At 39.4% G+C, this 121,919-nt stretch overlaps 1 protein-coding gene across 1 annotated transcript; it reads right to left on the bottom strand.

Moving 5' to 3' along the window:
• Nucleotides 1-36,198: 36,198 nt before the first annotated feature.
• On the bottom strand, nt 36,199-121,054 carry Glrb (glycine receptor, beta). The gene is made up of 9 exons (XM_005400944.2): nt 120,904-121,054; nt 82,260-82,366; nt 80,702-80,769; nt 62,354-62,583; nt 62,169-62,251; nt 60,479-60,619; nt 55,325-55,477; nt 46,180-46,472; nt 36,199-38,593 (listed from the first exon to the last, which is right to left on the bottom strand). Exons 1-9 carry the CDS (start codon nt 121,023-121,025, stop codon nt 38,297-38,299), a joined length of 1,494 nt encoding a protein of 497 aa, XP_005401001.1. The 5' UTR covers nt 121,026-121,054; the 3' UTR covers nt 36,199-38,296.
• Between the last annotated feature and the right edge of the window lie 865 nt (nt 121,055-121,919).

Genomic DNA, 121,919 nt, shown 5'->3' on the forward strand with positions numbered 1-121,919 from the left:
TACCCACTTTAAAACAAGTAAGCAAATCTGAGACTTTCTTGAAGCATAGATCATACCCACGGCACAACAGCAGAAACCCACCCCAGCTCCAGCTGTGTCCTGGGGAGAGAAAGAGAGAAGCGATCACATCTCCAGTGCTCTAGTGGTTCCAAGTGTTGTGCAGGAGCCTGGCTTCTGCCTGGGAGTGGAAAGGAGCCAGTATAGAGCCAGAACCCATGGAGCTGCACAAAGAGATGCTGGTGTGAAGCTGGCAGTGGGCAATGTATGCAGCTTGTCCTCCCAGTGCACTGCAGAGTGAGGGGGACATAGACAAAGCAGCTTCAACTTTCTAGTGTCTTCCACTGCTACCAAAGGAAGTCACGTCTATCTCTTTAGTCTTATGAGAGGCTGAGGACAAAGATAGCAATTTGAACTAACATAAAGGACTGAAACATTTGCAGAATCTCTTATCACAGATTGGAGGAAGTCCTCTCCCATAAAGACTATCAAGGAAAAGTCAGGAAGATGATATACTATATAATATGTTTTTTCCTAAAGAGGCATGATGCACAAAAAGATCCAGATAGACTCCAGAAACTGACCCAACTTACCTGGCAGGTGATTCGAGATAACTGCCATAAAGATACTGAATGAGCTCAGAGCAGCACCAAGTAGGACTTGGAGACAAAGAGCTTAAAAGGAGACAATCAGAGATCTTGAAGTTCAAAAGCATAATAACTGAACAGGAAACACTCAATAGAGGGATTCAGGAGTAGACTAAATCAAGGAGAAGAAAGAATCAACTAAATCAATGGTCACTTAGAATTATCCAGTCAAGAAATAAAAATTAAAAAATGAATGAAAAAGGAAAGATGGATTAAGGTCTTATAGAATATCAAGAGACCAATATATGCAATATGGTATTCACATAAGAAAAGAGAGAGAGAAAGGAATGAGAAGCTTATTGCTAGAAATAATGGCTAACACCTTTCCCCACCCCAGGAAGGGAATGGAGATCTGCATCCAGAGAGACCACAGGACCGCAAGTAAAATAACCTGAAGAAAGGACCACCAAAGCACACTGTCAAAAATCAAAGAGAAAGAAATTATTGAAAGTAGCAAGTAAAAATGTTTTATACAAGAAACTTTCATAAGACTACCAGTGATTACATTGTTCCCTTTAAAGTACAGAAAGAAAAAAATTGCCAAACAATATTACATCCCACAAAAGTACACCTCAAACATGAAAGCGTATGGAGACTTTCTCAGAGAAGGTCTGATAAAATTCTCACAACTCTGAGAGAGTTCATGATAGATTTGCCTTATTAAAATGCCAAAGGAATTGTTCAATTTGAAAAGAAATGACCCCTAAACACAATGGGAATAAAGCTCATTGTTCAACGTAAGTATACTGATTATATGGACTACTCTCATAATGGTGGTAGGTAAGTCCCTTTTAATTCAAATATAAAAGTTAAATGCTAAAATATGAAAAATGCGTTAATAAATTCGGGAATTCAATGAGGTAAGAGTGACATCAGTAATAACAAGCATGAAGGAGGGAGAAGTTAAAGTGTGGTTTTTACAGTTATTCGAAGCTATGATTCGCTTCTACAAATTCATATAAATAAGATATTTTATGTACATATCATGGGAATCACAAAGAAAATACAGAGCTTAGAGAAAAAGAAAAAGAATAATCAGAGCATATCAATAAAAAACATTTAAAAAACACATTGAATTAAATGAAAGACAAAGGAAGACAGGGAGAGAAGAATTAGGAACAAAAGAACAACAAGCCAGACTCAAAAAGTCCAATACCATGATTTCCTTCATTGGGCAACCTAAAAAATATAAGAAAATAGAAATGAGATTTTTGGAGAAGAGGAAGGGGCTGGAGAAGGAAGAGGTAGAGTGGTATATGCATCTATGGAGAGGCCAAAACAAAACCTTTCATTCTACATAACTAATACATAGTAATAAAAATTTAAAAATAGTAGAAAGGGTAAAAACAAAGGGAATAATGACCTTCCCAATTTTATTGATGGCAATAACTTTATTTAGACAAATAAAATTGCCAAAATTAAGGAGAAAATGAAGAGAAATATAAGACCAAAAAATTTATCATTAAGAATAATTAGTCTAAATAGGAATAGATTACACTTCCCAATCAAAAGATATAGAATGGTAGAATGGCTTAAAAATAACAAGATACAACTCCATGCTTTCTACAAAATGTTCACATTAGATTTAAGAATACACATAGGTGGAAAGTAAAGGAGTGGAAGAAGGAGTCAGTGAAAATGACAGCCCAGACAAGGAGAGAAGAATATATTTATACCTGATGAGAGACTTGAAATTTAATCTGTCAAGAAATAGAGAAGAATATTGTGTAATGATAAAGAGTTATGTACCAGAAATGCATAACAGATATATACGAATACATATGAATAGAGCAAAAATACCCCACCCAGATATATGTAGCAAATGTCAGCAAACTTAAGGAATTATAGTACAATAATAGTAGGCGATGTCAATATCCACTTCAGTAATGGATATAACAACCAAACAGAAAAATTAATAAAGCAATGCTGGATTTGAACAAGAGTATAGGCAAGTCAACCGAGAAGTCATACACAGAACATTCATGCCAACAAAAGCAGACTGCACATCTTTCTCAAGCACACACAGAACCTTCTCCACATAGCTCACATGCTAGGTCATGAAATAAGTCTTCACAAATTTAAGTTTGACTTCATATCAAATGTCTTTCCAATCACAATGGGTTACAAAATCAACCGAAGAAAGTGTGAAATTACCAAATATATTGAAATTGAACAACTTTGAATTTCCAATAAGTTTAAAAACAAAATCAAATCAGAAATGACAAAATATTGAGAGAAATAAAGATACAACATACCAAAAAATACAGCTTGCAGCAAAAGCAATACCAAGGAAAAAATATTGTGATGAATTTCTACATTGCAAAAGAAAGACCTCAAATAAGCAACCCGGAAGAGGAAAAGGAGGAGGAGGAAGAGGAAGGGAAGGGAGGGGAGGGAAAGAGATTGGAAAGGGGAGGGGAGGAGAGAAAAAGAGGAGAAAGAAGGAAGGCGAGGGAGAAGAAGGGAAGACTGGAAGGGCAGATGAGTTAGCACAATAAAAGGTATAATAAAGGGCTGGGGATTTAGCTCAGCAGCACAGCGCCTGCCTGGCAAGTGCAAAGTCGTGAGTTCAATTCCCAGTACTGGAAAAATACAAAAACAAACAAACAAACAAAAAATGACACATTAGAAACTTAAAAAGCAATAAATACAGAATTACTAGACCCTTGCGTAGACTAACAATAGAGAAGACAGAAATAAATAAAATAAGAAATAAAAGACATTCTAATTGATGGTACAGAAATAAATCTGTTCTGATACTACTATGAATAGATTGGATGAACTACACGAAATTGATGTATTTTTGGCAAAGTAAACTTACCAAAACTTAATCAACTAGTGAATATCAATTAATATGATACGGCACGTTAATATAACGAAGGATAAAATTATATTATCACCTCACTAGATGCCAAAAGAATTTGACAATATTTGTTTTATAATAAAACTGTAGGAATAGCAGGAAATTGCCTCAACATAATACCGGGCATGTATGGTGAGCACACAGCTTACAGCTAATAACATACTTAGTGGTCCAGATAGAAGGTTTTCCATGAAGAGAACAAGTCATGTGTGCTCACTCTCATCTCTTGTGTTCAGCCCGGTACTGGAAGCCTTCACCAAAGAATTAACCAATAAAAGAGATAAAGGTCATCCAATTAGGAAAGAAAGAATTTACACATCTGTTTGCAAAATCATGAACCTCTATGAATAAAACCCTAGAAATTCCACACACAAAAAAGGTCTGTTAGAACTAATAAATCAATTTATTAAAATTGTCAGACACAAAATAACCATGCAAAACTCAGTTCTGTGTCTATGCAGTAACATCATATTACCTTAAAAAATAAATGAAAAGGCCAATACCATTTACAATGAAATGAATAACATATGCAGGAAGAAAATGAGAGGGTAATACATTTTACACTGAAAATTACAAAACATTGATGAAATAAACTAAAGAAATCACAATTATTAAGAGATCATGCTGATAAAATGGAAGACTTAATATTATTAAAATGTCCATATTACTCAGAAGGATATACAGATTTGATACCACTCCAATCAAAATCTCAATGACATTTATTTTTTTGATACCGGGACTCAAACTCAGGAACTTGCACTTCAAAAGCAGGCACTTGTACCACTGAACTATATTCCCAGCCATTTGATGACATTTATTACAGTGATACAAAACAAAATTTCTGAGATGCACATGGAAACACAAAGACCCTGTACATCTCAAGGCATTTTGAGAAAGAAAAAAAAAACTAGAGACAATATATTTCCTGATATTTTAAAACATAGTACAAGACCACAGTCACTATAACAGCATGGTACTCACATCAAGACAGACATGAGCATAAAATAATGGAACAAAATAAAGAACACAGAAGTAAATCTTAACAAAGGCATATGTTCAACAAAGGTAGAAAGAGCACACAATCAAAAAATGGTATTTTTTTCAATGAATGGTGTTGGGAAAACTGAATATAAACATGTAAAAGAATGAAATTGCATGATTATTGTAAAGCTCCACAGAAAAAATCAGCTCAAAACTGGAGTAAAATTTCAATATAAGACCTGGAGCTTTAGAACTTTTAGAAGACATGATGGAAAAAGACTTTCATGATGATAGTATGGACAATGATTTCACGGATCTGACACAAAAAGCACAGCCCACAAAAGCAAAAATAGAGAAGCAGGAATATATCAAGCTAAAAAGCTTCTTCACGGCAAAGACAAAACACCAAACTAAGCAAAAACACAAACTAGAAAATAAGGAAAAAATATTTGCAAACCATATATCTGATAAGGAGATTACTTTTTAAAACATAAAAGAAAATTGTGCGGTTCAATATTTAAAAGTAAAGTTGGTAAAGATTTATATAATTCACTAAAGAAGACACACAAGTTGCTAACAGGTTTACTAAAAGATGCTCATTACCATTAGTCTTTAGGAAAATGCATATCCAAAGCACAGTGTCTGCAAATGTGCAGAGGGAGGAAAGCGAGGGGACCAAGGGATGTGTGGAGGGGCAGGAAGGGAAAGAGGACGGCAGAGGGATGAAGAGGTGTGTGTACACGGGATCCCCACAAGAAACGTGGACATTATGTCCTTCACACGTGTACTGGTAAACTAATTTTAAAAATCACATTGTCACCAAATACCTGTTAGGCTGGGTTTTTTTTAAAGGTAAGTGCGGAGGATGTGGAGAAACTAGAATTCCTGTACCTGATCGGCGGGGATGAGAGCTGGTGCTGCCAGCGTGGAGACAATACAACTACAAAGAAACCCAAAGAGTAATGTCCAATGTCCCAAGAAATTGAAAGTGGCATTATTTACCAATTCTACATTGAAAGCTACATACTCAAAATAATGCATATCAGGATCTCAAAGATAGAACAGCACTCCAGTGTCCACTACAACATGTTTTACAGTAACAGAGATGGGGAAACCACACAAATGCCCCCTGACAGTCGAACGGGTAAAGAAAATGAGATACATGCATAAAGGAACAGTACTCAGCTTTTAGAAAAAACAGAAAATCCTGCCATATACAACAAAGCACATAGAAAACAAACATCAAATGATATAATCTAGCCACAGAATGAGAAACAATTGTGTGATTCCAATGACATGACTCAAAAAGTCAAACATGTAAATCAGAGAACAGAATGGTGAATATCAGCAGCTGCATCTGGGCGATGTGGAGAACTGCTGTTGGAGGAGTTTGAAGTTTCAGTTGTACAACATGAACAAGCTCTAGAGAACTGCTGCGCCTCCTGTCAGCAAAGCTGTGTCATGAAGTAGAAGAGGAACGATTGGGGAACCAGAAGCCGACAGGGTGAGGGTGGAGGCTTGGACCAGACAGTGTAGCAGGGAGTGTGGGAGTGACATAAAGCGCGATGTATGTGTGCCTGTGAATTCCACAGTAAAACGCATTAATTTGTATAATTAATATGAGGTAATATTTACAACAAAGATGAAATAATTTTCCATCAGAGCTCAAAAAAACCCCACTGCATTGTATAACTTAAAAAAAACAAACTTGAGGCTTTTATAGGTAAATGGATGCAACTAGAGTCCGTACTCATACTTGAAATAAATCAGAACTGCATGTGTAAATACTGTCTTGACTCAATAGTATAAGAACCTGAAAGAGTAAATAAAATCTAAATGGTACACGAGATATTGTGAAAGGGAAAGAAACTGCTCAAAAGGAAACAACTGTGATGAGGGAAAAGATAAATGAAAGAAGGGGGAAATATGTATATATGTATATACAAGATAGCTGAGATAATTGTACTGCTAATTTCTATTGCTTTATTGAAAGGAACAGTCAATGTTTAATTGTTTGATCAGTCTTCCATGCCTATATTTCTTTATCTGAGTAACCAAATTGAAGATTACAACATGTAATACAACAACCATTGTTAATTTCCTGCCACCTTGTCTGAAATTCTGTATTGCTCTTATTGTATTTGTATTGTTTTGCTTATGTGTGTGTGCCTGTTAATATGTTTTCTTTCTTTCATCTTTAAAATAAAAAAAAATAATAAAAGTGAATCTTGGGTTAAGTTTTCCTATCCCAATAACATTTTAAAAATTTTATATATCAGCCCTTTGCTCAAAACACTTCTTGCATATCCATGTCACATGTTTAGTATCTAAACTACACAGGGTTGTTTGGTGTGTGAGAGACCAAAACCATCTTTCCTTCTGCAGGACCAGATTCCTTGATAGTCCTCCCTTTATTTTGTTCCTGTAGCGCTGTCTTCTTTTGTTTCTTGTTTGCTTTTCATTATATTTGTTTTTGCTCAGTACTAAGTTAGGTAATGCTAAGAGGCTCCCTAGTGAGTGGTGCTTCTCCTAAATGACAAGTCTACTCTTCATTTCATCCATTGTATGGTGCATCTCCACACCCTCTAGTCAGGACCAATCACCCAAGCAACGGAAAGATAATTACTTCATTTGTTGGTTCAGTGTGGTTGATTAACTAGCAGTCAACTTGGGACATCCAGGTGAATGAGCATGGTGGTTTTTGGTGTGGATGGCCCATTTGAGGACTGTTGCCAGCAACATAAAGAGAAAACTGGAGAGGAAGATGGTGTGCTGTTGATTCTCCTGGACAAGCTTGCCATGCTGGCTCTCCACATAGGAACTCAGCTGTTATCATCAGAGGAACCCAAGTCCTTGCTGTTGCTGAGGATGGCTGCAGCTCTCTTCAGGGGAGCTCTGGTCCTTACCTTGAGCATCACTTCCTGGCTCCAGTCAGATCCCTCAGCCTGCTGGCACAGATCCTTCATCCCACTGGCACAGACTTCCTCACTTCCACCACTGACCTCTGGGCCCTCCCAGTGCAGATCTTTGATACAGACTTGCATAGGACATTGTCATGGGCTCCAGGCCTCCTGCTGGACTGGTGCAAGACATTACCATAGGATCCAGGCCCCCAGATGGATTCTTTGGAACTCGAGTATTTCGAAAGATCTCTTACACTCCTTTGCGTTTGACTTTTTCAGTGAATATTATAAAATAATCCTATAAATTACATGTCCAATATTAAATCTATTCCCCTATAAACCCTGAAGACAGCAATCAGCATCAAAAGGAGATCAACATGAACAAGGAACAGCCAGCTTCTAGCTCATCTAGTAAACAACCATATATCCAGGCACAAACATGCCTTCCTTCGTCCCCAAGGTAAACATAACCAAGATCTCAGCATCAAAGCAAAATCTATTGAAGTTAATTCCAAAACTGCTGCATCCTGCTTATGGAAGGCAGATCACATCCTGGCAAGAGACCCCCCCTTTCAGAATGTCATCTCTAATCTACCATCCACACTGAGCCCACCGCTGGCTGTTCCAGTGCAGCATACAGCCACTTGCTTTAGTGTGACAGCACACGGAGAAATGGGTGAACACCAGGGCCGTGAGTTGCTTGTTTTTCTACAGAAAATAACTGCTCTGTGCTATTTGTAGATAAGCCCTGGCGAAGGCGCTAGCCAATGAGGTCTCGAAGAGCACGACCTGTCAATCCTTAAAGCCACTTTTGCACGTGGATATAGCAAGAATATGAGATGTGTGATGCACAGATGCCAGCCCCCCATGATACCTGTAGTCATTATGCACTGTAAACATATGCCAATAAAAAATGAAAAACAAATTTACATCAAACCAATGTCATAGAAAACAAACTCACAAGGTCAGACACTTTTCCAGTTTAAAAACTGGCCTTGACAGTGACCTTTTCCCCCAGGTCTTGTCAGCCTCTGGATTCTAAGTGAGTAATTTTTAATGGTGATATTTGACACTTTTTGATTCTTAATGCTGCCTGATATACATAGCACATTAGTCCCCTCCCATGATTTACTTTCCTTCTTGTGAGTTTCTGGATTTGTCTTGTGTGGACTGACCAATATTCTTCCGGGATTTCCCAGTTCAGGTCCTTTCGTCTAGTGTGGACTGACCAATATTCCTCCGGGGTTTCCCAGTTCTGGGCCTTTCATCTCTGTCTGATACTTCTGAAGCAATTGTGTGGCAGTACCTTCTTCAGCATGTGACGCTGATACCATGTGTGTGAACATTTATGTATTTTGCGAGGTTTTCCAATAGTGGCGACACCTCGAGGTACCAGTCACAAAGAATTCTTCTTCTTCATTCTTACATTATATTATCACGATCCAAGCAGATGTAGGAGTCTCACAAATAGCAGCAGTTGTAGCACTCGGTCTCACAGAGCCTCCTGTGAGGTCCTGTCATGCACTGTCTTCCTTTCTTTCCAAAGCTGAGCTCCATGGGTTGGAATTCAAGTGACAGAGATACCATGCGCGCCTTCTTTCCCTGCCTTCCTCCAGGCAGAACCACTCAGCCAAGCAGTGCACTTTCCAACTGCTGGCAATGAGACGTGCTCCCCACTTCACACTGGCTGTGCAAATCAAATCTTGGTATCCGCCTAGCAGTTCATCTTATTTTAAACCTTTCATTTAATCATGATTAAGTTTACGAAAGGATGGCTCATGTCTACAGGGCACATTTCCATTTTCTCCTCAGATCCATTCCTTGCCTTCTGCGCTCTGCTCCCTGCCGTAGCTGGCAGGTGTGAGCCTTCTTCCACCCTTTCACTTCACCTTGGCCAATGGCAATCCTTTAAGGTGCTTGGAAGAACTTAGATGAGGCCAGAGTGACTCTTTCTCTACCTTCTTTCTCCATAGGTCACCTCAGGTAATCGGGTCATTGCATACTTCAGGGTGGCCCTTTCTACAAGACTTTCTTCTGTGTTTGGGCACCCAGTTTTTTCCTTGGTCTTAGCCCTGCGGCTGTTAGCCCTGGATTATTGTAATAATTCTTGCGATTTTCCTCACGCATGCATACTTTGCAAGTGAAACATGCTTGGGTCATGCTTGCTGAGTGTGCTCTCTATTTTCTCCTGTGACTCAGACACAGAACAACTGCTACTGCAATGGGCCGAGGAAACAGAATCTCACCATGGGACTCGAGGGCTCCGTTGCTCATGTATTTGAAATCATTTTAGTCTAAGGTTGAGATTAATTCTCCCCGTGCGTGTAGCAAATGGTGATTTCTCTCCGGCTGAAGGGAAAGCGTTTTGCCTGTGCCCTTCCGATCAAAAGTTCTGTCTTACCCTAACTGGCCTGCTTCTCTCAGATGTCTCCACTTGACCCAAAGCGTAGTTCCAGGGAAAAGGAATTTCAGCTGTTGTATTCAGGAGTGTCTTACTCCCTTCTTCAGAGCTGAAACACAAGACCTGACACGTAAGATTTAAAGGATGAGACAGTTATTTTGACTTAGTTTCAGAAGTTCCAGAGCATGGTTGTCAGACCCCAAGGCAGAAACAACATGGAAGTGCCAGTGTTGGAGGAAAACTGCCCGCCTTGTGCAGACAGGAAGCAGAGAAGGCGGGGCCAAAGAGGAATACAGACATTTCCAGGCCACGCCCCTGGTAACTCATCTCTCACCAGGCTCCACCCCCAACAGCACGACAGCTATGAACTCATCAGTGAACTAACCCACTGATTGGTACAGTGATAGTGTCTGCGTGATCCAATCACTTTCCAAACACATGTGACTTTTGGAGAGCAACCCTAATCTAAATCTTCACAGTGAGTCCCTCTACAACTAGTACATGAAGGGATTTGTAGCCATTGTGTGAGAATGGGCAGGAGTCAAAAGGGGACAGGCATGTATAACTGAGTAGAAACACACAGGGAGAAAGAGTAACATTCGATAAAGGAGAAACTCTATGACTTTGCACACTTTTCCCACTTTCTGTAATCTTGGAATGCTTTGAACTGATTTAATCACTTACATGGGATTGGTTACGAGCATAGCATTGGGCTCAGCCTCCACGTCAAAGGTGATTCCTTGAACATTGTATAAACTATGGTAACTATGGTAACATGGTAAACCCTCTTGGAATACATCATTTGCTGCTATGTATAGAACTGGAGAAAATTTCAAAGTCATAAAAGTAATTTGAGGCCCAAATAGACCCTGAAACGTACTGAATGCCTCCTTTTCTCCCAGAGGTTTTATGGTATCATAAATATTTCCGTGTTTGATGCCACTAATGAGTTCCATAGAAGAATTTTTGGGCCACAGACATCACTGTGCAGCTTTCACCTTTTGGCAAAGGGAATTAGGATGTTTTAGTGGGCTGTGCCAAAATGCATCACATGTGGATAGCTATTTTAAAAAATTAAAGTAGTGTATCATATCATAACAAGACAACATGATTTCATGTTCTTTGATCTCTGACTCTTTGCCCACTTTCTATGTTTTTCAGTATCAAAATAGGAGTATATTATTAATAACTAATAGTTATTACTAATAGTACTAATAGTAATAGTTATTACTAATAATGAATAGTAGTATACTGATTACTAATTTTTTGCTACCTTATGTCGTGTACAAGGAATGTGTTGAAGTTGCCACTCAAAGCTGTTTTTCAGACGGTGACATTAAACAAAAATACTAGTTAAATACACTGTATTGCACGCATAGATCAAAGCTACTTATTGAAATAAGAAAAAAAAAATACCTGAAATAAATCTCACCAGCCACCTAAGGTTTTGAAAAGTTAATTATAACCGTACACAATCCCACAATGCATTATTAATTTTAGAAAAATGCTGCTGTCAGACAGTGCCCAGAAGTCTAATGCAGATGTGCCATTCACATTCCTTCCCACTGGAATGTATTACAAAGCGTGTCTCCGGGACAAGGAGTGCTGGTACCATAAGTGGCAAGATAATTTATAGATATAAATAATTTATGTTCTGATCTCTGTCTAATGAAAAAGGAATGAGAACTATTTCCCTTCTGGTACTCATCTTCTCTGAAATGTTTTGCTGGTCTTTGAGCCCTAGAGGCAGAGGGATTCCCTGTCTTTGGATTAATGAGAGAATGTGGGTTTGAAGTGAGTAGAACATTAAGGCTGAGCATATCTACACCTCTAGAAACTTTCTCTCAGAGATAGGATAGGGATGAGTGCTTTGTTTGCTTTGATTTTGATTTTCGCCTTTCTGTCTTCCATGAGACTGGTGGGACAGGAGCTTCTTCACAAGACACTCAGACATCTGGAGGAACTTGCCAGCTCCGGGGACCCGTGATGAAACGGGCTCTGGAGACTGAGAGGAGAGAAGAACGAAAGAATCATGGCTTTGGGACCTGGAGTGTGGATTCTGGGCTCACCGTGGCAGACAGGAGAAAGCTTTTCAAGTCCGAAGGATCATACTGCCCAGAAAATGAGCAGGTTGGCCACGAACTAATGCACTGCAGAATATCATTCTCTCTCATTTGGGGGACTTGCCTCAGTCCTCTGGTTTGTTTTGTGCTCCTGGAAGAAGAAAAGCTCCCTTAGAATTTGGCAAAATTGAATTTATTAACACCTTGAGGAAGTGAAGGCATTGAGTCACGTTTCATTTCATTCGGTCACATGAGGGTTCTGTGACCTTCCGTCTGACTCTGGGTGGAAACCACGTCCTCTGCGCATTACCACGCCTTTGATCACTTTTACAACCCAACTGACACTAATCATTGAAATTCCCTCCTATTTGGCATCCTTCTGAATATTAAAGTGCTTTCTTTCCTTCAATCTGAAATAGCAGAGAGAAAAAGAAACAATTACTTAGCTAAAAACGCTTCCATAAAGACTTTAAAATCCTTTTTCATGCAGAATGAAATGAGATAAAAATACAAGATATGGCCTTAGGAAGGAAGGAATCGAAGTCTCAGCTACAGGTCACCTTTGAAACAGTTGGTTTCGAAGCAACTTTTAAAGTTAATGAGAGAAAGTAGCCATCATCACCAAAATGTACAGTCCTTTCAACTAGTAATTTTGGCAAATGCAGATATATAGAAGCAAGTGACCTGACTACTCTTCAGTTATGAACATGGAATAAGGCTAAGTTTAGCCAGAATAAGGTTTATGCAACTTAGGTTCCTCCATGTGACAAGTAAAAAAATTGGGGGCTATGGAAGCTTGTCATCTCACATCACAAGATGGTAACCATGGCATTCTCTCCATGGTGTTTTCCCATTTACTCTTTGGCCATAAAATGTTACAGCAGCTATTCAAATCCAATAATGTTTCAAATTATGTTATAAAAAATTTTTAAAAATAGTCAGGCATGGTGGCTATGTCCAGAATCCCAGCACTCAGAAGGCAGAGGCAGGAGGATTGCTGTGAGTTCAAGCCCAGTCTGGGCTACATAGTGAGTTTAAGGTCAATCTGAACCACATAGTAAGACCCTTTCTCCCAAAAAAAAAAAAAAAAATCAGAGAAATACACACAGCAAATTTTGATTGTTAAACCATATGTAACCCACTGTTCATTACACTTGACTAGGCTGAGGATTTAGCTCAGCGGCACAGCACCTGCCTGGCAAGCGCAAGGTTGTGAGTTCAATTCCTGGTACCAGAAAAAACAAACAAACAAACATTACACTTGGCTAGGAAAATGATGGATGAGATTATCTCCAATCTTTTGAATCTCATATTAAAAACAAGATTTCAGGGCTGGGGATTTAGCTCAGTGTCAAAAGCGCCTGCCTGGCAAGCCCAAGGACGTGAGTTTGGTTCCCGGTACCAGAGAAAAACCAAAAACCAAAAAAAAAAAAAAGAAAAAGAAAAAAAGAAAACAAGATTTCATTATTTAGATAAAGTTATGTGTTCCAATTTCATGAGCATAACTGTATTACATATAGGAATAATGCTAATTTATTCCATTTCTCCTCATCATGTACAAAACAAAAATAAGGCACACACTAAATGTTCCAAAATATCTGTCTGTATTGAGTTCTTATACTCCAGACACTTGATACTGAAGTATGTAGTATCTCGTTTTTCTTCATAGCAACCTTATTAAGTATAACATTGTTCTATAGAATAATAGACTTAGCCTTGGAATTTTAAGCAACACACAACTAGTAGGTGATAGACAAGAATGTAATGGTAGGTTGTATCACTCCTAAAACCATATGTGACCCACTGCTCATTATGCATTTAGAATATAAACACATCCTGAAGTCACAGTGGAGCAGAGAGGATGTGGCTCGCAATCCCGGAAGCGTGTGTACCATGTTCCCAGGGCTCAAACATGCTTCTCCTGTAGTTTTCGCATCATTAATTTGCTCCTTACACAGCACAGAGTTCCTCCTGGCTGAGGCAAGGGACAGAGAGATTCAGCGGTAAACAAGTTGGAAGAGGTCCTCATTCGTGGAGACTTCCATTCCGTGGTTTCCTGTATTAAAGAGAGGACAATAACATCAAATCCATACCAGTTAGAGAGACCAACAATGCCAAGTCAGTATTCACACTAGAAAGAATAAGCACAAACTCTGATGAAGAACAAGAAGCAAGTAAAAGTACTATGAAGAGGAAGAGAGAGAAACTGTCTTTTGAAAGAATAGTTATCAGGGAAGCCGACTTGAAGCTCTATCTGAAGGACAGGAGGAAGAACCACACTCTCAGTACAGTTACTTCCACACTCGCTGCTCAGCTCATGCAAAACAACAAGAGGCTCACTCCCAGCAGACTGATAACTGTCCCCTGACGCCCCAGTGATGATCCTTACAATGAAATAACACGCTCTTTCACCCTCACTACACAGCTGAGGAATCCCTTTCAAACTCCTTAATGAAAATAGGGAAGAAAATGTCAGGGCCCGCTTCCTTGTGACTTGGTTGAATGCGGAGACTATGACAGGGATGTAATTTGATTTATGTATAAGATTGTCTCCTTCAGCGGGGGTGGGAGAATGAGTGATTCAAAGTGCTGTTTTATTTGTTATTCTGGTCGTTGTTTTACACTGAGGTTAAAACCTTAAGACATGTAGAGATTATTTTGGTGCATGTTATAAGAGAGGAATTCTGAGGCTGCGTCTGAGCCCAGAAGAAAACACAGCAGCATGTGTCCAGCGAAGTCATCTTTCATCTGAAGAAGTAGAAAGGGAGGGTGGTAACAAAATTCAGTCTTGTCCTCTTCCTCTTCTAAGACATAAAAGTTATTGAGAAGCAGAGTGGAAATCAGATTATGAGCCAAGTATTTTAAGTTAGATCTCCCTAGAAGCAGAACCTGACCTATCATATAAGAGATACCAGGGAAAACCCAGGAAAGGAAAGAACCCTGTAAGGAGGAAGGGTAAACCAAAGACCACTGTGCCTTCAAAGGAAGTCCCAGATTCCAAGCTGATCTCCGTGGGGTCCCTCCTCAGAGTGAAGGGTCTGCACTTCTGTTGGACCACATAGCCAGGAACCAGACTCCGGCTGCCCTGGGTTAGAAGTTTAGTTCTTCAGTATTTTCCAAGAGTCAGATGCTGAAGAAGAGCTCAGAAGAAACATGCAACAGCAGAAGGGTGGGCCCAAAAAAGATCTAAGACAAAATCAGTGCTCTAAGATGCTCCCAATAAAATACTACTCTCAGCTATGAATGAAGGGGGATTGGGAAAATGGTTCTGTAGCTAGCCCATGAGTTTACAGGACATGAACTCATGGGCCAGAAGAGATCCCATTTCTATGGCACTGGGAGATCCCATTTCAATGACTGATGATAAAGGAAACTGCGCTGATGGTAGGAAGGGAACCAGTGCCTGCAAGGATGGTCATGCTGGAGTTCATGGAGCCGACACAAGCAGGGTCTGCTTACTAAACTGTGCTGCCAATGCAAGCAACCAGGAGATCCCCCCATGGCAAGGAGGAAGAGAGACTTCTGGACTAAGATGCCAATGCTGCTGCATCCCTGGATGTGCCCAAAGCTCAGTTATCCTTATCAGGAGCAGGGACCATCCCAAGGTAGAAATAAGAAGAGGAAGGCTGGGAATATAGCTCAACGGTAGAGCGTTTGCCTAGCAGGTACAAGGTCCTGGGTTCGATCTCTAGCACTGCATCAAAATGAAATTAGGAGACTGTGAAGTTGCCCGGTAAAGCAAACAACTAGAGATGAAGCTGTGAAATGGACATGGAGGCTGAACAGGTTACTCTGTGACCTCGCTGTCTGACTACACACATAACTGCGATACAGACAACATATGCGAATGAGACGTGGGCATGCTTTTCACAAAGGACATAAACTGAGTCTATCTTTGGCCCAATTCTCAATGGTCTTGATGTAGGGAACTTTGAAAGTGCCTGGGCTCTTCCCAAATCATAAACATTAAAGAATATACAAATTCAGAAAAACAAATATGAGTATCTTGATTGAGTTTTGATTCCTCTTAGTCTTCCACCAGCAACTCAATCTAGTCGGCATATCAAACTGACAGCTATGGGAGGCTGACAGCAGATTATTAATACGTAACTTAACGCAAATGCTCTGATCATTCCAGGTACCTGATTAAGGGCCATACAGGAAGTGTAACAGGAAACAGATAGGTTGCATGATCCTATGGACCTCGATAAGAACTTCTGTTCCTATTCCATTTATAGAGTCTAGCTACGAACAATTAACATCCTCTTGAAATGGACTATATGTTTCCACAGGGATATGTTAATGTATTAGCATGTTATAATAGTGTACTGAAGTGGAATCTTTAAAATTTCACACATCAAATTAGACTGCTAAACTCTGGACAGCATGATATCTCCTCAGAGTAGGACTCTCAGGAGTAACTAAGGGTGGTGATCATTACTATCATTAATAGAGAAAGGCTGATCAATTTGGGTACAGTTTCCGGGAAACTTTTAGTCATGAGCAATAAGTAATTTCTCACAGACCCTTGCAATAAGCAAGAACCTCAGTGATTGGCATCTTGGGTGTTTTGCAATGCCATCTTCTTGTGTAGTGACCTTGTGGGATTCTAATTACAAAGTCAATAGGAGAGAATTATAAATTGGCATTGGGATTCAAGTTCCAATCAGTACTAAAGGAGTTGCAGGGACAGTGTCACTCACGGAGACCCCCAGGTCCTCAGGACCTAAGTGCTCAAATTATATCGGGAATGCCTGGAGCCAGAATGTGCACTTACTGAACTCTTCAGTGAATTGGGGTGGGAGTATTTATCACTGACTTTGAGGTGTCACATCTGCTGACTCTGGTCTATGCAAGAGAAAATTGTAGGCAAGTTGTTACTGGATTTATCAAAATTCACCCAACCTTAGAGGTGATCAGAAAAATCTCAGCCCAGAAATACAGTGACTTCCATGATGGAACAGAAACATACTAGTCTGGCACGAAGGACATGAAGCTCCCCTGTGAAGTGAAGGTGTTATCTATGAGGGGAGGTGGGACGGTCTATGTCTGATGCAGAAACAGGAGTGGCCACCTCCCTGCTCAAACCTCACAATTTCTGAAAGACACTTAGCTTCCACTGCTGCACAAGCAGCACTTTCTTCTCCCCCAGCTGGGGTTTCCTGGTTAACTGCATGGAGTTTCCAATCTTAGAACCACACGGCCATTTGGAAACCAGATATACCACACCCAGAAGATGGTTAAACTTTGATGAAAGAAGGCAAAGGGGAGTTCTCACAAGACACAGAGATGAGAGATATTTAATTAAAAGTCAAAACAGAATGAGGCGCAAACCCTTAAAGAGTATGAGTGTTATAGACATGGACTATAGTCAAAGCCTTGCTGTGTAGTCAGGCACACAAATGGGCTGAGGGGAGGACAGTAAAATTCCCAGCATCTAGAGCATTCAGATATGACATTCTCTATGGGAACTTAGCAAGAATTAAATTCATTCACACCAGTGCCCAGCAGTCAATTACTTTTGCCAGCTATGAATAAAGGGCGTGGGGGTTTAGAGTATACATGTAGCTGGCCCGTGAGTTTATAGGATGTGTGCTCTTGGGCTGGAAGAGATCATGGTTCTCTGGCACTTGGTGAAAAGACTGATGGGATGAGAAGCTGGGCTGATGTCCTTAAGAAGGTGACCAATGCCTGCTAAGTTGGCTGTACAAGAGTTCAGCCAGTGACCCCTCCAACCTATAAAGAAGTTTAAAAGAGTCTGCACAGACTCCACTGTAAGGTTTCTTATCCTTCATCAAAAACAACCTTACAGAAAATAATTAAATTTGGATCAGCACATTTTCTACCATTTCGAGCCATTTGTTTCATTTCTTCTGAGAAAAAGGTGCACTTTCTGCTACCAACAAGCACACATGGGGAAAGAAAAATAGTATCTGAACCTGAAATATTGTAAACATCTAATTGGACTTACATGACTGAAGTGCTAATTATTCAAAATGGGTAACAAGAATACTAATGACAGTTGGCTGAGACGTTTCATTGATTTTGTTCTTACTTCAGCTATGAGACCAAGAAAGGCGGGGACTCCGGTGGGGGCACTTCTAGCCTCAAGGGAAAGAAGTATGTGAGGTAACAAACAGTGCAAGTTCACAGGTTTATAACTCTCACTACTAATAATTATTTCAAATTTTTAGCCAGATATTGTGTCACACCTGTGGACCCAGCACTCTGGGAACAGAGGCAGGAGGACAGTAGTTTCATGCCCAGCCTGGGAACCTTAGGAAGACCTTGTCTCAAAAGAGTAAGTTTTTAAAAGGCTGAAAAGGAGGAGTTCAATCTCCAGGACTGCAAAAATATAACTATATATATAAACGCATGCGTACACATTAATTTTTACTGTATCCTGTGGTCCCATATCTGGAATTAAACCTAGCCTTATGAAAAACTCCTTTTTATCATGTAAATGATAAAAAGCCATGCTGTTGAATCTGATATTGTGTCTGAAAAGACTCACTATTGCGATAGCTTCCCTTCAGGCAGCCAAGTTAGGGCTAGCTATGAATGAGTCACCACTGCCAGACGACATGCACAACCCTGTGATTCCTTTAGCTCCCATATCCTACGGGTGTCTGCTTAGAGCCAAGAAGAATTAGCAAACTCCATCGCCAGCCCCGTCATTGGAAAAGACATTGGAGTCAGACAAAGTGACAGGGAGGGACAATAAATGGAAAAAAAAGAAAACAAAAGCAAATGGAGTAGGCTCGTTAAAGTGATCATAATCTGAATGAGGGGAGAAATCATATTATTTCACAACGTATTTCTGTAAGAGGGCCCGAGAATGCTTATTTCTATCCCTGGAGGGCTTTAGCGGGGTAGGGAACCCTGGCTGATTTTTTGCTGAGGAAGGGGAGCAGGACCACGTGGATGTGAGTTCCTCCCCGTGGATTTCTCTTGGAAGAGGGGGAACCACGAGCACCGTCACACCTCAGCTCGCTTGTTGTGAAATTCATCTGTTGTTCAGTTGATTATTTTTATTTTTTCCCTGCTCCACTTTGCTTTCTCTCCCGATCATTTCCTTTATTCATATATGTTGGGGTGCATGATGTTTACACTGCTTGCAGGGAATTAGTACCTATGATGCATCTTAGTTTCTGCTCGTTTCCCCTTTACTTTCCCTCCTGTGCAGGCCTCTTCCTCCCCTTCCGTGTATTTTGTACACATCGCAGTCCATGTTTATGTTACATTAACGGCACAAGCGTTTAACGTATCCCCATCCCTTCTCTCATCCCCTTTCCTTCTCCTCTCCCTTCCTCATCTCTTGACCCCCTCCTCCTGTGAGAAGTATCTATTTCCCTATCTCCTTTTATTTTACCAACCTCTTTATTTATTCTTTAATTTCTCATGTAAGAGAACCATGCACTGTTTAAGCTTGTACATCTGATATATTTCACTGAACATTATGGTCTCAAGGTACATCCACTTTCCTACAAATGACTTGAGCTTATCCTTATTTATGGCAACGCAGTATTCTATGTTGTGCAAATACATTTCCTTTATCCATTCACCTGCTGATGGACATACAGGATGCTTCCAAGATTCAGCTAAGATGAATTGTGCTACTGTAGACATGGGTATGCATGTCTCACCATAATAAAATGTCTTTTCTTAAGACAAAATAATGCAAAATTTCATAACAAAATACTGAGTTAATAAGTTTCCTTTATAAGTGATTCATTGCTTTTTTTTCTAACTTCTTTCAAAATTCTGTTCTTGTGTTATATTTCTAGTATTTTGGATATGATAGGAAAACTTTATTGTTGCTACTTGGGGTTCTGTAGGCTTAACTTCTGTGTATTTTAATTTTTTCTCCATTATTGGGAACATTTTCTGTTAGTATTTCGTCAAACAGGTTTTCATCCGAGTTGTACTTCCAGTTTTTTTCTGAATACCAATTAATCTCCTATTAGTTGTCTTTGGCTCATCTTGGAGCTGTTGCCTCTGTTCTTATGCTCCCTTTTGTTCTTAGTTGTCTATCATTAATTGGTAATGGACAACAGCCCTCGCTTCTAGTTCTGACATTCTGTGCCTCACACTGGCCACTTTTGCTGCCCATACTTTCAATAGAAATTCTAATCTCCTGATTATCTGTCTGGAACCCTTTTATGGACTCTAATTCTTTTCTGCTCTGGTCATTCATGCTTTGCATCATTTTGTTTAGCTCTTCTTGCTTTTTCTTAGTGTCTCCTTCAGACTAGCCCTTATTTAGTTCATTTGGCCCAGCATCCTTCGACTTGTCTCATCTGTGGACTTGCCAAGTGCTTTCTTGATCCATTTTGTGATCTCCTCTGACATCATTTCGAGTAACTTGGGTGTGTGGCTTTTGGTTTCCTCACCTTCAGTGCCCTATGGATTAACTTTTGGGTTATTAGGAGTTTTTTTGAGGCATTTTATTGTCCTGTCTTCTGATGTTTCTATTTTTTTTTAGGTGTGTGTGTGTGTTTTGAGGTTTATGGGTTGACTGTAATTGAAAATTTTGTTTCAGCACTGAGAACTGGTTAATGTCCGCTTTTCAGTGGTGTCCTCTGGGCATGACTCTCAGTCCCTAACAACCAATGATGTCAAGACAAAAATAATACAAAACAGAAAAATCAAAAAAGATTGAATTAAAAAAGACCTTCCTGTGTTATTGGACAAGTGGTGTCTTTCCAACAGCTGTAATCTTGGGGTGTAGCTTCTCACAACTCTCTATGCTTAGCTTTAGGGCCAGCAGGTTTCTGAGGTACACTCTCTGTATCTGAGGCCCTGAGGCTCATTCCCCACAGACTGGGCTTCCTGTCCAGGCCTAGGTGTGCCTTGCTTACACTGCTAGGTGGGGATACTAACAGCCATCCACTCCCTGCTGATGTGGGCCACAAGGAGGGGCCTGGAGTGGATTGCTGGACTTAATGCCCACAGTTGTTGGATCTGGTTTCCCCTTTCTTTCCCCAAGTACAGTTTCATCCAGGAATAAGTGAGTCAGTTATTCCTTGCCTCTGCTGCCCTGTGCCACAGAGAACTACAGTGTAAAGCCAGCTTGAAGTTGGAGGGTGCTCATGCCCTGGCATCAGGTTGCCATGCTGTGGTATAGACCTGCAGGCACACGTGAGGGTGAGGCCCCACTCATCTGGCCTAGGTCTGCCCGGATACCAGTTTATTATGTTTAGGTAATGAGTAACTAATTGCTTTGAAGAAACCCCATAACTGGCACCAGTGAAAGAGGACTGACATCTTCACCCAGGTAAGATTCTTCAGGTGTTCCATCATTGTGGAAGGTGATGTATTTAAATTTTTTATTCTGGGAGTGCTAGAGAGCTGAGCTAATGGGATACATCTGTGGACACCTGAGGTAAGTAAGTCAGATTTAGTGAGAAGTTAAAGGACTACTGGTCTTTGGTGTTGTTTTGTAATGGTTGAGTACTGTGAAGAAAAAAAGCTATTGTCACTTTCATGATGCCATTAGTTATGACTGAAGAACTAAAGGGACATTACAGTATCACCCGCAGCATCCAGAGAGGAGCAATTTTACACTCTATTCCCTTGACATCAGGTTCATTAGAACAGGATGTGGTATGTCCACAACCCAGACAGAAATCTCCATTTACCCTACAAAGGCCTCTAGTTCACAGTCTAGATTTTTGAACATATGCACATTATACAACAAGATTTCTATTAAGAATGAAGGGCAAATGATACTGAAACTTTACTGATATGTGCATGTGATACACCAAGTGTCTCTGTTATCTCCTACCACTCTGTAGTAATAAAGGATTGTAGGTTTATAAGTAGAATAAAATAAAAACCACACATTGCTGATAGTGACTGCAGGGTGAGAAAATATTTTGAGGGGCAAATTTGAAAATCTAAATGATTTCAAACTGATTGGTTTCTTGTCCCACTGTAATTCCTGCTGAGTTGCTATGGCACCAGCCAATATGGTACTAGAGGTCATGTGGTATGGTGCTGAGTCACCATGGCATCCAGCTAATATGGCGCTGGCCACTAGAGGCCATGTGCTAAGCCCCACCCTTCTTCTGCTGAGTCAAATTACAACTTCCTACTTCCCTTTTTCTGATATCCTGTTCCCTTTTCCCATGCTCCCACCCAATCCTGATTTGCCATGTCAGGCTGTGGGCCTCCTAAACCCCGCCTCCAGCCTGGGGCTATTTAACCTTGGCCCCCATGAAAGATTGGCAGAGGCCACATTTTTCTCTTTCCTGTGGCTTTCTCCGCGTCCGCAACGAAGGCATTTTATTCTGTTTTACTTCTCTCTGTGCTGGAAAAACCTATCACAAACCAGTTCCATAATCAATTTTTCCACAAAATGAAATAAATTTCCTTTTAAATTATTAAAATACCCCCAGAAACACATAGTTTTTTTTTAGATTTCAAATAACTACAGACTCTGAAATGAAGAGATCTTAAAGATTGAAGGACTATAATAAAATATGTCTCACATGCTTTACAGAAACAATTCCTGCTATGCATTTCATTATTCAAATCCTAGTCCCCAAATGATTTGGGACCTTTATCATTTAATGTATAATAATCCATAAAAGAGAACATGAAAGTTTGTGAAAAGTTTCTGAGAAGTCTGCATCAAGGCAAGCTTGACTGAGGTGATCAGTGCGCTGAGAAGGAAAATGTTAGCATCAGGCTCACAATAGCTTCTCACTTTTTATGGTGAATGTTTAGAACAGAGAGAAAGGAAATCAAGTATTTTGTAAACTTCCTAGAAGGAAACCATGGGGTAAACACATTCATAACAAGCGTCTGTGCCTTGGGAATTTTGGGAGAGGATGTTCCTGGTCTGCCCAGGAACAATCATCTTAAACCTACTGAAGTATGTGGAATTCATGTCTTCCTGGAAAGTAGAATATAAGGTATAGAATTATAATACAAAAGGAAAGGGTTCCAGGACCCAAATTCCTTTGGTGTCTCTTAAAAGGGAATGCACTTCAGGGATTTGACTTGTGAAAGTGTGCACCATGACACATCAAGAAAGGAATGCTGTGGGCAGGGCAGATCCTCTGCTTCTTTGTGTTTCATGATCAGAGGCACCAGTTAAGTCATTACTAAGTATTAAGATGAGGTAATTTAATATATGAAAAGATTAAGAGGATAATGGAGGTTTCAGAAAAGAGGGGAGGTGAAATGATAGGCTTTAATTTAAAAAATAGCTGAAAATGTCCCTGAAATTAAGAGACACAAAATCTTTCATATTAAAAAATCCAATAAATATTGAGAATGATGTACAAAAGGGTACCTGGTCAAAATTAAGACTATCAAAGAAAAAGAATATCTTAAGATTTATTGTGAGAGAAAATAGATGGCCTACTAAGAAAAGTCCTAAATAGGGATCAGATACATCACCAAAAACACTAAACACCAATTTAAAATACATCTCCTCAAAATATCACTTAAAAATAAGTGAGAATTGTAGACATTTCCAGAGGTTTATGGTTTCATAATGTTTGTCTAAGTAAATAGTACACATCTGTAAAAACAAAGTTTCTAAGTCATAACAATTAGGCCAGAGAAAGAAATAAAAGACATCTGAAGTAGAAAGAAAGAAGCTGATTATTTGTCTTTGCAGCTGACATGATCTTACACATAGAGAACCCTAAAGCCTCTACAAAATCACTACTGAAACCAATAAATGAATCCCTTAATGTTCCTGAATACAAATTCAATCTACAAAAATCTGTAATGTTTTTATACATTAGCGATGAACTGTCCCACAGGGAAATTAAAAAAAAATATCATTCAGAATATTTAACAAAAAAATTGTTTAAAAGATCTTAGAAATAAATTTAATCAAGTGAGCAAACGATATGTGAACTTAAAATTATACAGTATTGATGAAATTTAAGTAGGCACAAGTAATGGAAAGATAGCTCCTGTCCATGAATTGAAAGAATTAATATTGTTGAAATAACCAGACTCCAGAAAGCTACTTAAAGAGTTGATGCAATGCCTATCAAATTACCAATGACTATATTTTACAGAAGTGGAAAATGAAAAAAAAAAATCCTTAGCAAATCCATAAAAGATCGTGAATAACCAATGTAATTTTAAGCATCAAGAAACAATTATACCAATTTTCAAAATAGAGTTAAAAGCTATAATAATCAAAACATCATGGTAATGGGATAAAACAAATACATAAATCAATGGAACAAAAATGACAGCTTACAAGTAAGCCCTTGAAATTTTTAAAATTGATTTTTCATGGTGATGTCAGGAACAAAGGAAGGGTAAAACAGTCTCTTTTGTCAATTATATTGGGAAAATTATGCATCAATCTGAAGAAGAATGAAATCAGACATGTATTTTACATTATATCCAAAAATCAACTCACAGTGGATTAAGGATATAAGCATAAGAGCTGAATTTGTAAACTGTTAGAAGAAGACCTCAAAGACCATCTGTTGTGGTGATAATTTTTGGGACATCATTGGAAAAACACACAGTGAAAACAGGTCAGTGATGTAACACAGAATGCAAAAACTTGTGCAAAGCAAAGGAAACCATTAAAAGAGTGAAAAACAAAACCAACAACAAAAGAGGTGGAGAAAGTGTCTGCCCGTAGCACCCAACATACAGAAGAAACTCCCTAACAAGGGAACAAATATCCATTCAGAAGCATGTGCAGGACTCTATTAGACATGTTTCAGAAGAAGACATAAAAGGACTAGTAGGCAGTGTTCACGAAAAGACGTTCAACATTGTAATTTGTATCCATTACGTTCCTGTCACAGAACAGAATACCTGGCACCAGGCACTTAAAGGCAGAAAGATTCACTTTGACTCAGAAGGCTCAACCCCTGGCTCACTGGCTCCAAAGAAGAAAGGGCATAGTGGTAAAGAAAGGGCAAAGTGGCAGAGGAAAGCTGCCAGCCTAGCCACAGCCAGCAAAGGAGGGAGGACACCGAGAGGAGCCCAGGAGAAGAACATATCCTTCCAGTTCAAGATCCGCTGGCCCAGCTCTTCAGACAAGCCCCTCCTCCTGGGTCAGCGATGAACTCACCCAAGCCCCAATCCATTGAAGAGTATGCGCACTCCTGAGCCAATCACCTTCCAAAGCCCAACCTCTGAACACAGACTGGGGGAGGGGCAGTACATACCTTAGCCATAACACTAATCATTAGGAGACAGCAGGCACACGGTATGAAATTCCACTCAGACAGGAGGAGTAAGTTCAAGAACTCTCATGCGATATGATGTCTCCACATTAATAATGATGTATTGTATTTTAAAAACTGCTGAGAGGAGGTGTGAAGTGTTATTGCCTTCAAAATCAGTCTGTGAGGTAAAGCATGTTAGCCTTAATTTATGTGGCATTTACGTATGCCACAATTTATGTATAGCTTTTAAAACATGATATAAACTATTTTTATTCAATTAAAATAAGAACAGGATATTAAAATCTTCTAAATATTATATTACAGTAAGAAAAAAGATTAGTAGGCTATGGAGCAATGCAATCAGCAAAGGACTTTCACAAATTTAAATAAGTACTGGATTCAGTAATGAAATTGCTTGTCTTTAATAGTATTCTAAAATCAAAACTTTAGGCAATTGTAGTATCTGAGTGAGAGAAATGCTGAACAAAGGGGACACTTGTTAATAATTGTTATGGTTTGTGTCTAGATGTTCCCCCAAATCCTCATGAAATCACAGTTGGTGTTTATTTAGAGGTGGCTGGATCACAGTATGGGACACTGGGGGTGGTTCATGGGGCATTGCTAGGATTACAGATTCTGGAATTAAGGGGGTGTAGTTAACTAAATTAGTCCACTAATTGGTTTTGCACCCACCCCAAACCAAGAGTCTAGATAGAATATAAAAGAGGCAGAAAATTTCTGCTATTGTCATTATTATTTGCCGTAGACTATTTCTCCTTGGCCAAGCCACCCTGCCTTGGAGCCAGCCGATTACGAACTGAAGCCGCTGCAAACTGTGAACCAAATAAATCTTTCCTCCTGTTAACTTTGTGTGTTGAGTATTTTAACTCGGCAACGAGAAAAGAAACTCAGCCAGTAATTTTATTTTTAATTTACAGAAAATAAAACACAGAGTCTTGACGTATTCTTACCCAGCTTGCTCCTGTGTGGACCCTTACATAGCCACAGTGTAGCTAGCAGAACAAAGACAGCAACAGAAGCACGGTGCTATTAGGTGCAGTCCAAAGTTGTTCTGATATTTCAGCCTCAACACAGTGTCCTTTTCTATGTTCTAGGGTCCCAGACAAGATAGCACACTGCATTTGTCATGTCTCCTCTGTTTCATTCAAGCAGTGACAGTTTCCATGATTTTCATCTTGGCATTTTGGACAGTTACTGTCAAAATTGTTACAGAATGTCCCTTAATTTGATGATGCATTGTGTTTCATTATGATTAAGCAAAGGTTCAAGTTAAATTTAAAATAACACACGCATGTAGTTCACAGAGGATGTGCCTATGCAAAGAGCACCAGAAAGATGAAAATGTCAGCACAAAGTTGTGTGACACCACCACATTAACATTAGAGGAAATAAAGTACAGAATTAAAGGGGGGAAACAAGAAATTATAGAAAACAGCCCAATTCATACAAATCAATGTCATGATCACTAGAAAAGTTACTTTTAAACTCATACACATGCAAACATATATTCACTTTTAAATTGATTTACATAAAGCCTCAAAGTATCTAGCAGAACTGTGAAAAAGAAATAATAATATTAAAAATATTTCCCATATTCACCAGTCACACACATTAAAATAAGATATCACTAACAAATGATAACAAATATCTCCTCAATTTAGGTGCTAAAATCCACACTTAGAAGTAAATTTAGGTTATATGATAAATAAACTTACAAAGCATTGTAACTAAACTTCAATAAAAATAACCTATATGTAAACATTTGTGGCACGTCAGAGTACTAAAAGTGGAATTTGTAGCTTTAAGGGCATTACTGGACATCACTTCTTTTTTAGTCCTGCCTCTTATGCTGCTAGCAACAGCCCTCAGGTGGGCCTCCCACACCCAGCACCATCAGTTCAGCAGGGGGTTATAAGCTGACCACCAGTTGTCAATCCACTACAAATCCTTTCCCCAACATCTTAACAATTCCAACATTTTTCAAAATGTCAAAGACTCTTCTGATAATAAAGGCAAACCCTTAGTTGTGAACGTCTGTAAAAGTCAAAGGCAAGTTATATAACTCCACAGTACCATGGGAGTAAGTCTCTTTCATGTTCTAAAAGGGAGGAATGGAAAAGAGTTGAACCAAAACTGGTTGCAAACCCTGCAGAGCAAACATTAAGTCCTATAGCTCTATGCACAGCATCTAGGGTATGTGGTGGAAATACAGTTACAGAGGGCTTAGGTGGACCCACCCCATGGACAGATTGCTGGCCACAGCTGCACGGCCGACCTCTTGATTTAGCCCTGCTCACAGCCTGTAGACATTCCACATTCCTGGCATCTCTGACTTCCTGAGGCCTCCTTTGCAACTTTGGCTACATTCCCACAGCTTCATGTACTGCCTGCCCTGTAACTAGAACACAGCCCAACCTCCCAGGCTTCTTTTGAAAACTGTGTGCAAGCCTCCCTGACTCCACAACTCTTGCATTCTGCCTGCCAGTAAAACCAGTATTGGGTGGATAACGCCAAGACTGACTGTCACCCAAAGCAGTACGCAGCCCCCTGTAGACTGTGGCTGTGGTGGACCTCTGAGCATATGCATGGCTGAGCACAGAGAAATAACTCCCAAGTAATAAATTTCCCTAGAAGTCCCTTCTCAAGCAGGCATCCCTGGTACTTCCTTCTCAAAGGCAATTTGACACTTTAGTCACCTTGAACTTGTGATGGTGATTCCTGAAATGCCCTCAAGGCATTTTTCTTCTTCCTGCACAAAGTACCTGGTTCCTTTATAGTGGTGTTAATCTCCTCAGCACCCAATGTGCTTTGGCTCCAACTTTATACATGGTTCCTTCCAGGGCACAATTTAAATTTTTCAACTCTTCTGCTCTGCTTTTCTCCCCAGTTCTCACTATAAATCTGGCTAAAATCAGCTTACAATACCCATGCATGGCATGGATGAATACTAGGCTGTCTTGAAATTTCCCCCACCAGATGAATCAGTTCATTAACCTCAGTCTACTGTGAAGTTCCTGGACATGGTCAAAATGTAAACAAACATTCTGTCAGAGTGTCACACCACAACTTCTAATCTAGGTGTCAGCAAAGGCTTTGCTCCCAACTGAAAGCTAATGAGCTCATCCTTTACCATCACATTTCTGTTAGCATTTGGTCTTCTGAATTCCAACCAGAATCATCAGTCAAGCTCTGCTTACGTCATTCTACTGCTTCTCTAGCCCACATCTTCAAACCTTTCCAAAGAGGTCCTGCAAACCATTTTCTAAGAATTTTTAAGCACATAGTAGGGTAGAATCAGAGCAAGGACCCTACTTATCCGATGCTAATTTTCTGTATTAGCCAAGCTTCCCATTTCCAGAATATACCACTCAGCACTCATAATTTAAAGGAAGACAGGTCTGATTAACTCACAGTTTCAAAGGATTCAGTACATGGGCATCTGGCTCCCAGGCAAATCCATATGGTGGCAGGTTGTGGTTGAGCAAAGCTAATTAGTTCATGGTGGTCAGCAAGCAGTGCAGGAGAGCAGTGCCAGAGAGGAGGGGTCAAGGGACCAGATATAGATCCAAAGTCATATCTCCACGATCCTCCAAGACACATCCAAAAGTACAGTCCATGAACCCACCAGGCAGATCCAAAAGCTAATCAAATTAACACTCCCACTCTGTCCCAACCACCACAATGTGTATGGCTGTCCATTCTTTGTGAATAGCTCTCGAAAAGAAAAAAAACCTGGAAGTTGTGCATGATCCATTTAATTTATTCTTTAAAGCAAAAAAAACAGTATTTGTGAATGATTTTCTTATAAATATTTTTAAATGCATTTTTGAAAACAAGTAAACCAATCACCATGAACATGTCTAGGTATCCAGTTAAATGATTGGAAGCCAGGCCTGGAGGTGCGGGCCTGCAATTCCAGCACTGTTGGAGACTGAAGTAAGAGGATTACAAGTGCATGCTTAGCCAGAGAATTTAGTGAGTTAACTGAGAGAGGCTTTGTCTCTGGAAATTGATAAATGACTGGAAGTGATGACAACACAGTGATGGATCCATCTGGAAAAGAAAGGAGTAGAGAAATAACATGGGAACATGATCAGGAAGCACAAAATGAAATGCTAACTCCAGTCTTATAAGCCATACATTGCGAAAGAAAATGAACAGGGGCATTTGAATTAGATATTGCTTCATAGCTATTTCACAGTTTGATATGTAACTTCGCAGTTTCTAAGTAGTGGGAAGGCAGAGGTGGAAATGGAGTACAGAGCTTGCCAATGCCCAGCTTTCTACATTCCAAGAAGCACTGAAGGGAGCATACAGACAGGAAGGCGCCCACACCCCTGGAGGATACGCACAATTCATCTGTTTAGATGAGGTTACATTTAGCCCAAACTGTGTAGTAACCGAAAGGAACGGGACTGTGTGACAGCCAGGCACCGGGTTTCCTCTCAGAGCCGTGTGATATGTGGAGGCTGGTTGCCCCATGAACTGAATGAAGTGGGCAGAGGGAATCACTCACTTCATGAGGCGGACGAGAATGGGTGTGGGTGTGTACAAGAATCGGGGTGCTTGCAAATGAGTGATCACACAAGCCAATCAATGGAACAGCCTGCCAAGGCCGAGTTTTCCTTTGTGGGCCATCGGGTTCATATCTATTAGCGCACACTCATTTTATTTGATCTTTAAATACACATTCTGGCCAGCGGCACCTGAGGTAAGTGAAACTCTTCCTTATATGTGTAAAATAGATACCATGCTGAATTTCAAACATGGAAAACACTAGCATGTCTCAGTTTCAAATAAAACACCAGTAATGGTACTATACCATGTGTACATACACTGGTATACCACATAGATCATGCAGATACAAGCATATACCATGTGGAAGTATGTATGTATCCATATACACATCTATGTATGTATGTGTTTGTGTGTGTGTCTGTGTTCACTGACAACACCTTAATCCTAAGTTGTTTTTTTACAAACTATATCAGGGAAATAAAAGTGGCTTATCTGTCTCATAGATACATGCACAGTAATTTATCCCTAAACTTTCTTAAAATCCCAATATATATTAGATCCTATTCCCAGGACATTTTTCATAGTATGTATAAAGTGATCTATCTTTTTATATTTTTAATATTCTTTATCTGAAGAAATTAAATTCTGCCCAGTAAATATATTTTAATGAAATGGTTCATCAATAATTCATCTATATTTTTGAGCTGGTCCTATTTTTCACAAATTGTCCTACTCAGTGTAATTCACACTCTGTTCACCTAAGTTTTGCTTTGGCAAAAAAAAAAAATCATTTGTTGATTTCAAAAGGCCTTCTATAGACTCTTGATTCTTAAATAATGGTCCAACACATTGAAGGATTTTCAAACTACCCATTCTTCTTCTATGTTGAAGTTACTGTACTTCTCTTCATGTCTCCCCTATCAAAGAGTATCCATGGTAGAGACTCACTAATTTAGTAAATTAATTTGCTTTAGTATCTAACCAGCATTATAATTTTCATTTTCCAAGAGCTTAACAAATGTTTCTTTGTTAAATGGATAACGAGGCTATAATATAAAATATATTCACTAAAGGAGAGCTAAATATAATTTTATTAGTTCAAAGTTGCTCTCATATATTAAAAATGAGTTCATAATGCAACACATTAGCATTTGAACAGAATTGGGTTAATTGGATATTCTGATGAATTGAGAATAATCTTTATATTTAGTGGTCAGATTATCAAACCTCAACTATTAGAATATAATGAAACACTACATTAACACTACATTTTATTAACACTACATTTCCACTAAAATAATTTGGTACTGTCTTGATAATTCAGAAAGGAATTCAGAATCAAAGTTTTCCATGAAAATTATTAGCTAATTATCTTTCATTATCATTTTACATTAATCATAGGAAATTCAGCTTGATTTGTACATTTTTTAGCTACCCAAGAAATTCTTTCTTACAAAGATTTAGAAGTATTCTTACTTATGTTTTCCTTTTTACAGTATGGAAAACATGTAAAATGTAACTTTTACATCTCTGAGCTCTGAAATTCTAGCATTGTTATGTTGCATTGCATTACCTACAACCTTATTTTTAACTGTGAACTCTAAGTTAATATTACAAAGATTCCTTTACTCACCCCACAAAAATCTTAATGTGCAATTTATATAGCTCATTTCAACACTCCTAGCCTTGAACTATTCTTTATTTTATGATGATTTAAATGATGTTGGATGCTCAGATATCTAAAAAATGAAGTAATATGTATTTTGTCAAAATATCCATGCCTTTTTAATCTAACACTACTTTAATAAACAATTTAAAGTTATTAATAGTAGTTTTAATACTAGAAATAGCACAGTAGTAGCAAGAGAACTAGATAATGAATCATAATTTATTTACATGCAATACTTGAAATTCTCCCAATCTATGAGTTGTCATTATTACCCTTATCTTATGAGGAAATTGAGGCTTACACAAGTTAAATGTCGTAAGCTTTGGGTTGGGAAAATGGCTCAGTGGCCTGGTAAGTGGGAGGTCCTCAGTTCAATTCCTGACACCAAAAAAAGTCTTGATATTTATACAAGTAATAAGTATGACTCCAGCCAAGACTATTCCAACACATTGCTTTTGACCACTGCAAAAAAGTAGAAACACACATTGTAATATTTTTATTATTATTTATTCTCCTCTTTTACGTAAAATAGGATGAGTAAAGAAAAATTGCTTTTCAAGGCAAGGAGTGTTGTCAATGGCAAACCTAGGTGCCAGTACTTCCCACCAGAGCATCATTCTACCACTTTCTCCAGCCCCTCCTGTTTATAGATAATACCGCCTTTTGGCTTAGTTTAGAACCTTACGTTAATTTTGCTATATAGTGTATGTTCCACATATATTCCTTAGAAAATTCCAAACTTTTATGTGGATGTTTAAATTATTTCACCTAAAAGTTTGAAAACTTCCATGATGCCAAAGAACTAATTGGAAACCAGCGATTTTCAAATGAAAGAGCTTTTGAGCCTACAAATGAATGAGCCTGAAAAGCACAGCTGTGTTTAGAAAGAGGCTTTATAACAGTCCAAGGCAGAATTTATTAGCTTATTCCCTCCTAATGAGTTCCATATAATACCTTTCAGTTAATAAGCTAATGATCATCTTTGTAGCTGAGTAGCTAGCAAATTCTGACTTCAACTTATGAAAAAATGCTGGAGTTTGTTAGTAAAGTGAGCAGACACGATACTGCTGGTGTCATTCACATTCTCGGATTTCCAGAAGCTGTGTGGTGTGAGCTTGTAGTCTTCAAAGAGTGGCAGACGTATGCCTACTGTTGTCAAATGCCTTTCCTTCCTGCCCCCTATACAACTCGAAGGCTAAAAAGAAGGTTCTGTGGAAATGGGTAACAAACTGAGCTGAGCTTTTCTAAAGCTCAAATGATTTGCCTCTTCATCTGTTCTCCAGCTCACAAAAATGTGTTTCTTTTACTCTCATCTGTGTCATAGGGCAGACAGCCCTAACTGTCTAATGAGATCCCTTTTCAGTGTGGTAATTGGCAAAGGACCTGCGGTTTCACCATAGTTCTTGTTAAGCCGCGGGGTCCTGGCCTGCAGGATGCCACACTGTCAGTGATATTAATTGAATCGCAATGGCCTCAGGCAGCAAATCGGGATTTCCTGAAAATTGTTTCAAGTTAGAGGATTAAAATCAGATGTGGGCTGTGGTTACAAAACGGAACATTGGCTCAATGCATGACATCATCAGCGAAGGAACACGGGGTTTCCTGCCCGTTATTTCCTCAACAGTGTTAACTAGGAAACAAAATTCAAACAGCACTTTAAAGTCTCTGCACTTTGCATTTCACTCTTTCCGGTTCTTGGTCCCACACAGAGTACCCGGTACACACTTACCCATCTCCATTTTGCGTGCCTGGTCAGTACTCAGCTCTTGTAAAGGGGGGTTTTTAAGAGTTGCCCTTGGTTCCCACTCTTTTAGACCTTCCATCCCACCCTCTCCTTTGTCCTCAGAGAAGCCCCACATACAGAGTTGAGATGCTCACTGCTAAATCTTCCTTTAGAACTAGCCAGGGAGGGTGAAGTCCATTGCGGTGTTCCAGCCCCGAAAAGGAAAGAAGGTAAGGAGAGGGACCCCGCCCGCCCTTGCCTCCCAGCCTGTGGCCCCTTGCATGGCTCTCTCTTCCTCACAGAAGCCCTGCACACACTTCCGTCCCCAGGAGACAGCGCTGAGGCAAAAGCCCTGTTAGATCTGCCAAGATTGCTGTGCCCCGAATAAACCTGGTTACTGGGACCAGGATGTAACTCAGGGGCACTAGTGCCTGCCTGGGTCCTAAGTTCTGTTCCCGGTACCAAAAAACCCAAACACGGTTATTTCCTAAAATGGACAGACATTGGACTCCAGAAATACACCAAGGGGGGCAGGCAATAATTATTTATGTGAGATGTGAAAAACTTAAAGACCTCTATAATTGCTTTTATTATTTGAAAATGCACAGAAAATGTAACTAAAACAGAGTTCATGAGATTTCTCATTGTCCTTGCTGGTTAAAGATCTAATAAGATAATATACGTGTATGTATGTGTGTGTGTGTAAATATATGTAGAAAAGATGTAAAAGGTTTTGAAATGTGATATGAAATACCAAGTTTATACATATGTATCCCCTAGAGTATAACTGACCTTGAATATGACTTCCAAATTTTCCATCAATACTAATCACATGAAAGTCTGTAAAATAGTCTCACTCCAGTGAAATAGCTCTTTTAAATAAATTGACCTTAATCCCTTAAAAGGTTAAAACTAGCTTCATTTTTTTTAAAAAATGTGAGTGCACAAATGCTAAATTATTGGTATATTCATAAACACATGCAATTAATTTAAAAACATAATTTGAATGAGCCTGCTACTATAAAGCAAGGTCATACTAGATCATGAAAATATTGAGTAAAAGCTATATAAAAAATTTCAAACTATTGCTCCTTTTTCGCCTGGTACTTTAAAATTTGATATCCAATTATGCACATAAACTGAAATCTTCAGTAATGTGGATGATGACAAACTGAGTGATTTTTAGAGCAGCTTAATTTGAGACTGCATATGTGATGGAAAATCTTTCAGCTGAACTACTCACTAGAGATAAAATCACATGACTGTAAAACACTTAGTGTGGGATAAAACACATATTAGTTAAAAAGGAGCGTTTGAAGATACCTGACATCAAAGAATGCTCCAGTTAAAAGGAAAACATTAAATTAATCGCTTACTTAAAAGGAAAGGGATTGCTTGTACTTGGTACCCCAATCACAGCCCAATGTGATAGAAAATGCTCAAAATCTATCTGAGGGACTATTACTATTATGTGGGGAAAGTAGTGTTATGAGAAATGTCACAAAGATAAGTTAAATGTTTACTAGAGATAATTACATGTAAATTTTATCTTATAGAAAAATTTTTACTTGATTTACTAGGTAACAAAGGAACTAAACACATTTGAGCTGGAGAACACCCTGTTATAAAGCTCATGGTAGTAAATTAATGTCATGACAGTTAAATGAAACATGGGATCCTGGGTTAGATCCTGGGCATCAAAACACAGACAATTGACAGGTTTGGATGAGGCATCTAGATTATAGCACTTTATCAGTGTTAACTTCCTGGTGTTGATACAGTGCACCACTGTGTTTATGAAAGGCAATACCCCTGTGATTTAGGAAACACACTGAAGTGGTAGAGGTAAACTGAAATTGTATCTGCTACCTTATTTCAAAATTCAGGAAAAATGTCTCATGCACACATAGTAGTGGCAGGAAAGTAAAGTGTGAGAAAATGTTAACATTTCCAGTTGGAAGATGTATCTTTGGATGAAAGATACAAAGGAATTTTCTGTGATATTTTAAAAGCTTCTTTGGAAATCTGAAATAGTGTCACCACATTTTTATAGGAAGAAAAGTAATGTATCTGCAATATAAAATGGAGCAAGGGATGACCACTGAGAGCACTTGGAAAAATTATAGTGAAAATCCACATTAGCTTCATTTTGGAGGGAAATGAGAACTTTTATCAGAATTTAAAATGTGTATGTCTTTCAATTCAACACCTCCACTTCTAACATCTAGTTCATGTACAGAAACAAATATGTACACAAGTGTGTTTATTGTAATATTGTTTTGAATTAGGAAACAAAACTTTAAATTTCCATCCTACACAAACATAGGAGGCAGAAGTTAAGCTTTAGTGTGTTACCAACTGGAAAAAACTTCAACATATGTTAAATGGTAAAAAAAGAAAGAAAAAAAGAGAAATGGCAAAATTACACGTAAGGTGAAATATCATTTGTGTCATATTTCATTATGTTAAATGGCCTTGGTAGAGGCTGGAAATGCCCAGAATAAGTTCTGAGTGTGTACAGAAGAGCGGTGACTCTTGGTGAACAGGTAGCTTAGTTTAAAGTGATAAGGCTGTTTAACAGCAAAGCTCAGCCTAAATACGTGTGTTTGTTTCTTAACATAGCAGCATACTCAGGCATTACTTCTGTAATTCACAGGTAAAAAGTTATACGTGAGTTAAACCAATAAGCAACACTGTAGAGGGGTAGAATACATCCCCATTAAAGAGAATGGGACGCTGCTGCCAGCCGGAATGGGGAGCAGGTGAAAGAGAAAGCATATGCTAGTCAGCTTCCCACTGCTCCACAAATACCTGTGAGAAGTCAACTTCAGAAGAGAAACAGTTTATTTTGGCTCATGGCTTCAGCAGTAGCAGTCCATGGTTGTCTGTTTCTGCAGTCTTGGGGCCTGTCGCTAGGCAGAGCATTATGGTAGGAACATGTGGTAGCACAAAGTAGTTCCCCTGAGGTGGCTAGCAATCAGTCAGAGAGAGGGAGGGCCAGGGCCCCAGCACTGCCCTCTGCTACCCAATCTAACCTCTTCCCCAGGGACCCACCTCACTGAGATTCTACCACCTCTCAACAGCTCTGCAGAGTGGAGACCAAGCATTTAACACACGGCCTTTGCAGGACACTGAACCATAGCACGTAGGCCCTGAAGGAACATCCAGTATAATAAGGAAAGGGAAGCAGTACTGGTGACTGAAACCGCAATGCCTTCAGCAGAAGCATACAATAAGAAAACTTACTGATTTGTGAGGAAAAAGATGTTAACTTTTATTTTAATGACACTGAATTTAATGCATCAGGAGCTCTCACAAATCTAGAAAAAAGTAATACTGGAAGTACACAGGCAGGAACTGCCCTGCAGTTACGACCAACCTTTGAGAGACCTTTAAAAACAAACTGTCAGCAGGACTTCATTTGTATGATCACTAGGTAATGTTCTATTTGAAGTTATGGATATACGCTTAGTCCAGGGATGCTTACTTATATTACTTGGGTATTAAAATTTACCAAAGAAGCTACAATATTATATTTCAGAAAAGATACTTGTTCACACTATTTCCAACAAATACAGCTCTACATAATGAGGGCTTCTCTTGAGTATGGTACGTGTTCCACTTAAAATTCTCTATCATTCTCCCCAAAATGAATACAATTTGCAAAAATAAAAAAACATTGTAAGTACAATTATTATACATAAAATTTTAAATGCTTTAAATCCTATTCAAGACATTTTCCCCCACATAGTTTTGTTAAAGCACTATTGTCCTGGATCTTTGTAGGATATTGACGTTCATCAATAAAGTTATCTGTGGCATCTTAAAATCACTCAAATGGTTACACTTTTGCAACTAGGGGGTGCTGAAGGACTACAGAGGATTAAGTTATATCCCATTAAAGTTTTTTCAATGAGGTCTTTACAATTAGTCATCAATGAACTAAACAGCATTGTATTACATATGGTAGTTCGCATAATATTTTAATACATTATTTAACACATTATCCCATCAAATTGTCCCTACAAACTCTCATCTGGAACATCCCAGCATATCCACTTGGTCTTACACATATCTTACTGTTAATTCTAACTTCACCAGCTGTAGAAATAAAAAGGTGCATTGAACGTGATATTTTTAGGAATGGGGTGGGTCTCATAAAATGAGACTTAATGCTTACTTTCAGATTGGAATGAGATCAAAGAAAGTAAATCTCAGTTGTCTAGACTTTCAGCCAGAAAGAAACTGTAAGTAGAAATGAAGTCTAACATAAACAAAGATATAATTTACTTAATCTTTAAGTGTTTTGTAATCTACCCCAAAACATTCAAATAAATAAAAAATATAGAAAATATTTTTAATATTACTTAAAATGCATGAGCATTTTAATGCAGTAAGAAGTTAAAATTTTAATGATAGTGGGTAGTCTTTCCAATTCAAGTTACTTCTAGTAATATGACATTTATTTCCTCTTGGTTCACTAAAATGAACTGAAATAACACATCTACTAGTGCATTTCAATGTAAAATTTGTGTAACTGTTTTTAAGGCACAATGCTTTTGTGTAATTTGTATCAACAAATGAAATTCATGAAAATACGTTTAAATTTTAAGGTGGATTCAGTAAGGTTTTTATGCTAACTACTTAAATGATGCATCTATCTTTTCTTTGCTTTTATCAAAAGCCAGAATTTAGTATGCATTGGTCTAATTCCAGATTTCCCTTTGTTTCAAAAATGCATACTGTGTTTCACTAGCTGGCATTCTGACAACTGAGATATAATGATCTGATTTTTACAAATTAATGGTTTTGTGAACTTTATTTCTCCACAGTCTGCATAATTTATAATTGATATATTTCTACTTACAAAGTTTAAACAATATGAATACAACTCTGCTTAATCTGTGATAATACCATCTTAATACAAGAATAAGATGTCTTTTCTGAAATTTACAAAGCAGAAACTCTGAAATACTACTAATACATTATAAAGGTGACCACAACAGGAAGCAGCGTGCACAACATTTCATTATCAGAATTACCTGAAGTATTTGCAATTTACACTAACTGAAGAGAATTGTTTTAATTTATATTGTGTAGTATGCTCATTGTTCATTTATTTTTAAAGCAATATGTTTGCTATACATATATACATCATTATTAGAGCACACACATTACAGGTTCATGCTGCCATTCAAATTAAGGTGCCACATTTTATTTTAATCAAATGGCATCCAAAATGCAATATATTGCTATGAAAATGCAAAAGTTTTCACAGATCAGTAAATGTGAATGAGGGTGGTCACAATGAAATAGGATTTTGTTTTATACAAGTGGAAAACGTTTATCACAAATATATAGACCAGTATATAACATTGAAGAACAAGAAGCAGAAAGGAAATAACGCTCTGGCATAAAGATCAATTCGCTTGGCTGCTGTTGGGATTACAGGCTTGGCAGGGGGAGGCTTCTTGCTGTTCTTTGCTTGAGACTTTCCCAGGCCGTTGTTGACTTCGATGGGTTTTCCATAGCAGTCATAATTGGATAATTCAAAATCTCTCGGTAAGCTTCCGACAATGCTGAAGTCATTAGATCTCAGATCGGACTTAGAAGTACAGACCTTTTTACATCTGGTCTCACCAACCTGAGGAGAACAATTAAGGACAGGAGACATGTAGAGTTTTTCAACATGTAAAACACATATCTTTTAAAGACTACTTCATAAATTGCTGGGTTCCGCAGGAGATACTTGTTTACGCCACAAAGCACTAACACCGATCACAGTCAACTGGTTAAACCATCAGACTGCTTGAACATTTAGGGTGAAATGTTGCCTAAGTCACAAGGGCAACATCATGAAATCAACTTTATTTGTTTTAGGCTTGTGAGAATTTTCCCAATTTAAAGACCAAGAAACAAAAATCCAACTCCGGTCCAGTACCTAACCACGAAAGAGATAGTGTTCTACTGTGTATAGATTAGAGGAATCTTCGGGTTCCTTTAACCTTTGATTTCCCTACTGATTCCATTTCTAAACAAGGTTGTTCATAAATGACTGAGGAGCTTCTCCCTCCAATAAGACGGTCTCTAAAGCACATTTACAAGTAAGCAGTAAAACATGGTCACAGCGACCACAAACATGTGGCAGACACTTGCAACTCGTTGGCTAAAGTTGTATTAAAGGGGCTGGGGATTTAGCTCAGCGGCACAGCGCCTGCCTGGCAAGCACAAGGTCATGAGTTCGATTCCCGGTACAGGAAAAAAAATAAATAAATAAATAAAGTTGTATTAAACAACCACATTAAGGAAACACAAAGTCATATATATTTCAGCTCTATATATTTCATGTGGTACAGAGAGCATGTAGCTACTAACTTCTGAATTAATAAATTTGGATAAATTTCTTATAAAAATAACTAGTTTCCACTGAACTCCAGCAATGAGATGCCATTAGACTAGACTCAAACTCCCATGGTGATACACTAGCACTCACTTTCCACCCATGGCTTAATTTTCTCACTGTTAACACTGAGTATTGTGATTCATCTTTGAAATCTTCACTACTGGCATTTAATTACTTTTTGGTGGAAAAGGAGTCCATTTCACTGTATATTGTTTGTATATTACTGCCACTCTGGCTTTTGCTGTCATAGCATAATAATTCATTGGCTGATTCTTGAAATTCTATGTATATGTTCTAGATTATTCCTGGGTAAAACAATAATGCCTCATCTAAATACAACACATTTTATTTCTCAGAAGTACATTAGGTACCAGTAGACTATCTTTCATTTGAACAAATACTAATATATACCTCCTGGGCAGTGTTTAGAGGTAGACCACAAAAATACACTGAGTGAAAAATCAGGTTCACCAGAATTCATTCCTCTTATCAAATAAAAACGTGTACTTATTGCCTGACCTGGGATGTGCTAATTACCTTGAGTTGATCACTACCCAATCTATATATAAATCAATAATCACATTGTACCTCATAAATATTTGCAAATATTATTTGTCAAAAAATACAACAATAAAAAGAAACACAAGCTGAGCACATAGGTACACACTTCTAATCCAGCAGTCTGGGAGGCTGAGGCAGGAATATTGTAAGTTCGAGTCCAATCTGGACAACTGTGATATAGGGAGACTCAATCTCAAAACAAACAAACAAAAAAAAAGTTTAAAAAGAGCTGGGAACTTATCCCAGGGCAAAGGCTGTGGGTTCAGTCCCTGGTAACACACACAAAAATGTGTTTCTATACCCATCTGTCACTCTATATGTAAGTTATTTCCCTTTTCTCTAGGCATGAACACACAAACTTTTTGAGTTAGGAAACACGCTTTGGCAGTGTCATTATACACCTCATGTACACTTGTGCATTCCTATTGGGTAAGAATTTGTAAATGTGTTTATGTAAATCTAATTGTGGAAACATACACAAAAACTGATAGTAAGGATGAATGGGGAAGGAAGAGATAAAAGGTCTTGCCTCCAGCCAGGTTGTGCACACCCATAATCCTAGCAGTCAGGAGGCTGAGGCAGGAGGCTCACTCTGAGCCAGAGGCCAGCCTGAGCTATACAATGAGTTCAGGACAGCCTGAACTATCTAGTAAGACTCTGTCTCAAAAATAAGCAAGTACTGTTATGGTTGATACATTGCGTCAGCTTGGGGAGTCTAGAGGTTTGGCTAAGTGACTCAGCAGTTCTACATCCTGGGGTGCAAAGGACATGCCCTTCCTGCTCTAGGATGTTGTTCATTGTGTCAATGTGAGAAGTTTAGAAGGTTAATTATGTGTGTGCCACCCATTGGGTGGGAGTAGCTAGGGTTCTTACAATAGAAGGGAGGGAAAGAGGCTTGCAGGCACTGCCATTCCCCGCTTTGCTTTTGTTGCTTTGTTATCGTCTGCCTCCGAGCCAGCCAAGTATGGGCCGAAACCTCCAGAAACTGTAAGCTAAAGAAACCTTTCCTTCCTTCATTTTGGGATTTGTCTCAGCAATGAGAGAAAAGTAACCAAGACAGTACATAAATAAATAGAGTCACTCTTCCTAAGTTTTCATACTGAAAAAAAAAGAGAAAGGATCACCAATACACAGACGTACACACTTTATAAAGCTGCCCACATGGAAAGGATCCCACCCCAGTTTGACAGATTTGATTGTGCTGCTGTGGACCATTGTGAAGAACCAGGATTCCAGCCCCAGGCTTCCCCGCTTTAACGTGCAGGGACCGAACATCCCTGGGAGAACACGCTGTCTGGAAAGAGCCCTCCCTATGTCTGCATGGCGTCAACACCAGTCGGGTTCAGTCACCTCAGTTTATGCCCCGTGTCCTGAAGAATACCTGGCACAAAATGAGGACTGGTTAACCCAGTGAGAGAAGACGAAGCTAGCCACTAAAATGTAAGTGCTGTACATCTGACGTACAGAAATGCACATCTATCCAACAACGTGCATAGCCAAATATTTCCACTTCCAGGCCTCCATTCCCTGCCCCATTTAAGTTGTCCAAGCTGAACTTTTAAGACCACATTCAACAGTGAGTCAGCACCAAGCTTCACTCTGCGTGCACGTGCAGGTCACTTGGGAATCCTGCTTGCACAGGTACCGCCCAGGCAAGGCGCGGAGCAGCAGACGGGAGACCCTGGAGTATCCTCTGAGCAGATCGCCGAGCCTCAGAGGGTGGACCAGTACTACAGCTCGAAGTCAAAGAACCTCTACATCCCCAAAATTTTCAATCTCTTTAGACTCTCCAGGCCACCTGTAAAGTCAGGGACCTGTGGGTACCCCAGGCTTTCTTTCTCTTTTTAGAATTCCCAACTTGAAGATTTTAGATGCTTGAGAACCAACTTAGCAAAACAAAAGAGGACGTCCTCCTGCAGCAGGCCTCCCCAGCATGACTCTTATTTTTATTTTTTCACAAACAAGACCAAATGTATTTTCAGTAGAAATGTACTTACTATAAATTATGCTTTTTACATAGATCAGAATGTGGTTCTACTTTCTGTAAATAACTAAACATGTGACCAAATGTATAGGGTGTTATAACCACATAACCTAAGTCAACCATGAATATTTGAAATATTCTAATCATTTATATAACCATATCTTTAACTGTGGTAGTTTTAATAATTTCAGGAATTTTACCCAGAGTTGACCAAAAACGTACAATTGTGATGTTATCTTTATTCAGAGATTATTTATTATAAATGTATCAATAAAAGAAGAATGAACTTCAATGTCAAAACACCAAAAAGCATGCCAAAAAGCTAAAAGTTGGTTATGTTAGTGATTTACTTCTTTAAAGCCTCTTTCAGCAATATATTAGAAGATTGTTCTATTCTGAATGAGTGCCGTGTGTGTGTGTGTGTGTGTGTGTGTGTGTGCGCACGTGCACACACACACACACGTGCACACACACACGTGCACTGGTGAAGAGAAACAATTTTTAAAGATGTGAGAAGACAAAGTGTGTAATATTCAGTTTTCTACTGAGAAGAGTCCTCTAGGATTGCTAAATAAGTCTGGATTATTTCACTAGTTGGCTGATTACTTCTTGTTGCATTTATCAGAGATTTTTACTGAAATAAACTTCCTTTTACCTTTGATACTTTTTAGGCCTTATTATCATATCAAATATAGACGGAAAACTACAAAAGAGTTTGTAAGTATCATTTTCAATGATAGTTATAATATCACGTGTAAAGGGACAAAATAAACTGCTTAAAATAAGGAAATAGCTCTACTTAACACAATCTTTAAAGTAAATTTTGTCATATTAACCTACAATTTATAATTTTTCAATTATTCCTTCCCAGGAAGATATATGTTACTTACATTTTTATAATTTTTTCATAGAAATTTCTGTCACTTTTGAAAATTACTGGTAACAAAAATGGGTAGTATAACAAAACTGTCGAGAATAAAATATGGTAGAGATAAAGCTTCTTAATGCTTCAAACATTGTTCTCTCAGATTTTCTTTGTGCTTCCTTCACATTGGAATGTACACACATTTCAAACCAAGTAATTTGAGATGATATTTCTTGACTTAGAGACTTAAGCATGGTTTTATGGTGGTAAGCTATTTCCTACAGATGATTAAAATATGTTCAGAGGAAATAATCTCTATATATTTTACTGAATTCAACTCAACTCTTATTTTTAAAGATATATCATTACCACAAAGAAATAACTGTCTCATTCATAAATGAGCCACAACTTATATTTTCTAATTTATTCAAAATTGTAGACTTGGGTGCTGTCAAAATTTTGTTACTATTGTCTTTCATTCATAGAACCTTTGAGTATGGATAAGACCCAGTGCTAGCAAGAGGGTGCTAGTCACAATAATGCAGTCTCAACTGATTTTGCTGGATAATAAGAAATACATGAGTAAAGAAACAAATTAAGGCTCAAAATAATGTGATGGCTAAAACAGTTCAGCTCCTCTGGGGAGTGGAAAAATCCCCAATAATTTTATGTTTTATCACAAATTTTTGCTTGTGGGCCATAAACTCTAGGAATCTCATACTAAAAACTGGATGAAAATGTAGATTCTGCTTCCTGGAAGATGAAGTAGACCATGGACCCAATTGCTCTTGCTCAGTTCCATGAAAACCTTGGACATTCTGTTTAAAAGGAGGGCAAGGAAGAAGGGGAGTAGAAGACTGCTGTAACTGTGAAAGCTCGAGGGAAAGAGGAAGACTCCTTGGGATCTGGAACTGACGGACTGAATGGTGATTTTTAGTAACTGGAAAACCCAGTGGCTGCTGCATAAAATTCCCCCACAATAGTTTGCTCTGTCCAGCTAGAGGGCAGGGAGGGACAGCACAGTAATACAGACAACTTTTAGCCAACAGTGTCTCTAATCCCCCCAAGGGTCACAGGAAAAAGAAAACTCTGGCCCCTTTCCTTCACAGGTGAAAGAAACCAGCCAGGAGCCCTGCTCAGTGAGGGCGGTGCCCTGTAGTACCTGAGAGTGGCGGGGGGGGGGGCTCCATTGAAGAGTGGGGAGGCTCCACTGAGGCACTGCAGCCCTCCTGAAACCGCATTCAAGAAGGCAGAGGGGAGTGTGATGATGACTGCCATCTCTCCGGCCAGCAACAACGCTTCACATCCTGCTCAGGCCCGTGGAGACCTCACAGAGGGCACAGACATCGGTCCCCACCCAAAAGCTGCAGGAGAAAGAGCTCTTCCTCTTCCACATTGTGGAGAATGTGGAAGTCAGGACTTCAGCTGCACCCATAGTTGGCCAGCACAGCCACCCTGCTGAGTCAGGTGCTCACAGAGTGGGGTTGCATGAACAATGAGACTCCCACTCTCAGTACTACAGGGCACCACCCTCACTGAGCAGAGTTCCTGGATGGTTTCTTCACCTGGGAATTATGAGTCTGCACTCTCCCGCCCTGGCACAGAGCTAGAGAAAGTCAGCAACCACACAGAGTGTAAACGAGATTCACAGCGGCACAATATAGAACGTGAAAATTCAGTAGAAAGAGTCACTAGAAAATCGTTCATCATGCAGTGAACTGGAAAAAGATTTCAAATTGAATTTAAAAATCAGTGAATGTCAAATCCAAGACGCCAAACTGAGAAATGGTTGATGTTAAACTGTCCATGATAAAAACGCTTCAGTGAACTACTAGATAAGTTTGAAACAAATGAAAAACTGGAATGCCTCAGGAGAAAGAAAATATAAATTGGCACCAAAAACTGAACACACACATAGTGCTATGACTTGTGTGTAGAGGCCCCCCCAAACTCATATGTGGTCGTAGGTAGGGCTTTTTTACAGGTGGCTGGAACTAGCACGTGCGATGCTGGATTAAGGATGGGAGGCTATAATCAAGGGTGTGTGATTATTAAATTAATCCCTGATTGGTTTGGCACGGTTCGCAGTGCAAATAATGGGAAGGACCACCTGGTATGAGTGCTACCTGCCCTAAGGCCTTGGAGCCTGGACAGAATACAGGGGACAGAAAGAGGGTTGCTGCTGTCACTTGCTGCTTTGCTACTTTTCTGTTTGCTGTTCGCTGACTTGCTGGCTTCTGCCTGCCATGAACTGTTTCTCCTCTGCCATGCCATCCTGCCTTGGAGCCAGCCAACTATGAAATGAAATCTCTATCAACTGTGAGCTACAACAAACCTTTCCCCCTTTAACTTTGGATGCTGGGTATTTTGTCTCAGTAATAAGTAAAGTAACTAAGTCACAGGCATGCATACATACAAACATACATACATATATATATACATACACCAAATGAGGATGTTAGAACTGAAAATATATAATAACCAAACCATAAATTTCATGGATCAAATTGGAGGTGAGTATCATTGAGCTGATTGTTATAATACAAGATAACCAAGCAGAGAAAAGAGACCAGTGAAAATTAATAGCAGCCCAAGATATAGAAGTATAACACCGGCTCTAGGATTTGTGTTCCTGGAGTCCTTAAAATAAACAAGAAAGGGGCAAGAGTGAAAAAGTACTCAAATAATAACTGAAGAGTAGATTCTGCAAGTGATACAAACCTACATTTTCAATAAACTGTGCAATTTAAAGAAAGATTAACCCAAAGAAATCCCCAAAAAGACACACTACAATTACACTTCTGATCATTTAACACATACACATTTTTTTAAAGTCCAGAGACAGCACTCTGCATCCACGGGGAGGAGGACAACTGGAAAGCTCGCTGCACTCTCAGGAGGAGGAATGCAGTGGAGAAGATGCAGAGCCCTTGCCGGGTGCCAACAGCAGGCTGAAGGAGTGAACTGTGATTTCTACCGCCCTGCACCTGGAACAACTGTCTTTCCGAAAGGAGGCAAAAACCAAGATGTTCGCAGACACAGGAAAGGAAACCAGAGGTTTTACCAGCGAACCTACCCCAAATGATGGATAAGGCAATTCTCTGAGAGTAAAGAAAATAATGAGACATACCTTTGGAATATCAGGATGAAATAAAGGTCACAGTAAGCAAAATATAAGTAAGCTTTTCTTCCGCTCTGAGGTTTTTATATTATATTTATTAAGGAAACACAAACCAACACTGTAGAAAAAATGCACTGTCAATATAGTAGGCAAAACAATTAAACCAGGAGCAGAAAAAGGGATGTAAAGGGAGGTCAGGACTTTGTGCACCACAGCCTCATGAGTAGCAGAATCTCCCTGCAGCTGCCACTCCTTGCCCACGGAGAGAACGGCGTCGTGTCAGGGCGCTCACTCACCTGCAGAGTGCTGATGTGGACAGGGGTCCCTGTACCATTCACAGTGTTCTTTTTAGCGGCATTCCCGCCTTTGCCATCTGCTTGCTCGGCCTTAGCAATTCTGGCCTTTTCTGCCTCCACTCTTTTGGGGTTGTTCAGCATCACCTGGACGACTGCGTACTCTACCAGGGAGGCGAAGCCGAAGAGAAGACAAGCGATGAGCCAGACATCCAGTGCCTTCACGTAGGACACTTTGGGGAGCTCAGCAGCCAGGGTGGTGCACTCTGAGGCCAAGCTGAGTACAGAGAAGATGCCTGCAGACACAGAAAGAGAGGTGCGGAGCCTGCGTCCCTACAAGAGGTTCTGCAATCACTGCTCTTTCTCCCAGTTCCTCCTCTCCAGCAACTGTCAAGGGACCAGAGAACTCTCCCTTAGGGAGCCCAGACAGACGACTTAACCAGTGCAGGCTTTGCGCTTTTGTGTGCTATGCTGCTATTTCCAGGAACAGAACCCAGGGTCTCCAGCCCCGGGTAAGTGCTCTAGCATACCCTCAGCCAAGAGGCAGGCGTGCAGGGAAGGATTGTTGATGAGGATTAGGAATAGGTGGCAAATACTTATCGTTCAAAAAATAAATAGAAATTTAAGCCAAGATATAAAAACAGAATTTCAGTTTCACTTAAGTATTAAACATGCCTATAGGATCTCTGAGGAAGCCGTAGAGCCCCCTGATGAGGGAGGGTTATTTAAGCTTTCAACTTTGTTTTAGAGAGATTCCAGTTATGAAGGGAACTTTCACCCATGAGCAATTCCATCTGAACAGGAATTAGAACATATAAAGCAACTTTCTTTTTTTTTTTTTTTTCCTCCGGTACCGGGAACCGAACTCACGACCTTGCACTTGCCAGGCAGGCGCTTTGCCGCTCAGCTAAATCCCCAGCCCCTATAAAGCAACTTTCTGATAAGAATTATTTTCACAATAAAAGCTCTAACAGAGAAGTCAAAGTACAGAACATTCCAATTACTTCAGAAAAAAATTAAATGATTCCAGCTTTTCCAGGAAAGGCATAAAATTCTGCTGTATGTAATATTAACTGTATATGGAAACTAACACATATCAATTCAAGCAGTTAAAGCAAATTGATAATTATATACTGTTGATACAATACAATACATAGTAATATATAATTTAGGTAATTATAAAACTTCTTAGAACTGCAGTTCTGTGTCCCTTTCTCTTCCTGCTTGTTGCTGCCTTCTCATTTTCTTTTCCCTTTTCCTCCCTTCCATCATATTTTCACAGAGGAGGTGGAGGAAGAGGCCCTGTTGGCCCGGGCTAGGTAACACTGGGTCTGAGGGAACTGCATTCAAGTAAAGTGGGTAACAGGTCCGCCTCGGTCTGAACGTGCAGTTCACTTACTGGGATGACTGTGCTTTCTTCCTCTTCTTAGATTTGACATCTCTAAGAATTAATGAGTAGATTATTGTAATAATTAAGGTATGTTAAGCTCTCTTTTCCTTTCCTTTGACATGGTTAGCGCTATGTTATTACTCATAATCAGTTAAAATACTTAACACTAGAGCCGATCAGTTGTATAATTCCAATAGCTTCAGCAAAGTGTCAATCCTTTTTAAAATAACTGTTCAAAAGCCTCAAATACTGTCTGCTGCACAGAAAGGGTTTTGAGATGATATACTGACTTCTGCAGATGAAAGCAATACTGGATATATAATGATTTGAGAAGCAGCTAAGTTTTATTACAGTAATTATTGTTGCTCCTAGAAAAAGACTAAGATTAGTGAAAATAGTAAAACCATATTTTAAAAACTAAAGGATAAAGAAAATATGATATTTAAACATAATGGAGTACTACTCTGATGTAAAGAAGGACAATCTTGGGTCATTTGTGGAAAAATGGATGCTCCTGGAGACCATGAGGTTAAGAAAAAAAATCAGATGCACAGTCTTAAATACCATATGGTTTATCTTTTATGAGAAGCCCAAGATATAAATAAAAAGAAAAATAAAGACAGAGAAGAGGGAGCAGGGAGATACATTTGGTTTAAATGGGAAGGTGATCAAGGGAGGCAGGAAGGAGACAGAGGAAAGGGATGGAAAAGTGAATTAAAATGTGCCTGGGCAGAAACCAACTTCCCACGAGGAACGCAGTCAATATATATTGCAAACATGTGTTAATAAAAAGTACAAATTGAAAAAAAAAGTAATATAAGCCCCAATATTTTCCAACCTGGAAATGGAGAGGAACATAGAAGTCTATGTCTTCTCAATTATTGCTAAACTTAATTATACTCATGGGCATTAATTGGGCAAAACATCTTTTCAAGTCATTTGTTCTACTTTTTTCAAATTCTGAGTCAGCTTATTGGTAAAATAAATAAATAAATAAAAGCCTGACTTAATTTCCCAAAACCAACTACATTGTCACTGTTCTCTGTGTTTTCATGATATTTATGTTTATTAGTAACCTAACATGTATCAACTCTTAGTAAACTTAGTTGGACACCTGAATATTTACCCTAACAGGGTAGAAATTTTATTATGAAACAGAGGATAATGTCAGAGGACAGAAAACCATAAAAGTCCTGTAATGAATATTACTGCCATTTTTGATAGAGAATATTAAGTGAATTACTAGCTAGGGATAGTGGCACATGCCTATAATCCCAGCACTGTGGGAAGTCAAAGCAGAAGGATCACAAGTTTGATCACAGCCTGGGCTACTGAGTGAATTAGTGAGACTCTTTGTCAAAATAAAAAGGGCTAAATGTGCCTCAATGCTAGGGATCTGGTTTCAATCTGCAGTTAAAAAAGAATTATTAATATGAGAAAGACCAAATTAAATAAAAAATTAAACCAAGGGTAAGTGGAAAAGAAATAATGTAAGAGCTAAAATCAAGGACAAAAAGTAAACGAAGGGAGAAAATTAATCAAAACAGGTGCTCTTAAAAATAAAATCAATAAGCCTTTAGCTAGAATGATCAAGAAAAAAGAACAATCTGACAATATCAGGAATAAAAGATGGATATCACTACATCATATATTAGATCACTACAGTCAGATATTAAAAGGAAAAAAGTATTATAAACACTGTGTTAATAATTTATAACATTAATAAATAATTTATTAACATTGTGTTAATAATTTTAACACAATTTGTGTTAATAAATTACAACATCTAGAAATCTGTCAGTATACCTCACCAAAGAGGAGAACATAACCTATATGAACATGAAAGTATATATAGCAAAGAACATGAAAAATCCTGTCATCCATGATAAATACTAAAAAGTCATCCATCGAAAATAAATCTTCCCCAAACATTGGGCAGAAGAGGACTTTCTCAATCTGATTAAGACATCAACAGAAAACCAAGGGCCACCACCACAGTCAATGCTAAGTGGTTTGGATATTTCTTTCTACATCCAGAAAGAAGACCTAACTCAATGACTGCCTTCATCATGTACTAGAGGTCATAGGCACTATGATAAGGCAAGAAAATTAAATGTTCATGACAGTGTGAAAGATAACATGTGCAGTCACTAGCCTTAAAAAATCTACAATCCTGCCATGCAATCAGAGTGTACTTCCCCGATGCCTTGTCCCTTCACTGAATTCCTTGTCTTCACACACACAATATCCTACATCATCTCACTTACAATTCATGGTCCACTTACAACTCATGGTCCATGGTCCATAATCCTGCCATTTTGACAAGAAGTAGGCCAGTATTATATAACAGTAAAACATGCTTTTACCACAAAACCTCTAAATCTCATTACTAGGTATTTATCCAGAAGTGATGAGAACACAGATGCTTGTGCACAATTATTCACAGTAATGTTGTTCACAACAGCCCAAACTGGGAACAACTCAAACTTCCATCAGTCCTTCAATAGAAGACAAAAGTGATATTTATACTGAGAAGCACCAGTTTAGCCAGAAAAGAGGATCAAAGAACAATAATGGAATATCATGAATAAGTAAGTGCCTACCCTCTAATTTCCATTTAATGAGTATGCTAAAGATAAGCATGCCAACATGTTGCCCAGTCTCTCTTGAAAACTCTCTGAACTCCTGTTCCACCCCTAAATTTGCAGTCACTAAAGTCAAGAAGTCCACAGTCCTGTGACTACCTTTCATCCCTTGTCTACTTTCTTTCTCCATAACATTCTACCCCATCTCACGTCCCACACGTGATTTCTTGTTTTATTTAGAAAGCAAAAGCAATGTTGATAACCTATGAGCCATCCCTGCCTGCCTACTCCTCTGCCTGGAACCATACACTCTGCCTTCGCAGCTGATGCCACAGAGCAGGGATTAGAAACCTATGGCAATGTTTGTATCACTGAAGGCTCTAACAGATTCACCATCATTATGGTAGAGCATCGATCAATAAATTATGATCCGCTGACCTAATCTGGCCATCATCTGTATTTATAAATAAAGTTTTATTGGGACACCCACATCCACTCAGTCACCCATTATCTTTGGCTGCATTAGTGTACAACAGAACAGGGGTGCAGCAGAAGGCAAGAGATGCACACACCTCAAACCCTGTGTGCCCTTGGGTGGGGCATGGCTGAACCCTGGCACACATCGACTTTGCTCCTAATGAAGGCCAGGCTTGCCATTTCCTGGATCAAATCCCCTCTCACGTTTTTTTCATTTGCCACTGTTCCCTTTACTATCATTTATTATCCTCCATTAGAAATAAACCTGCTCTGATTTTGTTTACCTTAATGTATCCCTGCATGGAAACATCGTGTTGTGCCTCTTAATACTGCTTCGGTACCTAACAGCAGTAGAATGAGAAACCCTCCCGCCCATGTTCCCCAATTCCCTATTCTGTTTCTTCCTCCAGCTAACAACCTCCCTCAAGCTGTGTGTAGGGCCTGTCTCTAGTTCTCCCCTCTTGCTCTCTGTCAGAGCTGTTCCCCTGAGGCCCTCCTGGCAACTGCAGGGGGAGCCTCCTCTCTGCCTTGTTTACTGGAATAGCAAGCGTCAGCCCTAAGCTCTGTGAGCAATGGGCCGGTCACTTATCTCATGCAGAGACACAGTCTCCCTGTGTAACGGCTGATACATGTGCCAATTTGAGAAGTTTAGAAGCTTAACTTAAGTGACTCATCAGTGCATCCTAGGGTGTAGAGGACATGCCCTAAGGTGGCTGTTTACATCCTAGAACTATGTGATGGTTGATTCATTGTGTCAACTTGGGAAGTTTAAAAATTTAGCTAAGTGACTCAGCAGGGGCACACGGTCCTCACTTTGTAATCCTCAGCCTGTGCAAGAGGAAGGCATGGAGATGCACTGGATGCTACATCCACCCTAGGGTAGGCAGCCTGCATACAATATAAGGGAGGAAAAGCAGATTGCTCTTCGCCCTTTTTCATCTTGTTGATTTTGCTGTCTTCCACTGCCATGAACTGTTGCCTCTTTGCCATGCTACCTTGCTTTGGAGCCAGCTGATGACGGCCTGAAACCTCTACAAAACTGTGAGCTAAATAAACCTTTTCCGCTTTAACTTTGTCTCAGCAAAGAGAGAAAAGTAACTAAGACATCCAGTGGCTTCTGGGAAATCGTGTTGTGCTGGTTGATGCTCGTTCTTCTGTCCTTCTCAGAAGCAGTCTTCTCCACCAACACCCATTCCCCTGTGACTCTGTTCAGCCCCGTCTCTGTGCAGACATCTACCTTCTGACACATCTGAGATTCACGCTCCCGTTCTGAAATCCTGCCAAGCCCAAGATATGGATATTCAATTGCCTGTCTGATCCTCCTCCTTAGGGTCATCTCAAACTGCTCCATGTAAATGAGACCCCTCTACTCCCCTTCTCAAATCCACTTTTGCTTGTGACCTTTCTCAATTCAATTAATGTTAACTGTCTCTCTAGTTTTACAGGAAAACAAAAAGAACCTCAAGGTGAGCCTTGCTTCTTAAATCTCACAGGCAGCTCACCTACACATACCTCCCTGCCTCCCGCCTTTACTTTAATCCTGTCTAATATCTCTTGCCTCGTGCTCTTGTACCGTGGGAATACACCTAGATAACTGCACCGGCCTCGCCGTCTCTCCCTGGCTCTTGCCCCCTCTTAGTGTTTTCCCAACAAAGTAAGCGACCATCTATTGAAAACTGGTTGGAATCGCAACCTGATCATGCTCTGAAGCCTTCAGAGGCTTCGCCTTTCACATTAGGCAGAACGAAAGCCAACTCAGCAGAATGTGTGCAAGGCTGACACACCGCCCAAGGCTCACCGTGGATCGCTGCCTTTCTGCCCTGGAGTCGCAGCTCTCCCTTTAGCTTATTCTGCTCTGGCCACACTGACCTTACTGCCCCTCAGTGCCCCTCACAGGCGCGAGCCTCAGGATCGCAGCCCCAGGACAGCCCCTGCGCCCGCCTTCACTCTCACCTAGGCACTCACAGGACCCTCATTCATTTCTTCACCTCCTTCATCTATTTTTGTAACACCCACCTCTCCCAGGGCCTCTCTGTGGTCCCCGTGTCCCAATCTGACACGTGTTTATTTGGTGTCTATTTCTTCTCAGGTGAATCTTAAACTATTAAGGCTAAGAGGATTTCAAAAAATCTAGTGTGTTAACTATCAGAAATTTATTTTGTTAACTATGTTCCCCCATCTTCTTGAATAGTACCCAGTACATGGCACAAAAATTAACTATTTTTTGAGTTAGTTAAAACATGTAAGTGTTTTGCAAATTGTAAAGCAATACATACGTGTGGTGCAATAATCACTCCTCAGCTTGCAGTTGGGCTTTGGACTCACTTCTTACTCTGCAGTAGCCATCCTGCCTGCTATCTCTCTAGTCTTTCAGCTGTAAAAAGAACTCTGAAGTCAGCCTTGATGCTGCTTTCTCAGTCTCATACAAAACACATCCACAAATCCTTATCATCCCTGAATGGACATTTCAGCCAAGCTGTGGTTAAAGAGCTTAGATCTACTGTCCCAGCTGTTTCATTAGGAATCACACAGTGGGAATTCAAATCCAGTTATGATTCCAGATTCTGACTTCCAGTCATCCAACATTTCCCCCCAGCAGCAGTGAGTGTAGCTTAGTGAAAAAGCCTATGCTTAGCATGGACAAGGCCCTGGGCTTAATCCTGAGCACCACATAAAAAATGTTTGTAGACATCTGACCATTCAGGGACCTCACATTAGAAGTCCTGTGATGAATGGTGACTCACAGGGAAAAATCTTTCCAAAAAATGTCAGAGATTGGAGGTCTCCAAAGAGCCCTTGGAAGTGTGATGTTTGAATTTATGTCACTACTGGACCATAAGATATTTCTAATAAACCAAAATTGACTAGTTGGGAGAAATGCATGGTATTTTTGACAAGTCTGAGCATTTAAATCTAGGCGTTGTTTCCTATTAAATATATTGCGTAGTTAGTTTTCATCCCTAAAGGATTTAATTAGCCTATTGATTTTCATTGTCTTCATTACAGATACACAGCATTTAAGGTAAATTTCCCTTGTTTTTGGTTACTGAGATATGGATTTGGTCTTTGTGGTTACTATTAGATGTGAACCACTGAAGTTCTTTTCCAGATAAAACTGTCGTTCACAGTGCTTCCTTCTTCATTTCCTCCTCTTTAAAATCTGCATCTTATTAAATTTCTCCACAAGTCAGGGGTGAGACGTACACAAGGCCTTTTCAATACAAGCAAAATTAAATGTAGCCACTGTTCACTCACTGAGAGTCAGATAGATCTCAGCTCATCTATATGAGCTCCAGGGGTTTATTTAGGAAATATGCCCTGGAACAGAAATATTAAAACACTCTGGGGGCTGGGGGTTTAGCTCAGTGGCAAAGCGCCTGCCTGGCAAGCGCAAGGTTGTGAGTTCGACTCCTAGTACTGGATGAAAAACAAACAAACAAACAAAAGATCTTTCAAGCACTCTAAAACAATCAGAAATTAATGCAATAGTGGCTATATTCTGAAGTTTATTTGCTTATTTCCTCAAGGAAACATTTCAGCTCTTACAGGGACACAATTTCCCAAAGACTGGCTAGTGGTGTTTCTATGTCAATGAGACTTAGAAATAATGCATTAGGGAATGTGTGCCTTAAGGAAGAGACAGTCAGACCTTAAATAATGCTAAGTAAGTGTTTTAAAAAAGTATTTCTATCATCATTTGTCACTGAATGGATGACGCTCTGAGAAATGCCTCATTAGGTGACACTGTCATTGTGTGGACATCATAGACTGTGCTGACACAAGTCTGGATGGTACACACTTGCTGTATCCCTAGGATGTATGGTATATATCTGCTCTATACCTTAGCTGTGTGGTACACCTTTGCTATCCATGGGCTATACAGTGTATACCTGCTCTAACCTCGTCTACACCTGCTATGCACCTTAGCTCTAAGGTATAAATTTGCAGTGTGCCTTGAGTGTGCATTGTACACAATCCATCACTGGCCAAAGTATCATGAGGTACATGAGTGTGTCCACTGAATGAGGGGGTACATATGCTATTGCTCAGAAAGATTTGCTTCAGAATAGCTATTTGATTTTTCATGTTGGCACTCCTGAAGGTTTTCAACTTCAGTAATCTGTAAAAATCACTTATCAACAGCTATTTAATGACAGAAAACTTAGACTAGAGTAAGTCATTAAAATATCCTCCAGGCATGAAAACAGAAATTTAACCTGATTACAGATGTATATAGACACTGATAAAATCCAGTTCAACAGGACATTTTGAAAGAAGCTCCCACCCAAGAAAATGAGTTGCTACTGATTCCCAAAGCCACTGGAGCTGGCAAGACCATCAGTAACATAAGGGTACAGGTCAAGTTGCCTTTACCTGAGACATTTAGGACCTAAAGCATTTCAGGTTTCAGAACTGTTTGGGCTTTGGAATATTTCCATATTGAGATATCTTAGGGGACCCAAGTCTTAGCAACAAAGCTCGCTCGCTGATGTTTCATGTGCACTTTAAGTGACCTTTATACACTATTTTCAGTACACTTGAGTTTTGACTGTGACCTACCATAGAAAGCCAGGCATGGAAGACTCTACTTGCAGCACTACATTAAAATTCAAAATACTGTGAGTTCTGGAGCATTCTGACTGGGGATGATCAACCTGCATCTCACAGTCCTGACGCGAAGCACGGAGCACCTTACCCAGCGGCACCCTGGCGGCACTGGCGTCGGGGTTGATCCAGAAGGAAAGCCAGGACAACACGACGATCAGCAGGGTCGGGGCGTAGACACCCATCATGTAAAACCCGACCTGTCTCCTCAGGGTGAAGATGACCTCCACGCATGTGTAGTAGCCTTTCAGAGACAGACAGATCACAGGCATGAGCCGGGGACCCACACGCACTGCACATTCACCAATGCATCATGGGCAGCAGGACCCAGCCATGGAGAGTTCAGCATGAAAGCCAGAAACAAAGGCTTTTCTTTAAATATGAGATCTGAAAAGGCTTCCCCTGAGCTTCTGTGGCAACATCGTGACACTGAGACACAGATCCTGCCTGCGGTTCCATTATGTTGGTGGCTAGGCTTGAAATGAAAAATTTAAGGGAAGTACTGGAAGCAGACGTTAGCAAGTGGAAGACACAGTGTCTCAACGTATGTACACAACAGGCAGAGTGCTGCGATCTGATCTTCTGCTCCAGCATTTTACTTCCTCACCTCCAGGCCCTCAAATGTCCTCTAGCTGGGGGAAAGAATTCATTTTCACATGCAGAGGCAGATACAGGAACTATAGCTAAGTCTAGAACTGCCATGGCATCAGCTAGACCCTGAAGTAAGAGGAAGGTACGTGGTAGCCTTTGCCAATTTGAGAAACAGAACAAGCGACAGAAATACGCTCATAGCACTCCTCAGTGAGACACGCTATTTCCAGGTGTTTTAGGTGATCTTAAAAATATTTTGGTCCTTTCAGTTAGCAGTTTAAATATAATAGTTAATCCCTAAATGCTCAATTTAAATAAGAATTCCACTCAATTTAACAAAAGTAAGGTTACGCATGACACCAAAAAGTTAAAATATGTCTGATTTTTTTTCAGTTTAAACCAAGCACAATTATTTTCAAAGGCTAAAATGAATTTTAAAAAAATGAACACTGCAAAAGTGAAATAATTACAGAGGAAAGGACAATATTCCTCTATGCTGCTTTATCGAGAAAAGTAATATTTACACAGCCTTCATCATGGGGATGGAGATACATGCTTGGACACTAGAATAATCTTTGCATGTATCCATCATAGCTCCTGGGGCAGTACTTGCACGTAACGATTCTTAATAAAAGCTGACTTAAAGAAAGCAATTGACATCTTCTTTACAAGTAATTTGCATGAGAGATCTACCTTTTTCCAATGTGAATTGAAATTACTACTACCTCTGAGAGGTTAGAAAGGTAACAAGACATGAAACAAAAATTATTAGCTGCTTAAAATGAACTGAAATGTAATTGTGTCAAATGCTTCCATATTATATAAAAAAACTCAAAGCTTCTTTTTCTAATTTTAATTTCAATAAAACCAGGCAATGTATTAAGTTGTCCTCAGGCTTTCAAAATAGAAAACAAAACCAAACAATGAACAGTCCTTTTTTGTTTTTCATCAGTCACTTTAACTTTTCTGCCCAGACAAAGAACATGTGTTTTAAATTAACAATCATATGCAACACTTAAAAATACAATCTTTCATAGGTATACCTGCTGAAATTAAGAAGGATCATGGTTTTTCCACAAAGTAGTTCCAAAATAGCTTGCTTTGTAACAGTATTATTTTTTAGATTAGCTTTATATTCACCTACTGCACAGGAAATGGAGAATGATACATTCCTGCCTCTTAACAAATTATATACTTTTAAGTAGCCTTGGTTGTCACAAAGATTATTACAAAGTAGCACACTGTAAAATAAAATTTTACAGTTCACCCCACTCCATTTCAATGAGAGTCTAAATAATAGAAGTCCCGTGATTTAAGGCAAATTTCCATCATGTACTTTTAAAAGGTCCCATGACAGGAGATTCACAGGACTTGGATACACTCACCAATGAAATCCATGCTTGATATTACTGTGATTTGCTCCATAAACTTTTATGAGAAACATTTCTGGGTCTGTTTTGATCTTACCCTCGCACTGGTACATTTATGAGGGGCAGGTGGGCAGCTAATTGCTATAAATGTTCATTGGGAAAATTCAATTTATTTTCTATTTCCTGTGAGGTTTTATTTCATTATCCATTCAGGTATCCAATTTATGTATTTTTATGTACTTATTTTCCCATATATTTCTTCACTTTTGTTATTTATCTCATCACAAGAAAATATAGCTGCAATAACATTTAGAGCTGAGTTATTTGTAAAATTAGAGAACATTGGCAATCATTTTATGCACATTGCTCTACAATACCACATTGCTCAAACCCCATGTATTCTAATTATCCTATCTTTGTAAATATTACCCAAATATTATAATGTTTCACTTATGTCCATATGACAATTCATGTAAATGCTGATAAAGTACCTGATTTCAGCAACTTATTTATGTTGACTCAGAAAATGACAAAATAACTCTACTTACAATTCTTGAGTAATGGCTTAAATTCTTTCCACCACAGCGTACTTTTTCACTTTCTGCCATAGAGCTAAAGTATTTATTTTACTTATTTACTGTAATGATATATCGCTCTACAAAGAGTGGAGATTTGTTTTTAATTTATTGCTGAGGCTTCCAATGGAAATTTTTAGCAATAGGTCATAAAAGCAAAAAACAAAAAGAAATGAACACCTCTAGGACTCTCAAAGTTGTGAAAATAATTTTGTGCTACAAATAAATTGCTAGTTTAATTTTATATCTAAATGAAATTTGAAACTTCAATAGAATCTTTTTCAAATTTCTCACAGCAATTTAGATCATTCATTTTAAAATGTGATCTGAATGTGTGTAATAACCCTTTTCAGATTATATCAGCACTCCACATATAGTGTAAGAATAACAAAATCAATAGTCTAGTGTTCCACATAGTCATGGTATGACCTTAGTCAAGTAAGGGTCTTTAATTTATTAGAACAGTGTGTCAAATAATAATAAAATATTTAACTCAGAAGATTGTTGTGATCATTATTTAAGCCATATAAGGCACTTGATACCTAAATATAGCACTAAATAAAAAAAATATCTAATATGTCTGTGCTACAGCCCCCAAAACACTGTACTTAATACCTGAATACTGTAAGGAATTTAAAAAAATATGTCTACTACATCTTTGTTACAACTATCCTCAAAACATGTTTTGAGGTTATCAGGATTATTCTTTTTAACTTCTAGATGAGCTTCAAATGTGGTAAGTAACTGTACTCTTAGTGGGAAGGAGTTCACCTGGACCAAGAGTGGCTGTGTCTGATCACCAGCCTGACATTAATACGCCTGGTGATAATCGACAGGGCATTCAGTTATCCTGGACTTCCATTTCTTTATGTGCTAAAATAAGCTACAAGCCAGGTCAGAGTATTTATATGATAACTTTCATATCTAACAATCTATGTAACTATGACTTCGTCATTGAGTAGTTTGCTAGTCAAACTTTTAAGACTGCCATTTTTAACTTTTAAAAACCTAATGTTGACATATTTGGCTATTATGTTTCTTGTCCTCATATAGTATAAGCTCGATAAGAGAAAGGGTTGCTTACATATGTTATATATTCTGTCCGTGTATGTGAACATCAACAACAGTTTTAAACGAACTTTGTCCTCAACATTCCCACTGTTGCTTTTATTTTAATGGTATAAAAATACAAATGTACATTCTCTCTCTTAATATCAAGCATCTGCCTGAAACAACCTATCTCTCTAAATTCTACACAATTAAAATATAGACCTTTTTATTACTACAAGTCAGCATTCATGCTGCAATAAAGTTATAACTTCACATTTGTTCCTGCATAGCCTCTATCATGGTTTACTTCTTGATACAGAATTAGAATTGTGTGCCAAAGCTGAACTGACTATGACTACTAACAGAATGACCAAAATTCTACACCTCTCTTATTTCTAAGTGAAATAATACTATGTTCCTCTCTAGAACCTTCTGTGACCTGGATTCCGAGGTTGGACACTATTTCATGACGATGCTAAGTAGTTGTGCACTGTGTTTTCTGCCAAGGTCAATGTATTCTAGTGACGGAGGTGGAGTTTGGTGCCTTTCATCACTGGCTGGTCACTGATGTGGGCCAAGAGGACCGTGCAGCCCAGTGATCTCACACTTGCACTTCTTCCTGAATAGCACAAAGCTTTATGCTCTCTACCATCTAAAATGGACGTAGACAAGTGGATTACATTCTTCATATACGCAGTTTTAAGCCCCAGTTGAATCTTTCCAGAAGTAAAATTTCTTAGCAACATCTTAGAAAAGCACTGCCTTGGACAATCTGCATGTGTAAAATAGAACAGTGCCAGAGTCAGTGACTCACACCTATCATCAGAGCACCCCAGGAGGCTGAGGTGGGAGGGCTGCAAGTTTGAGCCTGTCCTGGATAACTTACCAATTGAGCCAGACCTCCTTTCCAAATCCAAAATATAAAAGGGCTGGGCGTGGGTTTGTTACGGAGGTGGGGATTTTAGGTGGTGACTGCACGGGTGGTGAGCTGACTTGATGTTAGGTGGTAGGGTCTGTAGGAGGAGGCCGGTCACTGGGGATGTGGCCAGTAAAGGGTGTATCTCTCTCCCTTCGGATGCCCCCTGCTTCCCCGAAACAATGCTATGAGCAGCACTGCTCTTCCCTGCCCTGGGCCATGCTGTCCTGCCTTGGAGTCTGCAGACTGCAAACTGACACCTCTACAGACTACACCTAATAACCCTCTTCTCCCTCGAGCTGCAGGTGTGAGGTACTGTGAATCTACCAATACAAAAATCCCTAGAACAGTGTCTCAGTGTAAAGTACCACAAAGGTGACTAAATAAAATCAAGTGAAATTAAAAAGTGAAAATTTCTTACCATCAGAATTACATGAGAAAAACCATGTTTATCTAGTAATTCAATTACTAAAAAAACTGTGGTGAAAGAAATTCTGTGAAGGATTTAACATACGAATAACTTATTTTTAACCAGCTTTCTTCTCCTCTTCCCTTAAAACACACTCATAATAAAATGAATCTTCGAAACAAGCAGCGAGAAGGGAGGAAGAGGGAACACAAAATGCATTAAGGTGTGCTGTGTCCATGCACGATCCCCACGATGAATGTAAGCGTTACATACTGAAAACATGCACTAATAAAAATATTGCTGTAAGAAATAATTTTAAAAAGCTATCACTTACCAGTGCCTTTGTAATATTTGGTACAGTTTCCGTACTCAATATCTTCCTTTTTAATATCGAACTGAGGCAAGGCAATTTTTTCCAACTGAACGGGATCCCCTGACTGCCAGATAAATCGCAAATCATCAGTTGTGTAACCAACTACAAGGAAAAATAAATGCAAGGGTCAGACTGAAATACATTTAATTGTGAATGCTTAATATTTAATACTTTTCTTAATGTTTAATAATCTAAATACTAAACATAGGAAGGTAAGACAAAGGCTACACTTCTATGAAATTGTACGTAGCACTACAAGACAGTAAAGGTGGTGCTCCGCTATGAAACTCACACAAGAGTTACAATCATCTTGAAGAATGAAGACGTTTAAAGAACAGCATACTATTAATAGTTAAAATCCTAGAAGACTGTGCATAAATAAATATTCACCTATGTCTGAGTTCTTAGCCCTCATCAGTGAAAAGTCATAAGTGATTGAAGATTTCTGACTGTACGCATTTACCATCATGCAACATGTTACCTGCAGTTTTTTTAAGAAGTATAAGCATTTAGGTATTTAGTGTTTTGAAATCACTTCAAACTTTCCTAAAAGAGTTAAATCCTGACAATAAAATAAAATAAAATAATGAAATCATCCCTTCATTGACATTGACGCAGCAGCATGTGGGCTCCCAGAAGCCCACATTTTCCTCTTAGAGAATGTGGCCACCTTCCAAGCAGCGCAATGTGTAGTAGTGCATGAGCGAAACCTCAAGCGCATCTACGCTTACAAACAATACTTCCGTACATCTGGTAAACAGAACTAGTATGTGAAGACACAGTTGAAATTTTTGATATAAACAAATATTGACAAACATACATATGCACATACTTATACAGAAAACACAAGTAAAACACATGTACATACATATACTTACATGTGCAAATTCTCTTTTTATAGTTAGAGGAGAAAAATACTGTCAATGCTTAGGATCCACTTCCATATACATTTTTTTAAAAAATGACAAAAACCATGAAATAACTTGAAGCATATACTATAACAAGCATATGTAACATATTTTATAAGGTTATTATTCTTTTTTACCCTGCAGAAATAGATCACGGTACATAGGTATTCAGGCTACAAATTCCTTATGACATTAGTATTAATTTTTCAGTTTATACAGGATAATCATCACAGCAAATTAATATTTTATGGAAAATTTCTATAAATACATGTCCTTTAGTGCATATTTTATAACCTGATTATGTATAGTTATATGTATACATTTATAAAATCATTAAAATCAAATGTTGTTTAAAAATCTATATTTTATCTAAGAATCCACAGAAAAGGAATACCTGTTTGCATCTGCAGAATATTTACAATGTTTCCCAAATTCTTTGCTGTGAAAATGTGGTTTTAACACCAAGGAAGTTACTTTAACTAGCAGTTTTCTTCATTACCTTTGAAGTAATACTTATTGAAATTAAAATGGCAATTGGGATGAGTTAAAACTACGTATACTTAGTGCCAGTTGAACTAAAACCAAGCAGGCTAAGTCTATTTTAATAAAAAATAATATAGTAAGAAATCACTATAAGTTCTCTGAAATTACTCTAATGCCTATGTGTGATCAAGAGCATGAGTACAATGTACTGCAAGAGATCCGCACTTTATTCCCGGAGGCGCTCCCAGTCCCACACTTACAGCTCTCCAGCTGCATCTTGCAGCGCTGTGTGTCCATGGGAAACAGAGTTAAGTCCAGCGGGCACGAAAGAGTGATAGATAACCTGAAAGCAGAAACAGGGAGCTAAGAATTGACACGGTCTACATCTCTGCAGCCCACGAATTTGCAAAAGGAGAAATAAATGTGCAAGGATATAAAAGAGCACCTCATGCTGACAAGGACATCTCCATCCCGAAAAATAAAGAGCAGTATGTTTTCCTGGGTCACATCATGGAAATTGGCACTTTTCTCATTTGCAAAAAACAAATCAGGTTTCCACAAACACTTGTACATCGTGGGGTCCACTGTGAGCGCATCGGAGCCCCGAAAGTCACTGGGGAGCTTCAGCCGGGGGTCATTCCATTTTTGTCTCAGGAAGATGTTAACTCTATAGTCCTGGAGAATGAATGAGTAAAGGAATGTGTGCAGTTATTGCTATTTTCAATTATTAAAGATAATAAATGTGTGCATGTGTGCTGGTCACTATTTATAAGAGCATTTTCAGCACCGGGAGTTTTACTGATTGTAGCACCAATACTTTTGCTTTTCTTTTCTTTTTTTTTTTTTTCCAGTACCGGGAATCGAACTCATGACCTCACCCTTGCCAGGAAGGCGCTGTGCCGCTGAACTAAATCCCCGGCCCCTACTTTTGCTTTTCTAACATCAACCATGGTCACATCAGATGGATTACTAAGTGAGATCTCAATTTGTAGGGCAAAAATACCCTTGTATCTATGTAATTACTCGCTACCAATATTCCATAGCTCTCACTAGCTCAAATGTCAGAATATATCTTTACTAATAATTTCTTTACATTTATACAAATACCAATAATTCCAATTGGCTAGGTGGCATTACCATAAAAACAGGAAAAAAAGACAAACTTTACTTAAGAGTAGGTAAGAAACAGGGAAAATATTTCTAATTGTCTTTTGCTAAGGAACTGTAATGGTTGATACATTGTGTCAACTTGAGAAGTTTAGAAGCTTATCTAAGTAACTCAGCAGTAGTGTAGAGGACATGCCCTAGAGCAGCTATTTACTTGTGATGGTTGATTCATTGTGCCAACTTGAGAAGTTTGGAAGTTTAACTAAGTGACTCAGGAGGCAGCCAAGGTCCTCCCTTTGTAAACATCCTGAGCCTGTGCAAGAGGAGGTTTGGGTGTAAAAGAGACTCATCCTAAGGTGGGGAGCCTGCATAAAATACAAGGGAGGAAAGGAGGCTTGATTTTCTCCTTGGCTCTTGCTGCTTTTGCTGTCTTCTGCCGCCTTGAAGTTGCCCCTCACCATGCCACCCTTCCTTGGAAGCCAGCTGATTATGGACTGAAACCTCCACAAAGTGTAAGCTAAATAAACCTGTCCTTTCTTAATTTTGGACATCAAGTATATTGTCTCAGCAATGAGAGAGAAGTAAGTAATAAACTAAAAAATAATATTACACGTATGTGTATGTCATACATACACACATTCAGTCACACAATAGTCTCTTGACATCTACTAGGAATTGATTCTAGGACTCCTGTGAATACTAAAATATGCAGATGTTCAAATCCCTTACAAAAAAAAACGTAGTTTTTACATGTAAACTACACAGTCCTCCTGCATACCTTTTTGTAGTTGTTTTGCTTTTTAAGACAAGGTCTTGCTATGTAATTCAGGCTGGCCCTGAACTCACTAGGTTCCCCAGGCTGGCCTTGAACCCAATCCTCCTGCCTCAGCCTCCCTAGTGCTGGGATTACAGGTGCGCACCACTAACACTGGCTCCTCTTGTATACTTTAAATCATCTCAATAATTTACAACACCTAGTACAATCTAACTGTCATTTAAGTAGTTGTTGTTTAGGGAATGGTGACAAGAGAAATATCTGTACACATTCATCGGTACAGATGCAGTGTTTTTTCAAATATTTTCCATCTGCAGTCGATTGAACCCACAGATGCAGAAGCTGCAGACACAGAGAGTGACTGTACTGTTGAGAAGGTCAGAGTAACGCTGCAACAGTTCCAACTGTGCATGACTACAGAAAGAGTTTGAAGCAGATAATCAGGAAGGGATCTGCATGGTGCAGAACAGATCAGAATGAGTGCAAAATTGCTAAATGTGTTGGTATGGGTATTCAACGACAGCTGAAAAATATTTTTAAATTTACTAAATAGTTGGTTATCTAATCAGCTGTTGAGCTGCAAGGATTGCAATTTCAGGTCTTTGGTGAGCTTTATTTTGTCAAGACACAGTGATTGTAAAAGTGCACGCACCGAGGTACATTTGTTGCACCGTAATACATCTGCACACACACCACTAAGGGTGGAGCCACACACACCCTGGGCTGTTACGCTCAGCATTGAGGGGTCATGCCCGGGTCTTCTCATTCTAATTTCATCTGCTAAATTCAGAACATTCACAAAGGTGTCCAAGTTATATTGGGCTTCAGGGCCTTCCTTACTTTCAATAGCTTAACATTTATAAAATACTATCATTCTAAACACTTTTGATATGATCAAAATGAGCTAAATCACAACATCAAGTCAAAATTCAAATAAATGGGAAGAAACAGCACATCATATTTTATTAAATAATGACCAAAAACATTTCTATGAGATATAAATGCAGGCACTATATATATGCACATATGAAATAAATGCTATGAAAATAGCCATAAGCAATGAGCACAGGCTATGCTCATGCTACGCTATGAAATAATCTATATACTATATATTACGAAATAAACCATAAGCAATGAACACAGACACTATGAAAACTTCATGAATTCACATTTTCATGTGTATAAGATTGCTTTCATAAACAGATTCTGTATGGTCTTTGGAGAAGGGTAAGACATTAAATAATAATATACATTTACTGAACTACAGGTAGTGAAGTAAGATTCAATCTGCCTATATCATATAGTAACTCAAACTTGGCATTTATAAAAAATCTCAACATATTGAGGTAATAGATATGGCAGTTAAACTGATCTGATCATCACACATTATGTACATATACTGAAATATCACATTGTACCTCTGGTGTGTACAACTGGCACATGTTCATTAAAAATAGAAAATTTGGGAAGACAACATACAATTTAGATTGATTCTTAAAAATCATATGTAAATAGTTTCAAAGTGCCAAAGTCACTTTCGAGGATTTCCTTATATTTTTAAATTATTATACATTCAAAATCCTTTTGAGAAGTAGGGATGAATGAAAAAGAAATAAAATAACAGCTTAGAGATGATCTTTACTGGATAAGAGACTTTCAACACTATTTGGATATCGCTCCTAAAAATGTCTGCCACCGTGGCCTGGAAAACGGATGCTTTATTTTATCCTAATATTAAATTTTCCTATTTTAACAGAATGTCACAAGTATGAAAAGAGATAGAATTATTAAGGGTCATTGGTATTTTGTAGAAAATATTATTACCTTTCAGAATATATACTGGTTTGTTTATCAGTAATTAACTGTCAGGGAATTTATATCAACAATTCATACTAATACTCCAGATATCTGGCCGGCAATGCTGAAGCAATGCTAACCTTTGCCCTCAGCAGATTTTGCATAATTACAAAATAAGCCACCTATAACATCTTGGGTTGAAGATCAGAAATTAATTTTGCTCTGTACCCAATTCTCCTTCAATTTTCCACACGTACACACATACATTCGGGACCACAGTTCTGCGTTCTACCTATTCCCAAAATGGTGTCTAGGTGAATGTTAGGGTCCATTCCAGCCCCAACCCTCACCCCTGCGGCGAAACTAAAAAAACCAACGTCTCACTGACAGACATCAGTAATCTAATTTGCATTAGATGTAATCTAATTTGCATCCTGCTGAAACCTCCCAAAGGTGTCCTGCCCGCTCAAACAAAGCCTTCTGCGCGCCAAATCCTCCCTCGCAATAACGTTCGGCACCTCTACCTCTGTATAAACCCACACTCCTTCCCTGCTGGCGCGCGCGGTCTCTACCCTTAGAATCCCACCCGTCCCTCCTATTCCAGTAAAAGTTTCCCGCTCTGTTGCGGGGCCTCGAACGTTCTCCCTTCCACTGACTTTACAGTGAATTCATCCAAAATCATACAGCACAGTTACTTTTTTCTTAAGAATCACGATAGCAATTTTAATAGTATTTGTCCGCATGGTTTACATCCCTAAATCTCTCTTGAAGTGTAGTCAACGTCTCCGCACAATGCGAGAATATCTTAAGGTCGTTTATCACCACCCTGAACCCACAGCGCCGCGGCCACCACAGAACGCTGCGCAGCACGGGGAGAAAGCCCGCTTCTTGGCGCCCGGCACCTCGACAAAACCGAGCCCATCGATGGCAAACAGAAGAAGGAGGAAGCATTTTAATTTGCAGTTGAGCTCCCTTTTACTTCAGACACCATCACAAATGATTTCTCGAACATGACAGTAATGTCCTATGCAAGCCAAGCCACAGGACGTCAGCGGAGGCTTGAAAAGCTAAAGACCCGGATTTAAATCTCCACTCGGAACCTCAGCGGCTTTGACTGAGCTCCAGGCCTCAGCCCCTCTGCGCTCCGTTTCCCGATGTACGGGGTGATGAGGAATCCTGACTGTCAACTTCCTTGGCTTGAGAGGCAACCGGGGATTAGTAAAACGTAACTGTGAGTGTTGGGTGGGTCCTGGAGGCGAGGCCTTGGGCTACATCTGCTCCTGGCCTCCTCCTCCTCGTTCTATCCTCTCCTCTCCACGCCCTCTGCCACCAGAGTCTGGCTTTGGAGCCCGCCCAGCCCGGACCGACAGCCTCTGGAACTCAGCTACATAAACTTCTGTCAGTTGTGGGTGCTGGGAAGTTTACTGCAGCGACTGGAAAGCTCATCAACACGTTTTTAAAAAATTAACACGGACCAATATGTTAACGTGAAGATTAAATAAAACAGTGCAAAACTAATATAGAACCTACTGTACGAATTCGTTTCCTTCACCTTTTATATCTTTGGGAATATGGCCACAGATCACATCAAACGCAGTTAGAAAAATATGCATTTAAATTACTTCCAATCCCAAGCTGATTGGCTGGTTTAGTCATTTGTTCAGAAAGTGTTTGCGAGCCCTGAATTCCCTTTCACCCTCTGGGTACTAAGGCCCCAGTATGAGCGCTCCATATCTTTACAGAAACAGCTACAAGAAATGCCTAGAATCAGTCAAACATGAAACAAAAAGGGGTATGCAAAGAAAACCAGACTGCAAGGAAACATCTTATGTACTCCAGGGGTCAGTTAAAACGAACCAAATGAACAGCACCTCCCCTCAAGCCCAAAAGGTGTCAGATGTTAAAAATCTCCAGGCTTGAATTATGTGCCACATCATTTGTTACCTTACCTACAGGAAGTTATTTGGTTTCTATGAGCCTCAAAATCTTGTTGATCAAATACATGCCTGGAGTTTGAGAGAATTAAATGAGATGCTATGCTTAAGCAAGAAACTCTGAACAAGGTAAGCATCTAAAAAGTTATTTTTATCATATTTATTACTAATATTATTGTCATCATTTCACAACTGTTGACATTATTATTAAAAGCATTTCATGTCTCCTGCTACCTGTATGTTTTTCCTGGCTACTAAGTATTATCATACCCAACATTACCAGACATGAAACATTATGTCAGGTACTTGTCACACAGAGATCAATATAACAGAGCACTGGAAAACAAATCTGAGATCTCTGGACTACTTAGAGCTCACTGATACGCTACATTAACAATGCCAACTGCCATTGTGCACTGAGAGAAGAAGCCACCTAGCTGTTGTTACACGGAGACTGACTTTAGTCATTAAGGAAGTCCAGATAACAACTGGGTTAGCTCTGCTATGGTAAAGAAGCCATTTGTACCTTTAAGAGCAACCCATGTTCCAAGGCCTAAGCACCCCACCTGACACGGACCCCTTGGAGGATTGTATCCTTCGGTTATCTCCTTAAGAGACAACTGATGCGAGAATAAAGGATCCCTTCAAACATCAAGGACCAGGGAAAGCCAGGAGTCTGCGAGGGTTCATCCAGAGAAAGCGGAATTTTGACAGCTGGTGATAGGAGGCTTCGAAGGGGGAGGAAAAGACCATTGGTTCCTATGCAATGTCATCAGCAACACAAAGGAATCCCTAAGTATCAAGACACACAAAATGTCAAAAGCAGCCGAGATCACCACCAACGAAGAGAGGCCAAACAACAGACCGAGGTTTGGGTGTCACCAGCGGACAGTCGGAATTTAAAGTCAAGACAAGAAACATACAAAGGACGCTTTAAATGCAAAATTAAGAACACAAACCACATGCACAAAGAAGACATAAAGATGGAAAATAAACATGTGAAAGGATGTTCAGCACATGTCATCAGGGAAATAGAAATTCAAGCAACTATGAGATACCACTACACACCTCTCACACTGGCCCAAATCCAGCACACGGACACCATTTAATTCTGCCAAGGACCCAGAGCACAGGAATTCCATTGATTACTGATTAAGTAAAATGGTACAGGCCCTTCCAATGAGCTATAAATGCTTTCTGACAAAAGTAAACACACTCTTACCGCATGACTCAGCAGTCAGGCTCCCTAGTATTTTCCTAATGGAGATGAAAATGTATAGAAACAACAAAATCCTGCCTACTAGAGTTCATAGCTACCTTATTCATCATTGCCAAATCTTGGAAGCAACTACTCTGTCCTCCAGTAAGTGCATAGGTAAATAAATCAGTACACTGGGACAAATGGGATATTGCTCAGTGCCAAAAACATGAACCATTAAGGTGTGCAAAGATGTGGAGAAAACTGAGTAATACATAAATATTACAAGTAAATAATTAATAATTATATTATACATTAAATATATTCTTTTAGTAGATATTTTATATAATATGTTATATTGCATATGTAATATCTAATATATTTATATATTATAAAACATATATACATATATCAGTGAAAGAAGGCAATCTGGAAAGGTTATGCCCTGTAGGATGCCTACTATATGACACTTTGGTAGAGGTCACACAGATACCATAAAAGGTCAATGAGTGTCCGGATTTAGAGGGAAAGAAACGATGAACTACTGAGAGGTGGAAGGCGAAACTCTTGCGTAGGGCACTATTCTGGTGGACACATGTCACCATACTATGGTGTATGGTGACAATGATGTCAGAGGAGCTCATCACATGTAACAGTGTATCTTTCTGGTGCCAGACATAAACTACTCTAACTCTACTTACGTATTTTTCTTTTCGCATTCACTTTTTAATATTAGACTATATATTTTAGAGCAGTCCTCAGCTGGTAGCGCAACTGAACAGAAAATTTGAAGATTTCCTATATATACTTTGCACACAGACAACGCTACACCAGAGTGATACCTTTATTACAGTGGATGAAACTATTATTCTCAGTAGTACTTTACTTCTCATTAATAAAGACCAACACAGTACACAGTACTAAAATACTTCTGTACGATCTCTTGAGCTCCTTTTTATAACGCACAATATGGGAAGTGTAATACACTACATAAAATGAAATCAGATCTCCTCTTCCTCTCCCTCTCTCTCTCCTCCTTCCCCATTCTCTCCCCCGACCCTTAGTATTATACAACTGAGCTATACACCTAGCCTCTGTTTTGTTTTTTTTTTTCATTTTGAGATAGAGACTATCTTGGCCAGGCTGGCCTCGAGCTTACTACCTTCCTGCCTCAGCCTCCCAAGAATCTAGGATCACAGGCATATACCACCACACTCAGCTCAGACCTCTTTTCCAATTCTTTCCAAATTTATTTTTAATAGATCTCCCTCCAGGTCATATTCCAATGGGCATCACCCAAAACGAGAAATAACCTGCTTAATTATCTCATTCTGTGCATCAATCTTAGTTATTAGGTCTAATTATTTCATTTTAAAAAGAATATCAAAGATGTTTTTTGTCAATTATGAATATAACATGTTGTTATGTTTCAACACAAGTTGTGGCAAGTTGAAGTATCTTTCAAAATGTTTTAAAATTTTACAACATAAAGTCATTGTTTGGGTTCATGACACATTCAAAGGAAAAAAAGGTAAAAAAAAAAATCATTAGTATGCTTTGGTGAATGTTTAATGAAAATTTATATTTGCTAGTTATTGGCATTTCAAATGCTCTATATTAAGATAACTGTCTTTGAAATCTATTTGTTTTCATTTTTAATTATTCAACCACAACAATTATAGCTCTATCATTTATTTTGCCATGAACAGAGTCCCATAAGAAACATATTACTTTATCAGTGAGAAATTAGTTAATTGTTTTTAAAGTACTTGGTGACAAACACTACTCATTGTTCCTTCCGAATAGCACACTATTAGTCATTATCTGGGGAGTGGAGATTCTAATTTTTCAGTACCAATTAATACCCAAATTAAACCGCTTCTTCAAGGCAATAAAACATTTCCCAACAAGGCATTATAACCAGCTAAGTTTCACTATGACATTGTACTACTAAGAGCTGCTGATTTACATTTTGTAACATTGGTACACGAGCTGTCCTAGACGTCACTTCTGCTTCACTCACATATGCCAGCCAGCCACTCACTGTCATTTGCCTGCGTTATGATAAAATTATCTCATTCAAGGAAATAAAAGAGATCAGTTCTCGTGGCTTCTGGCAGCATTGTAACTACAGTCATGTCAACACAGTTGTAATAAGCCTGATTTGAAAGGCTTTAAAATTTACATTTTTCGGAAGATGAGAAGTATCGCATATGAACTGTAAGTTTAAAGAATGTCAGTACAAGCTCTTATATTTTAGTGATTTTTCTCAAAGTTTCATTTCTGAAGGTTTTTAGTTAAATAATATTTAATATCACATCATGAATACTTCACCTGTGTATACATAAGCCAGGAGGCCACGTTTTAGGCTGGCCTACTAGGTAGTGCCATGCTAGCATACTGGACCACGCCCACGGTAGTCAGTCTTGGTCCACCTCTGCCGCTGTAACAAACGCTCTAGACTGGGTAACGGATAAGCAACAGGGATTGTTCACTCCCACATCTAGAGGCTGGGAAGTGCAAGGTCAGTCCTGGGAGGCTGTGCTCCTCAAGCAGGCTGTTTCTCGGGAGCACCCCAAACAGCGGAAAGCAGCTTGTGGCAGCTAATGAGACCCAACAGCTGGAGCCAGGACTGCACTGTGAGGGACAGGCCCCGCTGGGGAACCTGGTCCCAGTGTGACCTTGGAGGCTGCACCTGGCCTCTGGACCTTGCTTTCAGGCTCTTTCCCCTCGCTCTGCTTCCTGGTTGTCGGGAGGTGGGCAGCTGCACCCAGCCGACCTTTCCGCTGTGGTGTTTCTGCCGGGAGCCCCACTTCCATGCACTGGAGCCCAGCAACTGTGAGCCCAGACAAATGTTTTTCTCCTTTTACTTATGTACATGAAGTATTTTGTCCCAGTCAAGGACAGATGACAAACACAAAACCCTTCTGGTCTCCTTAGAAGGGCATTACTCAATTCATGAGGAGTCCACCTCCAGTCCTACCGGCTTCCTGAAAGCCCTACCTCTTGGTACCACTGCAATGTTGACCACGTTTCATTGCGAGGTTTGGGGGAAGCAGCATTAGACTAGAGCAAGAGGGAACCAGCTGGGACTGAGTCTGTAGAAAGTGCCCAACATGCTTCTATTAAATACAGAGGTGAAGAATGGCTTCTCAGGCATTGCAGCAGGTTCGGAAGATTAACATTCTTCACACTATCAGTTAATTTTTTCCAGTCTCCTCTGATGACGGTAACCAAGTTACTAGAAAAAGGAAATATGACTTGAACATTTCTCATCGTACCTCTGGTTAATGCAGTCCTATAACTTGTGAAGTTTAATCATTAATGCTTCTGAATAGGACAGCTTAGAAGGAAAAAGACAAGAAAATATCAAAGAAAAATTATATTATTTTTCAAATTTACATATATCGCAAAAGTAATTGGACAAAAAGATGGGAACATAGTATTTTTTAGCCACTAAAAACATAAATTTGGGGCTGGGGATTTAGCTCAGCGGCAAAAGCGCCTGCCTGGCAAGCGCAAGGTCGTGAGTTCAGTTCCCGGTACCGGAGAAAAACAAAAACAAAACAAAACAAAACAAAACAAAAACATAAATTTATTTTAGTTTCTTTAGTGGCGTTAACTTTTAGGAAGAGGTTTTAGTAGTTATTCAATGAAAACCAACTTATTAGCTTGGCATTTTCATATATGGAAAAAGGAGAAGTATTAGAAGATGAAGAAAACGATACATGATCAGACGCCTCTTCAAGAGGGTTTGGGAAGAGAGGCATTAACAAATGTTTACATGCTGTAACAAAATTACCAACACAGTGGCTGACTGCAGAACCAATTTATTACCTTAGTTCTTAACTCAGAAGATCAAAATCAATTTTCCCAGGCTAAACTTAAGGTCTGTGTCCACAGGGCTGGCCCCTTCACAGACGCTGAGAGAAGAATTCATTTCCTGGCTTTGCTGGCATTTGAAAGATGTCTGCGTGCACTGAGCCGTGGTCCTTCCTCAGACCATCCCACACCACGCATCCCTCACATAGCCAAGACCTCAGTCTCCGATCACCTGTCTCTTTCCTTGTCAGTCGTGTGATTACTTCACTAAGTCATAGTAACTTCCCGGATCTTAAGGCTTTTCATTTAATCAACTGACAAAGTCCCTTTAAAAAGCTACAAGGTGAATACTATGACAAACTGAATGCGAAATCATTTAATGGTTTGTGATTCCATGTCTAAGATGAAAAATAAAATTTATGAAGATGAAAAGCAGAAAGACATCGGGACAAATATGTCCGGTATCATTTTATAATAACATGATGCAAAAAATGAGCAGCAGCAAGAAATAAAATGACAGGAAACAAACATGAATTTTAAGGAAGGATTATGTATACATAAATATACAGCACATGGAGGATACTTGTGGAGATTCTATATATATAGAAACATAGAAAATAAAATTGTTTTAAAACAAAGATGAGCAATTGCAAGGAACTAGAAATAAGTTCTTGAAGCTGACTCCAAATATGATATTTTTTCTTGACAACCACAGCTGTGTTTCCAAAAATTACTTGAAGTCTATTATTAAAACAAACATGAAATCATATGGCAGAAAGGCACAGAAAGTCTGACAGGATCATGAATTGTACTGCAATAATAATTCAATATAATTACAAAGCATGCCTAAACTAGAGAAAGAAAACAGATTGTATAAACAGCCTCTTATTTCCATGAAAGAGCCCTTATGTATTTCTGATGAGATAAAGTGCCTGTGTATAGATTACTACAATAAGTCCATTTTTCTCCCATGACTGCAATAGTTCAAATTTTCATTAATAAGAAGCCCGCTGGACTAAGCCAAAAGAGGAACTGAATTATTGAAAAAATCAACAAAAACCATAAACATAACTGTAGCAGAGATGTCACCTATATGCTCACAAATCACTCTCAACTGTTTTGAATGTTTTTACATCACTTGTCACAAATAGTGTCACAAGTGCTGGTAAAATTGGAAGTGATTGTTCTGCAGCCTCAGATTCCAACCATAACATTTATTGGATGATTTGTGTGATGCTACTATTAATGTCTGCAAATATCATCTGTGCTCTGCATAATTATGCTTTATAAAAACGTAAGGTGATAAAATGCAAATGAACACATGCATTTGAGAAATATGTACTATATTTAAGAAATACAAACTATAAAGGTACAAAATGAGACCATAAAACAGGCAAAAGGAGTAAATAACCACAGAGATGTGAAAGAGCTTAAGGAATATTCACACGGCTATAATTTTTCCTCTACCACACGACTATGATTTGTGAACAATGTGAGACTACTTTTAGTGTAGTAAGCAATACTTAGCATCCAAAATAAAAAGCAAAATAAGAAGGAATTGTTCCAAGCTGTATTTGGTAAAGACTTCTTGACAGTAATGTTAATACTGATAACCTTGACTGAGGTTTTTCAATGATCACTTTTATATACTGGATAAATGAAGTGTCTCTCTCCCTCCATAAGTTGCCTCCCATCTGCCTATCCCCTGATTGGAACTTCTTAACGTTACGTCCACCCTCAGGCTCTGAGTCTAGCACTGTGCTTTCTTGAATAAGCACCTGCTCTCTCAGGCAGGAAGGTATGAACTGGAGACACAAATGGTGGGCAATACTGATGCTCCCAAGATGTTAGGACTTCCTTTATTTCAGCAGATTCTTGTAGGGGAGATTTTTAGAAGGCTATTGATAAAATCTCAAATGTACATGGAATCTACTGTGATAGTTCATTTTCTTTAGTATACATTTTTGAGGATGAACTTCTACTGTGAAATATTACACTAGTTTACAAACGCATGACAACCAAAGAATCACCATCCCAGAGCAGTCACAAAGCTTCAAGACTGCTTCTTTAGGGAAGCGGGTATTTCCAGCACCATTTATTAAAGAGGTTATCTTTCTCCTAGTAAAGATGTTTGCTCCTTTGTCAAAGATAAGGTGGCTGAGTGTGTTTGGAGTTGATTCTGCATCTTCTAATCTGCTCCACTGACCCTCAGGTCTGTGCTTTTGCTAGTACCATGCTGTTATCACAGCATCTCTGTAGTGCAATTTTGAGTCACCGTTTGTGATGCTTCCTGCCTTGCCTTTGTTGCCTAGGATTGCTTCGGCTATTTGAGGTCTCTTCTGGTTCCAAATGAAGTTTAGGAATGTTTTCTTTAGTTCTGTGAGGTATGCTAATAGTATTTTGATTGGGATTGCACTAAAACTGTGTAACAATTTTGGGACTATGTCCGTTTTCACTATGCTGGTTCTTCCTATCCATGAGCAAGGGATATCTTTCCATTCTCTGATAGCCTCCTCTGCTTTTTCAGAGTACTGCAGTTTCTAATGTGTAGTTCTTTTATTTCCTTTGTTAGATTGATTCCCAAGAATTTCATTTTTTGATGCTATTGTGAAAGGTCCTTAGTTTCTTGCTCAGTGAGATTGTTGTTTTGCGTCTCCATAGCCGCATGGGGGAATACAGGAAACAGTTTCCGTGTTCACCCACTTGGGAGAGGAAGGGCAAGCATGTGTGTCCAATGTAAACAGGTGAGTTTTACCCACATTACGTGCTCTGTTACCTTTTTGTATATTTATAATTTATTTTATTAAATGTTTTCTTTGGATTTTTCTTGTAGAATCAGCCTAATTCAGTACAATGTCACATGAAAGCCCCTTGTACCACTTAGGGAGGAGGTTGACAGTGAGTCATCAGGTGAGTCGGCCATGGATGATGACTGTTGGGAGCGGCTAGACCTGGAAATCTGCCACATGTTCAGGGGCAGGATGGAGCCTGAGTCAAGTGCCTCAAGCAGTCAAGCTACCTCAGTCCTGGGAAAAGCATCCTGCCTGGACAATTTCAGTCATTAGTCTCTAGGCAACATTGTCTCTCATGGTACTAACTTTGCAAGGGTATAAATTAACACTCCTATGGCTGTTAGTCCTCTAGCCCTCCACGGTAAAGATGCTGCTCCATCTGACCCCAGCTTTTGCCTCTTCATTTTCCTCATACCCACTACCATTCCTTCCCAGGGTACATCGGAGAGACCAACGAGTTCCCTATAGATGACTTGGATCACATATGCCGGTGAAGTTGCGACAGTGAGATGGAGCAGTCTAAGACAGACAGGGAAGTACAGCATGACGACCTCGATTCGGATGAGGAAGAAAACAGTAATGTAAATAAATATTTGACGAGTCAAGTGCTACAAAATGGTCTTGTGCACCTGAATGACCCTGCCCTGTAACTAGGGTCAGAAAGTGTTACTAGGTTCTTGCCAGAGATGAAAGCAACTGGACAGAATGCCAACACTGTGATTCAAGGGTGGAAATTGTCTGTAATGGATGATGCGCTACAAGATGTTGTGAAATATGCTAATAATGAAATACAAGTAAAATGCTCCATACGCACCATAGTAATACTCAAAATGTATTTATCATGACACCGCACCACCTGATCTAAAAGCCTTTTTAGCAGACATTATCATTCTAATGTCAGAATCCAAAGGATTTATGGAGAATTGACAGATAGAATGGTGGGATTTTTAGAGCAGCAGTGACACTCAAGAGATTTGGTTTCCTTTGAAATTGCCTACTTTTTGATGAAAAGAAAAAAAATAGAACAAATTGGCTGCTATTCACTCATTTTTTGAAAGCTTTGTTTCAAACTGTCAAGCAATTCATATACTGTCCAAACACATGACAACTGATGAACAACTTGAATCATTTCATGGTTATTGATGCTTTTGGCAATAAATGCCAACTAAAACTTCCAACTATGATATAAAAATGTATGCCCTAGTAGATGTGAAGACATTTTACTCCTTAAATTTAGAAATTTATCCTGGAGCTCAGTCACCAGGTCTTTCTTCGTGCAGTAATAAACCGTATGATGCTATTTCAAAGAGTAACCCAAAAGCCACATTTGACAATTGATTCCCTAGTTACCCACTGATGTTAAGTTTGATAAAAGAACACCAATTGCCCAGCACAGGAACTATTCACAGGAACAAAGAGAACTTCCTGAAAAAAAAATTGCAAGTTCACAATGGAGAAATGTATAGTACAATCTTGGGATTTCAGAAAGACGTGACATTGGCTTCTTTTATGGGGAAGAAGAAAAAGTAGTGTTGATACTGCCAACATTGCACCATGTTGATGAGATTGATAGTAAATCTAGGCATGGTGATGCACACCTGTGCCCCAGCACTTTCAAGGCTGAGGCAGGAAGATCCTGTGAGTTCAAGGTCAGCCTGTGCTACATAGTGAGTTCAAGGTCAGCCTCAGCTATTAGTGAGTTCAAGGTAAGCCTGGGCTACATAGCAAGATCTTGTATTTAAAAAAGTGATAGTGAATTCTCATCACAAATTAAACCAGAAATGGTCACATTTTACACAAAACAACAACAAAACAATTAAGGTGGAGTTGAGGTTGTTCAGGAGTGATGCAGTGACTATGATATCACAAGAAATACAAAGTATGGGCCAATGGTGTGACTTACTTGATCCTATCTATGTCAGGCATAGATAGTTTCAAGGTTTACAAAGAAAATAACAAGCACAAAATATCATGGGGAAATTTTCTTGAAGGATTAGGACTGGAATTGATAAATGAATGACTACCACAGAGAAAGAACAATATGTATCTGTCCAAAGAACTCCTCAAAAGAATTCTGGAGCAGACTGGTGAACATACAGGTGAATCACAAGAACCTCTGGAGAAAACAGGAAGACCAGCAAGATGTCAAGTATGTCCTACTGAAGCAGACAGGAAAACAAAAACACATGTGCTATCAGTGTAAGTGATATTTGTGTAGAACATGCTATTCTCATGTGTCAAAACTGCCTTAGATGTGATTACTGAAGTCAAGGTTATTTTTTAGCTGGAGTTTTATTTATATTTTCATTGTAATTTACATAAGAATTCCTTTCTGTTGTTATTTTTCATATTTAGTAAGCAAACAGTTGATGTAGAAAATTTGCTGTTTATTCTAAACACTTGGTACATATTTGAGTTTTTAATTGATATTTCATTTTCCTGCCATGTACACATTATACAATATAATAGGAATCCCTGAAAAAACAGGAAGACAAAACAGGTAGCAAGTATGACCTGTCAAAAATATAAGGAAGCAAAACACATGTAAGCAACCCTTGTGTAATAGACATGCTGTTTTCATGTGTGAAGACTACCTTAGCTATGAAAGTAGGACAAAGATTATTTCTGTGGTAAAGTTCTGTTTGTATTTTCATTGGAGTTCACATAGGAATTTATCACTGTTGTTATTTTTTAGCTTTTGTAAGCACACGAACAGTTGATGTAGAAAATGTTGGTGTTTATCCTAAACACTTAGTATATATGAAAAATTTAACATTTAAATTTATTGATATTTTATTTTCCTATTAAGTACACACTGTATGATATAATAAAACTCATAAAATTTAAATAAATCATCAATAGAAATACTGCTAAAAAACATGGATATTATACATCCTTCTTAACGCTCCTATTAAAAATTATCATGACAGTCCAACATACAAAGACGCCAAAGTGAGTCAGAGTGGCCACAAAGCTCTGACTAGACGGTAAGAGACCCACCAGGACCATGATGTCCACTAGAAGAGAAGACTCCCATGGGCATTTGATCCCAAGAATAACTTTTTTGAGTGAGCTATGTAATGGTGCTGTGCGGGAGAATGAGAAGAGGTAATGTTAGAAATGAAATGGTTTCTATAATCCTCAATCTGTGAAAGCGTCTTTCTTTCCTAATATCCCCGTCTCTCAGATCCTTGCAATTCAGTATAGTCAAAGTTCTGATATTTGGAAGGCACCCAGCATTCAGCAAGGAGCATATTCAGTGATGGTATCTGCTGAGCTACAATGCTTTTGAATACATTCAAACCAAAAAGAGATCCTCACATTTGCATTAGCTACATCCAAACTCTTTTCGATTTTTTCTTTTTTTCTTTTTTTTTTTTTTTTGGTAGTAGTAGGGATAGAAACCAGTGTTTCACACTGAGCTACTGCTTTTCATTTTTCTTTTCTTTTTTTTTGCAACAGGGTATCACTAAGTTACTAAGTTGTCTAGGCTGGGTTTGAAGCTGTGATTCTCTTGCCTGAGCTTCCTAGAGTGGTAGAATGACAGGTATGTGCCACCACAGCTAGTTTTGGATCTGATTCTAATAAGAGTATTTTAGGGTAAATGTAAATTGTATCACGCACACTATCTACAGTATGAGGAAGAATATGGAGACCAAATACAGTAAATAACGTCTCTTAGCATTTCACCTTTTGAAAATGCTATCTCTTACTCCTGAAAATGATATCTCCTACTCCCAGGGGGTTAGTGTTAACAGCCCATGTTCAGTTAAGGAGAGCCACACTTGTCTCCTGAGTGCTATACGACTGCACAATCTTCAGGTGACCTAGAAGGTATGGCTGTGTCACTTAAGAGAACTAAACAATCACTAGAAGTGAACTTCAGATTGATCTCAAAATCTTTTAAATAATTTTCTAAATATGTCTACACACTAAGAACATCAGTTACTCAGGAGCTCGAACATGTGCTTCCAGGAAAAACAATAAAAAATTCTCACCACAACTAGATATAGGTAAGTCTTGTAAAATTAAATGCATTCTACATATGCTTTTATAACATATTATGCTGCCACTAGGAATACAGAGTTATTATACTCAAATCTTATATTATGACTTAGTAAAACTGTAAATATCCAAACATACAAAAATAATTGGGTCTTCTTTCTCCCACCTAAAGAATTACTTCAAGCTGTGGCTTCACATCTAATATTCTAGAACTCTGAGTGCAAGTGTGTACCTTCTTAAACCTCTTTTAAGAAGCAGAGGGGGTAGTCACACCGCACTGCACTCAGGAACCCTACTAGTGATGTTTCACAGAGGTCATCTCCGGCAGCAGCTACTCTCCAAAACCTTTTCTGAATTTCCTTCCAGACAGGAAGCTGCCAGTTCTCTGCCTGCCTTTCCTTCTCACTAGTGACACCATTGTCCCAGAGAGTTTCGTTGCCCTACTGTACAAAAATCAATTTTCTCTTCCCTTCTTAAAATTTTCTGCTCCACAAATCACACAATTAGCACAACAGAGAACACAAAAATTGTCCCCTGGGGATTGGAAGAAAAACAATTACAAATAATTCAATTTTTTTGTTTTAAAGAGAAAAAATAAAATAACAATAAAACAGAGCTTCAGAGCAGGTTAGTAGGAGAGTTACAATGATTAATAAATTGGATATTATCTTTGTAGTAGTTATTCAGGGCATAAATATAAGCATGATATTTTGGCCAAACAATATTAGCACAGCCCTTCTTTTCAACGAAGAGAAACTAGCTGTATAACTATCTTAACGGTCTTGTGCATAAATATATTTTTTTCTTTTTTCCTGTTTTCCTTCCCCCTTCCTCCATCACAGTTTGTCTTTGCTTTTGAGCAGTTTCTTCCCAATTCACAATATCTGTTGTACATTTTGGATCTTATTTACTCTCAGCTTCTCACACTAGTGAGACAATATGATGTCTACACACACGGCTCTGATTTATTTCACTTATGGGTGTGGTCTCGAGTTGCATCCATTTACCTAGAAAAGTATTTTTGAAGGCTCATACACATGAGCATATGAGAAAGAAAAACTGCTGCTCAAATGTTTTTGTTGCACCAATCCCTTTCTCACGTGGTATCCAAGTATTGTTTCTCAGGAAGAATATATCCATTTTCCCAAGCTTGTAAGTGTCAGTGCAGCATTAGGGCTAAAGTGGGATTGCAAAATTGTACAGGTATCAGAATCACTAAGTGAACAAAACCAAGGAATTTGAGTAATAGATAGTAAGAGAGGACACGCATTTTTTAAGAGTGGCTCCTTATATTTCAGTTTTAATGCTACTTACACTTGCTAAAATTTGGCCATTAAAAATATTAAATTAATTGTTATCTTACCATTGTGGTTTCTTGAATGGACCCAAAACTATTAATAAAAATGTTGACTACTACATCAACAGGAACACCTATGAATAAAAATTAAGGACATATTTAGTAAAGAAACTTGATTACATTTTTGATAATATGGTTGTACACTCATTTTATATACTTTTTCAATCCATTCTTGGATGAAACCATCTCAAGATTGTATTTAAGGTACTTTTATAAATAGGGATCATAATACAAATGAAATGTGAGTTGAGCTGTAAATTATGTTTGTTATTCATTCTGGAAAGTAAGTTTACTTTTAAAATATTTTAATTGCCCAGTCCATTTATATTACAAAACTGTAAAGTATTCTTTTTAAAAGTCTTTGAGAAATATAGTTTCATATTCTTATATTTTTCAAATAATTTTGCATTCTTAAATTAAATGCTGTAACAGCATTTAATAATTTTTACCTGTACTGACCCTACTTTAATGTTTAATTCATGAAAACGCAAAGTTAACCAGATGTGTAGCAGAGCCATTATACAGATTTCTACCTGACCTATTCCAAAATAATTAGAAAGTTCATGGAATGAGAACCAAGGTATTATGTTGCAAATTTACTTCCTTTTTCTCTCATCTCACTGTGGCTGTCGGCTGGGCTATCAAAGGGAAAATGTGAATTTAGCCTTTTAGCCGCATAACCACTGCCTGATGAGAAACAGGTGGCGAGCGGGTCCCTGGCAGACCTGCGGCAGCCCAACCGTAGCTGCGCTGAAAGGAACTGGTAAGCGCTGGTAATGAACAAGAACCGTGTTTTTACAGCATAGCTGTATAACTTCAGCTGACTGGAAGCAGCTGCAGCCCTTTCTTCTGCAAAGAAAAATGAAATGAAGCCTTATAATGTTAATCTGATCTACATTACTACCTATCCTTCACCTGCAATAAGATTTCCCTTTTTCCAGAGATTTTTTCCACACAACTTTTTCTAATTCATCAAAAGTTTAAAAAAACAACAATGTATACAAATAAATATGCAATTAAGTATAGTGGGGGTTTTCTGAAAGCTGCAATAAATGACAATATTTTGTTGGAATTATATAACCCCTACGTAGTCTCTTTTGTTCTTAAAGTTAATATTTTCAAACCATATGGCCATTTTTTTTAGTACAAGATAAAGGGGATTCTTTTTATTTATACGAAATACTAACACAAAAGTAAAAGAGAGCTTAAATACAAGAATGACTCATTTTCCCTAGCTGAGTAAATGAAAATATACACAGCCTTTGTTTTAAATCACTAAAGTTTAGAACACACAATACTCAGAAAGCCAATTAAAAATGTTACCCGATTAATTCATAGGATATCTTTTGTTTTGTTTTGTTTAAACCAGTAACCTATATATAGAACTACTAGAATATTTTGGGCATTAACACTGCTCCAAACCTAAGTACATATAAGACAGTTTCATGTAAATCTAAAGTCTTGTTTTTCCCATAGCACAAAGCATGACTTTATATGGAAAATATTAAGTTTTAAGCTACAATGAAGGAAAAGTTTTTGATGGGATGGGGAGGAGGCAACACACCTTTGAAATTTGGTCTTATCCTGGGATCGTAACTGACCAGCATCCTGTTCAAGATATCGCTGGTGGAGTTCCGAGGCACCCGGTCAAGGTCCTCTGGCGACTGCTGACTGTACGAGAAAGAAAACAGAAGAACAGAAATACCCATGATCAGCACTAAGAAACGGCAAGCAGGAGCAAAGGGGAATGGTCACTGCGAGAAAACACTGCCTTGCTGACACAAATCCACAATCCTGCCATGGCTTTTCCAACTGTAACTGCAGAGTAAGAAGTATTTTCAGAAGCTGAAAAGATATTTGTACAAAAAGCAAAAACCAAGGAAAGTATTTTAGCATTCACTTTTACTAAATGTATAGAACACTACTCCACCCACGCTGGATTCCCTTGTATTACACAAAGTTAGGCAGAGGTTTGACTTGCCCTGAAGCACCTACAGTTAAAATCTAGGCTAGCAAAGGAGGGGTGTTTCCACTGGGCAAAACCACGGAGAACACCTTGGAACAATGCATGTGATTAACTTTCTGCCTAAGAAAGGAGGCAGTGAATATGGTGAGATAATAGAGCCAACAAGATCGTCCAAGAAATCAGAAAGCAGTCATACCAACATTTATAAGGTGATATTCCTCCAGTAACAGAGAATCTTCCCCTTACTGAATTACATATGGTAGCCTAGGGGAAAACTGATAAAACAAGCTTCTCTGTCTTCAGATCAATGAAACAGGTAAATACTCTACAGCGCAGTAGGACAATTATCTCTTTATTTCCTCTACAAATAGGCTGCAAGTATTCATCATCAGCTCTTTATTTAGAAGCAGAAAACCTGCTGTATGTTGCTATGTTAATTAAGTTTGAAAAATAAGTCATACTAAATTAGTAATTAAAAGCACTTTTCAAAAAAGGAAATTCCTTCAAAGTCCAAGGAAAATGTTTTGTTTCTTTGTTTTGCTGCTTTCGTTTGCTTTTCCCATCACAAAACCAAGTCCATGAGGAACCCAAGAAAGATAAAATCTATAACTGGAGAAACTAGCAATGATATATTCTGTAGTGCTGTGGCAAAAAAAAAAAAATTAAATTAATGAATTAATGTTTGTGCACCAAACATAGATGCAATAGGCTTGGCTTTGTAATAAAATAGAGACTCTTTCCTATTAGGCAGTTCAGTTCTGATAAGAGGCAACCACTACAGTGAAATGTGATGGGCAGTATGAACTATGAAAAACCTAAAAAGACCACAAACTGGTGAAGACACCTTTCTCAGGCAAAAATCATCCAGTGTGTGAAACATTAAATAAGTGAAAGTCAGTGAACTAAACTTCCCAATGGTACAGGAGATTAGGTAGACCTTAAAAATTGCTTCTCAGGGTGTTATCAGCTCCAATATCCCAGCTACGGGGATTTGAGTGCTGTAATGAGATTTTTGATGTCACTGCAGGTGAAACTGTAACCTCCTAAGATCCAATTGCCACTCCTTATCAGCAGATGGAAAATTTTAAGAGAATGAGGGTATGCGAGAAAATTGGGTATTAGAATGCAAGTTAGTGCATTCAAACCTCTCTACAAGTTTTCTTATGAAAGGGGGAAAGCAGAACTGATTGTGAAATAAACTTGCACTGGACCAATTAAGGATTGTGATTATTGTGTCTCTTGATATAAAATCCTTTAAAAGGACATTTCTTCTAAGCACTGAAAAGATGTCCTAAAGATATTAATTTTTATAATTTTTTATAATTAATTTGTGTAGCTTAGAACTTTACAGCCTAATTTTTCCTTCTACCTGTAAACTGTATCAATTTCCACCCCTTTCACCCACTGGTGCAATGTTCTCTCTCTGGTCACTACTACAGGCTATGCCCCTTTCCTTGAGCACTGAATTGTTCTTCTACAGTGTCTTTCAACTAAAGCCAATCTGACCCGCAAACTCATCTTAAAATCCTTCTTTCCTAGCATTTTGCTCAATCGCCTCTCCTTAATCCAATGAGCTTTACTCCAGTGAACACAAACTGTTAAATCCACCATTCAGCGAAAGTTCTGTCTCTGTTTCCGTACTGTGGAACACCACCTGGACACGGTGCAGACAGTGTGGGCCCCGAGTGACTCTTGGGTTCTGTGTGTCTGTGTTCCCTGCACTACTGGATTAGCAGTCAGCACACGTCTGTTGGAGCAATTCCCACCCACCAGCTCTTCTAAGTGCCTTTCAGCGCCACATTGCCTGGGCTGTTGAGGTCCAGGTCATCACTTCCCAGAGGAAGAGGAGACTTTCTCATGAAGCGCTCTTTCAGGAGTGGCGTGTTCCCCCTCAGAAGTCCCCAAGCATTGGACATGGCGAAAGGAAAACTCAAAGTCAGCTCCAGTCAATATTCTAGTATGGAGTAGATACTGGAGAACGAACCATCACATCCATTATTTTCTTTTATCTGGTAAACTCACTCACTTGGTTAACAGAAGAGAGATTAACCACACAGAAAGCTACTTCCAGTGGAGAGGAAGAGAAAAGCCAGATTGAGAGCAGGAGCAGCAGGTAAGTATATGAAGCAATAGAATATATGAACGTGAGGAAGAATCCAGAAAGGGTCACGAATTGTTCTATGATGCTAGAATCAAGAATAAAACCTGGACTGGGGGTGCAGAGAGAGGCAGAATGCTTGTCTCCCACAGGTGACACTGGGATGCCCCAACACCACAGACATAGAGTGGAACCAGGTACCCCAACTTCTAGTGACATTCTCTAAGATAACCCAGCTACTACAGAAGTGAAATATCACGTACCATTTATTGCTATTGTCAAAGGGCAAATTTCAATAGCTGAGTTTTAGCTGGCTTTTTTTTCAGTTCTAGAATTAAGCCACACTTCATTCCATGAAGTCCAGCAAATGTTCCAATGAATCCCACAGGGAAGTTCGGTTTTAGAGACAGAGAAGGGCTGAAGAAAGCCAAAGCAAAAAACACAACGGCAAATTGCTCATTTCAAAGTTATTTTCCTTAAAAACCGGTGACAGGGAGACAGAACAGTACAGAAATAAATCACCTGAGGCCGACTTTCTTTCTGTGAGGATTAAGGCTTCATTACATCAAGTGAAACTGATCTATTAAGGAAATTGGCAGTTATTGCTGGAAGCCTGATTTCTTAGAAGGTAAACATCTCAGCTTACATCTAGTAATGAAGAACTTCAGTGAAAATCACTCTATATTTTTATTTTTACCAAAAACTCAATGTCAGTGGACAAAATTCATTCAAAATTAAACAGGGAATATACTAAATAATGTATAGTCCTTTTTTCCTACTAATTTTGTTAAGATTTTCATGAATGTTCTACAATAGTTTACTTTTTTATATTGGAAATTCAGAAACATTTTAAATTTTAAACTAAATTCCATGTAGTTTGTATTCATATGTATGAAGTCAGAGTTCTTGCCAGGTTATCAAAACTAAAATTACATTAAAATTATTTCTACTGGTGAAAATATTTGAGAGATTAGATGAAGATTCCCACTTTCTCCCAAAGATCTAAAATAATTTGTATATAGCGTATTTACATATCATTAAACTTGTAAAACCTTGTCATTTGAAAAGTATTACTTATGCAAAATAAGCATGAAGGAAGTTAAGTGGTTTTAATTAGGCCACATGCTTCATCCCTAATATGTTTGCAGCCTGATTCTCAACCCGATGTTTTATCTGTTTGACTCTACTGTTCTATTTCAAGAACTCTCCCAACAACCCCAATATATTAGAAAGCAGGATTTAGTTCTTGGAAATGTGCTATCAATTTAAGAAAACAACTTGTTCTCCTCAGGCAGACTGATCAAATGACTAAAGAAAATAATGCTTTATTTCCAAAGCCCTTTTACAACCAGTCTTCCTTTGTTCACTTGCCTAACCTTGAACCAGTGTCCTTACTGATACGTTAAGATATGCAAGGAATGTGTCTGCTGCATGGCTGTATGATGTAATGTTTTCCAGCACCAAAGGAAAATCCAGAAATTCTTTCTAAAGAAGGAAACTCAATTTTCTACTAGCTGTAGATATCCTTATTTTACCCTTTTGGGACCATTTTCAAACAGGCATGCAAGCCATATTGTCTTACTCTCCTCTCTCCAACAAAAATTCTGAGTCCAAAGGAATTGTGTTGTTTTTCCATAGTTACCGAGGTAACACCAACATCCGAGGGCTTCTCTGAGCTGAACACTGGGTGGCATTTGTCACTGTGCACACCAGAAGTGACCTGGTCCGGGGCAAAGCTGCACACCTGAGGGAGACGCACACAGGTGCTCTAAGGCACTCCCTCCCTCCTTGTTGGGTGACAGACACTCTGAGCCTCTGACAGGGGCAGTGAATTTCCCTGAAAAAGGTGCATGGAGTTTGTCTTTCTGAAGGGTCCGGGACGTGGAACTACAGCTGAAGAAACCCTTCTTCCCAGAAACAAAGATAATGCCATCAGAGGAGACGCTGCCTCTGCAGAAGGCTTTGATGACTGCTGATTGACCTCCCCCTACCTAAGAAAATACAAGAAAGCACGCAGGATCCTTGTGGCAGGAGGCTTGAGATGACACATGCTTTTCTTTCTGAATACCACACTAACAGGACTCAGGAAACAGTGACATCAAAGATAATGATACATCCACAAATAGTGGTATCAGTGACTGTCAGCCATGTGTGTGTGTGTCAGAGAGAGAGAGAGAGAGGGAGAGAGAGAGAGAGAGACAAAGAGAGACAGACAGACAGACTGGGGATTAAGTCCAGGGCCTATGCATTAAGCTGCACCCCTAGCCTTGTTCATTTTTTATTTTGAGACAGTTTCACTAAGTCACTAAATTGCCTGTACTTTTGGTGCCCCTGCTTCAAGCTCCCAGAGTGCAGGGATTAGAGACATGTGCCACCCTGCCAGCTTAGTAATCATTATTTTTAAGATGCTGGCATTGTCCTCTAAGATGAGGGGTGAAGAGAAGATTTTTTAAAAGGAAGCCGTTATCTCACAGTGACAGAAAATCATGAGGCATTCAAGAGAGAAAAAAAAATAGTAACCCTACAAGGCTGGGAAGGTGTCAATCGAGAGACTCAGGAAAAATCGAGGGAGGTCCCAATGGCCACAGCTGAAACGGTTTGAGCAATCAAATAAAGCCCTGGATTATAACCAAACATGAAACAAACACCCATGAGCCCACACTGATAGAAATGGCTGAGCAAATTATGGAGGGAAACCAACAAATCGGCTATGTAAGAATTCCAATATTTGGGATAGAGCCTCTGCTCCTAGACTGATGGAACGGGCTCCTCCCTCCGCAGTGTGCAGCTCGGCGCAGGGACTTGGTGCCAAAGAGTCCAGGATGGGAAAGGAGACAACAGGATAACTTCACGGCAGACACTCTGGACAGCGACCACCTCCGGGATGGCCAAGGTCAGCCCCACGGGCAGGAAGTCCAGTGACAGAATGCTCCCTCGCCATGGTTGGGCGAGAATGGCATTTCAAACACACGTAACCCAGGCCGTGGTCATGAGGAAAGCATCAGACAAACCGAGGGACAGTCTCCACAGTGTCCAGCTACTGCTCCTCAAAACTGCAGCCGTCAGAAAGGAGGTCTGACAGACCACGAGGACTCCAAAGAGACACGGTGACTAAACGGGACATAGAAGGATGTTAGGTAACAACTAAGGATATTTAAACAAACTGTGACTTTATTGAGAAACAGTGTATTGGTATTTGTTCTTTAGCCATTGTAAAAACAAATGGATCACAGTAGTGAAAAATGATAGTAGGTACAACGTACATGGGAACTCTAGTGACTACAGATTTCAGATAGAAATCTTTCTATAAATTAAAAGAGAAACTTTTAAAATAAAATATTTATTTGATAAAAGTGGTGGAGAAAGTAGCTGAAAGCCTCAGGAGAGCCCATCATTCTCTGATTTTCCAAAATCCACAGCCATAGCTAGAAGCCAATGACCACAGAGGAGTGACATTTTGATCATACACCAAGGCAAAGGCTTATAAAAAAATGCAGTGCCAAGTCTGTGCCTGTCAACTTATTAAAAGTCCAACACAGCATTTCCATCTATATAGAATAGCTTTTACATAGGTAGGTAGATAATTAACCAGGCAGACGTATAAACAAATACTTTATATTAGTACATTTGGATAACTCGTTAAATCAGCAATATTTATGAACTCTGATAATTGTGGTTATTATAGTTTTGTTTTGTGTTTTTCTCTCTATGTGTCATCACTTCTGACAGTTTCTGTATTTATTTTACATTGTTTTCGTAGATTAAATTGTGAGCAGAAGGCTTACGAATACAGACAGTGAGAGATACCTTTTCTACGATTAGTTTAGTCTAAATTTGCTTGACAAGAACATGTCTGTGGGTTTGTGCATGTGTGTGGCACAGTCTGCCGGGCTCTCGTGCGCCAAGAATGATAATTAAGAACAGTGTTGCACAACATTCACCTTACTCTATCCTCTCGCTGGGCTGACAGGACTGTAGCCTGTGGAAACATTTCCAAATCTTTTCTATCTCCGATGACGCCATGACATCACCCATAGCCCAAAGCAAAGTATTTTTCATAAAGCAGCGATATTTCTTTGGAGAGATGCTGGATTTCGCACAGGGGCAATTTTCAGATTTCACAGACGTCTATGCTTGGTCGTGTTTAAGCTGGTTGAAGTAAGACTACGCATTCGATGATCATCATGAGAGAAGCAGCACCTGTGTGTGTGGTACGATTCTCCAGTAGTGTAAAATACATATCTCCCTAAATCTAATTGCCACTACTCACTAAAATATTGTATATTCTCAATGCTTTCAATGTTCCTCAAATAGTGGTAATAGACATTCTCACTGCCTCATGAGATACAACCCTCCCTGACATAAGAAATTACATTGAGAACTCAGTCTCCACAGAATGCTTACTGTGCAATTACTTTCCATACCGTGTGCAGCAAGAGTACACCCTCACTCAGCAAAAGAGGATCCAAAGCAGCACTTCTTTGTTTGTTTGTTTGTTTTTCTCTGGTACCGGGAACCGAACTCACGACCTTGCGCTTGCCAGGCAGGCGCTTTTGCCGCTGAGCTAAATCCCCAGCCCCCAAGGCAGCACTTCTAACTCTGCTGCCACCTGTAAAGGTGTTCATTTTCCCCAGATGTCCATACTTAGCACACACAGGAAACAGCTTCCTCCTGTCCAACGCCAGTGTAAGATAAATCACACATACACACTTTCAAGAGTATTGAAAATTACTTTAAACGTCACGAAACTCTGGTCAAGCTCCAGATGGTCCGCAAGCTGCCCACATGATGGAGTCCTCCCCGTGTGAGCTCCAGAACACTTGCCTAACCAGCAAAGGCTTCAGTGAGGTCACGGCGACACCCTATCCAGCTGCCAGTCTGATTCAAGCTGGAGTGGGAGCCGCAGCACTCCACCTCGAAGATCGCCCTCCAGGAGCAAAGTGTGCCAGAGACTGCATGCTTAAGGTTTCCAGCTAAGTCACTTCTGGAAGGCTCTACAGCTGAAGCAGTGCTTCCTCTTGCCCTCAGGTCATCCACATTCAGTAATCCTGAAGGCGAGATGCAGAGATACCCAGGTCCCTTTCTACTTACTGAAACTGCTCTGAAGAAGCAGCCCAGCTTCAGAGCTCCCCAAGGGATGAGCTCATGACAGCTACAAGCGCACGGCTGCTGTGTTTAAAACTACTCTGCTGGCCCTTGCAAGTCACTGCTCCTCAAAGCAGTCCCGTTCCTCCTGCACATCCTCATCGCAGTCTGTCTCAAGGGGGAACTCAACCTACAAAACCAGCTAAATATGAAGCATTGTAGTTCAGACACAGTTTGAGAGCATCCCCCAAAGGCCCATGTGCTGGAAGCTTAGACCTCAGTGAGGCAACGTAGAGGCGGTGGAACTTGAAGGGTCCCCTAGGAAGGTGATTCTGTGGAAAGTGATCGGGCCCTGGGAGCCCTGACACCAGAAGGGATTGATGCTGATTTTGCCAAATGAGTTGGTTCTCACTCAAGAGCAAGACTGGCCACTCTGTAATAAAGAGCTCAGCATGAGAGAGCAAAACTGGCCACTCCCCGAGCTCCAGCTTCCATTTTGTCTCCTGATCTCTCCTCAGAGCTTATGCTGCTGCCATGACAACATCGGCCATGTTGTGATGTGGCCAAAGGATCCCTCACCGGAGGCCAAATAATCCCAGATTTTCAGCCTCAAACATGACTAGCTACAGAAAACCTTTAAAAAAATAAAGTACTCAGACTTAGTTATTTTGTAGTAGCAGTGGAAAGTCGGGTGATATATGGTTCCTTCATGAACAACAGAAAAATCTTACAAAAATATGTAACAGCTATGTAACTACAAAAATGCTTACTTTCTCTTTTTATTTCAATCATCACTTACTTTAGCAATTTTTGAGTATTTACTACATGTGTTGTGCACATTACCATCTACTGGTTATGCACTTGAGAGTTAAACAGATGTGTTCATTATTCTGATATAAAAACAGTTTTTAAAACTACAGGCTCCTATGAACTTGTCTAGTGATTCTCAATCTAGCTGCACATGGATTTGGCTGAGGATCTCCTCAAGCTACCTATCCATAGTCCCATAGCCCCACCTTCACATTTAATAAGTTTGGGATGCTATGCCGGCACTAGTATCTAGAAAAAAAAATCTCCCTGAGTGATTTTCATAGTCAGAAAATTGCTTATTTCAAAAAGAGTTTACAATGCTAAAAAGGTATGGAGTTGAAATGCAATGAATTCCATTGCAAGATAAGCCAACAATTGTGACAAAGAATAAACTGCCCCAGAAAGGGGGGTAAATCCAGAAGTACATGTTCTCAAAACAACTCAAGAGAAAAGAATATTGCATGGAAATGTTGATTAAAATGGCCAAAAAAACCTGAGAGGTTAAGATAGAAAATAAAACTTCCCACGGGACTTAGTAAGCGAGCTGCTTTTCTTCTAGGAAAGAGGCAGAGGCCACGTTGGGACAGACGGGGAGGACTAAAGAGAAGAGATCCTGGCAAGAGGGTGAGATGGGGAGCTCTGGGTGCTCCTCCCCTCCCTCAGTGCTCAAGTTCAACAGCAACACCTGGGTCAGTATTCTCTGTGGTAATTTTAGAAGTAGTTGAGACTTTCCTGTACCCCATAAAGTTTGAAATCAGCCACACCAAACCAGTAGGACAAAGTGGGACCCTCTCTCTGCAGAATCCACACACCAGCACAGAGCAATGAGATCAGGGAGTCCCCAGCTCGAACCTCTCCCTGAGGGAAAGGAGTTGGGCCATGCACGTTGTGTACGAATTCTTCGAGGCACCACCTGAAGGACTGAGTTCTGTCTCTCCTGTCTTGGAAAACTGATGCAGTTCATTATGTACATGTGTCCTGCAGGCTACACACACACACACACACACACACACACACACACTCATACACACACACACACACACACAGTAAGCAGCAGTCTAAACTGTCATGAAAGCACTTGCCATAGCTCAGCACAAAGCAAGCCAAACATAATCCCCAGCTCCCAGCTCTGCCCTGAGGTGGGAAACAGCGGGGTCACACACTTAACATTCTGACTTTTTATGGTGCTACCCAAGGAACCGGATTGGATCTCATCCATCTTAGTGCACAGACAGGATCAGCACGAGCTAAGCCTTGCAGGTCACAGAGAGCGCGGTGGTAGTGTGATTACGTGTGAAGGGCTCACTGCCAATCCTCTCAGCGGAGTAATCTAAAATACCTATTCCCCAGCTATTTGTGAAGAGGGGATGAGTTGATCCAATGTTCCAACTTCTCCAAGAACTACCTGAGGCGCTGGCTCCTGATCCCCCATCTGAGAGGGTAAACAGGACATCACATATGCTAGGGGCCCCTGAGGAAAGAACTAGTGAGCTGCAGGTCGGTGAAGGTTTGAGAAAACCACAAGTGTCTGTCCAGTTCGGTAAAAGTTTCTCTTATATGTGTTCAGTCCATGAGGACAGGGAGAGCTAGAGGTATTTTCTACTGCATAGATCCCAACAAATTCTTGGAAAGTGAAGAAAAAGGTAAACACAATGCATAAAAAAGAGCAGAACTCCAAAACCAACCCTAGTAAAATGGAAATGTATGAATGATCTGACAGAGGGTTTAGAATGAACATCCCACAAACATTCAATGAGCTCAGAAAAACAACACAGGAAGTGAGAATGTCAAAACAGTCAGAAAAGTCTAACAATGAAGCAGACAGAAATCCTGGAGCTGGATAATCAATAACTGAACTGAAAACCCAACAGAGACATTTAACAGCACATTAGCGTACCCAGAACAAAGAACCAACCAACTCTCAGGTAGGTCTCTTAAAATTTTCAATTCAATCAGGGGCCTACAAATAAAAAAGAATTAAACAGTGAAGGAAGCTTATGGGGATCCTGGAACATTTTGGTGCTGTGGCTTGCAGCTGCTGCCTACCCCCAAATGCTAGGGGAGCAAAAAGGCTGAAGGCAGCAGAGATCAACTGTGACCAGTGATTTAATTAGTCGTGCCAATACAATGAAAACCCCAAGCACGAGTTAGCAGAGCAGTGGAGGCTCCCGGAGGGTGTGCTCTGGGGAGAGCACGGAGTTCCCTGCTCCTTCCCGTCTTGCTCTAGGCATTGCTTTCCTGGGGTTATTCCTTTACACTGCTGTAATATTCCTATACACTGAATGGGTAAATGTGATCACAGTGCTTCCCTGAGTTCTCAGACCTGCTCCAGGAAATTAATTAAACCCAAAAAGCAAACGATGGGAACCATAAATTATCATAGGTCAATCAGGAATACAGGTCACATCCTCAGACTAGCAAGAAGCATCTGAAATTGGGGAGGAAGACCAGTGCTCAGGCTATAGAATCTGACACTACCTCCAGAAATACAGCATCAGAACTAAAATATAGGACAGTTGATTGGTATCTGCATAGGACAGTTGATTGGTATCTGCTGGAGAATTGATTCATTGTAGTTTGTATCTAAATTGCTATATTTTCTATCTAAATTGCCCCCCAAAGCCTCATGTGCTCATAGGTAGGGCTTTGGGAAGCTGATTGGATTATGAGGGCTTACAGTTAACTTGCTGCTTAGAAGGTGGGGTCTGGTCAAAAGGGGAGGGTCACTGGGGGAGTGGCCTGGGATTATCTCTTCCCTCCTCCTCCCTTAATCTCTCTCTGCTTCCAGCTGCCCTGCCATGGACTATTTCTCCTCTGCCATGCCACCCTGTCTTGAAACCAGCCAGCTAGGGACTGAAACCTCTACACACTGAACCCAAATAAACCTCTCCTTTACATTGCCAGTGTCAAGTATTATGTCTCAGTGGCAAGTAAGCAGACATTTGGTATTGAGGCGCACACGTGCATGCGCGCGCGCACACACACACACACAATTTCATGCCAGAAGTATAGGACTCAATGGACAGTAAATAGCAGGTAAAACATTTTGTTTTTATTATCTTTCTTATAGACTCCATTAAGTAGGTACTTGTATACACTGTGGGACTCTCAGAAGAAGAAAGAACTAGAAAGATTATGCTAAGAAATACTCATTAAAATAATTGGGGAAGGAATTGGATATCCAGATTCAGGAAGTCCAAATAATCATACACACATAAAAGATGATCTCAAGAAAATACACACTGAAACATACTGTGCTAGTCAGGGTTCTGTACAAAGACAGAATCAATAGGACATCTAGTATATATATATGGATCTGTATCACCTATGTCTATAAACCTACCACCACATCTACAGCTGTGTCTATATCTATATGTGAGGGGATCTGCCAGGGTTCTCGCATTTAGGGGGATGAGAAGTCCCACAAGAGCTTTGTCTAAAACTTGGAGACCTTCAGTAGTAGTCATGTACATTCTGGGCACCAGTACATAATGCATACTACGGTAACAGTTATGGAAAATCACTTCAATATACTACTTAAGAGAAATGTATCAAAAAAAGTAAAAATAAAAGGTGGTAGTGGATGTCAATCACAAAGTGAAGGGGTAGAAAGTAAACTGCAGAATATCTTATGTGATTCATGGTAAGACATCAGTTTATGACAGACTATGGTAATTATACAATATTTTTCTCTGCTCAATGACAATGACAGAAAATACCTGCAAAAGTCACATAAGAGAAAAAAAGATATCAAATTGTATAAAAATCACACAAATGCACACACAAGAAGACTGTAAGAAAGGATACAAGGGACAAAAGAATTAAGGCAACACAATTTAAAAATTGGCGATGGTAAATTCTTCCCTGTTGATGATTGCTTTACATATATGCACATTGATTACATTTCTCAATCAAAGATGGAGTGAGTGAATGAGATAAAATTTTTAAAATTCAAAATATGTCCTTTCTGTAAGAGACCAATGTTAGTTCCAAGGACACAAGTAGCCTGAAAGTGTTCAGGTAGAAAAAGCTTCCCCATGCACATGATAGCCAGAACAGAGCAGAAGTACTTATATTATAACAGGCAAAACAGACTTAAATTCCAAACTGTCACAAGAGACAAAGACACTACATAATGATGAAAGGGTCAGTCCACCAGGATGATGCAACAATATGTATGTACAAGCCCAACACAAAAGTATGTAAATATATAGAGAACCACTGACAGAACTGAAGGAAGTGATAGCAATACAATAATCATAGAAGAATTTAATACTCCACATGTAATAATGGGTAAATGAACACTAAAAACTCCACAAAGGAACAGTGGATGTGAACTATACCACAGAATAAATGTGTGCAATAGATACAGCACAGTTTACTGAATCATCACAGAATATACATTTTTTTCAAGTCTGCATGGAATGTCCTACAAGATAGATCATGTCAGACTCAAAAACAGAAGGAACGAAGGAGAAAGGAAGGGAGGGAAGAAGAGGAAAGGACTGACCCAGGGAGGGGGAGAATCTCAGCAAAACTGACAAAGGAATGAAACTTGACTGAATGACATATTTTTGAACAATATGTCAAAAGAAACCTCAAAATGATAGTTAGTGAATATCTTGAAGCAAAGAGAAAACACAACATAGCAAAGGCCTACAATGCTAAAAACAGCAATAAAAAAGTTTTAGAGTGGCGACTGCCTGCATTTAAAAAAAAAAAAGAGGATCTCAGGCATACAGCTCCATTTTGGACTTGAAAATACTAGAAAAGAAATAAACAACAAAGTTAGCAACAAGTACATAATAACAACTCAGCAGAAGAAAAGAAATAGAGACTAAAAAAATAGAAAATATTAACAAAACAGTTCTTAAAAATATAAACAAAATTGACAAATATTGACTAGAATAAAAAAGAAAAAAGTTGAGAAGATTCTAAAAATGAAATAAGAAATGAAAGTAGGGACATAACAACTGATGACAAAGTACATACAAGGAGACTACCATGACCCACTACACACCAACATACCAGATAATCGAAAACAAATAGTCCTAGACACACACAACAAAGAAAGACTGAATCATGAAGAAACAATATCTCAACAGATCTGCAACTAGCAAGGAGACCAAAGCAGTAATCCAAACTTCCCAACAAAGAACATTCCAGAAAGAGATAGTTTTCACTGGCAGATACTATGAAACATTTAAAAATGAATTAAACCCAAACCTTCTCAAGATCTTCCAAAACACTGAAAAGGAGGGAATACTTCCAAAGTCTTTATGAGGACAGCATGACCCTGATTGTAAAGTCAGGCAAAGGCACCACAAGGAAAGAAAACTGGAGGCCAATATTCCTAATGAACACAGAAGAAAAATCCTTCACAAACTGCCAACAAAGCAAACTGAACAGCACATTAAAAAGATCACTTACCAGGACCAGGTGGTGTTTATCTTTGGGCTGCAAAGGTAGCTTAACGTGAAAATCAGCTATGTCACATACCATATACATCCATAGAAAGATGGATAAAAAAATCATCAATAGTCACAAAAAGCATTTGATAAACTTTAACATTCCTTTATGATAAAAATAATCAACAAACTAGGAATAGAATATTTTACTCAACAGAATCAAAGCTGTAAATGAAAAGCCCACAGCTAAGATCAGACTCAGTATTGAAACAGCAACTATACTAAATTCAAGAACAAGGCAAGGGGCCTACTCTCTGTATTACTATTCCATATAGTAATAGAAGTACTAGCCAGAGCATTTAGACAAGAAAAAAGAAAGCTTTTATGTTGGAAAGGAGGTAAATGTGTCTGTCTGCACATCACGTGTTATCACCTATATTATCCGCTAAAGACTAGACATGGGGAGACACACACACACACACACACACACACACAGAATTGGAATTGATAAATTCATTAGAGCTGCTGAATACAAAACTAATACAAACGTCAGTCCCTTTTCTATCCATTGTCAATGAACTCTCGGGAACTCTGAAATGTAAGTTTGGAAAACAACCCATTTACAACAACATTAAAAAGGTAAACATTTAAGAGTAATTTTAAGGTAATGGAAGTCTTTTTTAGGGTATAAGAATGAACATGTTCTAATTATTTCATTATGACTTGGGCATAACATAAAGATAATTTGCTACACAATCATTATTTTACAAAAGATGCCTGTTTATTTTCAATTTTTTAAATTTTATTTGCAGCTCATGTGGTTTGCAATCATTTTAAAGAGTTATTACATGTGTGTATTACAGCATGTTTCTGTAATAAAAGTCTTACACAGTAAAAATTACTTTAAAAATTGATGAAAAAAACCAAAGAAACAAATAGAAAAATGTACTATGTCCATGGGTTGGAAGACTTAATATCATTTACATATCTATACTCCTCAAGGACATATACAGATTTACTGTAATCTCTATCAAAATCCCAATGAAAGTACAGAAATTTTAAAAATTCTAGAATTCATATGGAACCATAAAGACAGCCAAAATTATTTTAAGAAAGAAAACTACTGGTGACATCACATTTTCTGATTTTAAAATATACGAAGCTACAGCAATTACAACAGTACAGTTCTGACATAAAAACATGTAGACCCACAGAACAGCAAAAAAGGCCCAGTGGTAAATCCAGGCCAACTGAACCTCTCCAATCTGATTATTAAACAGAGCTGCAAAAACCACACATTTAGAAGAAAGCACTGAAACAAGGCCTTATACCCCACACCAAAGTCAACTCAAAATGCAACCAAGGGCTTAAACATAAGACCTGAAACTGTAAGAGCTGTGGAAGCAAACACAGCAGGAAGGCTACATAGCTATTATTTGGCAATAGGCCCATGGATAGAACAATGAAAGCACAGGCAACAAAAGTTAAAACAGACAGGTGAGACCGTGTCGAACCAAACAGCTTTTGCACAGCAAAGAAAACAATCAATGCAAGGAGAAGGCAGCCTGTGGAAGCTAAGAAAATACCCGCAAACCCTAGATCCGATAAGATGGCAATTTCCAAAAGACATAAAGGACCTTATAATAGTAAAAATTAAACATCTGCTACCCTGTTTTTTAAAAATGAGCTAAAAATTTAGCCACACACTTCTCTAAAGATGTGCAAAATGGTCAACACATCTATAAAAGACACTGACGTCATAATCAGAGGAATGTAAATCAAACCCACAAACAAACCACACTAAGGTATTACCACACACCTACTGGATGGCAGTTCATAAAATTAAACTCTTCAAGACAAATGTTTACAAGAAACATGGAAAAATCTGAACGCTTGTTCACTGTTGGTGAATTCTTTCCTCAAAAATTTAAAAATAGAGCTATCACACATATCATCAGAAATCCCACTTCGGGGTTTTATCCCAGTGAACTGAAATAAGCTTGAAGTGACATTAGCACTCTCAGGTAGACAGCAGCACTACTCACAATAGGACCCACATGTCCTGCCCAGGGAGTGAATCAAGAAAATGTGATACACACATACAACAGAATAGTATTCGGCCTTAAAAACAAAGAGAATCTTGCCACCTGAGACAAGATGGATAACTCTTGAGGTCATTTCGCTCAGTGAAAGCAGTCTGTCACGGAAAGACAAACACAATGTGATTCCAACTGCACAAAGTAACTACATCCTCACAGAAGCAGACAGCGGAATGGCCTCTCTAGGGGTGGTGGAGGGGAATGGAGGAATTGCTGTGGAGGTGGCATGAAGCTTCATCTACAGGAGATGAGTAATTCTCCATCACTGGCGGCAGCGAACAACACTGTACCACACGTTAGCAGGGTAGGTCTCATGTTAAGCGTTCATACCACACCACAAACTTTCAGCAAATAATCCCTAGCAGGCAATTCTCCTTTCAGACCATCCCCACTGTATCTATACATACAACATGGTGACTTTTTGAGTTACTGCTCAATTTATTAAAGAAAAAAATGAGTCAAAAATGAGCTCATCTCATTTTAACTGAAACAACTGGCTTATTATCTGAACCATGTGGACAGCTATTCCTTGGCAACAAAATTTGAACTTTTGGCTTTCTTCTAAGGAGGATTTGGAACATGAAGAGATAAACAGTAAGCTCCACCAAGATGAAACATCACTGCGTATAGGTCATAAGAATTCCATCTTTTGAAATCAGAAAATTAGAATGGGTCTGCTTCCTTATCCACCCCTTCTCCCATGAAATACAGAGAAAACTTTAATTCTTGGGCTCCAGATTTTTTAAAAGCATAAAAATTAAAAAACAACTAGCGAGGGGGGTTGTGTTGTGAAATGTATTATTTTTCTTTTTATTCCTCCATCCTAGAAAACCTGAGTACATTGCAAAAGAGTCCATGGAAGGGAAAACCTGAAAAGGTTAAGCCCGATTTCAGGTTCTCCCACGAAGCAGGAGGCCCTGAGATCCAGCTCCTGTAGGGCTGGTCCTCAACGGGAGAGGAAAAGAAACAGGAGCAGGACAGGTAGGAAGGCTGTCAGAGCTGGAAAAACAGTTTCAAGCTAACAACTTACAACCATTTTTTTGTATATCTGCCCCCCGGAAGTGAAAAGTCTGAAACATAAAAAATGGAAATATAAAAGTGAAGTACAATACGTTGTACTTTAAAATGATTTAGGAGCTCCAATGTCACAAAATATATGTAATATAACTTAAATAAAATCAGGTAGTATTGGCATATAACTCATGTAACCCCCCTATATATTTAATCTATACATTAGTTTTAATACCTAATATAATATGCTATGTAAATAGCTGTTATGTTGTATTGTTTTGTGCCTAAAGAAAGATTTATTCATGTCCAGTACAGACACAATTGTCCCCATGTATTTTGGTTTATGGTTGGTGGAATCCTTGTAGGTGGAACCCATGAATATGCAGGGCCACGCCAGCCAAAATACTGTTAAGTAGACAAAATATGCATCAAAGAATGGAGGTTTCAGTACAGTCACGTGCCACCCACTGGCACATCAGCGGATGACACCCGCATATAAGATGGTGGCCCCTAGAAGATTAGAAAGGTAGGAGCTGAAAAATTTCCTATCACGTAAAACACTGCCACATTGCAATATAATATAATATAATGTAATGTGATATAATGTAATGAAATACTTCACTTCCGTGTTTGTAATTATGCTGGAATAACAAAGCAGCACAAATAATTATATACAGCACACGGTACTCAGTGATAAAGACCAACTATGTTACTGGTTTGCATATTTACTACATTAGGCTTTCTACTATTATGTTAAAGGGTGCTTCTCCTACTTACTAGAAAGAGTTAGCTCTAAAATCAGCCTGAGATGGGCCTTCCGGAGGACTCTGGACGACACCACTGCTGACACAGGAGGTAACCCCCGGACTCACTGGCTCTGCAGGCCTTTCTGAGGGACAGGAGGTGACTCCCGGACTCACTGTCTCTGCAGGCCTTTCGGAGGGACAGGAGGTGGAGGCCGAGGGCGGAGATGCTGGTGATGCTGCTTAGTTCTTACTTTAAAAAATAAGTAAAAATGGATTTTAAAAATAGGAAAAAAAAATAGATTTTAAAAATAGGAAAAAAATAGATTAAAAAAATAGAATAAAGAAACTGTGCTTCTAAAGCTGTGTAGGCTGTGGATGTAGCTCAGTGACACAAGTGCCTGCCTGGCAAGTGCAAGGTCCTGAGTTCGATTCCCAGTACCAAAAAAAAAAAAAAAAAGAAAAGAAAAGAAAAAAGAAAGCTGCACAATGCTTTTAAGGGAGGTGTCAGCATGAAAAAGTCCAAGAGTTAAAGAAAACGAAAACCTACAAGGTAAAAATATCACAATAAACTAAAGTTCACCTACTACTGAAGGAAGAAAAACTGTTCTCTATAAATCCAGTGCCTCTGAGGAATCCGGGGTTTCTGGAGGCGGGGCAGCGTGCAGGGTGTCAGGGCCTTCACATCCCGCCCCACACACTCTGAGTCTGCGCAACTCCCGTCCTGGCAAAGCCCGGGACAGCGCCTCCGTCCCTCACATCCTCCACACGTTACTCCTCCTGCTCCCCTCCCGTGTGAGGTAGGTTTAGATACATAGATAACTACAACCGTCCATTATTTCCTAAAGCAACACGCCACGCAGGTTTGGAATTTAGAAGCAGCAGTGCACAGCCTGGGTGTGTAGTACGCAACACCACCCACGTTTGCATTAAGTACACTCTATGATGTTCATGTAACGGCAAAATTAGCTAAGAACAGGTCCACGTCATTAAGCAATGCATGGTATATACATATCCGAAAGAAATATCAGATCTAGCATATGCTGTATAAAGAACTATCAATAAAAAATAACAATTTTTGTAGTGTACAAATGCTTAAAAAGTCACTTTGAACAAGGGGACAGCTAAAAGTCCAATATCCGTATAGCAAGATGCCAGCAACACTGATCATCCAGGAAGTTAAAATTAAAACCACAGTGTGATCCCGTGACATTCACAGCAGGTGGCTAAAACTGCAATCATGAACTAGGTGTGGTGGTGCACGCCTGTAATCCAGCACTCAGGAGGCTGAGGCAGGAGGACCATTGCGACTTTGAGACCAGCCTGGGGTACAAAGTGAGCTCAAGTCCAGCCTGAACTGCATAGTGAGACCCTGTCTCAAAAAAAGACAATAAAATAAAATAAATTACAATCCCTGCAAAACAATCAAGTTTTGATGAGTTTGTGCAGTAACAGAGAGGTTCATTCACTACCATTGGTGGCCTAACTAGAAAATTGTCCATATCTTCTTAAATTATATACCACATGACACATAAATTTTACCCCGGAGTATTTTCCCACCAGACAGTAATGCTTTTGCCCACCAAAGTGTATGTACAGAGTGTTGATACAACCTGTAATCATACAGGTCCAAACTGAAGACACTGAACATTTCCCAGCAGCCAATGTGACAGCTGAACTTCATCTGAGCTCCTGGAACCCCTAAAGCTGAGAAAACCCCCATAGTTTTGCATCACATGGAGGACTTTACTAACAAGGAGACAAACATCCCTAAATGCCCTCAACAAGACCCTTTGATGCCCCTTTTACCAATGCCAAGACTAGACGTGGACCTCCAACTTGTCTTTGACTCATAAATGAGTGGCTGCACTGCTTGTCCCCACTGACCATTCTGAGCTAAATGGTTACCAATTTGCCTCAACTACAGGCCTGCCAATCTCTCTTGCTCCCAAGGGCAAACAATCACTGGAAGTGGAGTAAATCCTCACTCATAGGCCCTCATGAGAATCCTCTTACAGCAAACAAAATCTTTTGGGCACACCACCTGTTCATCCACTCTCCACCCCTCCATTTCATCCAGCTTCATTTCTTCCTACAAAAGCGAAGATCTATCTGCTGACCTCGAAAAGGCTGGAGCATTTGTCCTACTGCAACAGTCTTTGCATGGAAAGCCCTGCCCTAAACTTGGAGCTTTTCATGTGACAGTAAAGTAGGTAAACATGCTAACAAGTTCTCAACACCACACTACACAGCCATAGAAGAGAAGAATCCATCGCTACATCAACAGCAGGCATGAAGTCTCACAGAGGCGATGCTGACAAAGGGTGGTGAGGCTGTGGGGAGAAAGGAACCCTTCTAAACTGTTGGGAGTGTAAGTAGTACAACCACTATGGAAATCAGGACGGAGATTCCTCCAAAAAATAAAACTGGAAATTTTATGTGACCAAGCTGTTCTCCTTCTAGGCATCTTCCCAAAGTCACTAAAGAACATATTACAGTCATATATGCATACCCATTTTATAGTAGCAGAATTCACAGTTGCTAAATCTTGAAAGCAGCCTATATATGCATGAACAGATGAAAGGGTAAAGAAAATATGTGCTTATACACAATGCAGTACTACTCTGCCATATAAAAGATAAACGAGTCATTTGTAGGAAAATGGATGCATCTTCAGATCATAATGTTAAGTGAGATAAATCGGGTGCACAAGCTTCAATATCACATGATTTTTCTTATATGAGAAAACTAAACTTTAAATAAACAGCAAAATAAATGATAAATAATAGGACATAGATAGATATTTTGCAAAAGGGAAGAGGACCAAGAGATGGAGCGAAGAGGAGGAGAGGATAAGGGAAGGGTGACAAAGTAACTGAGATGTGCTCTATCGATGCACCACTTTGCAGGAGGAGGGCAATCATTATGAACTGCAAATATGTACTGATAAAAATTGGGAGAAAGTATATCTATTGCTATCATTCCACAGAAAGGTCAAGAATGGGCAAGACTAATCTAAGGTAAGAAAAAAGAAAAGTGATTATTAACCTTTTGAAAGAGATACTGGGAAATGGTGTGTGGATATTTCTAGGGTACCAAAACCTGTCTGTATCATCAAGAAGTAGCTTCATGAACTATACATAGCCACTGCATTATACCACTTAGATCTGCATACTGCACCTTGCTAAGCATTATAGCTCAGATGTAAAGAAAGTAAAAAAATCAGGTAGGCACACTTTGGCACCACCCTGCTCAACAAAGTCTATTCACAAAAACAACAAGCACCAATTGTGTAAGTTAAAAGCTTACATACACTGCGTATTTCACAGTTAAAATTACAATAGTAATGTTCTGATTCTTGACTGGGTAACTAACAAGTACACAAGTGTTTATTTTATTATCGTTCTTTGAACATGACATTTTTTTCTGTATGGGTTTATACTAGTTTTAAATGATTAGCATATCTTTTTTGAAAATTTCTAAACCATATACCAAGGAAAAGATTTCCTTTTGATCTAGTAGGAAAAAAAATGTAGCTCCCTTGACTTGGGGATGAAACTCCCCAATTCTGGAGAGAGACTAACTGAATTTGGATCCTTGTTTACCACCGACTGGCGGGGTAGCTCCAGAAGCAGCCTTTCAGAAACAGCGATAGCAACTCAAGAATATCACCTCTTCACAGAAGCCTGACTCCAGAATTAACTAAGGCAATAGAAGAGCTAAGAACACCTAACCCGTGTGATATTACAAATAATTCACAGTAGCCTTTTTTGTGCCATATGAAGAGGAAGAGAAATTTATGTTCCAAATGTCAGAAAAACAACTGGGTCCCAACTAGTCGAAAGTTATCAATATGTGGTTTCATTAAGCGAATATTCAGAATATCCTCATTTCTCATATAAGCACTCGAGTAAGATACGTGGATTCGATTGCCTTATTTCCCAAATCCCTGCCCTAATTCTACAGCTCTCTAGAAAGAGACACAGCTACAATTAAAAGGGCGTGTTTTCCTTGCCTCTACAACCCAAAACTTTAAAAGAAGGAATTAGCATCCAGAGCAGAAGTTGAGACGTAAAATGAGAAACTTCAACTCCATTACCCTTCTAGGAAATCCCCCCAAGGGACACCACAGGAGAAAAAGGGAGGCTGTTCTGTCAAGATTCTAACGAGACAGCTAAAAACCCTGAGGACACCTCTAACACCTCATCTGTTTCTCTTTCACCACTTTTTACAGCTTCTCTTTGCGTAAGTTCTTAGTGTGAAATTATTTGTAGTGGAGAGATAAGGAAAGGATCCCTTTTGAAGAATTACCTTCATTAACGTAGATGCAGCCCACATGTCTGAACAAGGGTGGGAAGGCTCCACACAACCCTCACCGCAAGATACAGAGGCAGCAAGCAGGAAAGCTCTTCCGGGGGGTGCAGTGCTCCCTCGCGATACGGACAAAAATAAGCCCTTTTGGGTCCATGTCAACACTGTTTAGAAACAGATGTCACTTTTGTTTGAAGGAGCTGGACTCTCAGGACTTGGTTGGAAGTTCTCCGGTCTCACACACACCCCCCAAAGCTGCTCTGTGGGGAGCAAGCACCTCTTGGTGTGCTTGGTTGAGATCTCCAGCAAATGCCACATTTCCTGCCACCTTCAAATAACAAAATGTCCCTCCAGACACACTCAGCACCACAGAGAGCTGCCCCTCCATGGGCAGCATCTCCAGTCCTGACCCACAGATGGAATCCCTTCCTCCCCGGCCAGGCATCCCGGACAGGGAGGCTGCTGTGGTCTGGGACGCAACTGGGTTTTGCTCTGCTTCCTGTCTTAAGAATTTACATTGTCTTCTGGGCTTTCTCTAAATCTCCTCTTTGAGATTCTCCAGTGTGGGTCACCTGGGAAGGACTGTGGTTTTTCTCTGGCTGTCAGCTCATGATTCTGACCTTCACAGCAAGCTCACTGCAGCCAGCTCTTCACAGGGCGCCACCGCCCACCGGGCAGGTAGGGGCGAGCTTTTGGCAAGCGTGCCACAGAGGGCTGTTTGTACCACTGAGAGCTCTGGCAGGTTCGCCGCCACTGCCAGACCCTTCCAGACAAGGCGCCTTCATTTCACACTCCAAACTGCTGTCCTTCCCCGTGCTTTGTCCTCCTCTGTGAGGGCCCAGTTCGTTCTTCTGCAGTCCAATCCCAAGTCACACAAAATACTCAAGAATGCGCCTCCCTGGCACGGGCATCCTCCCCATGCCACCCTTCTCCCTGGATCCACTACTTCTAGGCTAGTCTCTGCCTGGCTTGACTTCCCCAAAGGGAATCACCCACCAACCTGCTGTGTATCCCCCGCCCCCCAGTATAGGAGACAGCACGACTCTGCCTGCACTCCCTCTCCTCGGGTTTGAGGAAAGGAGAAACACTGTCCTCCGACCCCATGCCTGGCAGTGTGGAAAGCACCCCTGGACTCTGAGAATCCTCTAGAGAGTGACTCCACTGAGGTCAATGCACAGCCAGGTCACAAAGCCGGTTTTCAGCCACCTCTGTTGCATGGCGCGGGTCAGAGGTCTGACTCCTAAATGACACTGAAGGGTTCTTGCATCTATTGCTTCCTTCTTGGTGGGACCTCAGCCGTAACTGAGATAGAGCTCCACTTCAACTTTCTCAGCTGCTTCTAGTGGTAATTTCTTACAGAACATGTAAACCCTGCTTATGTATTAAAAGCATGTAGCTTATATATTAAGCACATATATGGGCAGTGTAATTAATATATAAATGTTAATATTCATTTAAAATTAGGTAATTGTGTCAGTCTATTTTGTGTTGCTATAACAAACTACTTGAGGCTTTATAAAACAGAAAGGTTTACGTGGCTTACAGCTCTGGCAGTCCAAGGGCACAGCACCAGCATTGTGGCTCTGAAGCTACATAACAACCAGACAGAAAAGCAGAAAGGAAACAAGCCATGCACTGCAGAAGCGAAGCTGACCTCACAAAGTCTAACTCACTCTGCAAGACTAGCTCCAACCCCACTTCTCTTAAAGACTCTTAAACGAGGGCAAGAACTTTTTAACCCAGAAGGTTATGATAGATACATAAAGCTGGGAAGATCCTCTGTAACAGGTACTTAACATGTTTTACATGAGCTGATATTTGAGAGTAATGTGCATTATCAATTACTATTTTCAGAACTTGTTTGTAAATTAAAGTTCTTTGTCTTAATTAACAGCTCCATCACCATTTGGTCATTTCTTTAGAGGGTTCAGAAAACCTTTATGTCAAAATCTATCCAAGGACAGCTAAGATAGTGAATCAAGCTAAATACCCATAACAGACAAACTGATGAAGAAAACGTGGTATGCATACACAATGGAATATTATTAAGCCACCAAAAAGAGTGCTATAACGTTGCAGATGGAACTGGAGGACATGGAGTTAGCTGAAAAAGGACCAGTTCTGCTTTGTGGATATCAAAAAATTTATTGTAATATATAATAGTGACTACTGGGATCAGGGGAAATTGTGAAAGTTTACATAATAGCTACCAAACACAATTAGGTATAGAAGTAGTAAGTCCTGGTGTTCTACAAGGCAGAGGAGGAAGGGCCCTAAAACACACAATAATCTATGACATGTTTCAGAATAAGTAGAGGAAAGGATCTCTGAGGCTTCAAACATAGTGAAAAATAGATGGAAACATTAGTATCTATTTGATCCTTACATATTGTGTTAATCAATGTTTTAATAAAATTGTTAAAAACATGTTTTAAGAAATGGACATGTTAATTACTCAGATTTGGTCATTATCAAATTATCAGGTGACATCCCATAAAATTTGTTAGATAATTTCTAAAAACTGCTTTGATTTCTGATGTGAGGAGTTAACAATATCATGTAAAAGATGGTAGTTCATATCCCAGGAATTCTATTTTTGTCCCTGAAATGTCGATATAAGAAACTTATCAGCTATTCATAGGAAACCTTACAATAATTAATATACCTTTTCAAGTAAGTTTTCTCTCCTGAAATTTCACACACCAGTAAAAGACAATTTGTGTAATATTGCTTAAAAATCACTGCCAAAGACAGACAAGCGTAAGGAAAGAAAATCTGGCATTCTTCTCACTACTCTGCCGGAATTCACGGAGAACAATGAGCCACAATTAAAACCTGCACTGGCTTTGCAGATACTTTATGTTTATAAAATTGAGACTTCAGGGACATACTGATGTCCTATTTGTCAGAAGATTTCGACTCTAGCTATTTGAGGAACATATTTTGCTCTGAATCTGTGTCCTCATTAGGTCAAGGTCAAGGTTAGAAGGTGCTGATATGCTGATAGCATGTAAAAGTCCTCATTGTATTTCCCAACCTAATACAGCTTTGAGAAAAATAATCACTGATCTGATTTTCCTCTACCACTGTGATCCTCATGTATAAACTTTAAGAAGAAATAAAATGCCACTCAGTGGCCCACCTTCTACTTGTCTAAGAGGCACGGCCATGGTGGAATCACTCCAGCAACTGTGCTCTCTTGTGTGACAAATGCTCCTGCTCTGCTAGACCCTTTTCATGCTTTGCTAACTCCCATCTGTTAGAAACCTTTCCAGTGACCTTACAGGGCCTCTATGGCCAAATTTTCTGCTTTCTTTTCCATCAAGCTTCCTCAAACAAATTTTAAGATTTGCCTCTCTCAGTTCTTCTCTTTGCAATAACCTTGGAATCCAATCTACTAAGAAGTTTGTAGGTGCCACTTACAGAAACAAGTCTTGTCCAGGTAAACAATGTCATCAAACTAAAAGGCCAATTCCCAGTGCTCATCCTCTGGCCTAAAAACAGTCGCTGATATTATTGCTGATCAATAAAAGAATTCTCCTAACTTCACTGAGATCCAAGTATAAGACATCAATCACATTTTAATCCTGGCTGTTGTGCCTGGTTGTCTTTTGCCTGTTCTTCATTTCTTTAAACTTATTCCCAATCATTTCTGAGTGACCTCACCCATTATCATAATTCATGACTCGCAAATTTGAACCTGCAGCCAAGACCTTTTCCCAGAACTTCTGACTCTATATGCAGAATTAATTAACATTTCCTCTTTGATGTCTAATGGACAATTCAAAGTCAACATCTGAGAACCAAACTCCTGGCTTCCCCTTGTCCGACCTACACCTACTGCAATACAGTTCCAATGCATTTCCCTTTTAAGTGCGCCTCTGCGGATCTGTGTAAATACATGCAGTATGAAAAGCAAATGAATATACTGTTTCCTGACAATGCTAGCTCAGAATGAGCTCTTATTTACCAAACTTCCATTGGCAGGTAATGCCCAGACTGAACAAGGCTAATTAAATTAACGAGGTGCTTTTATGTGGGAGAACACATATGTAGAGTAAGGAAGAGTGTCCTCCAACAGTAACATTCTGTTATTTTAAAAACACCTCAGTGAAATTTAAATTTTAGCAAAAGCTACAAGCAAGCCCAAAATGTTGTTTGAAAATGGTAAAAAATAAAAAGACTAAATGACATGGAAGATGAACAACGTGTCGCCGGGTAATACAAAACAAACATGAGCAGTAGCAAGAACACTCATGAGAACCTGGGAGGAGGGACTGAAAGACCTAAGTTTACATGAGAGCTCCGCTCTGCCTCTTCAGAGCTCAAGTTTTCTAACCTTCCAAACAGACAGGATGGATTTCGACATGTACGTAACAGCAAAAAAAAGGGAACCTAAAATATTTGTGACTACAAACACTGCAATTTTCAGAAAGATGTAAAAGCACCCTCCTTGTAATCAGGTTTTCCTGTACACAATAAATAGCCTCGCTGGACCTTCCTGTGAGGCTGTCCAGAAACAGAGATCAACACCCCAGGAAAAGACACAGGAAGTGCAGAACAGAAGTAGAAAGAGACAAGGACAGCCACACGCACAGAAGTGAACAATCAGATACTCATTCAGCAGCAAAATTTGGAAATGAAGAGGAACAGGTCTCAAAGCATGGATCACTGACCCCAGAGGTACCCATGAATTTTTCAGGAGGTCCACAGAGTCAAAAACTATTCATAATAATATCCACAATGTACTTTTTATATGTTAAACATGCACTAATGGTGCAAGAGCAATGGTATGTAAAACCGATGGTCCATTAGCACAAATCCAGAAAGTAACACCATACGTATGTGTCCATGAATTCTTTACCACCGCATCCTGGTGGTAAAAACTAAACAAAACATTTAAAAGACTGCTCCTAAGCAGTGCCCCTAAAGAGGTGGTAAGACAATATTAATTTTATTAAACTTTGAAACGAGTCAGTATCTCCTTAGTATTTTATGTGACAAAATGGAGTGGATCAATATAGCAGCTGCACTGCACACCACAAAGCCATAACTGTTTCTGAGAAAATTGAGTGATAGACTTACGAGGTGAGTGAGATGAACACCCCTCCCGGGAACCACAGAAAATCTACAGTAACTCAGATGTGACTAGTTGTGTGGCTTTTTGTTTGTTTGTTTGGCTGGTTGGTTTGTTTTGTTTGGAAAAGTGAAGGAAAACAGTCTGTAATTTTGAGAAAATACTACTCCAAGTATTTGTTACCAATGACAAAATGTAACTTTGAAACAAAAATCAGAATCTTAGAAAACATATTAGCCACCATTATTGGCACACTTTCTCCAAAGAGATAGGAAATGATATTGGAGATGGAAATTTTTTGATGTTCTCTAACGAAATGTGTCAACATTTGGAAGACTTGCAAAATTCAACAAACCACTATTTTCCAAATGCCCAATGCATGATGCTTAAGATCACTTTTGGACGAAGGGGGCCCTTCAATGTGTGAGACAGAACAGTGAATTTTAATGAAACAGAGAACAAAGCGTTCACTAATCTGACTTCAGATTTCACATTGCAGCTATCTTTTAAGGGACTATTATTTGTTAACTTCTGGCATGACATTAAAGAACAACATTCACAATTATGAAAAGGCTATTAAAATATTCTTCCCTTTTCCAATTATGCCTGCATGAGATCACATTTTCTTCTCATACTTCAATCAAAACAATATATCATAATGAGGCAAATGCAGACGCAGATAGAAGAATCCTGCTGGCTCCCAGGAATCCAGCCACCACGATGATGTGTGGTAATGTGAAACCCTTATCTTCTCATTAATTTGATTTTTGAAAATACAGTCAATTTTAATAATATCAGCAGTTCATGTTAATATTTAACAGCCACGGTTACTGTGTTTCTGTTTGGGGTCTGCCATGCTCAGGATCAAATCCAGGGTCTTCCCCATGCCAGACAAATTCCCCATCACTGAGCTACACCATTAACTCTTAAATATTTTAATAAATAAATGCACTTAAAATTTGTTTCAGCCCATAATAAGGTAATATCAACAGATGTAACCCACATGAAGTTAAACTCTTTGCATCTTTTCAAATGTTTCAGACTGTAAGTGGTTCCTGAGGTCCACAACTTGAGGTCCCAGTCTGTACAGCACCAACAAAGCAGAGAGGATAGGGCAGAGCTCTGGTTTCCAGGAAGTAACTACAGTGACAGATTCGAGGTGAAATGACTAAGGCCTGACAAACCCACAGCAGGAGAGATGGAGAGAAAGAGCCAAATGCAAAATTCACTGTGAGCGAGAACCAGCAGGGCATGAAAGAACTGAAGATGCCTCAGACATTTCCTATGAAAGGCTGGATGCAGGGCTGGGGAATTCAGCTGGTATAGCCCTCTTACGGTGCTTTATGTATTAACTTTAGAGTTCAACCGGAAATCAAAACGATTGCCTAGAAATCCTAAGACCAAGAGATAAAGATATGTGCATAACACACACACACACACACACACACACACACACACACTGAAAACACTGAGAGGAGAACTGATGAGTCAAAGCCTAAAAAAACCAAGGGTAGCTATCTGGGAAGACTCCATATTTCACGACAAAAACAGGGAAGAGCTGGCAAAGGTGGCTGATCAGTTATAGTCAGGGAGGTGGAGAAAGAGACCCAGAGGTCAGTAAAGTTCTGGAAGCCAAAGGTGGGACAGACGAAACAGACTTGTTTCAGGATGCAGATGACAGTGAGCAGCTTTTACCGAGTAAAAATAAGAATTTAAGAGAAAGTCATTAGACTTATTTAGGGGGAATAAAATCAATACCTTTATCAGACAGTGGCGTATTAACAAGGGAATGGTAGGGTGGTAGGCATTATTTCATTTGTAACAACAGTACATAGCTTTTGTAACTTTGGAAATTCAAATACAGGGATGAAATGGTGAAGCACAGTCCAGGAAGCACACTGGGTACCAGAAGAGAGCATGAATGGAGGAAGAAACAAAGTTAATGAAAGGGGACTATGAAATCTATACCCGTTCCTCAGGTGAGAGACTCCTCAGTATGTTTAGAAGCAACTAGAAAAGATAGACTAAAAGGAAAATGGAAGCATGAGTGGGCAGCAGTAAGCTGGTAAGAAGAATGCTTCAGGAGGCGGTGGAGGAGACAGGGTCCAGGGTTCCAACAAGGGCGGCCCCTGTTCTCACAAGGCCAGAGCAGAGGAAAAGCAGGAATACCGCAGAAGGGAGCACAGCGCACAAGAAAGGCTCTGTGGAAACTCCCGCTCCACGAACTTTATTACTTTCTTTAAAGTAAAGGTTTAACTCTTATGTCAAGGCTAAAATGGGTACAGTGAAATTCTGAACCCAGGTGGAAAGAAAATGGCAGAGCTGCCCAGAGGCAGGGAAGAAGGCTGTACAAATGTGATGCAGACCCAGCCGAGACAAGAGCAGCAGACAAAATATGTACACGAAAATTCTTACTGAGAACATCTCGAAGTGAAGAACTGAACCATAAGCACTACACATGTCCAAGCAAACGAGAATGGAAATTACAGGTGCTGCTAAAGAGTGCCGCAGTAAGAGCCTCAGAGGATCTTGTTAGCCCTGCCTCAGGGTCGCTGAGATAAACACGGGTGCAACAACTCCTTGTTAACCCACCAGGCCTTCCTACCGTGTTGTTCTCAGGAATTAGAACAACCAACTTCCCCAAATAATCACGATCTCTAACATTTTTTCCTTACATGAGGATTAATAATGGTCATATGTTCCAAGTTATTCAACTTATTGTATCGGTGATTTAGGGTTTTATTTTTATTCCAATCAGAGCTCTAGGAATATTTCACATTTACATCATTTCTCAGAGGAGCTACGTGTATGTACATAAATTTCAGTAACGTTCTTCATGCATTCTAAGTGTGCATTTCCATAAAAAGTCTATAGTAAGAGGACTCATTTACTATAAAGTGTAGTTGAGCAGTAGCAACCAGTGGCGTTATCATCTCAAGGAGGACACAGCAGACTTCTGTAAATACATCTCCTCGTTGCTACATTTCAGAGATTATTCACCTTCAAAACTGGGTACATTTCTGTAAGTCAAATTCAATAGTTCTTGAAAGTATTGCAGGCTGAGGATGTAGACAAAGCTTTGTCCATCATGATTCAGCAGACATACAAAGAGAATTGTAAAGAACACATTTCAAGGCTTGACTTCCAAGGCACTAATATATTAAAGATCAATTTATGATTTTTCTATGTAATCATTTACCCCTAGGATTCCATCTGATTTGGCAGGCTTAAAAGGAGCAATTATAAAAAGAATTCTGAGGTAGACAGGGTATAAAGATATACACATAAGCCCCTTATCTCAATTATTTATAAATTAGTTAATTCTATGCACAGTTTAACTAGGGAAGAGAAGACACCATCATGCAATGAATTAAATCTAATCAAGTTTCAACTACACAGTAGAAACCTGGACCCTGGGAGACCAAGGCATTCAATGTAATTATAGGCTCATGATACACTGGGGAAGAAAAAGAATTTTAAATGTCCTTAATTTCCTAGCAGGGTTGAATTTGACTGTGCTCCTACCCAAGCTATGTTCACGCACTCTGCTGACAGTGACCGTCTCACAGAAATACATTTTCTCTTTGGACAGTTCTATAGCGTCCTTTCACTTGAACTCATCTTCTGCGTTTTTCTGGTACTGATTCTATAACCTGGGTTTGCACAAAAGAAGTCTACCTCATCCTATACAACACCTGAAATCGCAGCTGATCACTCTTCTCTCTTGAAAGGAAACAACCTGCAGTACAATTAATGAAACAACAGCCATCAGTGCTCACAGTTACTCAAACACGGATGGCAATTCTCCAAACAAACTTCTACAGAATTGTTTCTGTCCTAAAATATGGCAACCAGAACTTCCCAGGGATACTCCCAGTGAAATGCCCAACATGAGATGGACACTTCTTTCTGTTTAAATATTGTAGTTCTGTTCATGTTCAAAGCATCAAAGGCTTAAACTGCTACCGCATGCCATTAATTCGTATTACCCATATTTCCAATTAAAACTTCTAATTCTTTAAAAAGCCTTATTAGCCAAGGTAATACTTGAGAAAAGATCTGCAGAACTAGTAAAACTGGACAAAGTGAGGAGGAAGTTGTCATTCCCAATGTAATAAATAATAGCAAGAGAAGGTTAAGTACAGGGTAGAACAGCCTTTCTGAAATAAGAGGGTAGTTTCCCATCAAGTTTGGCAAATAAAGTAGGGAGACCCTAGCAAATCAGGGTAGTATGCCAGATTATCAGGCAATATGGTGCTACAATGGGCTGCTGCACAAAAAGCTAACAAGGAGAAAAGGAAAGCAGTACACTAAGGGGGTTAAGAAGGAGCAAAGAAAATAGCAGGGTGGATAAAACTAGAAAAATATTGTAACAGATACACTGATAATGATGGTAAGAGGAGACACACTGAGGAAAGACCTCAGCATGATGACACTAGAGATCATGTCAAGAGAAAGAAAGGCAGGTTTCACTTAAATTTCATGGCTGAGCGACTGGAATAATGAAGATGCCAATTTGAAAAACTGGGAAGATATTTGGAATGGCAAGATCATTAATTTGATCAATTGCAAAATAGTAGCATACCATTACAGTGGAATTCTTCGATAGGTAGTAAGAAAATACATAAGCAAACATTTGCAAAACATTTGATCTAGATATATAGTAATACTACCATAGGCAGTCCTCAAGGATATGTGTTTCCTGGATTGTCCATCTCTTTCTCCAATCAGCCTGTCATCTTCTGGCCAATACATGTGTCTTGAACATTTCCACAGGGAAGTAATATACTGGTACTAAACTAAACCCAATCTAGTGTGTTAATGAATACTAGAGGAAAGAAAGAATCAGAATAAAAAGACAGCTAGTATTTCAACAACATAGTATGGCTTGGATTATGCACAGTTGCATCCTTTCTATCACATATAGAACTGAATTACACAAATGCTCTCATTAAATGGTTCCGTATCTCTGTGAAGGAGATAAAGAAATTCCCATAAGAGGATATCAAACACATTTACATCTAGAAACTTTTAGCTTGTGAACACACAAAAGCAAATCACATTTTTCTTAATGGCATAAGAACCAGAATAGAAATAAACATCTTTCCACCAATCGTACTCATGGGATTTTAAAGCTATCGCGTCAAAGGCATGGTGGGAGATAGGACGTGCACACACTGACATGGCCGTACACGAAGAAACCGCAAACTCCATCCCTCAAGGGCTGTTCCTAGCCTCCTCAACCTAAAACACCGTATGAGCCAAAACTGGGAGAGATGAGGAGATTTCAAATGCTACTTGGAAATAAATTAGTTCCACTTATTGTAAGCCACTGGATGTCCAAAATTCAGTCTTCCACAGAAGACAGAAGTTCCCCCAGCTCAGTGTGGCTGAAGTGGCAGCAGGTGCTGAGACACTTTACAGCCTGGAAAGACGCATATCACCAGTATTATCACATCTTCGAGGAGCAAAACTACAAATGGAAAACTTCTGTTTTGGTTTTCTTGACGTTGTCATTTGCTGAGATAATTCTGATTCATTATTATTACTCAATCAAAAGTTACGCAAGTATGTTTTAGTATGTTCTAGTTTCATAGATAACATACTTTGAAAAATAAATCTATATATTTATGCCTTCTTATTAATTATGATAGGCATTGATTAGGTCACTTGCATTTACCATCCTGAAATCATTCTTCTTTTCTTCAGAGGTATAGTAGCCTGACATACTTTTTCCTACTGGATAAGGTCAGAAAAGAGAAAAGTTTTTTTGTGGGTCTGAAAGCAGCATTTTTAAAGATCTGATTATTCAAGCAACTTTAAGGAAAAATTCTGTCACAGAAGGTTTTTAAATCCTTGTTAGCACAAGATCAAATTATAGTTTATTTTATATACTAGAACCTTCCAGGTTAATGCATCAAAAATAAAGGCAAATCTATTTAAATAAATGGATTAAAATAAAATTTGTAAAATGATGATTCTTTCCGTGTCATTTTGCTATAGTATAATCATAACACCATAATCAAACAATATGTTGGAATTACAGGAACTTAAAAATCTCACAAATTGAAATGACTCATCTTCTCTATCCCCCGTGCAATGCTCAAATCTTCTCTAAAATGTCACCACTAAGCAATTATTTCACCTGCCTAAGCAACTCCAGTAACAGGAAACTACTACCTCCTTCATGATCAATTATATCTTGGTAGGTAGTTAGTTATTAGAAACTAGCTAACTTTCTAATAAGAGAGTTATTCTTAATTGGAAGTCAAAAGTATCACTTATCATTTCTACTAATTAGGCCTGTTTTAACCACTGGTGCTGAGCCAAAATCCACCTTCTCATTCATATTACAATTTTTCAAAAATTTGAAGGCAACTTCCAATCTGCAATTTCTTCAGCTTTTCCTAATGTGATTTTAATTATTTCCACTGTTATTATTTCTGCCTTAACAATACTGACCAGTACAGTATGGAAATCCCTATGTGTTTGCTCATATTAAATAAAGCAGTACAGTTAACGATTATTAAAATGAAGTACTAACTTCTTTCAATTTTACACATACACACAGACATTCGTGTTATGATTACAATGTCTAGTATTTGTCCAAATGAACTCTGATATGGTCTTTTTTTTTTTTCCATCCTGTCCTGTACTTGTACAAGTAATGTCTGGACCAAAATGTAATTTATACTCAAATCTTTTTACATCTACCTCATCACTTTAGCCCGGCATGAGTATACAATGTTCTGAATTTTGTCACATATTCGTGACATGTCCATTATCACATATTCTCAGTTTGGAAGTGTTTCGTCTCCGGTGTTATTTTAGTCTTTAATAATGCTCAATATGATGAACCCAAAATCCCACCAGGAAACAATCCAGGATCGGGATTGCCTGTTTGCTAACTCATCTCCTTCTCTGTATATTGACCCCATATTTCTAAACGTCATCTACAGGGATCACGCAAATTATTCTTGAGTAACTGAATAAAATCCAGATATAATGATTTAATAAGAGTTGATCAAGGTCTTTAGGTCTTTATTCACTTTCTAAACCAATTTTCACGAGATGTGTTTTGTGCTAGGCAGTAATGACGTTCTCTGACGGTTAAGTCAAAAGAGACACTGCTCTCAAGGAATTTACAAGGTAGGGGAAAAACACTTTACAGCTGATGGTTACCACAACATGCTTCAAACATGAGATGCAGTTAGAGGGCTGTGAAGGGACAGAATGTGGTTATCTAATCAGATCAGCACAGTTGAGAAAGAGGTGCTGGGACCAAAGCTTAGTCATAGAGCATTTGCCTAGCGCATCCGAGGCCCTGGGTTCCAACCACAGCACCTCCAGAAAGATTAGGAAAAGTGTCCCAAAGGACAGACTAGTACGTAGGCTTGAACTGGATTTGAGTCTTATCATGAGACGGGCTAAAGCGTGCGTGGGCGTGTGAGCATGGTGGTCCTCAGAGAGCTCCCCGCTGGACATCGGGCTTAGGGTTCACGGTTAGTGAACGCTAGCGATGGGCACGAAATCGGGCAAGACCACGGAGATAGGAGTCAAGACCGTGAGGGCTGACATCATAGGTAAGGGAAGACATCAGAGACCTGGGCCTGGAAGGAACAGGCGCCGCAGGCGGTGCAGTGGCCAGCTCTTCCGGACCCTGCGTGAGGACCCAGGAAATCTGAGCTGCACACGGCAGGCTCAGGGTCCGGCGCAGGGCCGAGTCTTAGAATGACGCGATGAGATTTAAGATTTGCAAAGTACCCTGTTGGCTCAGTGAGGAAAAAGAATCGATGGAGGAAGCTCATAAGCAAAGACACTGCCAAAGAGGATGAGGAACACAATTAAATCAAGACTCTTAAGGGAGTAAAAATCAAAGAGACATTCCGTAGGCAATGAGAGCTCAACTGACAGGTGCTGGTGATTACAGAACTTGAGAGCCCAGCGAGAAAGACAAGCTGTAGACCAGTGAGGGCGAACTCTTTAGAGAAGAGTGCCCGAACTGCAACTGCAAACCTACTTATTTATGGCAAAGGGCCAGCACTGCAATTAAACTTGAATACTTAGGTTTTAGTTTAGAAAAAACAACTGTTTTCCGATGCTCAGCTGCTGGAGAGACCCCGCTCAGGGGCAAGGAGGGGGTCTGTGTGCCGCAGTGACATTCGTGCAAAGGTCCACCACCACTGGCTAGGCTGGTCCACGGGGTTTTGGTTTGGATGACAAAGGAGTTGGTGGGGGGGTCATCTGCTGAGAAAGAGCACAGTGTATACTACGAGTAGTGGGGAAGGCTTTTGGACTCAGGTGTTACCGTGTTTCAATGAGATTGAGATCACAGTAGGACACTCAGGACCCCTGGCTGTGGCACTTCTCAGAGATCTGAGCTGGACATAGAGACTCAGGGTTGGACAGTGACTGATGACAATTCCAGCCATGGATTTGGGCACAATCACCAGGTCAGAATACAAGTCAAAGGGAAGATCAATATATTCAGGCTAAAGACAAACACAAGCTGCACATTTTGTAAAAAGTAAGTGTGTCTAAGGACTTACCTCAAATACCTGTACTGATGTTAAATGTATTTATTTGTTAATCCATACTAATTTTCTACAAATCTTGAGAGCAAACTCATCAGGTACTTTGAAGAGTACTCATCACTCACACATTTTTTTTTTTTTTTGTTTTTGTCCGGTACTGGGAACTGAACTCACGACCTTGCGCTTGCCAGGCAGGCGCTTTGCCACTGAGCTAAATCCCCAGCCCCACTCACACATTTTTTAAAAAAGGAAAAATCACATCGCTTTATGATTTTGTAGAATTTCAAAAAAATGCAAGCTTAAAATAGTGAAATGAAGAGGCCAGGAAAATTTCTGATCTGATTTGAACACAACATCAAAATTACACCCTAGAAGAGTAGAAGGCAGACTTTCAGAGATCGGGGAGAGGCGAGAGGAAAGGGAGGGAAGTGACGGGGGTGGAAGTGATCGATGTACATTATACACATGGAACAGCACACCAAAGCCAAACCTACTGTTCTGTATTACTCATATGCACAAATACTGTAACATTTTTAAAATGATATCACAGAGTACCAAGGAACCCAAGCCCTTTAATTCTTATGCATTTAAAAACATGTTGCCTCTATTTATAGTGTGTGGGGAAAACTGCTGGTGGAAGCATAAATGGGAAGACTTCAGTCTTGTTTCCCGTGAATTAACTACTAGGTTTGCATGGTCCCACTGCTTCACCAAGGATACTCAAAAGAAGACGAGTAAGTATCTCAAAATATCTCGAGGCAAGAACTTAATGATATTAGGAAGGATTATTGTAGTCTAAAACTAACTTCTGGGCTTTGTAATCAAAAATACTCCTCTTAATCAAGATGTTTTATACCTAATCAACTGACAGAAGTTGAACAGAGTAGAACATTTTATAGTCATAAACAGTTTACATATTCATTCACAGCCACTGCTGAAGCTGAGATTCTCAGTGTGAGTGTCTGAAGAACCAATCACAGCCAACAATAACCCTGACAGTCTGAAGTTCATAAGTCCGAGACAAGCAAGTCAGGCTTCTCAGTCCAATGCTCAAGAAATACACAACTCTTATTCTCCAACATTCATCCGCTTTTTAATGCATAATCCAAATTTTTGGCAACACTACTATTCCAAATACTGATAAACCTTTATCTAGTCTCATAACTATAGAAAATAAAATAAATTTACAACTATGGTAAAAATTTCAAAGGCAAAATTTCAGTTAATTGTAAAACATGTCCAAAACACTGACATGGGCTCAACAGATACATACAGTTCCTTGTACTTGAAGCCTGAAGATTCCCCTATGTACCTAAGAGAAAGTTTATTGCTTTACCCTTTATCTACTGAATTTGACTGTAAAAAAGAAAAACCTGTCTGAATAACTATCAACACCACAAACATCTGGAGTCTGGTTTTTTTTTTTTTTGGTTTTTTTCCGGTACCAGGAATCGAACTCACAACCTTGCGCTTGCCAGGCAGGCGCTGTGCTGCTGAACTAAATCCCCAGCCCCTGGAGTCTGGTTTCATATGTGAGATAATAGTGCAGTTGTGAAAAGAGAAAATATGTGCTGCACACTCTTGTAAAACACATGGTCATTACAAGACGTGCTGTCCAGATCTCCCTGACAACTGACTGGTGACTTTTGGTGAGGCCTTGGCAGGGACGGGGTCAGGGAGAGAGCAAAAGCACACTTCCCTCCTACAGGGAAACCTCACTACTCCAAGACACTGATCCACACACGGGACCAGCGTGTCTAAGGACACACAGCAGCCTGAAGCAATACGCCTGCACTCCCAAGCAAAAGGCCCCTCCTGGTGTAAAGGAGTCCTTTCCCATGGGAAGAGGTGATTTAGGCATGCAGTGCTCAGCACCCTTAAATGATACTCTCCCGAGAACAATAAAGGGGGTGATCTTTGCTGCCGGGGTTTCTAGGAACCTGCCCGTTATCACCCGCTGATACCCAGCTGGGAAGATGACCAAGGAGGGACAAGCACATCATTCAGGGCCGCTGTGTCAGACAGCCCAGAATGCGGCCTGACACCAGCCTGCCGAATAAGTAGTTGAATAATTAGGACTATTAAAGATAAAAATCGGGAGCTCTTCTTTAACATGACATTTATTTTATGCTAGATTTTCTACCTCGTGACACTACGTCCAAACCTTTCGCCTTACACGTTCATACAAAACACATCAATTCCAAAATATAGCTTAATGTTTCTTACAGACATTTAGTAATGGTATTATATGATGACGCTGAAATACGGTGTGGTCTATGATCAATAGGACATATAAGCAGTCTTAGTTGAAAAATGACCTAAAGTAGCAAATTAGTTTTTATTATAGATCGCTGGATATGTTACACTATTACATAAAACACATTTTCTGAGAGTTCTGTGTATGTTGTTCGATTGCTCTATTACTTATTTCTGCTTTTATTCAGCAGCAACATTAGCCCTTCCTGGAAAACAAATCCAAGCTGTAAAACTTTATCTTGGGGGGTATATTTAAAATAAAATTTTTACATGGAACTTTCAGTGATACGTTTTTGAGAAATACTCTAATCTCCTAATATAAATCTTTTATAAACAAATACTGAAATAGAGATCTGATCTACTGTGTGAATTTTCTTGTGTGTCATACATCAATATAAACTAAACAGACCTTGAGATCATAGTGCAGCTATCAAATTTTTAAAGAATATTCATTTGGGATTATTATTTAAGATCAACTTTCAGAACTAATATTTGCCCCAAGCATGCAATTTCAAGTAGCACATTTAGCACGACAAAACAGTACTAACTTTTCTCTCATTCTGGAAATGATGAGCAAAATCACATAAAACCACAGCACAGGTAAAATTTTATAAAGCTATACCTTCAACACAGGGAATTGTCCCTTTCTAAAATCTCTTCACCCTGTCGTTTCCTACCCATTTAAAAAAATGGGTACATAATCTGATACCAAATGTTCTGCGGATTTGTGTTTTCATCAACCAACTTGCTTTTATAATACAACCGCGGCAACGTTTCTCTATATAAGAATATAAGACGCGAGGCACGTACGATGGGCATAGATACTGCTTCTTTTTCCCTTTCCCTTTCTTGGAAGATTTTTCCTTAGAATAGGCTTCTTCAACCCACAGAGAAATGAAAATAAAAAAGGTGATTGCCAATAAAAACTTCATCTTGAAAAATTAAATTTCAGGAGCTCGATCTACAAGAGAGAAGAAGAAAATATTTATATTTATGAAGCAAAAGATAAATATATGCCTATCCTCTTCAGGAGTGGACTGATTATTATCCAAAGGACAAATACATTTGTATTTCATATCTTCATTGCTAAACCCTATACGGCTACACATCACTATATATTAAATTCTCTTTTATATAGCAGTAGTAAAGCCTCTTTTTTATATAGTAGTAAAAGTCAGTTTAAATAACGCTACAAGGAAAACAAGACTGCAGTGAAGTATAAGAGGTTACCGTTATAAAATTTCTGACTCTGGGGTTACATAAAATTGTAAATGGATACTGACTTGGACATTATATCAAAACATGCTGAGAAAGATAACGGAGCGATGATGAACAGTTAAAATGCTTATCTCCAATGAAATGCTAAAGTTATTCTTTTCTTTGAAAGTGTCCATACTATTTTAATTTCATATGTATATTTTTTCCCAAAACAACAAAACAGGATTAAACAACTGGCAGACATAAAGAAGATAATTCGCATCCAGGAGCTTCACCCGCTAAACGCCCTGAGTGGTTTAGACACACCAAACCCGCAGGCTGCCTCTGACCCCCGCAGGTCCGCATCACCCGGGTTAGCACGGAGCCGGCCCCGGCTTCTGGACTTCGCCTACCCACGCGATGTGGCATCGCTCTGGGCTGGGGAGTGAGCGTCCGATTCGAATGAGCTTCTTAGCCACGTTTTAGTAACATCATTCACGCTCACATAACACTTCTACCCTTGCCACTGTCTGCTGCACCAAAGAAAGCAAAACCCCAGCTGTCAGCGTCCGCAGTGGCGCCGGCGCCCGGGCACCCTCGGCCTGCGCGCCTGCCGCCGCCCTCCCGCC

The sequence above is a fragment of the Chinchilla lanigera genome, unplaced genomic scaffold (assembly GCF_000276665.1).
Source record: "Chinchilla lanigera isolate Chin_1 unplaced genomic scaffold, ChiLan1.0 scaffold00070, whole genome shotgun sequence".
Taxonomy (NCBI): Eukaryota; Metazoa; Chordata; class Mammalia; order Rodentia; family Chinchillidae; genus Chinchilla; species Chinchilla lanigera.

Excerpts from the sequence above, each read along its gene's own strand:
- Glrb (XM_005400944.2), bottom strand. The coding sequence starts at position 121,025 with ATGAAGTTTTTATTGGCAATCACCTTTTTTATTTTCATTTCTCTGTGG. Across the intron at positions 55,478-60,478 it reads CAAATATTACAAAGGCACTG|GCTACTACACATGCGTGGAG; the intron begins GTAAGTGATAGC and ends TGTCTCTGAAAG. Across the intron at positions 38,594-46,179 it reads TCCACATCAGCACTCTGCAG|GTTGGTGAGACCAGATGTAA; the intron begins GTGAGTGAGCGC and ends TGTTCTCCTCAG.